Source organism: Vitis vinifera, chromosome 13 (genome assembly GCF_030704535.1).
Source record: "Vitis vinifera cultivar Pinot Noir 40024 chromosome 13, ASM3070453v1".
Classification (NCBI taxonomy): Eukaryota; Viridiplantae; Streptophyta; class Magnoliopsida; order Vitales; family Vitaceae; genus Vitis; species Vitis vinifera.
In genome coordinates this window covers 20,603,742-20,708,591 of record NC_081817.1, presented here as the reverse complement: position 1 = coordinate 20,708,591, position 104,850 = coordinate 20,603,742, and the positions used below count along the sequence as shown (strand labels likewise).

Genomic DNA, 104,850 nt, shown 5'->3' with positions numbered 1-104,850 from the left:
TTTTTTAATAGAAATAAGAGTCATTTATAAATAAATAAATAAATAAAACTTTATAGTAAAAATTAAGGACTGCGCTTGGCTATGTTTTCTACTTGTTTTTAAAAATTATTTTTTATTTTTTAATTTAAAAACAATTTTTTTAAAAAAAATAAGTTTAGAAAAACATGATTAAATAGGTCATGTTTTCCTTTTATTTTTAAAAACTAGTAAAAATAATTTCTACTTATTTTTTAAAAATTATTATTTCATTTTGTTTTTAAAATTGTTTCCAAAAAATAATAGTCAAACGGTGTTAGAAATTTTTAAAAACAATCTTCTATTTTAAAATAGAAAACTGTTTTTAAATCATACGACCAAACAGACTATAATTATTTTATCAAAAAATCATCTTAGATAAAAAAATTTATGGAAAAGAAATAAATAAATAAAAACTTATTACATTTTTATTTTTGACTTTCTTAACTTTGACATAGTAAAGGAACTGAACTTTTACTGATTTTTCAAAAAGATTCCCATACACAAAACAATACTTGGAGGTAGAGGTAGCATAGGATTTGGTAATGTCATGCAGCTGTGCCCCTTAGTTCATATTACTAATTGGTATATATTATTTTAAAAAAAAAATATTATATAGATGAAAATATTTTTGTAAATAGTTTAGATCGTAAAGAAAAAAGATTGAGAAACTTTGGGAACCATAGGTTGTATTTGATTTATATCCTTTATAATTTTTTTTTTATATAATATAATAATTTTCTTTTATCCATGGATCATATGGTTGGTTAAACCACGTTAAAACCTTGTTAATTCCCAATTGATATCTATTATTTTAAAAAAATATTATAAGGTCATGACAATATAATATTGTGAGATATAGATTATAAGCTTGTGAAGTGTGATGACTATACTTAATGGAGTAGGAGGGCTTGCCATTGAAGGTGTATACAAGGATGGGAAGTATTTGGGGCTTATATATATTATATATATATATATATATAGATATATATCTTCTAGAATTTTTTTTTTTTATGCTAAAGTGGAATGGGGATATATCGAATATATTGGGACTCGATAGTTGTTTCTTTTCATATCCTATATAATATTTTGTATGTTAAAATGGAATGATTCTCACTCATCCATTGATCATATAATTGATCAAACCACATTAAAACCTTAGATACCTTTGTACGTCAATTATTTAATCTTTGTGTTCTTATATCATGGTATTGACATTGAAGCTTTTATTGACACTATAAGTGAAAATATAGTTGTGGTTGAAGGTTTCTAGAAGAATCAAAGAAAATAGGACACACTAAAAGATTACAAAAGGAATTTTATTAATTGAAAGTAAAGTTAATTATTTTTTCATTGAAATATGATACAAAAAATATATATATTAAGATGGAAGATTGACTTTACGAATTTTATCATAATATTATCATAAAATGTCTCGAAATTTCTAACTGGTATATATTCCTTTTTGTAAAAGAACATTATCTAAAATGTTTTTATATTGATATGTCATTGCAATATTAGATTTATCTATATAAATATTTTTAGGTCACAATAAAAAAGATTATAAGATATACGAAGAAGAAGAATAGGAAACACCTCATGAGTGAGAGAGCTTGTTATGAGTAGGATCTAATAGTTATATCTTGTTTGTGTCTTTTACAATATTCTTTATGTTATAGTATAATGATTCTCTTTTATTCATGTATGACATGATCGGTCAAACCACTTTAAATCATCATATATCTTTGTGTATGAATTATTTTATTAACATTAAAGCCTACAATAACACAAAAATATTTTGTTGGGCTACCTCTTAGTGCCAACATTATGTTCTCATGAGGTAGTCAAAGAGACAAGGTGCAACCATTATCGATCAGGGTTATTTTCCTTTTTGTTTTTATCAAGATATTTTTGTGAAGTAACCTTTATTATGGTAATACAAGATACAAAGTTGAGAAAAACTATTTTATTCCATGGTAGAATGTGGAAAAAGTGATAAAATCATTCTTTAACATTTTTAATTAAATAATTCTAATTTAATTTCTTGAAATTATTAGATCATTTTTTGAATCTCTCAAATATCCTAAATTATGGAGTGAGTATAGAAAAAAAATATTTTTAGGTTATAATATTTTTATTAAAATAACTTCTATTAGAAATACATTATTTATAAGAAAGAAATGAATTTTTAAATATAAACTAAAAAATTTTAAACGATATTTTTACTAATGTGTTGTATAACAAAAAAAGAAAGAATAAAATGTCTATTAAAGTTATATACATTTATAATTCACTAACCATATTTTTTTAGCATTGAAAATGGAGATTATATAAAAAGAGTTGGTATCAAAGCATGATTCTTCTATACTATACCACATGGTGACACCAATAATTTGTTTTCATGTATATATAAAAAGATAAAATTAGAAAAAGATAAATCGATTAAAAAAAGAAGCTAACCAAAGAAATTTAAATAAGTTTGGATTGCATATATATCAAAAGTGTAAAAAGTTTGCAACTCTTTTTTAGGTAGTCAATTATTATTTTGATAAGAATTTTTACATAAGTTTATGATTTAATAAATAAAACAGTTCATTAAGAAAATTAATTAAATATATTATATCTAACATTTGGAAAAAATAATATTTAATAGAGTACAATAAACACAAAACCTAATTTTTATCTTTATTTTTGAATTTTGTAGGAAGGAGAATGAAAAGTTGTAGATTTTTGTAACTTAATTAGTACGCTAAAAATGAATTTTAATTTGATTAATGATGAAGAAAATATAACACGGTTGAAGGTCTCATTATCTTGATGAAACATTCTTTATTTATTTTATGTGAATATAATTATGTAAAGAAAAATATCATGTGAAATAATAATATTGTTTTTTATATCCCTCATATATACATACTTTGATTTATACTTTTTTGCATTTAGATTACAAATTTTTTACCTTGATATTGTTATTTCAGTCTTCATACCTTAAACATATTTTTCATACTTTGGTCACATTTTTTTTATATCTAGATTACATTATTTGTATCTAAATCACTTTTTTTTTTCATTTCTATTGATGGTATATTTTATACATTGATACTTTGATCACATTTTTTGTATCATAGTACCTTAATCATATTCTATCATATTTTTTGTATCCCTTAGTCATTTTCTTTTTACTTAGGTTACATTAGGTTACATTATTCATATCTTAGTACTTTAGTTCCTCATGTTGTATTTTAGTTATATTTGTTGCATGCTATAATAATTTTGTGTCCATGTAACATTTTTTATATTTTAATAGTTTGATAACATTTTTTTGTATTTAGATCACTTTTTTTACACCTAATTGCCTTGGTCACCTTTTTCGTACTTCAATAAGTAGGTCATATTCTTTATACCCTAGTTACAATATTCTTTGTACCTAGAACATATTTTTTGTACCTTAGTCCTTAGTCATATATTTTTCACCTCATTTGTATTTTTCAAATTTATTCAAATTATTCATACCTTGATCATTATATTTTTAAATGATCTTCTCAAGCTCTCATAAACATAATTTTCCCTATCTATATACTTTGACTATATTTTACAAATTTTTTACCTTAATATCATTGTCACATTCTTCATACCTTAAACATGCTTTTCATACTTCAATCATATTTTTTTATACCTTAATCACATTCTTTATACCATGTCATGTTCACTTATATTGGTATCTACTTTTAGAATTTAGAAATAAATAAAAAAACATTTTTAATCTCTTTGAAGGAATTAAGACATTTTACTTTCATGTTAAATTTTTAATTGAAAATAAAATACACATAATAATAATAATAATAATAATAATAATAATAATAATAATAATAATAATATTATTATTATTATTATTATTATTATTATTATTATTATTATCACATAACATGCATGATGTTACAAGTAACTCCTAAAAAGGAAGGTAATGATGTCTAAAATGAGACTTAGCATTAAAAAACATCAATCACATACCATGCATGATAAGTATAACTCCTAAAATGGTAGGTAATGATGCCTAAAATAAGACTTAGTAGTGAAAAAGGAAATGTAGGGCAGGCAATGATGCTTAACAAAAGACTTAGCATTGAAACAGGACATATCGGGGAGATACTGATGCTTACATAACAATAGAAAAAGACTTAAGTAGTGGAAAAGGATGAGCCTTTGCACCCAAACAATTTGTTATATAGTTTTTTTTTTATTTTAGTTAAAAAAGAAATTAAATAAAAAACTTTGTAGTAAAAAGCTTGGTATCGAAACATGATTCTTCTATACCATACCACATGGTGACACCAATAATCTTTTTTCAGAGAAAAAAATAAAATAATAATAAAAATAAATTAATTGATTAAAAATGAAAGTAATAAAAGAAATTTAAATGATTTTGGATTACAAACATATCAAAAAGTATAAAAACTTTGCAAGTCTTTTTTAATTTGTCAATTATTATTTTGACAAGATTTTTTTATATAAGTTTATAATTTAATAAATAAAACAATCCATTAAGAAAATTAGTTAAATATATTACATCTAACATTTAGACAATTTAATATTTAATAGAGTACAATAAGCACAAAGCCTAATTTTTATTTTTATTTTCAATCTTTTTTTTTTTTTAAGAAAGAGAATGAAAAGTTGGAGATTTTTAGAACTTAATTAGTATGTTAAATATGAATTTCATTTTAATGCTGAAGAAAATATTAAAAAAAATTAAAGGTTTGTAGACCCCAAAATTTATCATAATTTTATTTTTATATTAATTTTGAGTTAAATTTTATTCTTAAATTTAAATCCCAATTACATATGATATTTTTTACTCACTCACCATTTAATTATTAATTTTTATTATTTTATATTTTTTTATTTTTTTTATTTTTTTTATTATTATTATTTTTCTTTCTTTCTTTCTTTCTTTTCTTCCATTTCCTTTTTTTTATTTTTTGGAAACTTCTGTTTTGATGGGCCAATCTATGAAATATATGGTTTTTGGAACCCATGTTTATGAAATATGAAAAACAACTTTTAATATGGAAAGTTATATGTGTTTCATGCACTTTGAACCGGTTGTCTTTTTTGTGTCGAGATTGCCCCTCCGAGTATCCAGGTCAGCAACATCTGCAGGCCATGTCAGCATGGGCTAAAATTGAACCGGTTGAAAACTCTAAAATCAAAATTTGAGTTTCCCACAAAAACACCCTAGCCGACGGTTCTTTCTTCCCTCTTTCTCATTTGATACCCATTCATCTTATCTTTCTTCACTCTGTCACCGAGGCGAAGCAGAGAATCCTATATATTTTTTAACAATTTTTCTCATTTCATTTCATAAGCCTTTAATCCCAAACTCCAATCTACAGTTTTCTATCTTCAGCCCCTTCTCGTCTCAAAGTCCTAACCATTTGAACCCGATCGTCCCAATTTCCTCACCTCTCCTGATCAAAGACGGTGTCAAAATTTGCAAAATTTCACACATTTGAAAGTGTAAACCTTTAATCGAAAACCTCAATCTAAATTTTTGTTGCTTGTGGAAATTGTGAAGAACCAAATGGAGCACTTCATCGAAACATCATCTAGTTAAGAAGACGACTTGAAGAAGGTACGTTTTGATTGAAATTCTGGTTTAGGATAGCGAACCCGAATGGAAACGAAAATTGTGATATATTAGCTTCATGAAGAAGAAATCTCGTCTTTGTCTCATTGGATGGCATTTTGCTCTAACCCCCACATAAAATGTGAAGGTAATTAATTTGTATTTAGGGTTGTTCTGTTTTTTTTTTTTTTTGTTTAAAATGGAGCACAAGAGCAATTTTCGAGTGGTTGTTGTATTCCGAATTTTTTGTGCATTGGTGAGGCCATAGCTTAAGGCACATGTGGATTTTGGAGTGCATCATCAGAGACTTTTTGTGGATTAGAGACTCATGAAATGAAAAAATGAAAGTGGTAATTTATTTTTTATTGTGAAAAGAATGTTGTGGAGGTATATAGAAATTGGGTGGAATACCTGTGTATTTTTTGAGATTTTTAGACTGATGGTAATTATTGATGACTATAATTAGGCAAGATCATCTTTTGGCGAAAAACTTGATGATTCAATCATATTTGTTGAGAATAATAATAATAATAATAATAAGAATTAAAATGTATAAATTATGTGTTGGTTAATAGAAATTGTTGGTAGTGTTTGTGAATTTGTAATATTTGTTGGATTTTGAGTGTACATCTTTCGTTAATGAAGACACAATTCTTTCATTGCATTATAGATTAGAGCATGACATTATTATGTTGTTATTGATTACTCAATATGTAGCTTATGTAATCATAACAAATTTAAGGTACTACCTTAATGCACCTCAAGTTCTACCTTAATGACCCTGAGGTACTACCTTAATGTACCTCAGGTACTACCTTAATACACCTTCGAGAAATGTTGCTTTTCTGTGACTTGAGCCACAATTAGTTCATTGCATTACATATTGTAGCATGGCATTGTTATATTCTTATTGGTTACTCCATCAGTAGCTTATGTAATCATCACAAATTTAAGGCACTACCTTAATGCACTTCAAGTAGTACCTTAATGTACCTTAAGTATTACCTTAATGCACCTTCAAGAAATGTTGCTCTTCTGTGACTTAAGCCACAATTAGTTCATTGCATTACATATTGTAGCATGGCATTGTTATGTTCTTATTGGTTACTCCATCGGTAGCTTATGTAATCATAACACATTTAAGGTAATACCTTAATGCACTTCAGGTACTACCTTAATGACCCTGAGGTACTACCTTAAAGTACCTCAGGTACTACCTTAAAGTACCTCAGGTACTACCTTAAAGTACCTCAGGTACTACCTTAATGCACCTTCGAGAAATGTTACTCTTCTGCGACTTAAGTCACAATTAGTTCATTGCATTACATATTGTAGCATGGCATTGTTATGTTCTTATTGGTTACTCCATCGGTAGCTTATGTAATCATAACACATTTAAGGTACTACCTTAATGCACTTCAAGTACTACCTTAATGACCCTGAGGTACTACCTTAATGCACTTCAAGTACTACCTTAATGACCCTGAGGTACTACCTTAATGACCTTGAGGTACTACCTTAATGTACCTCAGGTACTACCTTAATGCACCTTCAAGAAATGTTGTTATTTTGTGACTTAAGTCACAATTAGTTCATTGCATTACATATTGTAGCATGGCATTGTTATGTTCTTATTGGTTAATCCATTGGTAGCTTATGTAATCATCACAAATTTAACGTACTACCTTAATGCACTTCAGGTACTACCTTAATGCACTTCAGGTACTACCTTAATGACCCTAAGGTACTACCTTAATGTACCTTAGGTACTATCTTAATGCATCTTCGAGAAATGTTGCTCTTCTGTGACTCAAGCCACAATTAGATCATTGCATTACATATTGCAGCATGACATTGTTATGTTCTTATTGGTTACTCTATCGGTAGCTTATGTAATCATCACAAATTTAATGTACTACCTTAATGCACTTCAGGTACTACCTTAATGACCCTGAGGTACTACCTTAATGTACCTCAGGTACTACCTTAATGCACCTTCGAAAAATGTTGCTCTTCTGTCAATATTTTGTTGTAACTATTTATTTAATCAAACAATTGTTTTCTCATTTTGGTGTTTATGATTTTGAAGGGTTGTGGTTGGATATGGAAGGTGGTCATGTTAAGCAAAATTTTATTGGTTTTGTAACACATATTTATTTTTGTATCACAACTTGTAGATTGTATGAAGTAAAAGATGAGCGATATGCAGAAGCATTTTGGAACCTTGTATAACCCTTGCAAATAAGGATGTTCTTCCTTTAGGAGAGCAAGTGGCAACCCTACAAGATAAACATCAGGATTCTCATTTCCCTAATGATGTTAAGTTAAGGCTCGGAGGATTAGGAGAAATTTTCTTCATGACTAGGAGCTCAGCCAAATATTAAGAACATGAGGAAATACCATATCATAAAATAAATATGTCTATCCACTCAATAGGGTTGAACCCTAATAGATCAGGATTTCAAGGTCGTCATAGATGAATAGGGAGAGAAAATGGAAGGAGTGGCATTTTGGCTTAATCCATGATTTGACTAGGACTAAATCCAGTCATTTTGGTTGGACATTCATGTCTACCGTGTTTGGCATTAGAAGAAATAGTCAACATGAAGACAGCAAATTTATGGATGGTTCAAATTTGGCACTATTTTAGTAGTTATGTTCAGTGATTTAAAACATTCTCTATTACTAATGTCCTGAGTTCACAACTAATAAGACTTCAGATTCTCTTTGCTGGAAGGTTACCTCATGACTGCTTCTTAAAAAAAATCCAAATCATAACAAGAAATTCAAATATATCACATAGCTTATTATTATTTTTATTTTTATTAATATTATTAGTATTATTAGTATTATTATTATTATTATTATTATTATTATTATTATTATTATTATTATTATTATTATTAACTTTGTTGATAATCAAATGCAAGTTTTTAAATGCCCCACAAAATGATGAGCAAAATGGATAGTTGACATTTTGTGGGTAGTGCATTCTCATCATATCCGGGCAAGGTTGCCACATTAATATGTCACCATACAACCCATGTTGCACCCAATCTCTGATATCAAACCTTAAGATTTGTCTTTATTTTTCGTGAGATGATTTCATCATATTTTTATTAAATAAAAGGAAAAAAAACTCGTGATATTTGGAGGAGGAATTTCATCCACATGCTTAAGGCCATCTCAGCATATGACAATCTAAAAAAATCACTAGTACCAATAGTCTTGAATGATTCCTTACGAATAACATCCCATGGCTTCACCATCACCCATGAGACCTGAATTTGTCACCATGGTTTGTAGCATTCAGCTTCTACACATGATCGTTATTTTTTAACTACAGTTGGAAAGGCCACTGGCATGGAACAGGAAAAAAATGGAAAGGATATCTAACAAATGCCTGACCTCCATTATGATTTCCTCAATAAAACAAAACACAAACATAGTCCATGGAATTTGTATAACAAAAAAATGATTATAATATAGTCAACAAACCAAAGAAACCTCCAACCTACCTAGAACATTGACATAAGATGCTATGTAAAAGCTTACAGACCAACTAAATATGAAATGAAACCCGACAAACTATTTACTAAAGTGAGCATAGAAGGATAAACTGAAATATAATCAAGGCAAAAACAATAATTGCCAGTCTTTGTTTGTTGTTTTCCTATGAAATTAGTATCATGGCCCACAAAAAGCATCTCACTTTGGGTCACAGCTTACAAACGTAGATGTTGTCGAAGCAATCACCAATGCACCACAGACCAGCACCTTTCATCAACATCAGAAATTAACAAATATTGACTTTTCTCCATGTTCTTCCTCCATTTCCTATACAATATTTCACATTAATGAACAACTCTATTACAGTGATGAATCTCCTCATTTGAAAAGGATTGAATAATTGATTTATCTATGTCCTAATTTTGATCATATGGAAAAACGAGTTTGCTTGATACAATCTGAAAAAGGAGGATAACATATGACCCAGTCTGACATTAGTCCCTCCCGTAGGCTATAGCAGCAGCATCACCAAGCAGTCTTTTTTTTTCTTACGTGTTGCCCATTATTGTACATAAAGTCCTGAGATTCAACATCACCAAACTCCCAGTGTTACAATGGTTAGTGGAATACTTAATAAGATACAATAGATATAGAACAGAAATAATGGTTTTGCAATGGGAACAAAACCACATCAGCACACAATAGGATAACCATGAAGTCATTTATGGACAAACTACAATCAAGCATTGCTTTACAAGGTTAGTAGCATCAAATAGGAAAAAATTTATCATCAACCATGAAGTCGCAATTGACAGGAGTTCATAATTTTATCTGTGACACTGTTCCATTCATTAACTAGTAATTGCACAACTAGCTGGAGTCTGTACATGTGTAGCTTGTCCTACAGAAATGCTAAAAACTAATTTCATGTTCTGAGAAAAAAAATAGTACAAATTAGGGTGTAAACCAGCTCTAACCTATGCCATTGAAGTACTTAAGGTCGCCCCATTCCAAAATTCCATGAACTTAAGAACGAGGATACCACAATCGTACCTATAACACATCACAGTTAGGCTTGTCATGTAGATGATTGAAATATGATCAATATAATTGAGTAAAAATGTCTATTTTGGTTAGAATATATGAATATTTTACTCATTAAGTTGTTGGACAAGGTGTGGTTACACATGCACAAATGTTGAGACATCCAGGTCCATATGAATTCTATATGCATGCAGTGCTTTGTGGATTGCCACTGATAATCGTCTCGTTGATGCACTAATGTTGTTCTCCCGCCTCAGTGGCAAAGATGAAAGAATCTCAACTCTCCCAACTGGAAAATTGACGAGTATGTGCTAGTGATTGTTCTCACATATGGGGATGAACATCTGTATCATCATTAAAGAGTTATTAGGTTTTATGTTATTAGATAACAGTCATGCCCAATGCCATTGCATATATTACTAAGAAAATAAACTTTAACAACCGTTATTTACCATGTCAGATGTCCTCAGATTACGACCCAATATGTCAGCATCCAGATACATGCAGCATCTATCCATGATAACCTGGTTGGTTGCATCAGCTTTCAGGTTACTAAGAACAACCTATTCAAGGGTGGGGTTAATCAATACAAACATCAAAAAATACTATTTTATTTTTACACCATGTAAATTTAGAATATTAGAGGGTGCACCAAGAACGAAGGATCAAAATAAAGTGCGCGCGCTGGTGGTGCTTGCTTCCATTCAATATGTTGGACATAATCACTACAATCTGGAAAAAATTGTGGAAATAAACATATTTTACAACCTCCATCAACACTTTATGCATTCATATGACCTATAAATTGCGAATTCAATTCAACTAAAGGATAAGTAACTTACCACTGAATTAACCCACCGCCCTGCATTTAGACAAGAAATTTCTTCTCGGGTAATTTACATCCCATACATCTCGCACAAAATCTCACTACAATGACAGAAAATGAATTTTGTCATACTGATGTCAAGTTATTCACATATTAAATTATTGTAAAAATGATTTTTAGAAAAAATAAATGTACCTAGGATCACCAATTTCTGTCAAAGCATAATCTGCTACTACCCTATCAGCATGGGGGATTTTAGGGAATTTTTTAACATAGTGGGCGACAAACAAGCTTTTGCAAGTGGGAAGACACTTCACAATCCTCTTACCAATCCGCTTACATCTCCTCATAGATGAAGGTTTAAGTGCTTGGTTGCCACTTCCACCTGGCCCATCATATTCCCGCGCTTCTTCTACTGTCACTTGTGATGGAAGTGATGCCTCTACATGAGACTATGGGGCCACTGGCTGGGAATGAGTGGTTGTCGGTGATGTTTCCATTCCAATTGGCGAGTAGGGGGTTGGTGCGAGGTTGTCTTGTGGTTCCATTTCCTCAGCTGAAGGCTACCTGGCCGATGTCTGACGCATTGGTTGATATTCAGCGTGGTGCTCTGTGTCTGGGCAAGGGACTGAAGAATTCCCCTCTGATCCATTATGGCAGGAACGTAATGCAACAACATCCCACGCCAAAGAGAAAGCTAATATTAGCATAGTCTCCGATGTCTCAATGACACGGGCTTCAAGAACTTAATACATAGTGGAAAATTTTATATACTTGTATGCATTGTATAGAAGAACTTGTATACGTGGTTAGTGGGCATGGACTACCTCTGTAGCATCGTTAGAAGCTAAAGAGGTAGAAGCTACTGATGGTACATTCATGTGGGGTGTGCTTTGTGGTTGCTCTTGTGGTTGCGTCTTGCATCATCAGTTGAATGAGAGAATCAACAAATTGGTGATAACTTGAATAAACTAATATTGTAATTTAACTAGTAGGAAAAGCTTTGTTGAGTTAGAGCATACATGCATATGTCCATAACCACCGAATATTGATATTTCAGCTGCTAATCGGCGTTTGATTACATCATCACTTCATGTTGCAGCTAGCGGGCTGGTGACTTCAACCTTAACTGATGGCATGTAGAAGTATGCCATGTAAAACAATTGTCCAAGGGTAGTATATGAAACAAAGAGCATTAAAAGAGTGAATTCCAATAAGCATGACACTCAAATTAAAATGTCAACTAAGTTCAACCTAATTGCAAAATAGGTTGGAGCCTTAGTTGTACTTGTAGGAACATGAGGCAACCTCGGATGTAAGTAGGCTGATTTTGGCAATATTCCCTAATTCCATCTTCTAAGTGTTGCAACACAAACTTAACTCAATTCCTTTGGACACCAACATCACCATCCCAAATGGTTTCCCAAAGGTCATGGATTCCTTCAAGCTTTGAGTTAGGTGCCAGTAGAGTGGCACATGAAAAAATTAAAAAAGTTTTTAAGAATTCATCACAAACGGGCAAATTCTCAAGGTTTTGCTCCAGTACCCTGAGGGTGCATGTGCGATTGGACAGAGTTGTTTTCTTAAGGATAACCACGTCTACCCTGGTGCTAGGGATGCCCATGACTCCGCTGACATGTTCTTCATTGACAAAGACAGTATTGTTGGTTCCCATATTCAGTCTATGGTATGTAAAGTCGTATTGAGAGATAAGCCACCCGCATAGCACATACCTCAGTTTGCGACAAGCAAATATCAATAGGCCCCTAAAGCCCATCTCTTTAATGGCTTGCTGTTTTTCTGGTGCTAAGCATGCAATGGCAGTGATGAATTTCTTTCCAGAACAGTAGGACTTAGGAAGCTTATCCTACAGTAAAAATGAAAGATTGGTCAGTGATAGAAAAATGCAATATATGGAAATTTGCAATAAGGGTGAAATTGAATATTCAATCCATTGTTCAATGAAAACTATTTTGTCGACCTGTGTACATGTTCTCGAAACATGCTCCTTCATTTTCCTGCATTCTGGAGCCATGTGTATAATCAGATAAGCTTATGTTCGGATGGCGAAATCGAAAGCTGAAGTTTTGAAACCCTACAAAGTAAAGACTGTTATCATAAAGTGTCATATGGTAATGCATAAGCCATGAAGAAGTTCATTTACAAATAAATTGTTAGAGTCCAGGAAAATAAACATAGCCTTGGAAAAAAATTGAACAATACACTAATCAATGGAAGCTATCAATAAGGAAATTAACCAATTTTCTTCTTAACAAACCAAATAGGTTACTATTAAGGACAATAATACTAACTAGTAGTTGCACAACTAGTACAATAAAGTAAAACAATTTATAATTTAACTATTAGATGGAATTTTCTATGTAATCAATGGACTTATGAATATTAAAGCGTATGGATATGATAGTTGTACAAGGAAGTAAAATTGAGACAGTTATGCCTTTCAACAAGATGATTGTGATTTATGTGAGTGTGATTGGTTTAGCACAAGTTCAACAGTCTGAAACATCAAGAAGATAGGCAAGTTTTTGAACTTTGTAAATTTCTAGATATTTACATTTGGACTATTTTTGTTTTTGCATGGGTTCATTCTACAATTTTGTTGACTGAGTATGAACTTATGACACGTGGAATATGGAATTTCATGGAAAAAAGTGAGACTCGAAAAACTATAGGAAAACATTGAGCTTGTTATTGGCTTGTTTTGGTACACGTTTTATTTCCTACTACTATTTGGTTTTATTTTTTATTGGTTTCTGTAAATATTTATTTATTTATATTATACAGAATTGAATATCCAACAAACCAAAAATCTTGTTTAAATAAGAAGAATAATTCAGTAAATAGGTTTTAATAAAATAATAGTTCAAAAAATATTCTTTTTAATAAAAATAAGTTTTCTTAATAAAAATTCAAAAAAGTGTTTTTAGGAAAATCTAGAAAATTGTTTTTAATAAAATTTTTATAAAAAAAAATTGTTTTTAAAAATGATTGTCTGAAAATTGTTTTGTAAATAAAGTTGTCCCAAAAATTAATTTTTAATAAAATTGTCCAAAAAATGTTTTTTAAAATAAATTCTTTTTCCTTAGTTAAAATGTGATTAAAAGTAATTTTTAGAAATAGAGGATTTAAATATATATATATATTATTAATGAGAATAGGATGAGAACTATTTGTGTAAATTAAAGTTGTAGAAATTATTTTTTTAATAGAATTGGATTGAGTTTTAACATTTTTGTAAATAAAGTTATAAAAGTTTTTTTAATTAAAAATTCTTTTGCAAATAAAGTTATTTTTAAAAAAAATTATTTGTATAAATCACTTTTTTTAAATGAAAATGAATCAAAATACTTTTGTAAATAAATTTATAAAAATTCATTCCTTTTTAGTAAAAGCAAATAAAAATAATTTTTGTGGTCAAATTGAAATTTTGTAATAAATTCTTTTGATATAATAAGTGTAAATAACTTTTTTGAAAATTGAATACAAATGAAATTGAGAAAATAAATTGACTCTTTTTTGTAAATAAATAAATTGAAATCATTAATTCAAAATCATTTTTAATAAAATCCTTTGAAATTTCTTGAAAACTATATTTTAATATTTTTTTATTTAGTTCAATAAATCATTTTGCATAATTCTCTTGTTATGTATTTTGTCTATTCTTGTAAATTTTTTTTTATCATGATTTATGCATACTCATTTGTGCAATTCTTTTTCTTGGTATCCATGACTAATTAATTAATTGTCACAATTCTTTTAATTCGTTTAGTAGAAATCGTACGTATATAGGCTTAGAGAAGTGTTACGGCTCACCACCGTATCTTCCCAATAGGTAACTTGACCCCCAAATCCAGATTCAGTTTTTCCAGACATATCTTTTCCAAATAAAGAGTCACACATGATTTTCTTTCTTATTTTGTTTTCCCTTTTAAAAAATAAAAATAAAATAAAGACTAAAATAAGTGGCGACTCCAAATCTTTTTTAAAAAAAAAAATCAAATTTTCACCAAATAAAAAGCGAGTCTCATCGTCGAGTGGGGACGCACATGAAAAATGATGGTCCACAAGGTCTCATTAACTTGATGTAACATTCTTTCTTTATTTTATGCAAATATTAATATCTAAAACAATATCATGTTAAATTTAATGATTTTTTATATATATTCTTCATATCTATATACTTTGGTCGTTATACTTTTCGCACGTAGATTGTAAATTTTATATCTCAGTCATATTGTCACATTCTTCATACCTTAAAACATATTTTTCATACTTTAATCACATTTTTAATTTGTATGTAGATTATATTCTTTTTACATGAGTTACATTTTTTCGCCTATGTTGATAATATATTTTGTGCCTTGATACTTTGATCACATTTTTTTGTATCTTAGTACCTAAATCACATTATGTATAGGTTTAGTCGTATTTATTTTTTCACCCTTAGTCACTTTCTTTATACATAGATTATATTATCTATATCTTAGTACATTAGTTACACATTTCATTTCTTAGTAATTTTTTTTTGCATTCTATAACAATTTTTGTATCCATGTAATGTTTTTTGTATGTTAATTCCTTGATAAGGCTTTTTATATTTAGGTCATGTTTTTTACCCATTAATACCTTGATACCTAGGTGACATTCTTTGTACCCTAATATAGACCCTCTATTTTGTCTTCCTAGTACATATTTTAATCATATGTTTGGTGCCCATCACATTGCACTCGTACAAGGTACACATTGCACTCTTTTGAACTTTTTTAGATTATGTTAAATTGATTTTTGGGTTAAATATTAGTTTTTAAATGTCTTATCTTTGATGGTATAAAGTAACAATTATTTCAAACTAAGATATAAATTTTTAGTATTCAAAAAACAAACATAACACCTAATAGAATTAAAACATTAATAAAAAAAATTGATCATAAAGACATTAAGTTGTATATCTGTTCTTATGTGTTGTTGAAAAAGTTACGGAAAAATATAAGAAAAAGAAAATAAAAAAATAGAAAAAAAAACTAAAAACTAAAAAATAAACATATTAATCATTTTTCTATAATGCTTTAAATTAATTTCACTTATTTTCGCTTTTCATATAAAAATTAAATAAAAACATATAATTTTTTTATTTTTCTTTGTCAAATATGAGTAAATCATTCTCCTAGCATTTTTTTTTTTTGACAACTAACATAATGTAAACGTAAAAGAAAAGAAAAGGAAAGAGGAAAGAAAAAGGGAAAATTATCCTTTAGGGTGGGCGGGGTAAAACAATGACCTGAAGGGTCAGTAAATATGATAAGTATTGTAAAGGGTAGGCTGAAAATGCAATAATTTCTCTAAAGGCTTTTTTTTTTAATGTCAAGACTACCCTTAATAAGTCAAAAGCAAAAAAAAAAGTGTTCTTTAACCCCCGCTACAACTTGTTTGTATTAAAAAAGAAGAAAGGCAAAGAGGAAAAAGTTTTAACACTTCAGGTCATGAACTAAAACGGTCTCCACAAAGCATGTTTTTTTTTTCTTTTTTTGTGAATATAGCAAGAAATCCATTAAAGGTAAGAAAAAATAAAAAATTTTAAATGCCAAAAATACGAAAATACCTCATTTTATACCAAAAAAAATTAAATAAGTTAAAACTCAGATGAAGGAACGAAATGTTAATAATTTTAACAATGTAGATTTGAGATATTAGATATAAAAGATTGAAAGAGGTTTTGAGGAAGAAATGACTTTTTTTTTGTGTAGAATGTTATTAAAATTTATTTTATCTGATTTTTTATATATATTTTTTGTCATATTGAATATGTAGCTTTTTATTTTTATTTTTTATATTTTATGGGATGTTTGATATGATTATTATTGATTTCCATTGAAAAGGTTTCCACTTTAACTTTGTTGTTGGGACTAGTTTGACATGGCATAGGAAAAAAAATTTCTTAGTTGTTTCATGCTTGTTTGGGACCACTTTGTTTGTATAGTTATGAACATATTCAGATCTTCATTGAAAACTGAAATCACTTTGTATAAGACCACTTTGTCTTTTATTATGAATTTGTTAAAGAGTTAGGATATTATATTTTTGTTATGAATTTGTTATCTTTTTGTATGAGTATTATACTGGTATGATGTGTTGAATGTTTAGTAGTTTGAAAGTTGTGTAAAAAAAACCATTACTTTAGTTATAAAGTACAAGCATGATACAAATGCAATATTCTTATAATGTAAAAACATTAACATTATGATACATTACAATATACCAAAATGACAAAATATTGAATTGTTTTTTATCGAATTGGCATTTCTGGGCTATCATGTTTGTATTCCTATCATGCTCAATTTTTGAAGCAATCTTGCAAGTCAAATGAAGTAGTAATATAAATTTACAATAATCTTAATTTTTGTTTAAAAAAAATGAGTTAGTAATTTCAACACATGAAGTTGTTGATGATAATCCATTGATGTATAAAAAGACATTTATAAAATTAATTTTTTTATAAAAAAAATACAAAGGTACAATAAAAATACACTATAATTACAATACAAATACAATAACATTACAATACATACGATAAGGTAAAATTTTAAAAATTTTAAATTTCTTACGAAACTAGGCAATTGTGGGTTCTTTGGCATATCCCTAACATGTCTAATATATAACAAATATTGTTCTTTATGATATAAAATATGCCTCAATTGATTACAATTTCCATTTGTTTGTTTTGTATTTGTTGTAAAATTTTCCTTGATTGTAATATTGTGAAATGGATTGATTTTATAAAGTACAGGTATGATACAAATGCAATATAGTTACAATGTAAAAACGTTAATATTATGATACATTACAATATATCAAAATGACAAAATATTGAATTGTTTTTTACTGAACTAGCATTTTTGGGTTATCATGTTGTATTCTTATCATGCTCGATGTTTTGAAGCAACCTTGCAAGCCAAATGAAGTAGTAATGAATTCACAATAATTTTATTTTTTTAAAAAAAGAAAATGAGTTAGTAATTACAATACATGAAGTTGTTGATAGTAATCCAATGATGTATAAAAATATATCTATAAAATTAATTTTTTTATAAAAAAAAAATACAAAGGTATAATAAAAATACACTACAATTACAATATAAATACATTAATATTACAATACATTATGATAAGGTAAAATTTTTAAATTTTCAAATTTCTCACGAAATTGGGCAGTTGTGGGTATCCTAATGGCTCTCATTCCTCTATTATAATCAAAACTTAAAATGATTACAAAACAGTTTCTTTTATTTGTATTACCAAATTTTCATCTAGAAACAATTTTCATAATATTAATTCATCTTTATTTAGTATTGTAAATCAAAGAACATAACACAACACCCTAGAAATTAAAATCACAATAAATAAGATTTCTTATATTTAAGTGAAAAAAATTCAAATATTTCACATACAATGAAAAAATATATGGTTGAAGATGTCATCGAAGATACAATGTCGAAAATAGAGACACACCAACAATGATGCAAAATGGAAGTCTTCAATGGAAACACCATTGGAATAAAGGAACTACAGACGAGTACACGAGATTGAGTATGTCGTCGATGACATAATATGATACCATCATGAAAACACCCCGACAATGTGAAAGGGAAGCCTTCATGGGTAGGACTAGGCGATAGGTCTCTTCTCTTTTTCAATTTTTATTTTCTTTAAAAATTGTAATTTTAAAATTTAATTATAGGGCAAGTTGGTCTAATAAAAATATAGGGCCTTCAAAAGAATTATCACATTCACCTACCCTTCCGGGTCATTTTTTACCCCCATCTACCCTAAAGGGTAATTTTCCCAAAGAAAAAATTGCAACATCCATTGGTAGAGCCAAAACAAAGAAAAAGAAAAGGGGAAGAAAAAAATTGCAACATCAATTTGGCAAAGCCACAAGTCAGTTTCGTGAAGCAAATATCTCAGGCAATGAGAGTCTGGAAAGGCGGAGCAATATTTAAGAGCTGCTTTCTGCCAAACCAATGAATTGAAATTGAAGTAACACGATGGGCGAAGCCACTTGTAATGTCACAGCTATTATCCTATATGTGTTTTTTCTTTCTCTCTGGCCTCTGTAAATTTACCGTATGAGAATTGCTATACATTTTTTTTTTCTTTTTCTTCTGCGAGTTCACCAACCTCCACTGCCACCACCAGACCATCCATTTCCACCACCAGAAAGGGTGGTATTACTTTTGCTAGAACCCCATCCAGTATTGGCAACCTCTGAAGCAGCATTCCCCTTCGAGCATGCCGCATCCCAGGCAACATCTCCGTCAGCATTGCTTTTATTCTCCCTACCACCACTTCCACTTACACTTCCAACCCAACCGCCTTTACCTACTCCACCACCACCACCACCACCACCAGTCCCATCTTCATGACTATTGCTGTTACTGTTGCTGACCCCTTCCCAATTAGCACCACCGTTGCCCCAAGTACAAGGACCACTACTCCCAGCCTCCCCGGAACCACTCCCATTGCCTCCACTAGCCTTGTCATTCCCCCAACCATCAGTGCTTCCTCCACCACCCTCATTATTGTCACTTGCTTTACTCCTACCCCAGCTGCCCCAACCATCAGACGAAGCTGCTCTACTGGGTGGGTTTTGGACCTTGAAACCTGGCAAGTTGCCCCATCCATCACTATCCCAACTTTTATCCTCAACATTCAGCACTGACCCCCGCTCTGAACCTGCACCATACCCAAATTCTTTTTGGTCCTTGGCATTGTAAGAACCATGGCCATGGCCACAGCCACGTCCAGGCCCATGACCATTGCTTCCACACCCTTGACTACCACTACCTCTCCCATTTCCCCTGGCACCACCCCAATTGCTACCCCTTGCAGTACCTCCCCTGCTGCTGCCACCCCAATGATGAGTACTCCTACCATGACCCCAACTTCCAACCCCAGAAGAGCCCCAACTTTTGGTCCTCCCACCACCACCCAAATTTTCAACCCCAGCTCTACCACTGCTGCTGCCCCACCCAGCAGGGGGAACTTCTCTGCCAGGTGAATTCAGGACTTCAGCACCAGGAAAACTGCTCCACCCATCACCACCGTCGCCACGACTTCTATTTTCATTTCCTCCTGTACAACCATAAAAGGCAGGGGGAAGTATAAGTTAATGCAAACAGCCCATGAAATGGAAGGAAATTTGATAACCCAACAACAGTGACCTAGAATTCAGTAGTGACTGTCTAACTACAAAACCTTTCAACCTGCTTAAAGGCTCAAAATGGTATACACATTTCCAAGCATGTGACAGTTCATCCACACGTCTATAATATTTAAAATCTGTTTTATTTTCAAAATAAAGATAATAAAAGCCATCCATTTTTCACAAAGATACTCTCCATGTTCAACACATAAAAAATACCCCACAATAACTTGGCTGACAAAGCTTGCATTCCATCCTTTAGAACCTGAAAAACACTCTTCTAAATGTATAAAAATATGAAATGCACCAAACTCATTAAAATTCCATTGCTAAACAACAGGTGGATCACAAGCCTGTTTGGTGGTTTTATGAGATTGAATGGCTTAAGTTTCAAATGGCTCCAAATGTTAGCCTCACAATATATGCACATCATCCATTTGGAGCTCAACTTAAAATTGAGACATAAGCTTCATGCATAAACTATGAAATGATCCATGTGACAACTAGAACCAAAAAACAAAAAACAAAAAACAAAATTTTAAAAATTTGTGCAAGTAAAAATGTTTCAATTAAATTTTAATTAAAAACAGTTTTCAAGTACATTGTGAAACTTTTTTTTTTTTTTTTAAAAAAAAAAGAAATATATCCAAACATGCACTTAATTAATTAGATTCATTATGGGGATTCTGGTTACAATAGTTTGTGCTTTCTTTTACAAAACAAATTTGACAGACTTCAAAAGATAAGATATCAACTGGTTTTTAATTCATTAGTCTCTCTAAATTCCACTCAGTTAATAATTTGAATAAGAGAACATTCATGTGATAGATTGTTAATAACCATTAACAACCTGAAACGTATATAAATCAATGGATAGATATTTGCTCGCTCGAGTCTAAATTTATTTTTCTATATTATTTATATCTTCTTTTCCATATATAGCTATATTATAGTTCAATTATGGTATTCTTTACTTATGATGGATTAGTAAGTACCTTATCATTATATTATATTTGGACATGGATAAGGAAGAATACAATTGGCATCAATTTGAGAAAACAACAGAAGAATAGTAGAGAACATGGTAATCTAAAATGATATAGGTAGGAAGGTATTGATAGATAATTTAAAGTCAAAATATTGTAGTTGACATAAAATATTGATAATGAAGAATGTATTGAAGTTTCCGAAACATAGTTACCAATATAGCATCTGTATCAAATAGAAAGAACAAAACAAAAACAAGAGAGAGAGAAAGATATAGAACATGGAGATCTGCATGATACTTCCAAAAGTGGTAAAACTCACAAAAGCTAAAATACTGTAATTGAAACAAAATCAAATTAAAAAAAAAATGTAGATGTATATAAGAAAAGCATATAATGTTTAGGACCTAGAAAGTGTGCACATTATACAGAACAACAATACCAATTTATTCAATGACATTCAGGCTCTAATCTAAACATCCAGAGTTTGTTTTTATCATTTTGGTGGTGATGAACCAATGTAAACCTCCAATTATAAATATGGTAACATCAAAATGTAGTCAACAAATAAAACCACAAAATGCTTAGTATAACGCCAATTAAAAATTTGCTTTTTCAAAAAAAAGCCTGTAATGTTCTATACTTTTTTTATATAAATATAAAAAAAAACACACTCCAGTATTTCACATTGTTTTATATGAAGTAAAGATGACACATATGAAGTCATCCACAATGACAATTGTACAAGTTCATAATGTTGTTTGACAATAATTTACATGAATCTACACTTAAAATATTTTATTATGAGTTCATTAAAATGCATGTATTAGAAAGAGAAAAAAGCCAACAATGCATGGATTATTCATATCATTATTCAACAACAAAAAAAACAATAATAATAAAGAAAAATCATGTCTTCTGATTATAGGTTCCTATAAAATCCCACTAGAACTTGGAATTACATTTTGGCATTTCATTAACGTAGATGTTGATAATGTTTAGCCTAGGACAACAAAAATTTTAGCCTGCCACACAAGACAATTTTTTTGAGTTTTTCGATATACTAACTGATTGTTTGGACACAACACAGATTCCTAGGAGATCAAGTTTTTAGCCTAGACCAAACACATTCTCTGAGTTTTAAGATGCTAATTGATTCTAAGGTATCTGCTGTAATAGTGAACTCCTTGAACTCTACAGGTTCTAGGTTTGTAAAATAACATCTCTTTCTGACAACCACAAATTTATAATGTGAGAATTTCAACTATCTCAAGACATTCTATATCTGAAAACCTATTCTCCTTTTTTTATCTTACTTATAGCAGCCTACAAAGAAATTCTAGCTGCAAAATTCAACAGAAAGGTTCTAGAAAAATAAAATAAGGAATATTATTCCACTCATATTCTTTTAAAATCTAAACAAAACAGCAATCTTTATGCAATTGTTTTTTAAATAAGAATTTATAACACTGCTTATTGATAATGTGGGTCCCTGGCATGATTAATTTACATAATTTTTAGGACATTTTTACTTCAAATATGAAATTGTCGGAAGAATGTGTGCACAGGTTCTAAACACACTCCAACACTGGTTATACCCTCTAAACTATTGACTCCACAAGGAGAAGCAGTTCCCTTTTCCAGTCCTAAACCACATCCACTACCATTCCCATCACTGCATCCACTTTAACAACTATTTGCATTTTGTACCACTAAGAATGAACTGTATATGGAAAGGCCATTACATCAATTTGTAGAAACCAATATGAAAGGATGCTCCTTGTATTGCCTTTGGTTTTACCTTTTCAATTTAAATATTTATGCTAGACCAGAAAACAAACTTCCACGACTGAGTTTGGTGTATGATCAAGTCAGTCTAGTAACAATCATAACACCATTCTTCATGTCCTTTCATGATATGCAAATTTAGGAAATTGTAAAAGAATAAATAAATTAAATAAGAACTAATTAGTAGACTTGCCTCTAGAACTAGGTGTACAAGTTTTATCTCTGCTTGAGTTGAATTGGCCTCTCCAACCACCAGTGTTGCTTTCCCAACCACCGCCTGTAGGTGCCCCAACGGCAGGACTTCTCATAGGTACCATGGCAGCAACTGATTGAATTGACAGTGCTTTTTCTGGCCATGGATCATTAATGTGTTTCTGGAAATATGCCACAAGCCCGTCAATGTTATCAAAAATATGCTTCCGAAACTTGAAGCCCTTGGGATATAAACCAATGTACTCATGGTGTGGATTTGTATTTCTAATATAACTCAAAATAAATGCACCAGGATGCTCATGACAAATGCCAAAACAGTAAACTATCCTCATTGGATAATCTGATTTCTCTGCTCTTAAGAGATCATCAACTTCTGCCTTTTTGCCCCTCCTGAACTTTCGGTAATTAAGCATAGCTTTCAGGTGAGTTACCAATGGGTCAACATATCGATCCATAACCTATTTTCAACACCAAAAGAAATCATTTAAATGTACTTAGTGCTCCAAAGGCTAGAAAGCAAAACAGATGATTGCATACCCATCCACAATATGCATACAGGCTGTACACTAACCAATAAAATTAGAAACTCAAATGGGTTAACATACGTCAACTATATACTTCTTGAATTTCATGCATGACTTCAACACATTCATCTTTTGCTTCAAAATTCTAACTAATCTGATTTCCCTAAATAATTATCCAAGTTGCTGAGTTAAAAAATTTTAACTGTAGAATGCCTCTTTACTATCACCTTTAAGAAGGAAGCTCCAGGAAGTCAGGTCTAAGTACCAATTTGGGATCTAGATTCAAATTAATTACATTTTCACAGAATATTTTTCCTTTTTGTAGATAGTTTTGTTATAGCATTAACATGCGTGAAGCAAAAGGACAGTGCATGAAACAAGCAAATAAACCTTTCAAAATCCCTGTATAGAGCACCAACCTCATCTAAATCCTCAAAATTTTCATTCCCTATTTTTAACGTCTTTCCAAGATGAAGCAAACTCATGGCATCCTTCTGATCCTTCCCACCTTCAGTTATTTCTTTGTGAGCATAAACTCCATCATAGATCTTAATAGTTAAAGACAAATAAGATGAGCCTCTTGAACTTGGATGAAAAGTACTTTCACCCACAGCTTTATCTGATAGATACTGTTCAACAAAGTATAGATGAACACTATGTCAAATCAGTTAACTACTACAGTGAACTAAAGAAGTTTAACAAACTGAGATAGTGCATCACAGATAACACACCTCCATTGCTTCTTCAAATGTAATATTTTGAAAACGCGGATGAACAATCATCCTCGGTTTGACATGCTTCTTTGCAAGCTCCTTCTGGGCTTTCTCCTGCTCTTGTGATAAACTACTCTGATCTTCACAGTAGTAGGGGTCAACACTACGGGGATTTTGATCTTTGCTGCTCCTTGACTGAATTTCTTTGCAAGTTAGAACCACACAGTGTCTGTTCTTTTCAATCTGTTTAATCTTGCAGATGAGGATTTCACCAACTTGTAGCTTTGTTGTCAAGTCAATCTCATCCCTTTCATCTGAAAAACCATCCTTGAAAAGTATCCCATCTAATCCAGAGTCAAGCACACAGAACACTCGTTCAGATTGGATTGAGCGAACTGTTGCCTGAACAATCTTCCCTTCAGCAAGTGTATCACCATTTTCACCTGTTATCATAAGGAACTCTTCATCCTCGCTTGGTTCTTCATAAGGACTTCTCCAGTCTCGAAATCCATGAAGCAACTCCATTTTTATATCATAAAGTGTCTCTCTTTTATTTTTTCCATGTTTTATTTCATAATCTTTGGCATATTCAAAGATTTTAAGATCTTCTAGATATTTTGGATGGTTTCTAACATATCCTATTGCCATCTCTAGCACCACATCATCAATTTCATCATTTTCAAAACATTTATAAACATCCTTAGCCAAAATCTTTGCAAGATTATAAGACTCCGGGTGAATTCTTGTATCATCCAAAAGATCCATGTTGCTGCTAGCAGATGCCATCCCACAGCAACGTACACGCAAGAAACCAACAGCACTTCTAAACACACTCATTGTTCCAAGCCCATGTTCAATCAGTTTCTTTCGACATGTAACTGCTCCAATTCTAATTAATGCCCTCTGTAAATGACCAGCCTTACTAGGTCCAAGCCCAGAAACAAATTGTAAAGGAGCAAAAAGCCAATCATGAGCAGCAGCCAAATTTATGTCAATACCCACCTGATTGGTGACATCCACCATCACCTGTTCAACCATCTCATACTTCTCATCAGGTGTAAGGAGGTAGCCCAGGGAGCCAAGCTTCCAAGATAATATCTCTTTCCCCGGCCCACACAGTGTAGCAATCATAGCCAGTGGATTTTGCAAAAAACGACCAAGAGCCACAGCTCGCTTGACAATGCCTACAAACATAAAACACAAAATGCAATGTTAATGATAACTATAAATCAAATTTATAATTGGATACATACAGTGCTGATAGGGACAGAAATATAAACACTTAAGACAGAAAAAGAGAGATGGAGAAATGAAGTTACCCAGTTGCCCAGGAAGCTGGTCTGAAGAAATCCGTGAATGTTCATATATACGAGGCAGGGATTCATCCCCATAAACAATTCTGATCCCATCCATCTTTTGACTAACATCTCTAGGATTTTCCTCCATCATCTTAAATATAATCTGATTGGGAGAATAAAAATTACCATGATATCCATCACAAAATTTTCATGATGATCTTATAACATATTAATCCTTCCATTTGAATTAAAAATTTAAAATAAAAATAAATCTCAAAAACCTAAACTTAATTAAGATAATAAGAATGATTTTCAGGTTCGACTAAACTAACAATAATCCAGGAAAATATTAAGATCTAGAACATAGTACTCATGTAATAAATAGAAATCTATATTTGCACATTTATCTCCGGTGTTCAAATAAAACACATGCTCGTCTTTTCACAACATTAGATGAGTAACTGAAGACCGTTGATCAACAAATTAAATGCACCCCAACTGAAGTAAACAAAGAACCAACCAGGTTACACGGTTATAAATTTTATACCTCATAGATCTCTTCCTTCAACCGCCGACAAGCCAAGTTCACAGCTCCAAGAACAACTACATGGGGTTGGTGTTCAGTCATGAACTCACGGACACGTTCCTGATCAATTTTCTTCTGCTTCTGTTGCTTCTGATTGTTCCGGGACCATATGATAAGGGAGCTGGCGTGCAATACATCCATCACTTCTCCCAATGAGTCCAACATCACAAAAGTGGTTGCTGGATTTCCAGGATCCCAACAACAAGCCATGACCCTTGGTGCAGTTTCTTCATCTAGTTCATCATCATTTTCTTTGTGCTGATATGGTGCCACTGAGGCCCTGTTCCACAACTGTTTCCCATATTCCTCAAGCAGCCAGGCTTTTGCTTTGGCAGTCAAGAAGACTCGAGCTTGTTTCTCCATGTAAGGAAGAAGAAAATTTGAAAATGCATCCTGCAAGATTAATTTGCGCTGTTCATTCCAGAGTCGAGCTGATATACTAACACCATCACTGAGATAACAATCATTAGATTCACTTGTCAGCTTGTTAAGGGTACTCTCTGGCAACTTTATAGTAACTTCAAGGAGTTTCTCTTCTTCAGCCCTCTGAATTAGAAGCCACTGAGCATCCTTGAATTGAGAAAGAGGCTTGCCATGTAGCCACTTAAACCCTGAAAATTCATGGGAAGGATCTATTATCATGTTTCCTTTGGGGGTGGGTCTAGTTGAGACTACAGCTTCCTCCATAAAAATACTTCGAACATGTTTCCTGAAACATGGTTCAGAACTGATCTCCACCGCAGCCTAAAGCAAGAATAGGATTATGAACAATGACAAACCAGACCAATAAGGATATTGTGATTAACTACAAACATCAAATCCACATACCATGTGCCTAGCACCTTTAAGCACAGCTTGTGGAGTTTCAAACAGTGGACCTGTGAAAGTTGAAGCAATCTCCTCAGGAGATTCCTTTAAATCCTCCAAATCCTCCCTTCTCTATAGTAGCATAAAACTGAATTTATATGCCTTTGCTCAAAAACATAATGTAGATATATAAATAAAATGAGTTTAGACTAAAGATAACTTACCACATTAACCAGAGTAACTTGCAAACCAAATTGCTCAGAATTACACCCAAACTTGGCTGCAACTTCCCACAGGCCAGCGTTACTGCATACCTTGTAGTGTGACTTCCTCTTGGGCCTCTTAAACTGCCCTTGAGAAACATTTACTTCATCCAGGGGAAAGTGCAGATTAAACTTCAAGTTAACATCATCGACCTCTATTTCTGATTCAGCATTTTTGAGAGAGTTGGAAATTGATTTGAACAGCTCCTTATTCAAATTGAGTCTTGCTTCATCATGCATTTTCAACAATTCTTCTTCATAGCGCTTATTGTAGTACAACTGAAGAGCATTTTGCCTCTTACGAAGAAGCAACCACTTTCTATCCAAATCCTTGATGACCCAAAGTATCTGCACCACATGCAATTAATAATAGTAAGCCAGTCCAAGAATTTGTAGTTCCCATTTTCTACAACTTCATCCATTGTGCGAAATAAGCGAGAAGAAGTAAAAGAAAGAAAAATCACCACCTTGTTCCTCTTAAGCCTAGTCGTTCTCTTAGTCTCATCCTCATCTTCATTTTCTGCCACATCTTGCTCTGGATCTTTCAATAGACTGAGACAAAGCTCCTTCCGATACATTGCAATAAAAGGAATCTAAAAAGGATGATAAAAGTTCAGACAACAATGTACTGTTAAATTTAGAAGGTGAACTTTGGATCTGCAAATCCACTCAAACTCACATCATGCTTCTCCACATGATGCAACTTCAAGAATCTTTCAATGTCTTGCTCAACTTTTTTGAACAGATCAGGACCTTCATCATTTCCTTCAATAACCTTCATCTTGCAGAACCATGTTATTTTTGTGGTAAGTTGACTAAGTATCCAAGAAGTTTCCTCTTTTATACTCATGATATCTACTGGAGCAGGTCCAGTGCTTTCCTCAGATATCTATAAAGAATAATTGAAGGCATTTAATTCAATTATGAGACTTTGATGGCACAAACTTTACATCAATCAAGCCACAAAGGTGAAAAAAATTGACCTGTATCCTCTCAGGCATGTCAATATTTCTTATAAGATCATCCTTCTCGGTCAAATACTTCTCTGTGAGGATGAATGGCTCATATACATTTTTCAGACTCCCCTCCATTTGCCTACCAGAGTTATCAAATTGGTCAATCCTAGCTAGACTTTTCTTGCGACGATTAAGGTATTCATTAGGGTCACCAAATATGTCATGTGCTTCCTCTACTGTAGATGATGACACTCCATATTCTTGCCTTGACTTCCTTTTCAACTTCCTTGGTATTGAAAGGAAGAAAAAAAAAGTCATGAAGGAACAAATCACCATAAAACATCCAAAAAAAAGATCAAAGATCAATTAATTAACAATCAATATACCTCACCGGACAACCATCTGTTTCTTCTGCATCTACAATAAAACCATCCATTTCATCATCTCCAATAACATCCTCATCATCGTATTTTGATTTTGCCTCGTCATCATCAATGTCGTCAAGAAGCAATCCTATGAATATAGAATGTGCTTTACAATTGCATAATTTTATTTAGAACAATATGAGGTAATCCTATCATATTTCCTAGATTTCTCAAGTTTCAATTACAACAAAAATAATTAAAAGAAATGTTAACAACCAAAGAGATCATCACACCATGAAAATTTCGAATAACTATATAAAACTCAACAGTAATATTATTACCATTTTCGTCAAAAAAATCAGAGTGCACTCTCAGATCAGTATCTTTCCCAGCCTTCTTAAGCCGCTTAAATTTTTTGGTTCCCTAAAAACAGGAAAAATAAATAAATAAATAAACCCATAATCAAGAACCCAATATACCGACAAAAAACACCTAATTAATGAAGGGGCAATAAAAACTCACAGCCTTTGGCCTACGAATGCCCAAGACATTATTGTCTTCAAGTAATACATAATCATCTTCGTCGAGAACAAAATTCTTTTCCAAATCTCTAAAATGACAAACAAAAGAAGAAAGAAAAGCATACATTAAAAAGGGCAAGAATGCATACAAGGCAAACCACATTACAAGGTGGATAATAACTACATTTTCTTCTTTTTCTTCTTCTTTTGCCTTGGTTCATCTGGGTCGCCATTTTCCTGTTTATCCTCATTTACTATAAACCCATCATCCTCATACTCATCTTGACCTTCCTCTGCTCAATTCCAACAACTCATTTCAACAGCATTAATTGCAATCATTTATTGTCATTATTAAACCAGTAACAATCTTAATCACAATAATACAATGACATTTTGTGTAATTTTTTATAAAATTAAAAGCAATTTTAATGCGGGAATTTAGGAAAATAACTACCCTGCTCAATAGCACTTTGAGCAATACAGGCAAATATCCCTAACTTCAACAAAATTAAAGTATAATAAAGAAGAAATTTCACTAGCATCTTCGAAATAAATTATTTTCTTATTAATTTCCATTTTTGAAATAAATTATTTTCCTATTAATTTCCATGTAGTAAAGGTTAAGCAATAAAATCACAATCTCTCAATATTATCTTATGTCAATCGAAACAGAATGGAAGCTAAAAATGGAAACATTATCATCATCTCAATATCTCGCGATTATTTTCAAAATGCCACGAGATAGAACAGCATCCCAAAATATCGCTGTAACAAGCCATTTCTACAGAGCATGCTCTCTTTCTCTGTTCTGCGTGAAACCGACGGCCGTTTACACCGGAACTTCGAAACGTCAGGCGGAAACTCGCGGGGGCGGTACGGACGAAAAAGCAAGGAGATGAACAATAAAGAATAGCGAAAACACAGCAGAGAAATGGAGATATTCACTGGTTGTGTACGGAGCAAGGGAAAAAAAAGGGAAAACCCTAACAAGGCCTTCCTGCTCACGTGTCCGTACGGAAAGCCAATTGCACTCTGTACAGGCTTGAACGCCAAAGAGAAAGAACTGCAAAAAGAAGGAAAAAAGACGCCAGAGGACCGAACCATAAACCCTAACCCGAAAGGCATTGCCCTAACCAATCACCTTCTTCATCGTCTTCTTCTTCGTTCACGTCGGAATCGGAATCGGCCACTTCCACTTCCATGCTCTCATCCTCATCCTCCATTCCACCGGCTACTGCAAATCAAAAGGGAAAAGTATCAAGGAGTCAAACCACAAACGAAGAAAAAAAGCCACACACAGAAGCAGAAAAAAACTAACGGCATTACCGCCTTTTCCTTCGTCGTCGTATAAAACTCTCCTGTTACGCATGCTCCCTCCACCGCCACAAAACCCAAAACCTAAAACCCAGACGGATTTCAGTATCTCTCTGTGTATGCAACACAGTACGGGATTGTGGAAAGGAAGCTCAGAGGCTTGGCCGTTGGCGCTCCGAAGATTCTCGAAGAGTGGAGAGTCCACGCCACGATAGTAACTTTAGTGTCTGCTTCGAACCTGGAGGGTCTTTCGCAAGAAAGGGTATTATTGTCTTAAAATTTCGAGTAAGGCGACGGGCGAATGGAAGATTGACACGTAGCACCACGACCTTTGCAGTTCTTTAGCACGCTTATTTGTATTATTTTAGAAAGGTAATAAAAATCTCGGTGTATACTTTAATTTTGTTTTGTTTTGTTTTGGTACAACACATTCATTAATGGCAATTTCGTCCATTTTGGGGAGTTTATGGGTTATGTTTGATTCTCAAAAACAATTCGAGGGAGTATGAAAAGATAAAATAAAAAAAAATAAAAAATAGGTTTGAATTCAATAAATTATTTTTATAGGATTCTTTAAATTCATTTTACTTTTTTTTTTATTATATAAAAATTAAATAATTTTAAAATATATACTTTTTTATAAATTTTAATTATATTTGATTTTTTTTTTATATTTTTTTTATGATGAAATCAAATTTAAGAAAATTATATTTGATACTTTAGAACCTTTATTTTACTTAACCTCCTTTGATGTAGTTAAAATTTACGAAAATAAATATACTATAACGATTTAAAATATATTTTAAGTTAATTTTATCAAATAATCTTAATACTTAAAATAAAAATTAAGTAATAAATTATAAATCAATAAATTAATTAAATTATTAAATAATAAGAATTAAGTTTTACCAATCGAATATTAGAAAGTCACCCATGTAAACCAATGGCAACATTGGAAGCACACCATCACAAATTTTGTACTATAAATAAAGATTTTGAAAACTTATACCTTTAAATTTCAAAATTCAACCTGCCTACACATTCCTAAATAGAAAGCTTAAACTGCAAACACCAACTTCTAGTATATTGAGAGCCTCAGGCCCAATAATAATAACAAAGCTTTGGAGTACAAGAGTCCATTATTGTTCTGTGATTTATTTCCATGGCCAGCCAGTAAACACAATGATTCAGAAGCTGATGAAGTTCTTCTCCTTCAAGCTTTCCACAGTATCCTTTATGCTCACCTCCAGAGGAGTGAAGTGAATGCCCAAACTTTTTGCTTTCTCCTGGGATACCCGGAAGGTTGGAACACAAGTCTGGCCATCTTCCCATCTGCCATGTATGAAACACAAGTGGATTCATCTCGGATCTCAATATGAGAAACCAGCAAATAATGACAAAAGGAGTGAAGTAATATCTTCCTAGAGATAACTAATAGAAACTTACTTTTCAGGTATGTGTATGGCAGGGTAGAGCTTGTGCAAGATATTCAGTGTCTCAGAACGGTGTGAGACAGTCCCTACTAAACAGTATCTTCCACTAGCTTCCGGAAGTTCAAATGCTTGAATATGTGCATTGGCAACATCTCTAGCATCCACCCATGTATATGAGGTGGTTTTGGGAAATGTTTGAACTCCTGCAACAAACATATTTCAAATGATTGCATCAAGAGAGTTGAAGTATTGAGATGAAGCAAGGTTCACACTCCTTTTTCTTAATTTAAACTTCTAGTCATTTGGAGGGATGAGGAGTACCATTTAGAAGTTTCAGAATTTCCTCCACACTTAGATTAAGAGTAGGCTGTAAGAGAGGACCGAGCACCCATCCTGGATTTATCATGACCATGTCAATCCCGTTCTCCTTTGAAAACTTCCAAGCAGCCTCCTCAGCTAAGGTCTTTGAAAGCTTGTACCATAGCTATCACAAAGTTTGAATAACATTCGATTTCAGTATGCAAAGCAACCAGATCAGATGCATGCAATCAACCAAAGCAAAATCAATACAAAAACTTGCCAACGCATGCAAAGGCTTATGGATGCAAAGCGCATGCTAGAATCAAATTGATGATTTTATAGATACCCTCTCATATTTGTTGTACTTCCACTGAAGAACCAGTATAATTTTTCGTATACCATGCAAAAGAGATAGTATGTGATAAGAAATAATGTCGTATGCAAACCTTTGATTCCTTGCATAAAACTGCATCTGAAAACCAGCTCTCATCAATTATCACCTCAGGAGTCAGAGGTTTTCCATTTTGTTCCACCGCAGACATAGACGATGTTACAACCACTCTTTTGACAGATGGAACTTTTGAGCAGGACCTTAGGACATTGATAGTTCCCTTCAATGCAGGGTCAATCAGTTCTGTCTGAACACAAAAAATAAAATAGAAATTAGCTCCATACAAGTGGTCAAATAAAACAAATGAAGCTGATACAAAGCTTGTAATACAGCCAACATGAAAATCACACAAATGAGAATACACAATGAACCATGCACCCATTCTTCTGCAATCAATGTTATATCTAGGTTGGTAATAAGATTCTTTATGATTCCTTTCATATATTAGCCCACTATAGCTCGCAAGGTGTTTGGCTTCCAATTGATATGGAGCAAGGGGTTTTCCCCTACTGTTGAACACAGGATATAAGAAGAGAGAAAGTCGACAAGCAGAATAAAACAAGGAAACCCAAGAATCCAACCTCTTGAATTTTGTAGTACACAGACAAAACCCCACAAATCCAATATTGTTATGTTCTCTCAGTCTCCTATTATGTTGGTTTAGTGTAACCAGCATTCACTGCCTCTGTATCAATGGGCTTTACTCACGTAAACAAAGAAGAATCATGGGAAGTAAAGTAAGGATCCATTCCTTCTAAGCGGCGAAAATTAAATTTACAGTATAGGATGAACCTGGGGGTCAGTGACTTGCATGACAACTGGCGATGCTGTATGAAAAACGCCATCACATCCATCAACTACGGGATCAAAGGACCCTTCTTCCAATAAGTCTGCTTTGAATAAACGAAGCCTTTCCTTAGCTCCATCGAGTGAAAGCAAGTGTTCTGTCTTCTTTGGATCATCTACATCATACATATATGTAAGCACAACTGGTAAATTAAATGGAAGGATAAGTAGAAAAGGCGGTAAAAGGTTGAGATTGAGAACTGACTTGGGTCACGAACAGTTGCTCTAACAGTGTAACCACGTTGGAGCAGGAGCTTCACCAGCCATGAAGCTACAAACCCAGCAGCTCCAGTCACGCACACCACCTTTCCTTCTCCAGTACTCATCTCTCTTCAATCTCCCACTTTCACCTTCAAATCTATGTTATACACTTTTAACACTATGTGCTTGATATATATATATATATACAAGGGTTGAGAGTAACATGTATTAGAGTCCAAAACTGCGGACGTATGCAAATTCGTCAGCCTTTAGATCTTCTTGGTCACTTTCGGCTTCCGTGATCCCCTTGCTCTTTCCCTTCATTTTGATTCCACAAAGACACCCGTTTTCCTTTGATTTTGTGAGAGTCCTGGTTCTTCATTCCACGATACCATATATTAATGGGAGACGAACTCAGACGAGGATATTGGCAACGTACCAATGAAAATAAGAACACCGATCGTATGAACCAAGAACACATGGCTTATTAATGTGTGAAGTTGGGTTGGTAATTTTGTTTCAAAGATTCCGGCTTGGAAACTACTTGTTGTGTTGACATCAATATTAAATAAAATTATTAAAAATTTAATTTATCATTTTAATTACATAAAAATATCTTTTAAATAAATATATTATAATTTTTTATTATATAATATAACATACAAATCATTTTGAAAAAAAAATATTCAGAAAATAATAAATAAAATCTTTCTAATTCCCTAATTAATAATAATTTTTATATCCTATATTATATAATTTCATTCATCTTTTCATCATTTTTTTAATAGAATTAAATAAAAAATTATTAGTTGACATCAATAATAAAATTAAAAAATTAAAAAATTAAAAATACAATTAAAACTAAAATACTTAAAAATTAAATACAATTAAAACCAAAAAACTTAAAATTTAAATAATAAAATATTAACTTTTATTATATTTTCAACTCTTTCTCAAATAGGAATAACAATGGAATGAGTTTGAAATTGGTTGTCCCCGTCTCAAGCTCACCATGCTCACCATGTTTATTTAAAATAATTATCATCTCTGTCCCATTAAAAAAATTAAATGAGGCTATTAGTGTACGAGAAATTCTCATACTCACCTTGCTAGGTCCTTTTTAACTTTTTTTTTTTAATTTTTAAAATTTTTAAAAGATATTATTTTGATTTTTTAATTACATTACAATAAATAAATATATTTTATAAATAATTAAAATATTATAATTTTTATAACTTATTTATTATTATTATTATTATTATTAAAAAATAAAATAAAATTCAAATTAAAATAATTTTATATATAATCAGAGTTGGGTGGGACAAAGCAATACCCGAACATGCCTCCAACTCATATTGGGTTTTTAGAAAAATTTCAAATTCATCCTAAACCCGTTTATTTAAATTTCAAACATCATCCCATTAGGAGTGAGGTTGGATGGGTATCCGAAAAAACCTACCCTATTGTTATCCCTATTCTTGAATCTATGTTTTCTATTAGTGTGATTTAACAAAGTAAAAGTTAATATTTTATTTTTATGCTTTTAGTTTTAAAGTTTTTTTTAGCTTTAATTATATTTTAAATTTTTAATATTTCTTATTTTATTGATCTCAAATCAATTTTATCTAACTTGTAAAAAAAAGGCATGTATTTTTAAATAGATGATGATAAAAATGATTTATAAAAATTAAAATTCATTGTTTTATATATATATTTTTTTAAATTAGTGAGTGAAATTATTTTTCCCAAAAAGAAAATTGAATTTTTTATTTAAATGTTTACAAAACTAGATTGAGAATTAAACAAATTCTTTTAAAGTATTTACTAAACAAAACTATTATTGTATGAGGAATATTCAATGCATTTATCTAATTTTTCTATACATTCATCTTCTTTTCCCTTTTGTTTTCTACACTAAACTTTACACGTGAAATAACCAAACTATTTTCTTCGTCAACCTCTCTACATTAATCCATCTAAAACGCTAATCCTATTTCTTTTCCATTTTCCTTTTTTCCTTACTTTTTTTTTTTCCTTTATGTTCTTTCCTTTCCTTCATCTTTCTTCTAGAGCCAAACCCGATTTCAACATAAGTTTAGAGAAATGTATTTGGATTGGATTAGAAGATCTATGAATTCAAGCTTATATAACCCGATTTCAACATGGGTTTAGAGAAATATATTTGGGTAGAGTTGCATTTTCACCCAATAAACTTCACATTTGGACAACAATGGCAGCCTCACATTTGGACTTCCTCCTCTAATACTACTGTTAATATCCAGGAAATGCTATTCCTATGATTGAAATCTAAACTACATTAGACTTTGGTACCTTAAAATTAGAATTTCATTTCTAAATTTCAACTAAGTACAACAATGGCAGCCTCAATATTCGTAGAAAATGATGGAGAAGGTTTCAAAGTGGTCCATCATTTTCATTTTGAAAGTGGCCGAGAATTTAATTTCAATACCAAATTTTTTCCATGTCAAATCCCCACAATGTCTTCTCATTTGTGTAACTCAGGCTCAATTCCATTTCTGGGTTCATCTGGGCTTTACCATAATCAACGAACATTATGTAAGTTGAAGCAAGACCTTGCAGGCCATGAAGATCGGTTAGAACATATATGATTCCAACACCTACACTTAGAAATGAAATTATGAAGAATACACCAATTTTCATCATTTATTTGCATGGCTAGCCAGTAAATACCACATGTCAGAAACTGACAAAGTTCTTCTCCCTCAAGCTTTCCACAGTGTCCTTCAGGCTCACCTCCAGAGGAGTGAAGTTGAAGCCAAACTTTTAGCTTTCTCCTGGGAAACCATAAGGTTGGTGCATAAGGCTTGATGTCATCGAAGATACAATGTCGAAAATAGAGACACACCAACAATGATGCAAAATGGAAGTCTTCAATGGAAACACCACTGGAATAAAGGAACTACAGACGAGTACACGAGATTGAGTATGTCGTCGATGACATAATATGATACCACCATGAAAACACCCCGACAATGTGAAAGGGAAGCCTTCATGGGTAGGACAAGCGATAGGTCTCTTCTCTTTTTCAATTTTTATTTTCTTTAAAAATTGTAATTTTAAAATTTAATTATAGGGCAAGTTGGTCTAATAAAAATAAAGGACCTTCAAAAGAATTATCACATTCACCTACCCTTCCAGGTCATTTTTTACCCCCATCTACCCTAAAGGGTAATTTTCCCAAAGAAAAAATTGCAACATCCATTGGTAGAGCCAAAACAAAGAAAAAGAAAAGGGGAAGAAAAAAATTGCAACATCAATTTGGCAAAGCCACAAGTCAGTTTCGTGAAGCAAATATCTCAGGCAATGAGAGTCTGGAAAGGCGGAGCAATATTTAAGAGCTGCTTTCTGCCAAACCAATGAATTGAAATTGAAGTAACAAGATGGGCGAAGCCACTTGTAATGTCACAGCTATTAATCCTATATGTGTTTTTTCTTTCTCTCTGGCCTCTGTAAATTTACCGTATGAGAATTGCTATACATTTTTTTTTTCTTTTTCTTCTGCGAGTTCACCAACCTCCACTGCCACCACCAGACCATCCATTTCCACCACCAGAAAGGGTGGTATTACTTTTGCTAGAACCCCATCCAGTATTGGCAACCTCTGAAGCAGCATTCCCCTTCGAGCATGCCGCATCCCAGGCAACATCTCCGTCAGCATTGCTTTTATTCTCCCTACCACCACTTCCACTTACACTTCCAACCCAACCGCCTTTACCTACTCCACCACCACCACCACCACCACCACCACCAGTCCCATCTTCATGACTATTGCTGTTACTGTTGCTGACCCCTTCCCAATTAGCACCACCGTTGCCCCAAGTACAAGGACCACTACTCCCAGCCTCCCCGGAACCACTCCCATTGCCTCCACTAGCCTTGTCATTCCCCCAACCATCAGTGCTTCCTCCACCACCCTCATTATTGTCACTTGCTTTACTCCTACCCCAGCTGCCCCAACCATCAGACGAAGCTGCTCTACTGGGTGGGTTTTGGACCTTGAAACCTGGCAAGTTGCCCCATCCATCACTATCCCAACTTTTATCCTCAACATTCAGCACTGACCCCCGCTCTGAACCTGCACCATACCCAAATTCTTTTTGGTCCTTGGCATTGTAAGAACCATGGCCACGGCCACAGCCACGTCCAGGCCCATGACCATTGCTTCCACACCCTTGACTACCACTACCTCTCCCATTTCCCCTGGCACCACCCCAATTGCTACCCCTTGCAGTACCTCCCCTGCTGCTGCCACCCCAATGATGAGTACTCCTACCATGACCCCAATTTCCAACCCCAGAAGAGCCCCAACTTTTGGTCCTCCCACCACCACCCAAATTTTCAACCCCGGCTCTACCACTGCTGCTGCCCCACCCAGCAGGGGGAACTTCTCTGCCAGGTGAATTCAGGACTTCAGCACCAGGAAAACTGCTCCACCCATCACCACTGTCGCCACGACTTCTATTTTCATTTCCTCCTGTACAACCATAAAAGGCAGGGGAAAGTATAAGTTAATGCAAACAGCCCATGAAATGGAAGGAAATTTGATAACCCAACAACTGTGACCTAGAATTCAGTAGTGACTGTCTAACTACAAAACCTTTCAACCTGCTTAAAGGCTCAAAATGGTATACACATTTCCAAGCATGTGACAGTTCATCCACACGTCTATAATATTTAAAATCTGTTTTATTTTCAAAATAAAGATAATAAAAGCCATCCATTTTTCACAAAGATACTCTCCATGTTCAACACATAAAAAATACCCCACAATAACTTGGCTGACAAAGCTTGCATTCCATCCTTTAGAACCTGAAAAACACTCTTCTAAATGTATAAAAATATGAAATGCACCAAACTCATTAAAATTCCATTGCTAAACAACAGGTGGATCACAAGCCTGTTTGGTGGTTTTATGAGATTGAATGGCTTAAGTTTCAAATGGCTCCAAATGTTAGCCTCACAATATATGCACATCATCCATATGGAGCTCAACTTAAAATTGAGACTTAAGCTTCATGCATAAACCATGAAATGATCCATGTGACAACTAGAACCAAAAAACAAAAAACAAAAAACAAAATTTTAAAAATTTGTGCAAGTAAAAATGTTTCAATTAAATTTTAATTAAAAACAGTTTTCAAGTACATCAATGTGAAACTTTTTTTTTAAAAAAAAAAAAAAAAAAAGAAATATATCCAAACATGCACTTAATTAATTAGATTCATTATGGGGATTCTAGTTACAATAGTTTGTGCTTTCTTTTACAAAACAAATTTTACAGACTTCAAAAGATAAGATATCAACTTGTTTTTAATTCATTAGTCTCTCTAAATTCCACTCAGTTAATAATTTGAATAAGAGAACATTCATGCGATAGATTGTTAATAACCATTAACAACCTGATACGTATATAAATCAATGGATAGATATTTGCTTGCTCGAGTCTAAATTTATTTTTCTATATTATTTATATCTTCTTTTCCATATATAGCTATATTATAGTTCAATTATGGTATTCTTTACTTATGATGGATTAGTAAGTACCTTATCATTATATTATATTTGGACATGGATAGGGAAGAATACAATTGGCATCAATTTGAGAAAATAACAGAAGAATAGTAGAGAACATGGTAATCTAAAATGATATAGGTAGAAAGGTATTGATAGATAGTTTAAAGTCAAAATATTGTAGTTGACATAAAATATTGATAATGAAGAATGTATTGAAGTTTCTGAAACATAGTTACCAATATAGCATCTCTATCAAATAGAAAGAACAAAACAAAAACAAGAGAGAGAGAAAGATATAGAACATGGAGATCTGCATGATACTTCCAAAAGTGGTAAAACTCACAAAAGCTAAAATACTGTAATTGAAACAAAATCAAATTAAAAAAAAAATGTAGATGTATATAAGAAAAGCATATAATGTTTAGGACCTAGAAAGTGTGCACATTATACAGAACAACAATACCAATTTATTCAATGACATTCATGCTCTAATCTAAACATCCAGAGTCTGTTTTTATCATTTTGGTGGTGATGAACCAATGTAAACCTCCAATTATAAATATGGTAACATCAAAATGTAGTCAACAAATAAAACCACAAAATGCTTAGTATAACACCAATTAAAAATTTTCTTTTTCAATTAGAAAAAAAGCCTGTAATGTTCTATACTTTTTTTATATAAATATAAAAAAAACACACTCCAGTATTTCACATTGTTTTATATGAAGTAAAGATGACATATATGAAGTCATCCACAATGACAATTGCACAAGTTCATAATGTTGTTTGACAATAATTTACATGAATCTACACTTAAAATATTTTATTATGAGTTCATTAAAATGCATGTATTAAAAAGAGAAAAAAGCCAACAATGCATGGATTATTCATATCATTATTCAACAACAAAAAAAGCAATAATAATAAAGAAAAATCATGCCTTCTGATTATAGGTTCCTATAAAATCCCACTAGAACTTGGAATTACATTTTGGCATTTCATTAACGTAGATTTTGATAATGTTTAGCCTAGGACAACAAAATTTTTAGCCTGCCACACAAGACAATTTTTTTGAGTTTTTTGATATACTAACTGATTGTTTGGACACAACACAGATTCCTAGGAGATCAAGTTTTTAGCCTAGACCAAACACATTCTCTGAGTTTTAAGATGCTAATTGATTCTAAGGTATCTGCTGTAATAGTGAACTCCTTGAACTCTACAGGTTCTAGGTTTGTAAAATAACATCTCTTTCTGACAACCACAAATTTATAATGTGAGAATTTCAACTATCTCAAGACATTCTATATCTGAAAACCTATTCTCCTTTTTTTATCTTACTAATAACAGCCTACAAAGAAATTCTAGCTGCAAAATTCAACAGAAAGGTTCTAGAAAAATAAAATAAGGAACATTATTCCACTCATATTCTTTTTAAATCTAAACAAAACAGCAATCTTTATGCAATTGTTTTTTAAATAAGAATTTATAACACTGCTTATTGATAATGTGGGTCCCTGGCATGATTAATTTACATAATTTTTAGGACATTTTTACTTCAAATATGAAATTGTCGGAAGAATGTGTGCACAGGTTCTAAACACACTCCAACACTGGTTATACCCTCTAAACTATTGACTCCACAAGGAGAAGCAGTTCCCTTTTCCAGTCCTAAACCACATCCACTACCATTCCCATCACTGCATCCACTTCAACAACTATTTGCATTTTGTGCCACTAAGAATGAACTGTATATGGAAAGGCCATTACATCAATTTGTAGAAACCAATATGAAAGGATGCTCCTTGTATTGCCTTTGGTTTTACCTTTTCAATTTAAATATTTATGCTAGACCAGAAAACAAACTTCCACGACTGAGTTTGGTGTATGATCAAGTCAGTCTAGTAACAATCATAACACCATTCTTCATGTCCTTTCATGATATGCAAATTTAGGAAATTGTAAAAGAATAAATAAATTAAATAAGAACTAATTAGTAGCTTGCCTCTAGAACTAGGTGTACAAGTTTTATCTCTGCTTGAGTTGAATTGGCCTCTCCAACCACCAGTGTTGCTTTCCCAACCACCGCCTGTAGGTGCCCCAACTGCAGGACTTCTCATTGGTACCATGGCAGCAACTGATTGAATTGACAGTGCTTTTTCTGGCCATGGATCATTAATGTGTTTCTGGAAATATGCCACAAGCCGGTCAATGTTATCAAAAGTATGCTTCCGAAACTTGAAGCCCTTGGGATATAAACCAATGTACTCATGGTGTGGATTTGTATTTCTAATATAACTCAGAATAAATGCACCAGGATGCTCATGACAAATGCCAAAACAGTAAACTATCCTCATTGGATAATCTGATTTCTCTGCTCTTAAGAGATCATCAACTTCTGCTTTTTTGCCCCTCCTGAACTTTCGGTAATTAAGCATAGCTTTCAGGTGAGTTACCAATGGGTCAACATATCGATCCATAACCTATTTTCAACACCAAAAGAAATCAATTAATGTACTTAGTGCTCCAAAGGCTAGAAAGCAAAACAAATGATTGCATACCCATCCACAATATGCACACAGGCTGTACACTAACCGATAAAATTAGAAACTCAAATGGGTTAACATACGTCAACTATATACTTCTTGAATTTCATGCATGACTTCAACACATTCATCTTTTGCTTCAAAATTCTAACTAATCTGATTTCCCTAAATAATTATCCAAGTTGCTGAGTTAAAAAATTTTAACTGTAGAATGCCTCTTTACTATCACCTTTAAGAAGGAAGCTCCAGGAAGTCAGGTCTAAGTACCAATTTGGGATCTAGATTCAAATTAATTACATTTTCACAGAATATTTTTCCTTTTTGTAGATAGTTTTGTTATAGCAGTAACATGCGTGAAGCAAAAGGACAGTGCATGAAACAAGCAAATAAACCTTTCAAAATCCCTGTATAGAGCACCCACCTCATCTAAATCCTCAAAATTTTCATCCCCTATTTTTAACGTCTTTCCAAGATGAAGCAAACTCATGGCATCCTTCTGATCCTTCCCACCTTCAGTTATTTCTTTGTGAGCATAAACTCCATCATAGATCTTAATAGTTAAAGACAAATAAGATGAGCCTCTTGAACTTGGATGAAAAGTACTTTCACCCACAGCTTTATCTGATAGATACTGTTCAACAAAGTATAGATGAACACTATTTCAAATCAGTTAACTACTACAGTGAACTAAAGAAGTTTAACAAACTGAGATAGTGCATCACAGATAACACACCTCCATTGCTTCTTCAAATGTAATATTTTGAAAACGCGGATGAACAATCATCCTCGGTTTGACATGCTTCTTTGCAAGCTCCTTCTGGGCTTTCTCCTGCTCTTTTGATAAACTACTCTGATCTTCACAGTAGTAGGGGTCAACACTACGGGGATTTTGATCTTTGCTGCTCCTTGACTGAATTTCTTTGCAAGTTAGAACCACACGGTGTCTGTTCTTTTCAATCTGTTTAATCTTGCAGATGAGGATTTCACCAACTTGTAGCTTTGTTGTCAAGTCAATCTCATCCCTTTCATCTGAAAAACCATCCTTGAAAAGTATCCCATCTAATCCAGAGTCAAGCACACAGAACACTCGTTCAGATTGGATTGAGCGAACTGTTGCCTGAACAATCTTCCCTTCAGCAAGTGTATCACCATTTTCACCTGTTATCATAAGGAACTCCTCATCCTCGCTTGGTTCTTCATAAGGACTTCTCCAGTCTCGAAATCCATGAAGCAACTCCATTTTTATATCATAAAGTGTCTCTCTTTTATTTTTTCCATGTTTTATTTCATAATCTTTGGCATATTCAAAGATTTTGAGATCTTCTAGATATTTTGGATGGTTTCTAACATATCCTATTGCCATCTCTAGCACCACATCATCAATTTCATCATTTTCAAAACATTTATAAACATCCTTAGCCAAAATCTTTGCAAGATTATAAGACTCTGGGTGAATTCTTGTATCATCCAAAAGATCCATGTTGCTGCTAGCAGATGCCATCCCACAGCAACGTACACGCAAGAAACCAACAGCACTTCTAAACACACTCATTGTTCCAAGCCCATGTTCAATCAGTTTCTTTCGACATGTAACTGCTCCAATTCTAATTAATGCCCTCTGTAAATGACCAGCCTTACTAGGTCCAAGCCCAGAAACAAATTGTAAAGGAGCAAAAAGCCAATCATGAGCAGCAGCCAAATTTATGTCAATACCCACCTGATTGGTGACATCCACCATCATCTGTTCAACCATCTCATACTTCTCATCAGGTGTAAGGAGGTAGCCCAGGGAGCCAAGCTTCCAAGATAATATCTCTTTCCCCGGCCCACACAGTGTAGCAATCATAGCCAGTGGATTTTGCAAAAAACGACCAAGAGCCACAGCTCGCTTGACAATGCCTACAAACATAAAACACAAAATGCAATGTTAATGATAACTATAAATCAAATTTATAATTGGATACATACAGTGCTGATAGAGACAGAAATATAAACACTTAAGACAGAGAAAAAGAGAGATGGAGAAATGAAGTTACCCAGTTGCCCAGGAAGCTGGTCTGAAGAAATCCGTGAATGTTCATATATACGAGGCAGGGATTCATCCCCATAAACAATTCTGATCCCATCCATCTTTTGACTAACATCTCTAGGATTTTCCTCCATCATCTTAAATATAATCTGATTGGGAGAATAAAAATTACCATGATATCCATCACAAAATTTTCATGATGATCTTATAACATATTAACCCTTCCATTTGAATTAAAAATTTAAAATAAAAATAAATCTCAAAAACCTAAACTTAATTAAGATAATAAGAATGATTTTCAGGTTCGACTACACTAACAATAATCCAGGAAAATATTAAGATCTAGAACATAGTACTCATGTAATAAATAGAAATCTATATTTGCACATTTATCTCCGGTGTTCAAATAAAACACATGCTTGTCTTTTCACAACATTAGATGAGTAACTGAAGACCGTTGATCAACAAATTAAATGCACCCCAACTGAAGTAAACAAAAAACCAACCAGGTTACACGGTTATAAATTTTATAGCTCATAGATCTCTTCCTTCAACCGCCGACAAGCCAAGTTCACAGCTCCAAGAACAACTACATGGGGTTGGTGTTCAGTCATGAACTCACGGACACGTTCCTGATCAATTTTCTTCTGCTTCTGTTGCTTCTGATTGTTCCGGGACCATATGATAAGGGAGCTGGCGTGCAATACATCCATCACTTCTCCCAATGAGTCCAACATCACAAAAGTGGTTGCCGGATTTCCAGGATCCCAACAACAAGCCATGACCCTTGGTGCAGTTTCTTCATCTAGTTCATCATCATTTTCTTTGTGCTGATATGGTGCCACTGAGGCCCTGTTCCACAACTGTTTCCCATATTCCTCAAGCAGCCAGGCTTTTGCTTTGGCAGTCAAGAAGACTCGAGCTTGTTTCTCCATGTAAGGAAGAAGAAAATTTGAAAATGCATCCTGCAAGATTAATTTGCGCTGTTCATTCCAGAGTCGAGCTGATATACTAACACCATCACTGAGATAACAATCATTAGATTCACTTGTCAGCTTGTTAAGGGTACTCTCTGGCAACTTTATAGTAACTTCAAGGAGTTTCTCTTCTTCAGCCCTCTGAATTAGAAGCCACTGAGCATCCTTGAATTGAGAAAGAGGCTTGCCATGTAGCCACTTAAACCCTGAAAATTCATGGGAAGGATCTATTACCATGTTTCCTTTGGGGGTGGGTCTAGTTGAGACTACAGCTTCCTCCATAAAAATACTTCGAACATGTTTCCTGAAACATGGTTCAGAACTGATCTCCACCGCAGCCTAAAGCAAGAATAGGATTATGAACAATGATAAACCAGACCAATAAGGATATTGTGATTAACTACAAACATCAAATCCACATACCATGTGCCTAGCACCTTTAAGCACAGCTTGTGGAGTTTCAAACACTGGACCTGTGAAAGTTGAAGCAATCTCCTCAGGAGATTCCTTTAAATCCTCCAAATCCTCCCTTCTCTATAGTAGCATAAAACTGAATTTATATGCCTTTGCTCAAAAACATAATGTAGATATATAAATAAAATGAGTTTAGACTAAAGATAACTTACCACATTAACCAGAGTAACTTGCAAACCAAATTGCTCAGAATTACACCCAAACTTGGCTGCAACTTCCCACAGGCCAGCGTTACTGCATACCTTGTAGTGTGACTTCCTCTTGGGCCTCTTAAACTGCCCTTGAGAAACATTTACTTCATCCAGGGGAAAGTGCAGATTAAACTTCAAGTTAACATCATCGACCTCTATTTCTGATTCAGCATTTTTGAGAGAGTTGGAAATTGATTTGAACAGCTCCTTATTCAAATTGAGTCTTGCTTCATCATGCATTTTCAACAATTCTTCTTCATAGCGCTTATTGTAGTACAACTGAAGAGCATTTTTCCTCTTACGAAGAAGCAACCACTTTCTATCCAAATCCTTGATGACCCAAAGTATCTGCACCACATGCAATTAATAATAGTAAGCCAGTCCAAGAATTTGTAGTTCTCATTTTCTACAACTTCATCCATTGTGCGAAATAAGCGAGAAGAAGTAAAAGAAAGAAAAATCACCACCTTGTTCCTCTTAAGCCTAGTCGTTCTCTTAGTCTCATCCTCATCTTCATTTTCTGCCACATCTTGCTCTGGATCTTTCAATAGACTGAGACAAAGCTCCTTCCGATACATTGCAATAAAAGGAATCTAAAAAGGATGATAAAAGTTCAGACAACAATGTACTGTTAAATTTAGAAGGTGAACTTTGGATCTGCAAATCCACTCAAACTCACATCATGCTTCTCCACATGATGCAACTTCAAGAATCTTTCAATGTCTTGCTCAACTTTTTTGAACAGATCAGGACCTTCATCATTTCCTTCAATAACCTTCATCTTGCAGAACCATGTTATTTTTGTGGTAAGTTGACTAAGTATCCAAGAAGTTTCCTCTTTTATACTCATGATATCTACTGGAGCAGGTCCAGTGCTTTCCTCAGATATCTATAAAGAATAATTGAAGGCATTTAATTCAATTATGAGACTTTGATGGCACAAACTTTACATCAATCAAGCCACAAAGGTGAAAAAAATTGACCTGTATCCTCTCAGGCATGTCAATATTTCTTATAAGATCATCCTTCTCGGTCAAATACTTCTCTGTGAGGATGAATGGCTCATATACATTATTCAGACTCCCCTCCATTTGCCTACCAGAGTTATCAAATTGGTCAATCCTAGCTAGACTTTTCTTGCGACGATTAAGGTATTCATTAGGGTCACCAAATATGTCATGTGCTTCCTCTACTGTAGATGATGACACTCCATATTCTTGCCTTGACTTCCTTTTCAACTTCCTTGGTATTGAAAGGAAGAAAAAAAAAGTCATGAAGGAACAAATCACCATAAAACATCCAAAAAAAAGATCAAAGATCAATTAATTAATAATCAATATACCTCACCGGACAACCATCTGTTTCTTCTGCATCTACAATAAAACCATCCATTTCATCGTCTCCAACAACATCCTCATCATCGTATTTTGATTTTGCCTCGTCATCATCAATGTCGTCAAGAAGTAATCCTATGAATATAGAATGTGCTTTACAATTGCATAATTTTATTTAGAACAATATGAGGTAATCCTATCATATTTCCTAGATTTCTCAAGTTTCAATTACAACAAAAATAATTAAAAGAAATGTTAACAACCAAAGAGATCATCACACCATGAAAATTTCGAACAACTATATAAAACTCAACAGTAATATTATTACCATCTTCGTCAAAAAAATCAGAGTGTACTCTCGGATCAGTATCTTTCCCAGCCTTCTTAAGCCGCTTAAATTTTTTGGTTCCCTAAAAACAGGATAAATAAATAAACCCATAATCAAGAAGCCAATATACGGACAAAAAACACCTTATTAATTTTTTTTTTTTTGATAAGTAAAACAAAATATATTAATGACGGGGCAAAGAGTTACAAGTATACAGGGGGTATACAAAGCAACAAACCCCTCAACAAGCCAAAAAAACAGCAAGCCTCACCATCCCTTAGTTGGACGCCAACCATTCTAGGAACCCTATAAGGGACATACGCTCCTTACCAATATACAATCTAGCCCAGCTCCACAAACTACACACAAAAGAATTCTTAAGCTTTTGGATATTTAACTCTCCTCCCCTAAAAGCTAACCTATTTCTTTCCTTCCAAACCGTCCAAAAAATACACAACGGAATGGATTTCCATATCTTTTTCCTTTTCTTTCCCACAAAAGGGCCCCTCCAGCTAGTTAAAACATCCTTTACAGTTTCTGGAAAAACCCACTGCACACCTGATAACCCAAGAACAATATCCCACAAAACTCTGACTACTATACAATGAATAAGAATGTGATTTACAGTTTCTTCTTCACAACCACATAGAAAACAGCAATTAGGAAGCTGCCATCCTCTTTTCTGAAGTCTATCAAGAGTGAGCACCCTCCCCCAAGTAGCCTCCCAAGCGTAGAATGCAACCTTGGTTGGAACTGAATCCACCCAAATGCATCTAGAAGGAAAGCCAATATCATTTGGTCTGGTCACCAATCTATAGGCTTCTTTCACCCTAAATTTACCATTCCTTCCTCCCTTCCAACGAACTGAATCTTCCTCCATAGAAGGCTTGTAGTCCCTCAAGACATGCAATAAGTTCCCTATCATCTCCAGCTCCCAATCATTAAAGTCCCTCAAAAATCTTAGATTCCACCCCCCTTGGCCAAAATTCTGATCCCACATCTCCTCCACAGTCGCATTCCTATGCGAAGCCATAGCATATAGGTGGGGGAAACTTTGGGACAGCCTTGTTTCCTCACACCAAACATCAGTCCAAAAGTTGATTTTGTTTCCTTTCCCAACTATGAACCCCATGTTATCCCAGCACCAATCAGATTCCTTCCATATTTCCTTCCAAACCCCCACTCCAATAGTCCCATAAGCCTTCTTTGCTCTCCATCCATGACCCTCTTGTCCATATTTCGCTATTTTCACTTGCTTCCATAGAACATCTCTATCAATAGCAAATCTCCAGACCCATTTACCAAGCAAAGCTTTGTTCAGGAGCACCAGCTTCCTTAAGCCTAGTCCTCCCTTGCTTTTATCCCCACAAATCGCCTCCCACTTGATTAGATGAGCTTTCTTTTCCTCACTTCCCCCTCCCCATAGGAAATCTCTTTGAACTTTATCTAATCTCCTAGCCACTGACTTAGGCATTCGAAACAAAGACATATGATAGATTGGCATGCTAGCCAAAACGCTTCTTATAAGAGTGATTCTCCCCCCTTTTGAAATATATTGACGTTTCCACCGCGCTAGTCTCCTTCTCACTTTCTCGTCCACCCCATCCCAAACTGAGGAGGCTTTATGCGGAGCCCCTAAAGGCAATCCCAAGTAATGAGACGGAAGAGATCCCACCTTACATCCTAATTCCACTGCCATCTCCTCAATCTCCTCCACCACACCAACTGGGATGATTTCACTTTTGTCCAAATTGATCCTTAGTCCTGAGGCTGCTTCGAACCACAAGAGAATCCAACTCAAGTGTGTTAGGTGCTCTTTGTTAGCCTCACAGAACACAATTGTATCATCAGCAAAGAAAAGATGGGAGATTTTTAGATTGTGCCTCCTATCACCCTTGATGCTGCACCCTAAAAGGTAGCCCCCCGCAACCGCCCTTCTAATTAGGGCATCTAGCACTTCCATTCCCAAGACGAAGAGGTAAGGAGACAATGGATCCCCTTGACGAAGCCCTTTAGAACTCGGGAAGAAGCCAGCTGAGACCCCATTAACAAGAACTGAGAACTTGGCTGTAGAGATACAACTCCACATCCACCCCAACCACCTAGGACCAAAACCCATTTTGTGAAGAGTCTTCAGCAAAAACTTCCAATTAATGCTGGCATACGCTTTCTCAATATCCAACTTGCAAATGAGCCCTTTCTCTTTTCTTTTCTGCCATGAGTCTATCACCTCATTTGCAATAAGAGAAGCATCAAGGATTTGCCTTCCCATCACAAATGCATTCTGAGTAGGGGCTACCACTTTGTTTAACACTCTCTTGAGTCTATTAGCTAACACTTTAGCCATCAATTTGTATAGCCCCCCCCAGGAGGCTAATGGGTCTAAAGTCTCCCAAGTCATCTGCTCCCCCTTTCTTAGGAATTAGAACCAGGAAAGTGTTATTGAGGCTTTTGAGAAAGGATCCTTGCTCATGAAACTCCTTAAACATCTCCAAGATCTCCTCTTTCACAAAATCCCAAGAACTTTGCCAAAACGCCATAGTAAAGCCATCCGGCCCAGGGGCTTTATCCCCACTCATCTCCATTAAAGCAGAATGGATCTCATTTTCAGAGAATGGAATCTCAAGACTCTCTGCTTCTTGCTGGCTAATCCGATCTAATTGGATCCCCTCAATATCCGTCTTCCACCCCACGTCTTCTGAGAGCCTCTGATGAAAAGCATTTGCAATCCCCTCCCTTACTTCCTGATCCTCTTCCAACCAAACCCCATCAATTTTTACTTTATCCAATGTATTGTTGTTACGGTGGGCATTCGCCATTCGATGAAAGAATCCCGTATTCTTGTCCCCTTCCTTAAGCCACACCTCCCTTGAGAGTTGTCTCCAATGACTTTCTTCCAACAAGACCCATTTTTTATAGCTTTCCTTTGCTTCCTTTTTTAATTCTGTCTCTTCCAAGGACAAGCTTCTTTCACTTTCCACACCATCCCAATAGTCCACTTGCTGCAAGGCTGCTCTTTTGTTACCTTCCAGATTACCAAAGACCTCTCTATTCCAAACTTTCAGTTTCTGTTTAAGCTCCTTCGTCTTTGCTGCCAATCTGTAGCTGGCTGTGCCCCTGACCTCAATTTCCCTCCACCAACTCCGGACAAGGTCTAGAAAGCCCTCAACTTTTAACCACATATTTTCGAACCTGAAGGGAGAAGGACCTCTCCTTAGCCCACCTCCTTCTAGCAGAATAGGAAAATGGTCCGAAACAGGACGAGGCAGCCTCCTTTGAATCACCCCACTGAATTTGTCTAGCCAGCTAGGAGACACCAAGAACCTGTCCAACCTTGCCCAGGACTGGTTGTTCAGGCCCCCACTCCAAGTAAACACTCCCCCTTGCATGGGGAGGTCTACCAGCCCTAAATCATCAATGATATGAGCAAACCTCCTCATGTTCGGAGTTATCCTTCCTTGGCGGCTTCTTTCCCCTTGATAAAGGGTACTGTTAAAGTCACCTCCTAGACACCAAGGCTCGTCCCAGATTCCTCTTACAGCCCCAAGCTCTTCCCACAGTCCCTCTCTTGCCTCTTTGGTGAAAGGACCATAGACTCCCGTAAACACCCAAACAGCCCCATCCTCCACATTCTTGAATCTACACGACAGTGAGTACTGTCCTTCCTCCCAGTCCACAACTTCCATCGATCTTTTATCCCAGCAAATCAACAGACCTCTCGCTGCCCCATCCGCATCCAAAGCCCTCCAATCTAAGAATCTGCCCAAGCCTAAACTTCTCACCACCCCCTCTAACATTGGCTGAATCTTTGTCTCCTGAATACACAGTAAATCAACTTTTTGATTCCTTATAAAAGTCTTGATGATTTTCCTCTTGGCCCTGTCATTAGCCCCCCTCACATTCCAACTTAATAGCTTCAGCTTCATTAATCTACTGCAAGTTGATCCCCTTTGCCCTGTAGAAGGCTTCTTTGCTTACCCCCCTTCTCATAATTAACTGAGCACTCCAGTCTCTTCAATTCCCTCTCAAATTTTAACTTCTCCATCAATTCTTTGCTATGAATTTTCTCCCGTCTCTTCCTTATTTTGACCAAGAAATTCAAAATTTTCTTTTCCAACCCTTCTGTCGAAAAGGCCAAAAAATGACTAAACTTGGCCAAGCTGCTTTCTTCCCATCTATCCTCTTTCTCACTTCTGGCTTCTTGAAATTCTGTCCTCTCTGTGTTCCACTCCACCCCCCTAACCAAATTTGGGTCCTTATTGAATTCTACCATATCCCAACATCCCTTATCATCCATTCCGGGACCAACATCATTACTTTCCTTTAGGACCCCAGAATGATCGAAAGACTCCCCCACCGGAGTCCGATCAAAAGAATACAAGATGAGATGAGAAGACCCGTAACCCCTTTCCCTCTCTATCCTTAGACCAGAATCATACCTCATGGCCTCCTCTGCCAACGCCTTGTCTGTTGCTGAAGGTATGACTTTCTCCCTTGACGTCCTTGCTTCCTCTGACTCCCATATGACTAGGTGTTCCCCCTCTAAGGAGCTCCCGTTGCTAGCAATTTTGCAGTCCAGAAGCCTTCTTTTCTCTAGGGATTTTTTACCTTTGTTTCGGGCTGTGGGTTGAGTTAAACTGACCTCTTCCAATACAGCCTCTGGGCCACTCCCAAACTGAGCCCATCTTTTAGGCTGGCTAAATTCTGGTCCAATAGGAATGGACATCCTCTCAATTAATAACGGGCCCCTCTCTGCATTCGGCCCACCTGAGCCCTTCTCTATTGCCTCTAGTCTTGTCTCCTGGGCCTGATCTCCTTTTGATAACCAGCCCACGTTACTCTCCTGCCAGCCCATCCTTTTTTCTGTATTTAACAAACCCGTGGGCCGTTCAAAGAGGGCCTTGGGCTTAACTAAAGTGGCTTCATTTATCACACAGCCTACCCCCTCACCAGCCCAATTCTTGGATGGCCCAGCCTGTAGCCCCGCCCCCTCTTCCATCACGCCCTTTAGTTTTAGGCCCGAAAGATCCGGCCCACAGACCCTATCCCCCATGGGCCCTGACTGATGAGCCCAATCCTCTGTCCCCTCCCAGCCCATATCCCTCGCCTGTCTCCCTGTCCCCTCCTCTGACGGTACCAGTGCCTCGGTCCTTTCACCGACTGATTCCATCTCCACACGCGAGCCGGCGCGTGAGCTACTGTCGTCCCTGACCTCCCCCCATCTTCGGTTATCAACCCTTAGCTTCTTGACTGTCGGCCTGATCTCCCACCAAAGGGCAAGGGTGAAGACTTCCTCCTCGATCCCAATCTCCAGCGTGCTCGGTTTGTCACCGCCGGCCGACCTAACCAGAATCCAAGCCCATTGAAGCTCTTCCAGCTTCTTCGTCTTCGAATCGATGTCGATGAAGCCTCCACATTCCTCCCCCACCCTTCTCAGCACAGTCGGATTCCACAATAGCACTGGTAGCCCAAAAATTCTAACCCAAATCTCATTGTTTTCTTCCTTCTCCTCTCTGCATCCATCCCATGGACTCCATTTCTCGAACCCCAGCCTTATCGCTCCCATCCTTTTTTCACCTGATAGGGAAGCCCGTTTAGCTTCTTCCAAGTGTTCAAACTCCAACAAGACTCTGCTATCTTCCAATTTTGCCACACCTAGGCTCCCTTTCAGACCCCAAGAACTCGCCAGAAATCTCCCCAATTTTTCCAAGTCTTCTTCATCCCCAAACCTAGGGTTCCAACTCCCGACAACACAATGCTCCAGTTTTTCCAAATTACTTTGTATTTCCTTTCTCCCTACCTTCACTTGAACCGTGCTTATAACTCTGCACATCGGTTTTTTCACCACTTCCGCAAAAGATCTCTTCAGATCCATGTTTTCCCCTAACTTTTCACCTTGCATTTGGTTCTTTCTGTCGATTGACATGCGTAGGACCTGTAGATTTTCCATTATTGAAGACCATCCCATTTTTTCTCCTCTACCTTTTGGGATGAAGATTCGGTATTGTTTTCGTTCCAAATCCGTTACCCCTAGCCTGAGAAAACATCCCGCTTTATTTACGCTTCGCAGCAGCAAGAAGGATCTCCCCTGTTCCTTCCACTCCTTCACCCACCGGTCTTCCTTCTCCTCCCTTATGCAGTGATTTAGGCCCTCCATTAGGAACCCTAAGCTCGCCAAACCCATTCTGACCCAAGACGAGACTCCCCCTTTGCTTTCCTCTATAACTATTTGGGGTTTTCCTCTTCTCTCTAAAAGCTCCAGCTCAAACATCTTAGATTCGACTGCGAACCCCCTTCGCCTCCTTCGCTTCCCCTCTTTATCTTCATCCCCCTCGCCGTCGTAGTCTCGCCATTTTCCATCCTCGCGAGCTCGCCCGCTGCCTTGTACCCTCTCTCTCTCTCGCTCTCTCTCACCCATTTTTTAAGCAATTATAAGAGATAAAAAAAACACCTTATTAATGAAGGGGCAATAAAAACTCACAGCCTTTGGCCTACGAATGCCCAAGACATTATTGTCTTCAAGTAATACATAATCATCTTCGTCGAGAACAAAATTCTTTTCCAAATCTCTAAAATGACAAACAAAAGAAGAAAGAAAAGCATACATTGAAAAGGGCAAGAATGCATACAAGGCAAACCACATTACAAGGTGGATAATAACTACATTTTCTTCTTTTTTTTCTTCTTTTGCCTTGGTTCATCTGGGTCGCCATCTTCCTGTTCATCCTCATTTACTATAAACCCATCATCCTCATACTCATCTTGACCTTCCTCTGCTCAATTCCAACAACTCATTTCAACAGCATTAATTGCAATCATTTATTGTCATTATTAAACCAGTAACAATCTTAATCACAATAATACAATGACATTTTGTGTAATTTTCTACAAAATTAAAAGCAATTTTTATGCGGGAATTTAGGAAAATAACTACCCTGCTCAATAGCACTTTGAGCAATACAGGCAAATATCCCTAACTTCAACAAAATTAAAGCATAATAAAGAAGAAATTTCACAAGCATCTTCGAAATAAATTAGTTTCTTATTAATTTCCATTTTTGAAATAAATTATTTTCCTATTAATTTCCATGTAGTAAAGGTTAAGCAATAAAATCACAATCTCTCAATATTATCTTATGTCAATCGAAACAGAATGGAAGCTAAAAATGGAAACATTATCATCATCTCAATATCTCGCGATTTTTTTCAAAATGCCACGAGATAGAACAGCATCCCAAAATATCGCTGTAACAAGCCATTTCTACAGAGAATGCTCTCTTTCTCTGTTCTGCGTGAAACCGACGGCCGTTTACACCGGAACTTCGAAACGTCAGGCGGAAACTCGCGGGGGCGGTACGGACGAAAAAGCAAGAAGATGAACAATAAAGAATAGCGAAAACACAGCAGAGAAATGGAGATATTCACTGGTTGTGTACGGAGCAAGGGAAAAAAAAGGAAAAACCCTAACAAGGCCCTCCTGCTCACGTGTCTGTACGGAAAGCCAATTGCACTCTGCACAGGCTTGAACGCCAAAGAGAAAGAACTGCAAAAAGAAGGAAAAAAGACGCAAGAGGACCGAACCATAAACCCTAACCCGAAAGGCATTGCCCTAACCAATCACCTTCTTCATCGTCTTCTTCTTCGTTCACGTCGGAATCGGAATCGGCCACTTCCACTTCCATGCTCTCATCCTCATCCTCCATTCCACCGGCTACTGCAAATCAAAAGGGAAAAGTATCAAGGAGTCAAACCACAAACGAAGAAAAAAAGCCACACACAGAAGCAGAAAAAAACTAACGGCATTACCGCCTTTTCCTTCGTCGTCGTATAAAACTCTCCTGTTACGCATGCTCCCTCCACCGCCACAAAACCCAAAACCTAAAACCCAGACGGATTTCAGTATCTCTCTGTGTATACAACACAGTACGGGATTGTGGAAAGGAAGCTCAGAGGCTTGGCCGTTGGCGCCTCCGAAGATTCTCGAAGAGTGGAGAGTCCACGCCACGATAGTAACTTTAGTGTCTGCTTCGAACCTGGAGGGTCTTTCGCAAGAAAGGGTATTATTGTCTTAAAATTTCGAGTAAGGCGACGGGCGAATGGAAGATTGACACGTAGCACCACGACCTTTGCAGTTCTTTAGCACGCTTATTTATATTATTTTAGAAAGGTAATAAAAATCTCGGTGTATACTTTAATTTTGTTTTGTTTTGGTAATTTCGTCCATTTTGGGGAGTTTATAAGTTATGTTCGATTCTCGGAAAATTTGATAGAAAATATGAGAAAAAAAAAATAAAAAGATAAAATAGAAAAAAATAAAAAATAGGTTTGAATTCAAGAAATTATTTTTATACGGTTGTTTAAACTCATTTTACTTATTTTCTTCTATTATATAAAAATTAAATAATTTAAAAATATATAATTTTAAAAACAAAATTAATTATATTTTATTTTCTTTTATTTTTTTAATGATGAAATCAAATATAAGAAAATTATATTTGACACTCTAGAACCTCTATTGTTACTTGACCTTCTTTGACGTAGTTAAGATTTATGGAAATAAATATATTAATGTGATAATTTAAAATAAATTTTCAGTTAATTTTATCAAACAATCTTAATACTTAGATGGTATTTGTTTTTTTACTTAATTCTAAATAGAACCTTAATACTTAATAGTGTTAAATATTAAGTTGTTTGTTTTTGTAGTATTTTATTTCTATTAAGTATTAAAGGGTAAAAAAAAAACTAATATGTTATTTTTTCTATTTAAAAAAAACTATATATTTTGGCTTTTAACCTAAATTCTGAAAACAAATTGCTTTCAGCAAAAAGTTTAAAAAACAAACATCATCTTAGAGTAAGAATTAAGTAACAAATTATAAACCAATATCTTAAGTATAATTTAATTTAAAATCAAATTAAGTTTTACCAGTTTTCGAATATTAGGAAATCACCTATTGCAAGGAATTGAGAAAGACCACACGGCCAGCCACCAAGGTTACTTCACAAACCAATGGCAACATTGGAAGCACACCATCAAAATTTGTACTATAAATAAAGATTTTGAAAACTTATACCTTTAAATTTCAAAATTCAACCTGCCTACACATTCCTAAATAGAAAGCTTAAACTGCAAACACCAACTTCTAGTATATTGAGAGCCTCAGGCCCAATAATAATAACAAAGCTTTGGAGTACAAGAGTCCATTATTGTTCTGTGATTTATTGTCATGGCCAGCCAGTAAACACAAAGAAGAAAATATGATTGAGAAGAAAAGTATATTTCATCATAATTCATTGGTGCAGAGTACATCAGTATATAAAGGAATTACAAGGATCACATATTACAATCGTAATCACACTAAATCAGCCTAAATATATTCTTGCCAAATATACACCAGTACCTAAATATATTCTTGCCAAATATACACCAGTACCTAAATAAGGCAACGACTCACATAGTTCTCCAATACTCCCCCTCAAGCTGGCGCCAATGGATCAATGGAGCCAAGCTTGAACATAAGGCGATGAAAAACAGTAGAAGAAAGAACTTTAGTGAAGGCATCTGCAAGCTGATCACTGGATCTGATATAGTGTGTTTGGATCACCTTGGACTGAACTTGTTGCCGAATGAAGTGACAATCTACTTCAATATGTTTTGTTCTTTCATGAAAAACAGGATTGGCGGCGATGTGCATAGCTGCTTGATTGTCGCAGAACAATTTCATCGGACTAGTAGGAGAAAATCCAAGATCTGTCAGCAGGTTTTTAAGCCACACCATCTCACATGATGCTGCCGCCATTGCACGGTATTCAGCTTCAGCACTTGAACGTGCTACAACAGGTTGCTTTTTACTTTTCCAAGACACCAGATTCCCTCCAACAAACATACAATAGCCCGTAGTGGATCGTCTATCAATTGTATTGCCTGCCCAATCTGAATCCGAGAACCCAATGATGTCAGTGTGCCCATTTCTTCTCATTACAATGCCACGCCCAATTGTTTTCTTCAAATATCTCAAAATCCTTTTCACCATACACAAGTGAACAACTGTTGGTGCATGCATATACTGACTAACCAAACTCACAGCGAAGGAAATGTCAGGTCTAGTGATTGTTAAATAAATAAGCTTCCCAACAAGCTTTTGATAGTAATTTGGAGAATCAAGAGGATCCCCCAATTTATCAAGCTGGAGTTTACTATCAAAAGGAGTGTTGGCGGGTTTGGAATTGAGCATATTAGAATCACGAAGCAAATCTATAGTGTATTTTCGCTGATTAAGAAATAAGCCTTTGTGAGAAGTCGCAACCTCAATGCCAAGAAAATACTTGAGTGGGCCGAGATCCTTAACAGGAAATTTACCTTGGAGTTTCTTCTTCAGTGCAGCAATAGAATCAGCATTACTCCCAGTTATAATGAGATCATCCACATAAATAAGCACCATTAACTTTTCAGTTTGTCCAGTTTGAACATATAACGAGGAATCTGCAGAACTTCTTGTAAAGCCAAGATCTTCCAAAGTAGAACTTAACTTGGCATGCCATGCTCGAGGACTCTGTTTCAGTCCGTAAATTGACTTGTTTAGCTTACACACACGAGAAGGATCTCCACACAGAGGGTGTCCTGGAGGAATTTTCATGTACACCTCTTCTTCAAGTTCGCCGTGCAAAAAAGCATTCTTTACATCCATTTGTGATAAAGACCAGCCATGATTTGCAGCAACAGATAACAAAACCTTGACAGTGGACATTTTGGCAACAGGAGCAAATGTCTCCTTATAATCTACACCAAAATGTTGTGTGAATCCTTGAGCAACAACACGAGACTTAGGTCTTTCAATTGATCCATCAGGATTGAACTTGAATCGGTACACCCAGCGACATCCAACCACATGTTTTCCAGGTGGAAGATGCACAATATTCCAGGTGTTAGTTTCTTCTAGAGCTTTCAATTCATCATCCATAGATTTTCTCCACATGGGTTGAGAGTTAGCCTCATGAAAATTCTTGGGTTCATGGACACTTGAGATTGCTGTAAGATAAGCCAAATGTGAAGTAGATAAGTTTTGATAACTCAAGAATTTTTCAGGAGGATACCTGACAGCAGCTGCAATATAATCGCGAAATTTGGCCGGCGGATGACGTTCCCGTGGAGGGTTGCGTCGAGGAAGAGTGGTCTGTTAAGATATATCAATGTTGGGAGCTGATTCTTGAACAACTTGATTTATAGTACTTTCAACAGATGCTTCAGTTGGATGCTGTATTGTAGGTGCAATAGATTGTTGTTCAATATTTGCAGCAACCTCTGGCAGTGGAACAAAGTCAGATAATATCTCCCCTTGATTGGAATTTTCAAAGATGGAACTAGTTTCCACAAATTGAACATCTCTTGAGACAAAAAGTCTCTTGGCTGTAGTGTCATAGCATCGATAGCCCTTTTGTGTTTGAGAATACCCCAGGAATACACATTTTACAGCCCTGGGATCGAGCTTATCTCTTCGTTGAGTTGCCGATAAATGCACAAAGCAGGTGCAGCCAAAAACCTTGAGATGAGATAAATCTGGTTTCTTCTGCTGTAAAACTTCAAGAGGACAAAGAAAGTCCAGTACTCGACTGGGTAAGCGATTAATTAGATATGTAGCAGTAAGAACTCCATATGACCAAAAATGTTTTGGAACATTCATTTGCATCATTATAGCCCGAGTCTTTTCTAACAGATCACGATTTTTTCGCTCTGCTACTCCATTTTGTTGGGGTGTGTTAACACAGCTTGTTTGATGCACTATACCCTGTGAAATTAAGTAATTTTTCATGTTATGTGAGGTATATTCAGTGCCATTATCAGTTCGCAAGGTTTTAATATGAGCCGAAAAATGAGTTATCACCAATCTATGAAAGTCCTTGAAACATTCAAAAACTTCACTCTTTGATTTCAATAAATAAACCCAAGTGACCTTTGAAAAATCATCAATGAAAGTCACAAAGTATTTAAAACCATCAATAGACAAAGAAAAAGGTCCCCACACATCTGAGTGAACAAGCTCAAACATCTCAGATGATTTAGACAAAGATAAATTGAAAGGAAGTCTTGTAGACTTTGAATAATGACAAATATCACAGCCATCAGTTCCCTTTGGAAGACTAGGATGAATTTTGTTAAAGACTGACTCGGAAGGATGGCCTAGACGTTGATGCCATAATGAATGTTTATTTGTAGAAGAAAAAGAAGCTTGGAAACCCTTGCAAAGTCGATCATCAGAGGAAAAATAGAAAAGCCCATGTAACTGAAAACCCTCACCAATCGTCTTCTTTGTAATATGGTCCTGGAACAAAACCTTGTCAGATGTAAATAAAACATCACAGTTAAGAGTGGAGGTTAATTGCTGAACCGAAAGTAATTGCACAGGAAATGAAGGAACATAGAGGACTTCTGATTCTATGGTTTTAGAAACCAACTTAGTTTTTCCCTTACCCTGAACAGGAACATCTTTACCATCTGCTACTGAAACAAAGGTAGAACTAGAGCAAGGACGGAAGTTATATAGATTGGTTAACTTATTTGACATATGATTTGAGGCACCTGAATCAACTACCCATAAATCATGAAAATTACTAATTTCTAGTGCAGTGGTGAAAGCTGTGAAGATACCTTGGCTGTTTTCTGGATTGGAATCAGCAAGAAATCCAGCAAATTTAGACAACAGTGCTGTCGGCTTGTCTTGATCCTGACCAGCAGCCTCATTGAGAGATTCCTGACCGCGTTTCTCTTGTAGATAGGTTGTAAAATCCTTCAAGAGTGCCATGGGATTAGAAAAAAAGGAATCAGTTGTTTGAGCTGCAACATTAGCCTTGTTGTTGAAACCACGTTTGTGATCACTACCCCTCTTGTCCTTTGTGAATTTTGGTTTGAGTTCTGGATGGAGAACCCAACAACGATCTGATGTATGCCCAGGTGCATTACAGTGTTCACACTTAAGATCCAATCGTTTTCCTTTGATGGATTTACCTTCATAATTTTTATGAGCAATGTAGGCTCGTGTGTCTGAGGAATTAGTCATAGTTTCACGAATCATCACCTTTCTACGGACTTCTTCACGTTGAATAGTTGAACAGACACTCTTCAAGGAGGGCAATTCTGGACTCATTAGAATATGACATCTGAGATCCTCAAACTCCGAACCGAGACTGGCCAGCACCTGAAAAACTCTGTCTTCTTCTGTTCTTTTCTTTAGAACAACTGGATCAACAGTATGAGGCCTGTAGACCTCCAATTCGCTCCACAGACTCTTAAAATTGCCAAGCAAACTCACGAATGGCCTTCCATCTTGTCGAAGAGCATTAACTTCTTGTTGAATTTGAAAAATTCGTGCCGAATTGTTCTGATTTCCATACATGTCTCGAAGGGCTTCCCAGAGATCTAGAGAAGATTCAGAATAACTGAAAATCTCAGCTATATTGCGCTCCATGGAATTAAGAATCCAAGACATGACAAGCTGGTCCTTTGATAACCAAATCTCATATTCGGGTGAATCAAAAACAGGAGCCTTCTCCTTTCCATTGATGAATCCTAACTTGGATCTTCCACCAAGAGCAATTGTAACAGCTCTTGACCAAGGTAAATAGTTAAATTCATTCAGCAACACCGAACACAACCTTTGAGATGTGTTTGATTCACCATCAGCAACAAAACCAGAAGGAGCCGTAATCAGATCTTTGACAAAGCCTTCACCACTGTTGTTGCCTGCCATGTTAATAAAAAGCAGAACAAAGGATCAAATTTTTGCTCTGATACCAAGAAGAAAATATGATTGAGAAGAAAAGTATATTTCATCATAATTCATTGGTGCAGAGTACATCAGTATATAAAGGAATTACAAGAATCACATATTACAATCGTAATCACACTAAATCAGCCTAAATATATTCTTGCCAAATATACACCAGTACCTAAATATATTCTTGCCAAATATACACCAGTACCTAAATAAGGCAACGACTCACATAGTTCTCCAATACACAATGATTCAGAAGCTGATGAAGTTCTTCTCCTTCAAGCTTTCCACGGTATCCTTCATGCTCACCTCCAGAGGAGTGAAGTGAATGCCCAAACTTTTTGCTTTCTCCTGGGATACCCGGAAGGTTGGAACACAAGTCTGGCCATCTTCCCATCTGCCATGTATGAAACACAAGTGGATTCATCTCGGATCTCAATATGAGAAACCAGCAAATAATGACAAAAGGAGTGAAGTAATATCATCCTAGAGATAACTAATAGAAACTTACTTTTCAGGTATGTGTATGGCAGGGTAGAGCTTGTGCAAGATATTCAGTGTCTCAGAACGGTGTGAGACAGTCCCTACTAAACAGTATCTTCCACTAGCTTCCGGAAGTTCAAATGCTTGAATATGTGCATTGGCAACATCTCTAGCATCCACCCATGTATATGAGGTGGTTTTGGGAAATGTTTGAACTCCTGCAACAAACATATTTCAAATGATTGCATCAAGAGAGTTGAAGTATTGAGATGAAGCAAGGTTCACACTCCTTTTTCTTAATTTAAACTTCTAGTCATTTGGAGGGATGAGGAGTACCATTTAGAAGTTTCAGAATTTCCTCCACACTTAGATTAAGAGTAGGCTGTAAGAGAGGACCGAGCACCCATCCTGGATTTATCATGACCATGTCAATCCCGTTCTCCTTTGAAAACTTCCAAGCAGCCTCCTCAGCTAAGGTCTTTGAAAGCTTGTACCATAGCTATCACAAAGTTTGAATAACATTCGATTTCAGTATGCAAAGCAACCAGATCAGATGCATGCAATCAACCAAAGCAAAATCAATACAAAAACTTGCCAACGCATGCAAAGGCTTATGGATGCAAAGCGCATGTTAGAATCAAATTGATGATTTGATAGATACCCTCTCATATTTGTTGTACTTCCACTGAAGAACCAGTATAATTTTTCGTATTCCATGCAAAAGAGATAGTATGTGATAAGAAATAATGTCGTATGCAAACCTTTGATTCCTTGCATAAAACTGCATCTGAAAACCAGCTCTCATCAATTATCACCTCAGGAGTCAGAGGTTTTCCATTTTGTTCCACCGCAGACATAGACGATGTTACAACCACTCTTTTGACAGATGGAACTTTTGAGCAGGACCTTAGGACATTGATAGTTCCCTTCAATGCAGGGTCAATCAGTTCTGTCTGAACACAAAAAATAAAATAGAAATTAGCTCCATATAAGTGGTCAAATAAAACAAATGAAGCTGATACAAAGCTTGTGATACAGCCAACATGAAAATCACACAAGTGAGAATACACAATGAACCATGCACCCATTCTTCTGCAATCAATGTTATATCTAGGTTGGTAATAAGATTCTTTATGATTCCTTTCATATATTAGCCCACTATAGCTCGCAAGGTGTTTGGCTTCCAAATTTCCAATTGATATGGAGCAAGGGGTTTTCCCCTACTGTTGAACACAGGATATAAGAAGAGAGAAAGTCGACAAGCAGAATAAAACAAGGAAACCCAAGAATCCAATCTCTTGAATCTTGTAGTACACAGATAAAACCCCACAAATCCAATATTGTTATGTTCTCTCAGTCTCCTATTATGTTGGTTTAGTGTAACCAGCATTCACTGCCTCTGTATCAATGGGCCTTACTCACGTAAACAAAGAAGAATCATGGGAAGTAAAGTAAGGATCCATTCCTTCTAAGTGGCGAAAATTAAATTTACAGTATAGGATGAACCTGGGGGTCAGTGACTTGCATGACAACAGGCGATGCTGTATGAAAAACGCCATCACATCCATCAACTACGGGATCAAAGGACCCTTCTTCCAATAAGTCTGCTTTGAATAAACGAAGCCTTTCCTTAGCTCCATCGAGTGAAAGCAAGTGTTCTGTCTTCTTTGGATCATCTACATCATACATATATGTAAGCACAACTGGTAAATTAAATGGAAGGATAAGTAGAAAAGGCGGTAAAAGGTTGAGATTGAGAACTGACTTGGGTCACGAACAGTTGCTCTAACAGTGTAACCACGTTGGAGCAGGAGCTTCACCAGCCATGAAGCTACAAACCCAGCAGCTCCAGTCACGCACACCACCTTTCCTTCTCCAGTACTCATCTCTCTTCAATCTCCCACTTTCACCTTCAAATCTATGTTATACACTTTTAACACTATGTGCTTGATATATATATATATATACAAGGGTTGAGAGTAACATGTATTAGAGTCCAAAACTGCGAACGTATGCAAATTCGTCAGCCTTTAGATCTTCTTGGTCACTTTCGGCTTCCGTGATCCCCTTGCTCTTTCCCTTCATTTTGATTCCACAAAGACACCCGTTTTCCTTTGATTTTGTGAGAGTCCTGGTTCTTCATTCCACGATACCATATATTAATGGGAGACGAACTCAGACGAGGATATTGGCAACGTACCAATGAAAATAAGAACACCGATCGTATGAACCAAGAACACATGGCTTATTAATGTGTGAAGTTGGGTTGGTAATTTTGTTTCAAAGATTCCGGCTTGGAAACTACTTGTTGTCGTTGACATCAATATTAAATAAAATTATTAAAAATTTAATTTATCATTTTAATTACATAAAAATATCTTATAAATAAATATGTTATAATTTTTTATTATATAATATAACAAACAAATCATTTTGAAAAAAATATTCAGAAAATAATAAATAAAATCTTTCTAATTCTCTAATTAATAATAATTTTTATATCCTATATTATATAATTTCATTCATCTTTTCATCATTTTTTTATAGAATTAAATACAAAACTTATTAGTTGACATCAATAATAAAATAAAAAATTTTAAAAATTAAAAATACAATTAAAACTAAAATACTTAAAAATTAATACAATTAAAACCAAAAAACTTAAAATTTAAATAATAAAATATTAACTCTTATTGTATTTTCAATTCTTTCTAGGGATGACAACGAAACGGATTTGAAACTGGTTGTCCCCATTTCAAGCTCACCATGTTTATTTAAAATAATTATTATCTCTATCCCATTAAAAAAATTAAACAAGGTTAATAGTGTATGAGAAATTCTCATACTCGCCTCGCTAGACCCTTTTTAACTTCTTTTTTTTTTATAATTTTTAAAAGATATTATTTTAATTTTTTAATTACATTACAATAAATAAATATATTTTATAAATAATTAAAATATTATAATTTTTATAACTTATTTATTATTATTATTATTATTATTATTACCTATATATTAAAAAAGAAAATAAAATTTAAATTAAATTAATTTTATATATAATCAAAGTTGGACGGGACAAGACAAGGCAATACCCAAACACGCCATGAACTGATATTGGGTTTTTAGAAAAATTTCAAATTCATCCTAAACCTGTTTATTTAAATTTCCAACATCATCTCATTAGGAGTGAGGTTGGATGGGTATCCGAAAAAACCTACCCCATTGCTATCCCTATTCTTGAATCTATGTTTTTCTATTAGTGTGATTTAACAAAGTAAAAATTAATATTTTATTTTTATACTTTTAGCTTTAAAGTTTTTTTTAGTTTTAATTATATTTTTAAAATTTTAAAATTTCTTATTTTATTGATCTCAAATCAATTTTATCTAACTTGTAAAAAAAAGGCATCTATTTTTAAATAGATGATGATAAAAATGATTTATAGAAATTAAAATTCATTATTTTATATATTTTTTTAAATTAGTGAGTGAAATCATTTTTCCCAAAAAGAAAATTGAATTTTTTATTTTTTATTTAAATGTTTACAAAACTAGGATGAGAATTAAACAAATTCTTTTAAAGTATTTACTAAACAAAACTATTATCGTATGAGGATTATTCAATGCATTTATCTAATTTTTCTATACATTCATCTTCTTTTCCCTTTTGTTTTCTACACTAAACTTTACACGTGAAATAACCAAACTATTTTCTTCGTCAACCTCTCTACATTAATCCATCTAAAACGCTAATCCTATTTCTTTTCCATTTTCCTTTTTTCCTTACTTTTTTTTTTCCTTTATGTTCTTTCCTTTCCTTCATCTTTCTTCTAGAGCCAAACCCGATTTCAACATAAGTTTAGAGAAATGTATTTGGATTGGATTAGAAGATCTATGAATTCAAGCTTATATAACCCGATTTCAACATGGGTTTAGAGAAATATATTTGGGTAGAGTTGCATTTTCAACCAATAAACTTCACATTTGGACAACAATGGCAGCCTCACATTTGGACTTCCTCCTCTAATACTACTGTTAATATCCCGGAAATGCTATTCCTATGATTGAAATCTAAACTACATTAGACTTTGGTACCTTAAAATTAGAATTTCATTTCTAAATTTCAACTAAGTACAACAATGGCAGCCTCAATATTCGTAGAAAATGATGGAGAAGGTTTCAAAGTGGTCCATCATTTTCATCTTGAAAGTGGCCGAGAATTTAATTTCAATACCAAATTTTTTCCATGTCAAATTCCCACAATGTCTTCTCATTTGTGTAACTCAGGCTCAATTCCATTTCTGGGTTCATCTGGGCTTTACCATAGTCAACGAACATTATGTAAGTTGAAGCAAGACCTTGCAGGCCATGAAGATCGGTTAGAGCATATATGATTCCAACACCTACACTTAGAAATGAAATTATGAAGAATACACCAATTTTCATCATTTATTTGCATGGCTAGCCAGTAAATACCACATGTCAGAAACTGACAAAGTTCTTCTCCCTCAAGCTTTCCACAGTGTCCTTCAGGCTCACCTCCAGAGGAGTGAAGTTGATGCCAAACTTTTAGCTTTCTCCTGGGAAACCATAAGGTTGGTGCATAAGGCTTGTCATCTGCACATCTGCCACAAATGAAACACATCCCCAAGTTTATCTCAGAATTTCTTAATCAGTCAGTCAAACAACTGATACTGAAGAGTAAAAAAGCATCTCACAAGTCATAAATGAAAACTCTTCTGGAAATGGATCAGAAGCTTAATCCCAAATGCAATGAAAAGTAAAAAAGCATGAGACATCTCTTCGGGTAAGTGAGAAAATCCCAGAATCAATGGAGGTTTGTTCTTTTGTACTAGAAGCTTGATGTATGGGTTTAGATAGAGCTAGATGGTGAGACAGGATTCATGCAGCCAATCTAAGAGTAAAGGTTTATTGAGTTGAGTAAAGCTGAAGAAACTCCAAGGTCAATATTGATGTTAAAAGTTTGAAAAAATGGAAGGCTCTTATAGCTCACCAATAACTTTCATCAAGACAGCCACATTCATGGATATGATCAGTCAAAACAGAATAATGAATTTAATAAAAACCAGAAAATTCCTGAGCCCTGATCACTGAAACACTTTTAGATCCTTTGCAGTTTGATAACTTATTAAACAAACCAATAGTTATAAATGTCAGATCTTAAGAATCAGATATAATTCATGAGAAAGCAATATGCCAAACAGCAAAGACATGCCATTTTGACCTCTGTGAACAGAGAGAGCCTACACTTCACCTGAAATATACGAACTATGCAGCAATAGAGTTTAAAGGTCCAGTCAAAGCCCAAGTAAATCCAAGTTGCAACCTATTCCTGGCTACATGGTCAAACATGGTCTCCCATTCTTATATAGCAACTCACACCACAGAAGATGACACAGAATGAGATGGCAGAGCAGTTTGCCGCTTTCCAACTCATTCATGCAGCCAGAGGAATTTTATCAAGGGAGTTGTTACAGTGTTATAAGAAACATTGTTAATTGGTGTTGTCCATGCAGCCAGAGGAAGGAATCAATATATCACATATTCATCCAAAGCAGGTGTGTGCAGAGCTTGTTCATAATATTGTTCTCTTTTTTCAGAGTCTACTGGGTTCTGTCTCATTCTATGAAGGAGCTGTTGTCTTCTAGTTGGCATAACATTTTTGTCATTAGGGTAGAAAGGTGTGGAAGATGATCCCTATTACTTGTTTCCCTGCGTCTGTCGTATGTGGCTGTAGTTCTTTTGTTCATTTCTTTAGTTTTTAGTGCTACTTGCATATGAATACTCATACGGGGGTTGTGCCGCCTTTTTCTAGGGACCTCTTTATAATATATGTGTATTTGTTGGTCCATCAAAAAATAAAAAGGAAAACCTAACAAAACAACAAGTAACATTACCTAACATACAACATTAACCTCAAAATAAAAACTTACTTTTCAGCCAGGTTTAAAGCAGGGTAGAGCTTGCGCAACTCATTGTGTCAGAACAGAGCAAACTGCTCCCAACTAAGCAGTGTCTTCCACTAGCTGCTGGAATCTCATATGCTTGAATATGGGCAAGGGCAACATCTCTAACATCAACCCATCAATGAGTTTTATTGGGAAATGTTTCTCCTGCAACAAATAAATGTCAGACAATTACATCACAAGTACTAGATACATTAACTGTGCTGAAATTATCAGTTTCTGCCGAGGAATTAAGTTTAGCTGCTTTAGCATGCAACCTTCTTAGTGATAATCTTATATTTTTCCATTCATATCTTTGTAGTCATTCTCAATGGTTCACAGGAAGAGAATGCACCACCACTTTTTAGCCGAACTTACAACACCATCTTAAAAGTATTCCAGCCAGAAATTTTAGAAGCACACATTTTCAACTCGGACTGTTTCTCTTATAAAGAGATGCCATTCTTGTAATCCTATTACAATAAAGATGATGCAATCACACTTTCAAATACAACTCTATTTATACTTTATGTAATTTTGGAAACTACAAAGGAAAACACTCTCGTAGAAAATACCTTTCTTATTCCATCAGAAATATCCAACAGTTCTAAAGTAGCACAGCAAACTACTTTGGTTATTGCAGGCACTGAAGTAAAATAGAACCGACAAGCCTTATTCCAACTACTTTGAGCCAAATTTATGAATCAGAGAAACACCATCAATGCACAGGTTTGTTTTTATGACCAACTCTCAACGTAATACCAACCCCCTTATAATTGAAGCAAATCCCAGGAGAGGTCAGGTGGTGGCAGCAGAGCCCACAAGCCAAGATCAATGGCTGATAAGGAAACAAATCATATCAGTTATGCAGTTAAAGTAGTATAGATTATTGCAAGAGTCATGAATAAAGAAAGTAATATGATATTTCCCTATAAAGCCACTAGACATGATTCTAAATGTTTAAAGAATATCTAGATCTGAAAAAACGTACTCAAAAAGTTATCAGAAGTTTCTAAAAATACTAATCAAGTTGGCTGCACATGAACAACTCATTAAATTATCATATTTTTCTTAACATTTTCTTTAAGACTTGTGTTGTTTTAATGCCCCAAACAAAAGTGAAAATAAAATCTCACTAATCTAATAAGTGAAATAGGTTGTTCTAGGCATAGTTTTATGGAGGTGTTTGAATTCTAGAATTCAACTATTTACAAATATAGTAGTAAAAGATTTTTTAAGTTTTTTTTTTTTAATATCTTTTTTTCCCTCCTGAATTTTTTCACAAAATAATAAGTTCTCATTTGTGTTATACTATTTAGTGAGCTGATGGAATCATCAAGCACCAGTGGTCTAGTGGTAGAATAGTACCCTGCCACGGTACAGACCCGGGTTCGATTCCCGGCTGGTGCATTCTTATACCTTTTGTTTTTTGGCAAAATCACCTTGTTTCTACTCAATGTGGTAAGGGATTCCTGTTACAACTTTTAGTGCTGAGTTTGGTTTTGAAGCATTTTGCAATGGGATTGGATGCAGGGAGCCCCCAATTGTTGATGCACAGTAATCATATTGGGGTAGATCAGAAGGACTAATGGGCTATTTAAGAAGTTCTTGCTCTTTGCAATGGGATTGGATGCAGGGAGCCCCCACTTGTTGATCCACAGTAATCATATTGGAGTAGATCAGAAGGACTAATGGGTTATTTAAGAAGTTCTTGCTCTTTGCAATGGGATTGGATGCAGGAAGCCCCCACTTGTTGATCCACAGTAATCATATTGGGATAGATTAGAAGGACTAATGGGTTATTTAAGAAGTTCTTGCTCTTTGCTTGAACTTGCATCCAAATATACCGTAAGTTCAGGATAGTGATTCCATTCACATGTTTTCAGTCCTTTCACAGTCCAGGAGTCCTTCAAACCAGATGGGCTCAGGAGGTCAAAATAAAATATATCTTTACCTAATCTCATGCAAATCTCCCAGTATCCTGATGACTGAATTGGTAATGACCAAAGGAGACAACATAAAACGGCTGGGAAAACAAATTTTTAAGGTTAAAAGATAAGACATCATATATCAGAATGCATATGTAGTCCTTTTGTGCAGAACTGTGGAAGCCTTGTGATACGTCATTGATGAGTTTCATTTAAGAATACTAGTAGCGTTCAAAACAACAGGAATGGTTAGTGGATAGAGTTGACTCAATATTGAAGTAAAGCATGTATTGATATTCAAGGAAAGATAAGCATAAAAAAGAGATTCTCATCAATTGCTGAAGAGTACCTTTTAGTAGCTTTAGAACTTTCTCCACACTTAGATTAAGAGTAGGCCGTAAGAGAGGACCAATCACCCACCCTGGATTTACTGTAACCATGTCAGTGCCATTCTCTCTTGTTAACTTCCAAGCAGCCTCCTCAGCTAAGGTCTTTGAAAGCGTATACCATAGCTAATAGAAACTCATATGTTTGAAAAACATATGGTGAGAAGTGTTTCCAGTAGATAATGGAATATAGAGAACATGCAATGAATGTATGAACCCAAGCAAAATCATTAGGAGGCATCGCAGGAATAGGCACATATTATTTAAACTAATTACATATATTGCAACAGTTTCTATCCCCATATCCCTAGAAAAAATGTACCTATGTTTTGTCAACCCATATTCCCGCCCATCATGTTTAATGGACAGTAAGATGGTCAGAGATTAGCATCCATCCCATTCTTATAATATCCAAATTAGAGTTCTCATTTAATTTCTTGTTTGAGGAATCTGACTTTATGATCAGATGCTACCAACAGCATATTAGTGAAATATTAGACATACGTGGAAGGATTATTTAATCTAATGGCAGGCTTAGAAAAATACAGAACCCTCCCATTCCCATCGTCTTATTTAATCCTAAGCCAGAAAGCAGGAGAAGTGTAAAAACAAGAAGGCATGAAAGATTGGCAACTACTTCTGCAGGGTAAAAGAACTGAAGAGCCATGAAAAAGAAACATTTTGTAAAGCCATAAACAAAAACATGCAAAAGAGATAGTATGTGATAAGAAATCATCTCATATAAGCACCTTTGATTTCTCACAGAAAAATGGATCTGAAAACCAACTCTCATCAACTAGCACATCTGGAGCTTGAGGTTTCCCATAGAATGCAATTGAAACCATAGATGATGTTACAACCACTCTTTAGACAGATGGAACTTTTGCACATGATCTTAGAACATTCATTGTTCCTTTCAGTGCTGGGCCAATTAGTTGTTCCTGAAACATGGAGAAACAGATAAAACTAGTCTCCACGTAAGTAGTCCAATGATGCTAAGCGGATAAAAAGCTAATTATTACATACAGAGGCAAACATAAGACCACATTATGGATCCTAAATAAATTCCCCACAGGTCTATGAGCCACCTTTTTTTGTGATAAGAAACAATACTAATCTTACGCAAGCAGTTATTTACAAGGGTGAGAGATCCTTCAAACAAGTAGATGTACAAGAACAGGATTAACTAGGAAAAGAAAAGAAAAAAAGGGAAAAAAAAAAGAAAAAAGGAGACCATCAACCCTCCAACTCCAACCTCAAAGACTAACCCCAGGCAGAAGTAAATGATATGAACACCCTTCACTGTATTGGTTTAATGAAATCAGAATTCACTACCATTAGATCAGTTGACGAGACTACATGCAGAAAGAAGAATGAACCAAAGTAATGATTCATGATTAGTCAGTAATTTCAAGAACAGTAATTGATTGGAAAAGAATATAGGCAATACTAATTTTTACAGTATGTGAATGGAACCAATATAAGATAAACCTGGGGGTTGTGGATTATCAGCACAACTGGTGATGCTGTACAAAATACTCCATCACATCCATCAGCCACAGAATCAAAGGATCCTACTTCAAGTAAGTGTGCTTTGAACAAAAGAAGCCTTTCTTTAGCACCTTCAAGTGCAAGCAAGTGTTCTGTCTTCTTTGGGTCATCCGTGGCACACATAAGCAGAACTTGCATTTTAAATGGAAAAAAGAAGAATCAAAGCTTACGAAAACTTTATTTTGATAAGAATAAAATCATATAATAGAAAAAAACAGTTCAAATGGGGAAAACACAAGTAGATAGAAAGTATAGAATGGAAGCATGACTAGAAAATTAAGAAGTTCAATGTTTTCTCGAACTTCTGAGCCTAAAAAGTCCCAATTTAAAATCTGGGCATGGTAGCCTTCCAAAAAAAAAATGAGTGAATGGCATATCGTCATGTTTTCACCTCAAACAATTAAACTAAACAGAGTCAATATATGCAGTTGTATTCATGCTTCCTTTTTTTTTTGAAAATGCTGCTTACAATTAGAATAAAATCTTCTTTTATTGCAGTGCAGTAGCAGGCTTAGAAACCACTTACATATGCATTTGTTAAAAGACAAAGAAATCCTCACAGAGACAATCAAGAGCCAATTAGAATAAGAGTAGTTAAATCTCCCATGCAAAGGCCAAGTTTCTTGTGCATAAAACTAAGCAATGGAGTGGAAACACTTTGGGTATGATGGATGACAACCAAAGCCATGAATGAAGCAACATTTGAAATTTTTTTTAATATGGTCAACCTCAATAATAATTGACAGAAGGGAGAGGCCTATCAAGATCAAAGGCAAAGACCATAGTAATGGGCCAAGTGTGAGTTTCATTTTTTCTTTGATGGGCTTTTCCATATTTTCCAAGTATGAGTTTTGTAAGCCCATCACGATCAAGAACATTTGGTACAGGCATGTTCCTGGGAAGTGTTGCACAGGAGTGGTTGGGATAAGGCCTATGGCCATTTTAACTAGAGGGCTTCAATTATGCTCTTCTTAGAAGAATGAGGATTGAAGTGAAATGGATGGAGCACATAGAACAGTCATTTTCTCAACTTCAATTGCAAGCTTTTGAATCATTTATGCAAGATGATAGGATTTTGTAAGTGCAAGAAACTTCAGTTGTGATGTACAAGTTGTATAAATACTAACAAGAGGATAGAGGTAAAGGCATTCAAGAGGAAACTAAAGAAAAGTAAAGAAACAAAATGAAGGCCTAAAATGTCATTTTGTCTTGTTTCTAGAACAACAAAAGCTCATAATAAAGCCATATAATTGTACCAAAATTTGTTGAGTTTCTCTTAGGGAAGCAAAACAGTAATCAAGATATATGACCAGTTTGGTTCGTATGTCTGAAAATATTTGCAAGAATAGGTTTCCAAAATGAATTGAAGCTCATATTTAGAGTTTTTAGTTCAAAAACAAATTGGCATGGCTGAAGGAAAACTTTTTCCTTTCCATTTGTTTTTGAGGGATCCTTGTATACATCCCATGAACATAGCTGATAATCTCCTCATTGTCTCATACTATTGTATATATTTCTCCAAAAAAATAAGGTTTCCCTGTTTGGTTATCCAAGTCAAAAACAACAAAATGAACATATATTTAAATGGCAGGAATCTCAGGCCTTGAGCTTCCTCCATGGACATCAATTCACAGTCATCCAAATAATCCAGTCCAATATGGTTTGATCAAAGAACTTTTCTCACCCAGCGCCTAAAATGAATTGATTATGACAGTATCTGAAATAATTAGGTCATGAATTTGTCCTGTAAAAGCATGCAGAGAGTATAATTCCAAGAAAATTAGGACAACAAAAAGAATTGAGTGCTGATTGACTTTGAATCATAGATTAAATTACTGAAAAAAGGGCAACAACCGAAGAACTCTCAACAACTAAAGCTGTAAATCCATATCAAAATACCACTCAATCTAAGCTTCAGACTGCTAAATTAAGGCCCACCCACATACATAAAGCTAACATTATACTTGAAAACTTCTGAAACAATAAAGAAAGAAGAAACCTGAGGATAATAGTAAGTGGGGTTTGGGAGAATGAGAAGTGTAGAAGTATGAAGTTCAGTTATTTGGAAGAAAAGTGACCTGGGTCTCGAACTGTGTCTTTGACGGTGTAGCCGCATTGTAGCAGATGCTTCACCACCCATGAGGCTATGTACACAGAAGCTCCAGTCATGCACACCACCTTGCCTTGGCCGCTTTCAGAGTCTCTAAACTCTGCCTCACACTCTCTTTCACCTCTTCCGAGGCTCTGCTGCAAAAGATCAAAACTGTAGTCTAACTGAGACACACCACCTTTTCTCAACTTCATTTATTTATGGAGAAATTTATTATATTTCTTATGAAGGGCAAGAGGATCTCAACGCCACCCGCCACCCGCCGCTGCCGCCCGTCCCAACCCGAAATTTCGGGCTTCAACTTCACATACGTAGAAATCATGGGATAAAATTTAATACAATAATAGCTTAAATTGATTTTAAATTAAATTATTATCTTAAAATTTATTTTTAAAATTTTAATTGAAGTATTAAAATTTTTAGATAAATTTGACTTAAATTTTATTCTAAATTATTAAATTTACATATTTATCCTTATTAATTTTATCTAATATTTAATTTCATTATTTTTTTGAGCAATAATTTTTTTGTCAAACAGAGTTGTACGAAAATTTTTTTGTAAGTCCTATAAAATTAGCAAAATAATAGGAAAATAATGGAAACAAAGATTTTATTGAAATTGATAAATCGTGGGATATAATATCTATTGTAATATTCTTTTATGAAAGAATATATCCATCTGATTGTTTTAAAGAACAAACTTGCAGGGAGATTTTATAAAACTTTTTATTTTGTTGTGAAACCTTTTTTCTTATAGAAGTCGTTTTGCAAATCTCATTTTTCCAGATCTGGATTTTTCTGATCTCTTCTAGATTTTTCCATATTTTCATAAAGGAAGTCACATTTATTTATATGTGGAGTTAAGGAATTGAATTTTGAATTTCCAATATTTAGTTGCTTAATTTAAGAAATTTAGTTATTTGATTTTAACAATTTTTTCTTAGAATGTTTTACCAATAAGATAAATATTATTATTATTATTATTATTATTATTATTTTAGTTAGAGATTAGTTTCCTGTTTGTTAGGAAACTAATTCATATGAGAATATTGTTTTTTTAAATTCTTTTTTTACTTGGAGACCTAATTTCATAATCTTCCAAATTTGTACCACATGTTCAATAAGCACAAATTTCATTGAATTATGAAATTACGATTTTTTATCGAAGACTAAATTTAATGGTAATTTAATCCACTAAATATTTTATCTCCACGGTAGTTATATAAAATAACTACAAAATATTTACCGTAAAAAATAAGTTATGGATATGAAATTATGATAGTAGAATATACTCTCATTTGAGGTGTTCAAATAAAGCAAAAAATATTCGAGATTAAGAATAAATCAACTATTTTGATTTAATACTTAATTTTAAGTTAAGATATTAAGCTATTTACCCATCATGCTTAATCCATTTAATAACTTAAATTGAAATATTAAGTCATATTAAATCACTAAATTGATTTATCAAATATCTTCTTAAAATGAGAAGAATTGTTTTCAAGAAGAATAACAAGTTGATTTCCTTCTCTTGACAAAATCCTAAGATTAAAGCTCATCTTTAGAGGAAATTGATTGAGATTGAAAGTTGTGATCGGTCTCATATTTAGAACCATATTCTAAAAATGTATTCTTGAAAATTTAATAAATTTCATCATAATTATTTGAATTACCATATGCTTCTTTTAATAATACTCTTAGTATTTCTAACTTTATTCCAATATCTATCACTATAAGCTAAATTAAAAATTAAGGGAATTTGTTTCAATATTTATTAAATTTATTTAGCATTACTTTTAAAACATTACTAAAAGAAAAATATAAAACTAGTTTTAGAGTTAGTTAGATAGTGATTTTAGAAAACATTTTTAATGTTTTAGCATTTAAAATTTTTAAAATTTTCAAATATTAAAATAATTAGAAATACTTCATAAAATCACTGTCAAACATACTTTTAATATTTCTAACTTTATTCCAAGATTCATCACTATCACTAAATTAAAAATTTATGAAACTTGTTTTAATATTTGTTAAATTTAATTATCATTACTTCTTAGACTTGAGTTGATTGTTTTTTAAATCGGATTAAACTCAGGTTAGCCATTAACCTGACTAATTAGTCCAAATTGCTGCCCTATTCTCTACAATCCTACTTCTTTATAATTTAATATTATATTACATATAGAATCAAACCCCTCCATTTTTCAGATTCCAATGTTGTAATAATTTATTTTATTCATTCATGGCGATATTTCGGGCTTGAGGCGGGCTTCTTAGACTTAAAATCAGCAGAATTCGGGCTAAGCCAGTCCAGATTGTTTTTCTCACCTTAGGCCCAAAAACCAGGCCCATAGGCTTCGGACTTTGGCTTCAGGCAGGCTTCCCTTCTTTTTTTTTAAAAAAAAAAATTTAAATTTCACAGAAATTCTAAAATTAAATTGTAATTTTAAGTTATCAACACATTATAAAATAAATTAAAAAATTTAACCATAATTCAAACTAGAAGTTTACAAGAACTTTGATTTTCTAAAATGCCTTATTAATTTCGTTAATAATGGAAATTATAAGGACATTTTTCAAATTACAACTTTGTCACATTTTTCATATGTAAATTGTAATGACCCGCACTAAACCCAAATCGTAGGATACTAGACGATACCTTATTAATTTCGTTAATAATGGAAATTATAAGGACATTTTTTCAAATTACAACTTTGTCACATTTTTCATATGTAAATTGTAACTACCCGCACTAAACCTAAATGGGCCTTGTCGTAGGATACTGGACGATACCTTATTAATTTCGTTAATAATGAAAATTTTCATTATAAGGACATTTTTTCAAATTACAACTTTGGTACATTTTTCATATGTAAATTGTAATGACCCGCACTGAAACCCAAATGGGCCTTATCATAGGATACTAGACAAACAAACACCCTTTAAAGGACCTAACAAATCCTTACATGAGGGTTGTGGATCAACTTTTATACCATTTGTAATGGTGCGTACCCAACCGTGTAAATATTGTTCGTTTTTAAGCCCAAAGGGGCCTTTATAGCTTTAAAATGAGTCGACAGGGTTAAGAGGAATCTATACATATATATAGCCTTAGGAGCTTAATTCTCTTTTATTTGATGTGAAACATTACAAAAATGAAAAATATTATTTTATTCCCATACATATACATATATATATATATATATATATATATAACTTGAAATGCAAAGATGTACCAATGAGGAATGGTGAATCATAATAAAGAAGCTTACAGTTGAATACTACTGAAGAAGTTCTCAAGACTTAGAACTGAGAGTGAGACACCTTTCACTTGCATTGATCTCATCGTCTGAATGAGTTGCCTGTAAATTCCATGATTCATAGCTTGATGAAGTTCTTCTCCTTCAAGTTCTCCATGGTATCCTTCAAGCTCACCTCCAGAGGAATGAAGTCGATGGCCAGACTTTTCACCTTTTCCTTGGATATCTGGTAGGTTGGCATAGGAGGTTCATCATCTGCATTCCTGCCATAAATGAAATATGTAACGAATAAGAGAACTGTAACAAATAACATGAACCAACCTCAGTGAACTGAAATATGCTGCAGGTAGAAGCAGCTAACGAACAACATGATCATGCAAATCTCCTAGGACTGAAATAACAAATGGAAGCAATTGATGATCAGTCTTATCTTCCTTTCCATTCTTCTACATGATCGTAGTTCTTCATTACTCTCAGATTATGGTTTGTTTTAAGCTCAATTAACTTTTTTGGTTTTGTATATAAGAACTACTCCATCAATAGACTTACTTCTGAGGAAGGTGGAGAGCAGGGTAAAGCTCCTGTAAAATCTTGATAGCCTCGGAGCAGTACGTAACTCTCTCAACTAAGCAATATCTTCCACTAGCCGAAGAAATCTCAAATGCTTGAACATGTGCATTGGCAACATCTCTAACATCAACCCATCTGTAAGTTGAACTCGGAAATGTTTGAGCTCCTCCTACAATAAAATAGCCTTTATCAATCACTCGTCTCACAAAGATTTTATACATAGAGAATTCATGAATATAGTGAGCTTAATCTATGCAAATACATGTTCTTCACTCAGATTTTTTTTTTTTCCCTAGAAATTTTCAGGGAAGTAATATATGTGCATGGAAAATGATTAAGCATCAAAGTTAAGTTTCTGAAGCTACTTAGGCAAAAAAGACCTAGCATTTCAAATTTTTTTGGAAGCAAAAAGAGAAAAGAAAAAGAGTAAAAAGTTGCATATGCTAGGAGTTCAAAAGCATTTTCTGGAAAGAAAACTACTTTTAAATCGAAGCAAAAGTGTTCTGCTTTTCCTTGTATCCATACCATCATCATCAACAACCAGTGACACCATTTACAATGAATTTTCTTTCTTACTTTTAGCAGTATGAAAAATAGACAGCTAGCATTATTTCCATGAATTTATGAATAGTACCATTTATCAAGTTGAGAATTATCTCCATAGTCAGATTGATTGTTGGCTGTAAGAAAGGGCCGATCACGAACCCAGGATTCATTGTAACCAAGTCAATCCCATTTTCTTTTGCAAATTTCCAAGCTGCCTCCTCTGCTAGAGTCTTTGAAAGAACATACCAAAGCTGATAAATGAACCAAAGATTCAGTTAATTTGAAGAAATTAATCCAATTCACATGCAACAAGATTGGGATATATCAAGCTAAAAATTCTCGCATACTACATCTTGGAAATGAAACAGTGAAACAGATGATAAGTACTGAGAAATTAGCAGGCATACTCACCTTTGATTCCTCACAAAAAGCTGGATCTGAAAACCACGTCTCGTCAACTATAACATCAGGGGTTAGAGTTTTTCCATTGAATATTGTTGCAACAATGGAAGATGTTACTACCACTCTTCTAATAGAAGGAACCTTTGTACATGATCTAAGAACATTGAGTGTTCCATTCACTGCAGGATCGATTAATTCTACCTGAAATACGGACCAAAATGGGAATATTCATATCAACAATATTGTGAAACTGAGTTTAGGGATCCAAGCAGCAATGGAGAAAAGAGGTGGCAATGGACTAAAACACCGACACACATGGGATTGCTGGCTCACTGAAATCACAATATATAGTGATCACCAGCAAACTAAATTTACTGAAATGCAGTCGTAGTTATAGGGGATGAACCTTTGGGTTGGCGACTTCAAGCAGAACAGGGGATGCAGTATGAAAGACGCCTTCACATCCTTCAACTATAGAATCAAAAGACCCTTCTTCCAGTAAGTCTGCTTTGAACAAATGAAGTCTTTCCTTTGCTCCTTCAAGAGCAAGTAAGTGTTGTGTCTTGGTTGGATCATCTGTGGAAATATATAATTGAATGAATAACCAATCCATCTTCTGATTGCAAGAGGGACTATCCCAAAAGCATGTTTAAACGGAAAATCAATTTGGCGTATCACATAATCAGAGTTGGTGAACATGTCAAACCATTTCGTGACATGTTAGTCTGTCCATAAGGGTCGTCATGAAGATGGAACTTCAGAATAGAAATTAATACCCGCAGAAAAAGGTAAAGTTCAAATGTCTTAGGTATTAGGAAAGGTGCCCACTTCAGATGGACTTTATTTTCCTTTGTGACTCAACTTAAGCAAAAGCTCTAATACAATGATAAATAATCACTTTTCTCAAAAGTTTACACAGACTAGGAATAAACCCTGTGTGTGTTGAACTCGGTGAAGCATAATATAGATTTCCAATATATACATGAGTGATGCTCCTAGACCCAATTCCTTCTCCCAACACTTTCTCTGCAGGCCTTGAGTTAGTAAAACATTTATACAAAATACCATTCAATCTATGAAGAAGAAATCAACAAAACATGGAAAAGAATGAATCATTTTCCTAGGTCGTTGTATGAGAAGTTTAACCTTTACTTATTCAACAGTCCAGATTGTGTCAGAAAAATCAGTTGATAGAGTAATGAATATTTCACCAGGCTACCATGGAATTTTCGTTCTGTGTTCCTACAGATGTTCTCTTCTTGTGCGACAACCTATGTGCAAACCAGGCAATTGGGCAATGAACCATTCATTTTCATACTCAAACAACAAATTAGTAACTAGAAGACCTGAAACGTGAAAGTTGGAGTGGTACTGACCTGGGTTGCGAAGGGTGGCTTTAACAGTATAGCCACGGAGGAGCAAGAGCTTCACCAGCCAGGATGCTATAAACCCAGCTGCTCCAGTCACACACACCACCTTCTCTGCTACTGCTTCACTCATTCCTTTTCTTCTCTAGTTTCTTTCCTACAAAAGCCAAAAGCTTTCTGCTTTATGGTTCGAGTTGGAGATGATCGATTTGTGTGCTACTGTAAAAGATGGGTGAATAAGCCAACGAGCCGGCCTAAAAGATTAATAACTCTTCTATTATGTTGAAGTATGAATAAATCTAAACTACAAATCCATAATATATTCCAAAATGATAAGTTGATGAACAATTGAATATATATAGTTCATTGAAATAAAACAATTCTTTATAATATCAAATTTGTCCATTTGTACTTATTTTTAAGATTTGTTTGTTTCTAATCATTTGCAATGGAATATGCAATAAAAAATTAAAGTTTTTTCGATGTTTTAAAATCTTATTTTGACTTGAATGTTCTTAAATTTGATTAAATTCTAGTGGGTGAAAGGAAAGATCTCAATGATTATTCGTCTTCCACGACGATGACTCGAATCACAATCTTGCGCTACATGCCACTTTAACCCTAAATCCATAATGAGCTTATATATAAAGTCCACTCTAGTTCCCCAAGGTCATTGGCTGACATTAAGTGACTAAGTCCCATTAGTTGGGGATCTAAGCTAAATAAAAGCCCATATCCAATTAAATTACATGATCCGGTGCATTATTGGGCATTCTAGTACATATTATTGCACCCAAATCCAATTCTTATTATTTCTTCATCAATTATCTATGTCAATATAAAATTGAATTCATCTGGAACCATTGAGACTCGTTGAAAAATACTGACTCTATAAAATTATAATTATTTCTGTAATTGACTCATTACTACATTAAAAAAAAAAAATTAATTGCATTCCAATACCCTATAATATTTATTAATGTCATATATTGGATGGTAAAGGGCAAAAACCCTATAATACCTTAAGGTTGATTTTATCATTAAAAGTGCTCCCTAACTAGTTAATTACATCATACTTTGTGTATGCTTCATTTTCTCATATTTTCAATTAGTTGTTGATATTTATAACTATTTCATGAATAATGATGACCTTGAGAAACTATTGGGAGATCATGTAAGAGTGGGGCATGAGTAGAGTTGAAGGATCAAAGTGGTACGAAGACCAATGATGTTATCCTATTTTGACCAATAAAAAGTTTTAGGCTAATTGAGGGGGTTAGAGATTTCTAAATTAGCTCAAGTAAATTTGGTTAAATTGTAGATTCTTTTCAAATCAATATTAATAAGTTTTGAAAGATTTGGACATCATTTGCCTATATGAAAAAAATCAAGAAAGTTTTGTGAAAAATAAGGAAAATGTTGAAAGAGTCAAGGAGCATTTTAGAGAAAGTGGTGCAAAGATGACACCATCCCTATAGCCTTGCACCATTCTCCCCAATGGTGCTGTCATTTTGAGATGTAAAAGACCCGCTATTAGAAAAATTGGTGCCAGGATGGCAACACCCTATAGCTTGGCAGCATTTTGCCTAATGCTACAATGATACAATCATTTTGCTCTAAAGCTCTAGGAATGTGTGGGGCCCCCATTTTTGGACTTTTCCCAAGCCAATATTGGATCTCTGACCTTATTTTTGGTACCTCTATGTGGTGCACTAACTAAGGCATCATTTGAGAACCTATAAAAAAGGAATTTGGTAACTATTAATCACTTCTTTTGGAGAGCTTTGGGAAAGGAAACCTAGTTGTGGTTTGAGCTTGGGTTGCCACACTCTTGTACCTACTATTTTGCATATTTTAATTGCTTTGTAATGTCCCAAAATCTTTTTATTTGATTATATTTGAATATACATGGTTTTAAGCTTTGGTTTAATGTAATATTGGATTTGATTGAATCTTAGATTTTAATACCCATTTTCTTTTGCTCTATTTTTGCTCTTAAATTTGTGTCTATTTTCATGCTTTTTGATTAGTAGATTATGCTCAAGAGATGGGGCACTTCGAACCACCCTTTTTCCCTATAATTCTAGATGATTAATGATTTAATCAACTTATAAGTATCATTCCTTGATACTAGGAAATTAAAATTAAGGGACCTCTTTGAGGGTATCCCAAGTGCTTAGTGGTGAGAACCATTTTAACTTAAGATGGTCATTCTTGAGCCCTTAATGTGATAATTTGGCAAGAAAAATGGTAGTAAGAGCTTTAAGCATTCACAAAGAGATCTAAATAACAAGTATATGATAACATTAAGTTTAATTAAATTGTGCTTGTATTGAAAATTCTCTAGCTTGAAGCATTTAAAGGTAGTCTCAGTTGACTTAACTTAATTGAGTATCCTTAGGACCTTTTCAAATCTTGTTAAGTCAATTTTTAGCCTAAATTCACTTGGTTTTTTCATTATTTTTCACAAAACTCATCAACATTTTTTTTTATCAATTGAATAAAAAACATTGCCTCAAAAAGTTTCATTCATCTTTCAAACCTTTCCATTTCCCCTACACCCCAAGGTCACCTTTTTGAGGATTGACACCTGACAATACAACCAACTCCCTATACTTAGGGAACTGCACTTTACATACATAGTTGGAAGCACTCAAGTTTTTGGCATCATTCTTGGGAAGGGTGCATCACAAGAAATGCAACAAAGTTAGGTGGGAGTTTATTTGGTTGTGATCGTCATCACAATCTGGTGGATTCTTTCCACCATCATTTCCTTTTATTTCATTTTATTTGCATTTGTGCATGTTAGTTTCAATTTTCTTTATTTAATTGCTTGTTGATTGTGATGGATTGTTGGAGTTGTGTTGCTTGAGGTGTTGTATGTTTGTGGTTGACCTTAATAAACCAAATTAGACTAGAGATAGTCAAAGTTGATTGGTTAGATTCACATTAACCCCTCATAACCTCCCAACATAGCCAAACATGGTAGCAATTATGGTGAGAATGAGGGGAATTAGATTCCTTAAATTCAAACCTTTAGAGATTACGACCTCCAAAACTTTCATGCATGGTAATTCCATATTATGCGTAACCATTCCAAATTAGACCGACTATGATTTAACTACTACCCTAATTCTAGGGGGATGGATGGCGAGAATCCTTACCTCTACTTTAAAGAGTTTGAGGCGATAGGTGAACTTTTGAGGAAAAATCCATGGCACTAACATGGTCAGTTTTTTTGTTTAAATCAAATTGAATCAATCTTTTGGAGATAAAGAAATGAAATGAAATCAAACTTGTTTAAGGTTGTTTTGTTTTGGTTTAGATGATAAGTTAGATGCGAGTTAATTTAAGTTTTAAGTCCATATTTTAACCAACTTATATATGAAGTTTAAAATACATTTAAGACTTCTAGCTCATAATATAATGAATGGATTTAAAAATGTATTTAATAATAATCTAATAATGATAAATTATTTTATCAACTAAGTGATAAATACTACAAAAAACCTCTTTCCTACCGTCTTTCTAGGTCACCCATCATTCGCACTGGCAAGTCAAGACCATATACCTCGGGTGCCTTATGATTGGCTTTTCAAAAAGCGTATTCTTGAGCTCCCAACCATTTCTGTATGATGTTCTAATACTGCGGTTAGGCCTTTTGATTAGACATAGACAATTCCTATTGCCAAGCTAAAGGAAAAGATCCCACCTTCTTAGTCTCTTCTTACCTTTGGGGCACTTACTCAAGCTAATTAGTCTTGGCTTGGTGTCGGCAAAAGAAGAACATCTGATTCACCAATAGGCATATTATGAAGAAAAATCGAACAATTATAAATCATAAAAAGATAATTTTTATATTGTCACTTTGATGCAATTTTTATTAGTTAGGAAATAAGAAAACCAAAAACTGAACTAACTTTAATAGTTATTGAATAACAAATTAATTTAATTGGTTGTTTATTGATTTAAATTGATTTATCAATTTTTCGATTTTCAGTTATACCCTAGTCTTTGTTACGTTTAATCTCTCCAAGCATTTTTCATATGGGGTTTTTTTTTCTCATTTTTTATGAAAAAAATTTACTAGAAAAAGGTTGTTTCATATTTGGACATTCATGATTGACATTGCTTTTAAAAAAGGCATGGGCCTAGCCTAAAATGAGACATAGAAGAAATAAAAAGTTGGTGTTACTTCTATATAAAATAGAGAGAATTTCATATTAAAAAATTTGCTATCACGAAATCTTCTTTGCTCATTGCTTTTAATTGAAAACAAGAATCTTTGTATTTTTTCAACAAAAAGTGTTATACTCACACCTTAGAGTTTTATTCAAATATATCTATAAAATCTACCCTTTGCTTTCAAAAATTAAGTTTGGCTTTTAAGATGAAGTCCTAGGAAGGAATAAATGTTATGAGAAATTTGGTCCTAAATACTCTAAATTGGTACCTTCAAGCTTGGTCTTGTGGCTTGGAGGTGTAATAGCATGCAAATCATAAATTCAACAATCTTATGATGTAATGGATCTTTAAGGATATGTTTGGTTCCCAGAAAATTTGAGGGAAAATGCAAAGGAAAAGTAGAAGGAAAGAAAAACGTAAAAAATAAAAAATAAATTAAAAATCGATAAATTATTCTTATTTGCTACTCCAAACTCATTTTTCTTATTTTAACTCATTCATATAAATACTAAATAATATAAAAATGCATAAGTTTTTAACTAGTTTTAATTATATTTGGTTTTTTTATATTTTCCATAAGACAATTAAATATGAAAAATCATTTTTCTTTGCATTTTTTTTTCTTTCCTTGATATTTTCCATAAACCAAACATAACCTAAGATTATGTAATAAATAGAAGAATTTGACAAAAGAAACTTATCAAATTTGATAATAGTATGTAATAAACAAAGAAAATTATGTTAAAAATTAGCTTAAATTTTTTTAAAAAATATTCATAAGTGTTTTTTTTTTTTTGCATACTACTATCTTAAACTATATTCAAATATTAAATAAACCTCTCTATTAAGATCTTCATTAGAATTTAATAAAAGAAGTCATAACATAATCATATATACATTTATACGAGTTTTTATTTAATATGTTTTGTTGTGGCAAAATTTGTTTATATGTTTATTAGATGATTTGTTTAAGGGAAAAATGTGTTTTCATCAATGTTTTCAAAACCGGACCGGTTATTGAACCGAAAAAGTTGTCAGTTCACGGTTCATTAGTCGGATCGACGGTCAAACCGCGGTCGAACCGGTGATGTCATAAATATATAATTTATATATTATTAAAATTAAAATAATTATTAAAATTAAAATAATTATAACAATAAAAATAATATAATTTATATGTTCGTGTGAATAAGATATAGTAGTTTTGGAATTATTTTGAGAAGCAAATTATTTTATGAAATTAATGTTTTAAAGAAATTATTTTTTTCCAAAACTCATTAGAGAGAAAGGTACAAATTTTCATAATATTTTTTAAATAGTTAATATAAAAATATATAAAATAATAATATAAAAATTGAGAAAATTACTATTTTAGTTCTATTAATTTCTAAAAAAAAAAAAATACAACATTTATTACAAAGGAAGTAAAAAAGAAAAAAAAATGAAAGAGAACGCTTTATATTCCTTTTTGAAAAAAAAAAAAGGAAAAGAAAAGAGTTTGAAGAGAAAAATAAATGGAAAAGAATGGGAAAGTAAGAGAGGTGAGAACTCAGAAGTCCAATAAATCAACATTAAATCACGCCCCATCCCCTTTCCCATCAATCTGGACTTGGTTTCTTTCTCTCTCATTTCTTTTACCTGCTCGGCTTTTTTTCAACGTCGACGAATCTTGATTTTTTTTTCAAGTGAGTGTCTTGGATTAAAGGGTGAAATGATGATTCCAAGCCATTTTTGTTCCCATTTTTGGTTAATTTGTGTCAGGGATTAGAAATTTTCTAAAGCGCCCATGATTTTGATTTTTATTATTTATTTATAAATTCAGAATTTCGTCACCACAAAATAGAAACCCAAATTTATAAAATACAAATTTCAAGTTATTTAAAAATAATTAGTATTCATACACTTTTTTGTCAGAGGTACTTTACCTTTGACCATTTAGGAACTCCCTTTTATTGACATAAATAGTACATTTGACTATCTTAAATACTATTTTGATCGATGAGCACATAAAACTTCACTTATTTTTAGAGGATTTCTATTTTGTAATTACTTTTACATGAGTGCATGAAAATACACTTATTTATTTATTTATTTTTTCTATTTTTTATGGGAATTCTTAATAATAGAAAGTATTTGATGACATTTGAGCATAACATAAGTTAGGCATTGTTTAAAAAGGGTGATTTTTGTAATTTGTCCTAAAAATTGTATTGTGATGCTTATCAATAATTTGATAAAATTAAGAAAAAAAAAATGGAACATTGGAATTTAATTTTAAAAGTTGTTTTCTTCAATTAACAAGTTGTCATGTTATTGAGTTTGTAAGAGCATCCTTGATTTCACGTGGAAATATTATAGCTCTAAGTTCCTCTCATAATACCAAAAATCTCTTTAAATAGAATCCAAAAAATAAAAATAATATGGCTATGTTTGCCTCCCAAAAAAGTTTGCAGAAAAATATGAGGGAAAGAAAATAGAGAGGAAAAATTGAATGAAAGAAAAAGTGAAGGAAAAACAATAAAAATTTAAAGTCAATAAATTATTGTTATACAGTACTTCAAACTTCTTTAATGTAAAGATTAAATAATTTAAAGATATACAATTTTTTTAATAATTTTAATTATATTTGACTTTCTTTCGCATTTTCCATAGTAAAACCAAATATGAGAAAATCGTTTTCCTTAACATTTGTTTTATTTTCCAAGAACCAAACATAGGCTAAAGAAAAAACCATATATATAAGAAATTTGAAATGCAAAGATGTACAGGTGACATATGCTAAATAATAATAATAAAGAAGCTAGCAGCTGAATACTAGAACAAGATGAATTATCAAGACTTGAAACTAAGAGCTAGACACCTTTTACTAGTATTTAACAAATGAGTTGCCTGTAAATTCCATGATTCAAAGGTGGATGAAGTTTTTCTCCTTCAAGCTCTCAATGGTATCCTTCAAGCTCACCTCAAGAGGGATGAAGTCAATGGCCAGACTTTTCACTTTTTCCTTGGATATCTGGTAGGTTGGCCCAAGAGGCTCATCATCTGCACTCCTGCCATGATTGGCAATATAAAAGTATTTGTAAATCTTTTGAGAATTTCTTGATTGATCAAGTATACTTTTTTTTTTTTTTATATAAGTAAACACACAAAGAAAAAATATATTAGAAAAAAGGGCACCTTAAGGCTGACCCAAAAGCATACAGGGGTATAGAAGAGGCACCAAAAAGCAAGAACAAAAAGAAAAAGGGATGCAAAAAATCACTAGCCCTTAACTAGAACCCAACCAATAAAAAAAACTAATTAAAAAAAGAGGTCTTTCATCTACAATCGACTTAGTCCAAAACCAAATATTACAAACAAAAGAATTTTTCAACCTATGAATCGAAAGCTCCTCATTTTCAAATGCAATCCTATTTCTTTCCTTCCAAATCGCCCAAAAAAGACACAAAGGGGCTGCCTTCCACACCTTACTACGCTTCTTACCCATGTTAATACCACACCAACCAAGAAGGGTATCTCTAACTGAATAAGGACCCAAATTACGCCAAAAAGAGCAAACAATAACTCCCATAAAACTCTTGCCTTTGTGCAATGAATTAGAATATGATCAGTAGACTCTTCTTCCGCACAACAAAGGAAACATATAGTAGCTAAAGTCCACCCCCTCTTTTTAAGTTGATCAAAAGTTAAAACCTTACCCCAAGAAGTTTCCCAAGCAAAAAAAAACCCACTTTAGTAGAAACATAGGGGCTCCAAATGATGCTATTAGGAGATTGAACAACACTTCTTGAAACTAGAGCACTATAAAGAGATTTGACAGAGAAAATCCCGTCCTTAGTCTCTTTCCACAACACTCTATCTTCCAAATTAGGGTCAAGCCTCATTCCTTAAATTGTCAAAAGTAATCTCTCCACTTCCTCCACCTCCCAATCATTGAAGGGCCTAGAGAACCTAGGACTTCAAACCCCTTCCTCTCCTGAAGAGTCCCACAACTCTACTAACCAAACCTCTTTAAAAGCTATAAAGGCATACAAAGAGGGGAAAAATATTACAAAGAGTGAAGTTCCCCCACAAAAAATACAACTTTGTTTTGCAGAAGAGACCCTTCCTTCCTTATTTCCTTCCAAAAACCTACTCCAAAACCCTCCCTCAGTTCACTAGTAAACCAACGCCCTTCTTTCTCCCAAAACTTCCTACTAATAACATGCTTCCAAAGAGTCTCTCTTTCATTCGCAAAACACCAATTCCACTTACATAAAAGGGCCCTATAAAGATGTCTAACTCCCAAACCGCCCTTCCTTTTGTCCAAACATACAGTATCCCACTTTACTAGACGAGGCTTCCTCTCTAAAGCTCCCCCTCCCCACAAAAAATCCCTTTGAATTTTTTCCAATCTTAAACTAACCACTCTTGGAATATGTAGTAAAGACATCAAATAGATGGGCATACTTGACAAAGTACTTCGAATTAGAGTAATTCTCCCTCCTTTAAAGATAAATTTCCTTTTCCATATGGCAAGCCTTTTCCGAAATCTCTTTTCCACCCCATTCCAAATAGCCACGGACTTGTGATGCACACCAAAAGGTAGCCCTAAGTAAGAAGTTGGAAACCTTTCCACTTTACAACCAAACTCAATAGCCAAAACCTTCAAATTCTCTACTCTCCCTACCAGCAAAATTTCACTCTTATCCAAATTGATTCTCAAACCTGAGATGACTTCAAACCACATTAACAACTAGCTTAAATAAACCATCTAATCTTGGGAAGCTTCACAAAAAACTAGAGTATCGTTAGCAAACAACAAATGAGAAACCAAAACCCCATCTCCAATTCTTTCCTTTATCTTGTAGCCTAATAGATACCCCCCTCCCCTTTCACTGCTTTAAAGATGAGCCTACCAAGAGCTTCCATCCCGATCACAAATAAGTAGGAGAAAGAGGATCCCCCTGACGTAGCCCCCTTGAACTGTTGAAGAATCCCACTGGAGTGCCATTGATCAAAACAGAAAACGTTGTAGTGGAAATGCACCAGGAAATCCAACCAGTCCACTTCTCCCCAAAACCCATTATTTGCATCACAAACAACAAAAAAATTCAATTTAAGTGATCATATGCCTTCTCTATATCTAACTTGCATAACACCTTACTCTCATTCCGTCTCAACAAAGAGTCTATTGCCTCATTGACAATTAGGGCAACATCAAGAATTTGTCTTCCATCAACGAAAGTCTTTTGAGCTGAAGACACCACCTTTTCCACTACCTTCTTAAGCCTATTAGCTAACTCTTTTGCCAACATTTTGTACAAGCCTCCCACCAAACTAATTGGTCTGAAATCTCTAAGGTCCTCCGCGCTCGCTTTCTTTGGGATTAAAACCAAGAAAGTGGAATTCAAACTCCTTACAAATCTTCCATACTCATAGAACTCTTTCAAAAAACCCATAACCTTATCTTTCACAAAATCCCATCAGAACTACCAGAAACTTAGAGAGAAGCCATTTGGATCGGGTGCCTTATCCCCGTTCAGATATGAGAGAGTGGAAAAAACCTCTTCCTCTGTAATAACCTCCTCCAATCTAGCTGCTTTCTCAACGTCAATTCTATCAAAGTCCAATCCATTCAGAGATGGGTGCTAATCACCAAGATCTGCCAAAAGGTTCTGGAATGTACTGACCATGCCCCTCTTAATCTCTTGCTCTTTTATTAACCATATTCCATTTATTTTGATCTTAGACAAATAATTTTTCCTTCAATGGGAATTAGCCATCCTATGAAAGAAGCCCGTATTTCTGTCACCTTCCTTCAACCACACTTTTCTTGATTTTTGTCTCTAAGAAATCTCCTCCATAAGAACCCATTTCTTAAAATCCCTTTTTGCTTCCTTTCTAGCTTTCAGCTCCTTCATTGATAAAAAATGCAACTTCTCCTGAGAGTCCTAGAAAACCACTTTGTTCAAAGTCAATCTCTTATTCACCCCACCTTCCCAAAAACATCCTTGTTCTAGATTTTTAAAATGACCTTCAAAGCCTTTAATTTCTCTACAAGGATAAAGCTAAAGGATATGCTGAAACTTAAACCATGCTACTACCCCTTCAGCAAATCCTTAAATCCTTCCTCCTTCAACCACATGTTTTTGAATTGAAAAGGGGTTAGCCCTTTCACCATCCAATAGAATGGGAAAGTGATAAGACATTGGCCTGGGAAGAATACACTGTACCACCCCATTGAAATGACCCCCCTTGTCCTCTGAAACCAAAAATCAATCCAATCTTGACATGGCTTGGCTGTTCAACTCACCACTCCAGGTTAACGGCCCCCCCTGAAGAGGAAGATCCCTCAAATCTAGATCATCGATCACCTCCAAAAATCTTCTCATTGAGGAAGACACCTTTTCTCCCCTTCTATGCTCATTTGGAAATCTGATCACATTAAAATCTCTTCCAATGCACCACGGGTCATTCCAAAGCCCATGAATGGCTTCTAACTCTTCCTAGAAAATTTCTATGTATTTTTTCATAGTAGGACCATATACTCCTGAAAAAATCCAAACGAAACCATTTTCACAATTTTTGAACCAACAGGAAATGGAGAAAAGACCCACCTCCATTCCTACCAACTCCAACACTCTATTATCCCAAGAAAATACCACCCCTCCAGCTACACCCCTAGCATTCAAAGCTCCACACTCTAAAAATCTCCCTACTCCTAGGCTTCGCACCACCCCTAGAGACAAGTCTGACATTTTAGTCTCCTGCAGACAGACCAAATCCACTTTTTGAGAGCTTAAGGCTTTGATTATTTTCCTTTTGTTTTTGTAATTGATCCCTCGAACATTCCAAGATAAGATCTTAATCTTCATTTAAAACATAGGACTCTATCACCTCCTCTTCTGTTTTTAAACCCACTACTCCAAGCCCAAAGCCCACTTCAAACAACTCCTCGTAGCCCACTAATGACCCCTTAAGCAAGAAAGGCCTCTCTTCACAGCCCACCAAACAACCTTTTAAAAGAAAAGGCCTTGGCTCACTTTCCACCCCTTGCAGTTGGGTTTCCGCAAGAACAGGCTCGAGACTAACCTCTTTAGGCCCACTTCTATCATGGGCCACCCAAATAACACACCCAATTTTAAGCTCTTCAGGCCCAAAACATTGCCCACCCACTCTGACTACACCCCCTTCACCTTGACCCATTTTCCCTAGGCTTTCTTCTCCAATAATAGCCTCAGGGCCAGTCCCCCTTGTAAAGGAATCAGAGGAAAAGTCTGTAGCACTTTTTGAAAAACTTTCAAAGGGCGACACATCTTATACTCTAGTCTGCACCTTGGACTGAAACTCATTTTCCAACATGCTTCCACTGCACACGGTGCGTGGTCTTCCTCCTGCTTCATCTTCATCCGCTGAAACACCCTTCCTGAGAAGTCTTCTCGTCGGTAACACTTGAGAATACTAAGGCGGGGTTTCCCACCACAGATGGGTTGAGAAACTCCCCAACCCAACCACAATCTGAATAAAGGTCGATAAGTCCCTGCCAACCAACTTCACCAAAATTCTAACCCATTGCAACTTTGCCATAGAGTCTGTATTTTCGTCCACTGCAATGAAACCTCCACAACTTTCACCTATCAATTTAAACACCTTGCGACTCCAAAGGTGAAGAAAAAGACCCACCACTCTCACCCAAGCCTCGTTAGTATTGGCTCCATAACAAAAGCACCCCACCCCCAGGAACCATTTTTTCAATAAGATGTTGTTTTTAACTCTCCTCTTGCCTCTGGCTAAAACATGCTCGACCTCACTTAACAACTCGAACTCAAAAAGCATGAGTCCTCTTCCCAACACAACCAAGTTCAACCTCCCTTTGAGGAGCTAAGTGTGATAAGCTCAATTCTTCGGAAAATCCAACTCAAGGAGAGGGGTAGAAACATTTTCCCACCTATCCACTAAACAATGATCCAATTGCTCCAGTCTTCCATACATCTCCCTCATTTCCAACTCCAACCAGACTTTGTCTCCTAACCTATCCGTTTTCGATTTTGCAACACCCGCAAAAGTCCTTGGTTTCAACTCATTTTCCTTCCTAAGCACCTTTATGGATAGAGAATCCTTGGTTTCAACTCATTTTCCTTCCTAAGCACCTTTATGGATAGAGAATCCTTTAAACCTCCAGAGGGAACCACCCCAATCTCTCTCAACTTCTTTGCCAAAATATTCCATCCTCCAATCAACCCCTTCCCTTTTGGAAAAATTAAGCAAAATCGTTTTGCCTCTAGATCATGAACAGAGCAAAGGAAAAATCTTCCCGCCTTGTTTGAACGACACTCCAACCTATACTTCCTTCCCCTCTCCTCCCAAACAAGGGACCAACTTTTATCATCACCCCCTCTACAAAAAGTCTCAACTCCAGCCAACAAACTACTAAGACTTGCATCCCCAAATTTGATCCAGGAAGTTAGTCCTCTGCATCTCTCCCAAATGCACTCTATCAACTTTCCTCTTACGTCGTCAATCAAAAGCTCAAAAGATTTGGACTCCACAGCAAACCATCTTCTTCTACCCCTAAGGCCTTCCTTCATCCTTCCACTTCAACCAACCTATCTATGCAAGCTTAAGAGGATGAAGTCCTTGAAAATGGAATTCAGACAATTCACAATGAGTATTTGTAGCAACAAGCATGGCTTAGATTGTGAGCATTGTAACAAATAATATGAACCAACCGAAATATATAGCAAGTAGAAGCAACCAATGAACAACATTATGCAAAACTTATGGGATTAAAATAACAAACAAGAGCAACTAATGATCCCCTTATCTTCATGTTAATGGTATCATATTATGGTGACTCTAAAGCTTGATTACTTCTCCCGATTTCGTATCTAAGAGCTACTCCACTGATGCCATTAACATGCCATTCATTAGCATTACCATGTAAGAAGTAAAAACTTACTTCTGAGGAAGGTGGATGGCAGGGTAAAGTTCATGCAAGATCTTGATGGCCTCGGAGCGGTATGTTATTCTCTCAACCATGCAATATCTTCCACTAGCTGAAGAAATCTCAAATGCTTGAATATGTGCATTAGCAACATCTCTGACATCAACCCATTTGTAAGTTGAACTCGGAAATGTATAAGGTACTTCTGCAATACAATACTCCTGACAAATCAATTGCATCATACAGATCTCATATATGGAGAATTCTAAATACAGTGTCCTTAATACATGTAAATATATGTTCTTCATTCAGATTTTTCTCTAGAAATTTTCAGGAAAGTAAGTAATGTATGCGCGTAGCAAAAGATTAAGCACCAAAGTTTGAGAAGAAAATATCAGTAGTTGTTTAAAACAACAGCAGAAGAGTATGCTATAAAAGAAGAACAGGAATAGAGTATTTTGATTTTGGATTGGTATAGCTAGTTAGGCAAAAAGATCTAGCATTTGAAATTTGCTTTTGGAAGCAAAAGCAGAACAGAAGAAAAGGGTAAAAAGCTGCATATGTTGGGAGTCCAAAAGAATTTTTGAAAAAAAAAACAGCCTTCAAATAAAAATGGGAAGTATTGTTGTGCTTTTACCATCACCATCAATAACCAGTGGCACCCCTACAAACAAATTTTCTTAGTTTCAACAAGATTTTTGTTTATTTTTTTCTTTTTCTTTTAAGGAATCGATCATTTAACCTTTGGTTTACCGCAAAAGTAGAATAAAGAAGACAAGCATAGGTTGATTTATATAGAAACATAAACCATTAGCATTATTTTTATTAATTTCTGAATAGTACCATTTATCATGTTCAGAATTATCTCCATAGTCAAATTGATTGTTGGCTGTAGGGGAGGACCGATCATGACCCCAGGATTCATTGTAACCAAGTCAATCCCATGTTCTTTTGCAAATTTCCAAGCAGCCTCCTCTGCTAGCGTCTTTGAAAGCACATACCAAAGCTGATAAAGGAACCAAAGATTCAATTTATATATAGAATTGTTGCAATGAAGAAATCCAATTCACTAACATGACTAGGATATTAAGTTAAATTTCTCATATACAATACCTTGAAAAAAGAAATTAGCAGAGAAATAGATGATAAGCACTGAGAAATTAGCATGTATACCCACCTTTGATTCCTCACAAAAAGCTGGATCTGAAAACCAGGTCTCATCAACTATCACATCGGAGGTTAGAGGTTTTCCATTGTATATTACTGCAACAATGGATGATGTTACTACCACTCTTCTGATAGCAGGAACCTTTGCACATGATCTAAGAACATTGAGTGTTCCCTTCACAGCAGGATCGATTAACTCTACCTGGAATATGGAGCAAAATGGGAAAGTTAATATCAACAATACTGCAAAACTAAGTTTAGTGGCCCAAGCAGAATGGAGAAAAAGACAGCCATGGACTAAAACACTGAATCACACAAGAAGTCCTCCCTATTTGTTTGACCAACATGATAAGAGTGTGAATAAAACCAGCAAACAAGTATATGCAATTTACAGGAAGGCAATAGTAGTTATATGGGATGAACCTTTGGGTCGGTGACTTCAAGCAGGACAGGGGATGCAGTATGAAAGACACCTTCACATCCTTCAACTATAGAATCAAAAGATCCTTCTTCTAGCAAGTCTGCTTTGAACAAATGGAGCCTTTCCTTAGCTCCCTTAAGTGCAAGTAAATGTTCTGTCTTCTTTGGATCATCTGTGGCATATAATTGTATGACTAACCCATGTCATGATTATACAAGATACCATCTCAAAAGCATGTTTGAATGAAAATCCAATTTGAAGTATCATGTAGTCGGTGTTGGTAAGTCAAACCATTTAGCAACATGTTACTCAGTCTGCCCATAAGGATCATCAGGAAGATGGAACCTCAGATTGAAAACTAAGTCCCCCTGCAGAATATGCTAGAGTTCAAATGGCTTTGGTATCAGGAAAGTGCCCACTTCAGATCGATGTTATGCTCCTATGTGGCTGAATTTGATTTTCGGGTTCCCCCCAGTGTAGGCATCTTATAATAAGACACTTCAACAAAGTAAAAAAATATGTATTTTGAGCTCCCAAAAACTTCAATTGTTTGGCAACGAACAATAATGAACATAGGTAAAAACTCTAATACCTCAACAAATTATGGTCTCAAAAGTTTAAACAGATTAGGAATAAACCAACAATACTGTTTATTGAAGTTGGGGAAAGATGTCCCTACACCTAATTGCTTCTCCCAACGCCTTCTCTGCAGGTCTTGATCAGTTTGTAAGACATTGTTATGAAATTCCATTCAATCTATGAGGAAGAGATCAACAAAACATTGTAAAGAGTGAATCATTTTCCTAGGATCATTCTATGGGAAGTTGAAACCTTTTCTTACTTATTCAAAAGTCTCAGATTGAGTCTGAAGCACCAATTGAGATTGATTAGAGTTAGGATTCCACATGGGTACCATGGAATTGTCATTCTATATGTATGTCCATGCCCATGCTCTCTTCTTGTACTACATAACCTATGACACATTGCATTTTCATAAACAACAATTTATAAACATGAAAAGTTAAGAGTGGTGGTGACCTGGGTTGCGAAGGGTGGCTTTAACAGTGTACCCACGGAGGAGCAAGAGCTTCACCAGCCACGATGCAATGTACCCAGCTCCTCCAGTCACACACACCACCTTCTCTGCTACTGCTACACTCATTCCTTTCTTTCTCCAATTTTTTGCCCACAAAAGGTCAAAGCTTTTCCTGCTTTATGATAGGGTTTGAGATGATTTGTGCGCTCTGTAAAAGATAAGCCAATAGGCCCAGCAGGGCCCGCATAAAAGATTAATATAATAGCAATGAAAATGACTAGAATACAGTGTTTGTTGGTCACTGGTGTGAATGGGCCCAATGTGTGTTATTTTTCAATGTTTGAGGTGTAATTTAGTATCAAATTTATTTCAAAGTCATACATCACCGAATTATTTGTTAAGCTTCTTGGTCACTGAGAGAATTTGATCATAAAGACGTTAGAGCTTCCTATTTTGTTGCTTTAGACTTTCAAGAGAAGGAGCATCTCACATATTAAATCTCAAGACTCACTCTAAGGGTATAATGATCATTTCACATATTAAGCTAAAAAATTTGAAGTGAAAATGACTCAAATAAGCATTTTGTAACTAGAAAGATTACTAATTATCAAATTCATGTTTAGTTTGCATTGATATGATATTCAGTGACACACATGAATATGAGGCACCCAAATAAGTTTTGATTCTGAGGGAGATAACAGTGAAGGCCTTCAATTCACATGTTTTCTACAGTTTCTGCTCTTAATATGATTTCAGATGCACGCAATACAAAATCTTGATTTGCTTAAGAGTTTTGGGTAACTAGTCACTTTGAGAGAAAGTGAAAGATGCATTCGGCACTAGCTAGTGCCATTAATTAGAAAAATAAATGAAGTTATCCTATATTTAACTAGAAAAGTTTGTCATAATAGAATAGAAATGACTGAGGATCACAAATAACTGTCCAACAAAGAAAAATTATGAAATGAAAATTTTCATTTTACAGATCCTACATCAATGAATTTGGTGGTCAAGATGTGAAATAAAATAATCATATTCAAATCCAGTTAGAAGGGTACCATTGAAGATACTTACATTGAAATGAAGAAGACAATGTGAATCAATAATTGATGTCTACCCTCTTGTCTTTTTAGCTCTGCATGGCATATATCTAACTTGAATACTCAACAAGAGCCAAATAAATTGAGTTCTTCGGGGTAAAACAAAATACGCTCAGCCATAAGCTTGTAACTTCTGTCAACAGCTGCTTCATTCCTAGTCATTTTCAACAGATGTCTACTCGATATTAACAAGGGGTTGAGCAGATAGAGAGTAAGAAATGTGTGTTTAGAATAATCGTTACCTTACATTAAAGTTGGAGGGTTGAATTTCCCTGCTCCCATTTTTTGTAATTTTGATTCAAAAATGAGCTTAGATCCTTTCTCACATAATGGGTGTGCACAACGTTGGGTCAACCTTCTTCTATCCCATCAAAAACCTTGCATTTACTAGTTGGCTTTTGTTGATATCTAGTTCTTGAAGCTGGGTAGGTTGTCCTTCTCTTGGCAAAAATGACTAGAGCAGGGCCATAGCCAATCTCTAGAATTGGAAGAAGGATGAGGTTTAGGAGAGCTAGGGAGGCTAGAAATTCCAGATTCTGGAATCTTCTATTGAAAGATTAATGAGTGTTGCAGGAAGAAATAATCTCATTAGGAAACTGGAGTTCAAAATATAAAGAATGATGAGATTCTGAGAGAAGTGAATCTGTGGTGGCCCTTCTAAGAAAGGTTTCATAATATTCTTGCAATTATATTCTTGTAACTTGTCTCTGAAAATAAATCCAGACCCGGACAATACAAAGCCGTTGAAGAGATACGAGATTCTGGATTTGATGAAGTAGAGAATTGAAATCCATATTATCTTACCTCTGAGGTTGTGTAGGAAAAATATTGGATTCAGATACTCCTCAGATATTCAAATATTCATACAATGGATCATTGTAGAACATCTTCTTTGAATTGACTCCAAAAGGGTGCTGCCCAATTTGAGCATACTACATATACAACAATTCCATTAAAACAAAATTTTGGAACCAATGCTTAGGTATATAAGATTTATATATAGCTAATGAGCATGCTTGATTTTAAGTAGAAGGAAATTGATAGTCTATGTACTTACAAGTTCACAGTTGATACAGAACCAAATATGAAAGCCTTCAAGTGATGTTTCATTTATCATTGTTGTATTTTGCTCTAAGGGAAGTGGGCAGCTTGCAACTCCAAAATGATTGAAGTGAAAGATGTGTCCCTTGATCACCGACTATTCAAGAAGACAAGTGCAGCCATGCACCTTCTGAATAAACATGGAGTCTAGCTCACCTTTTGGAAAGCAACTGAGACATTGACACCTTCAGATCTCCAGGCATCAAGACAGCCAAAAGTTGTTGCTGTTTTTCATCATAATTCCACTGCTAGCAAACAACAAGCATAAGCTACTGCATATTTGGGGTCTTCACAATAAAACCCAAATCCGCTTCTGTCAGCACATAATAAAAAGACCAAAAAAATCACTGTCAACCTCTTTGGCACCTTGAACCCATTCTTTTGACAACCTGCATCATCAATGTAAAACTTTAATCATTCAAGTAAATTTATGTAACTTCATAGTACTAATACGTTCAACTTCATTATAGAGCCTCTGTCAAGTGAAATTTAGGGATAGTAAGGAAACACAAACTACTCTTATGCTTCCAAATTCACTATTTTATATAACTCATCATTCAAGATAAAATATACTTTAGGCTCCACTTAATCAATTTCCTAATTTGACCCTATAAAGGTAAATCAGACTTTGTCACTTGAAGAATTTCAATTAGTCAGGAAATTTTGGTATGACTCGAACATTAAGTTTAATTTCCAATATCTAATTAGCAAAACTAATGATACTTACATGGCACTGAATACAACACTGTCAATCAACTCTTTCCCGTCCATCTATAAAGACAATCAATCTTTTTTTCCTTTTTAAGCACCACAAATGCCTCTCTATATGATGGAAAAAACCATAGGAACTTAATAGAAGAGATGAATTTATTCAGCTTATGTATTACATTCAAACATAAATTGAATTTGGAGAGGTAGAAGGAGTGACACTTACATGGAAGCGTGGCCAATTGAAGAGAATATACCAAGCCATGAGCTATGTCAGAGCAGCTTTCTAGTCAAAATTTTCTACCAAAAAGGCAAGTCCAGTCAGAAATTGTAGTAATGCATATGAGAAATTGAAAATAACAATGAGGAAAGAAGAAGAATATGTGTTGGGAATGGGAATACCTTGTTTAATGTAAAGATAAGATCTGGTTGAATAATGTTTGATTCCATTTTATGCATTCTCTCCAGTTATTATTTCTGAAGGATGAAACTTCACCAGATACTAAGATAGGGAATGTGGGCGATCTTGGGCCAATCTTCTCCGTTCTTCTCTGAGTACCTTTGTTTTAGGAGTAGATAGTTCCAGATAAATAGTCGTGAAAGTGTGTCTGGCAGCCCTCCACTTGGCAAAAACGACTGGAGCATTGGGCACATTTCAATAATTAGCCATTCAAGTGAAGTGAGGGCTTGCAGATCAAAGACGGACAGGGATTCTAGATTGTGGAATCTTTTTATGAGAAGAACGGTGAGAGTTCTGGGAAGAAGAAACAGGTGGTACGGTGGCGGTGATCATCAGAAAAGGAGGCTGCTTCTGGAAATATGCCGCCAATGCAGAGTGTTTTAAGAGAGTTGAGCGTGCCAAGGCCCCATTGGGTAACTGCCCTTTTGGAAAGCAAATGAGAGATGGACAATTGTCTATTCTCAAATATTGAAGGAGACACATGGTGTTGGTGTCGTTAATATTCCTCATCATCATCATCCCATCAGGTAGAGACTTAAGAGCTTCACAATTTTGGATGGAAAGACGTCTAAGCATGGGTGGGAACCCCATCTCTGGAAATGACATCAGATTTAGACAATCCTTGATTTCCAACTCTTCTAGACATGTGAGGTACTGCCATACATTAGGAAGCTTCTCCAGCTTATCACAATGCTCAATCCTCAAATATTGAAGGTTGCAAGGATGCCCTTGCTCTTTGTCCTCTTCCAAGGATACAAGTTGTGGACAAGAAGAAATTTCCAATTGCTGAAGATGAGCAAGGTTTTCCAATCCAAATCTATTCTTCCACAAATATGTCAGTTCTCCACATTCAGAAACTTGTAGAACTTGAAGCATTGGCAAAAACTGCATAAACCCTTCATATAATTTGGTAAGCCCAAAAATCCTACAAATTGTTACTTGGGTGAGTGAAGAGAGGTCAGTTCCACTTTTCAGTACCACCTCATTACATTCTTCAGTGTGTAATTCACATATTGAAGGAAGCCTTGGAAGTGGAAACCCCAACTGTGGGCAACCACAAATATAGAGCTTTATCAAGGAAGGTAAATAATAGGGTAACTTTGTAATCAATTTGGGACAATTTTCAACTCTTAGCTCTTGAAGACAAGGGAATGACACCAATATTGACAGAGATGACTTCTCCCAATCCTCCCATGCTGACATACATGCAAACTACAGGGACTCCAACGATGGGAAAGGCTTATTAGAAAGACAAGTTGCTCCATAAAACTCTACACCAACTTTTTTTAACTCCATTCATTCCTTGAATCAATAAGTTTTTGAGCAAAGGTTGATTACTACTCAAAAAGTGCTATTTGATAACCTATAATTAATCCTTTTAAACACTTTTGAGTAGTAGTTTAGGCCTTTTAACTCAATTGGCATGTTAAGGATCCTTTAAAGCAATTTTAATCACTTTGTGCAAGTTTTGGTGTTTTTGTTAGTAATTTGATCACCAAAGCAAGTCAAGTCTGAGGAGAGCTATGAGGAATCTTGGGCAAACTTGAGAAGTCATTTGCCAAGAGTAAATCAGGATTGCAAGGAGAAAAAGCAAAGAGAATCTGCCATAAAGCATATTCTTGATGACAGTCGTAGCAGCCACTTTTGGAGCACTTTCTGAAGTCCAAATGATGCATTCTATATACCATTTCAAAGCTCAGGAAGTCAACAATCCAATGCTTCAAACGGTGTGCAATTCGGAGTTGAAACGAAGAAGTTGCAGCCATTACAAGCCAATCACTCCGAGCTGAAGGAAGCATTTTGCAAAGTGTTGCGAAATCACCCTTTTGTTGTGAAGTGATTTCGCAGCCTTTTTGAACAGTGTGATGTTTCTCCTTCTGACGATACCCGATTTATGCCGCGAGAAGGAAGCTGGGAACCTCAAGGTGGAAGCCAACTTCGCAGCCCTGTGAAGATAGCTTGGTGTTGCGAAATTATTTCGCAGCCCTCTTGAGTGTCTGCGAAATCTCGCAGACACCATTTTTCTCCTGCGAAATGGTTCTTGAAGCCTCCCGATATTTGCTACCGACATTGGGAGATATTTTCCATTAGATTTTTGTTGTCTAAATCCCAAAATACTCCTTGTAAACCACCAATTATATGATTCCTTAGCTTTTAAGTTAGTAAAAAGACTAAATATCTATGTAATATTTAGTTTTATATTATGTACATATATATACCTCTCGGGAGCCTGTTCTCAGGGAGGAGTTCCTTCTGAAAAAGTTTGGGTAAGCAAGTAAAGTCTATTTTCTTTCTACTGCCTTACCTTCTCACTTTGTATTTTCATTTTATTTCTAAGTTATGAATTCTCTGAGGAGTTTTCCCCAGAGAATGAGTAACTAAACCTCTAATTCCTTGGAGCTAAGGTTGCCGGGGAAGGTTCCAAGTGCAAGAATGCAAAGCTTTGTGGTTTTAGCTATTAATGAAGAGGAAGTGAAATCCTTTAATGATTTCTATGTTTTTAGTTAGCTTAAAACACCTTAGAGTCACCTGGGCCAACACTTGGTAAGGCAAGTGATTTCCAACCATGGAAATGCACTAGTTTACCCCTTGCGAGCCTCTGGGAGGTGACTTCAAGGTAGGATTTTCTAGAATAGCCAACACTTGGTAAGCTTTTGGACTCCTAGGAGACATCCATTAGTTATCTTTTGCGAGCTTTTGACGGGTAATCCAAGGTTAAAGATCACCTTGAATGGTTAAGGCTTAGTGAGAGGCTTAAACCATTGCAAAGTGCATCAGTGAGAGAATTAAAGTGAAATCTAATTGAAGGAGTCTCTGTATAACACCGGTTAGAGAATTGACTATATGTTGAATCTCTAATGCGAGGAAATGAACCATCTGACCGGAGCTATGTCTTTTGCATGAGGAACCACCCTAGTGAACCTAAATCTCCAGGGAATGCTTTTCTTCCTAAATTATTCCAAACTTCTGTTGTGTTAGTTAGTTTAAGTCTAAACTTTTACCAATCAAAGTTTGTGTTTTACTTCTTAAGCTAACCATGAAATGAAACAAAACCAATTCACTTGGAATTGGTATCATTGAGAGCTTGTTAATCTTTCCCAGTGGACGATCCTAGAGCCACTATACTATAGTAGCTTTTTCTTTGCTACCCTAGTATATGGTGTTATAGGTTATAAATTTTGTTGATTACTCCCTCAATCAAGGAGCACCAGCTGGACACAAATCAGCTGAGACACCAATTGGGCATGAATCAAAGGTGACTGCCCGAAGCATGGCAATGATGTGCACTTTTGGCAATTTATGAGACTTAGATATACCATTTTAGAGAATGAGGCATCCATTATCCAACGTGGGAATTTTGGACCATCATACAGCACAATGCTGAGTTTATTCAAATTTGAATGAGGCTGTAGAGAGTCAAGGACATCCATTTCATGTATTCCATTTTGTGAATAATTCAACTCGACATTCCACTTCATGGTCAATCCTTCAAGGTTGTGCTTTGTATTTAGATTGGCATTCCTTGCATCTTGAATATTCTCTACTTTCTCTAATTTTGAAATGCAAATTTCTCCTTCGAGATGCGACGTATCCCTTAAATCCTTAATTTTCAAACCATCTCCTTCACCCAGAGTAAAATTGGACAATACTCACAACTCTTTTAATTTTCCAATTTGTGGAGGCATTTCTTTTAATTCCCATGTACCAGAGATATCAAGATACCGAAGATTGATTAGGTTCCCGATGCTAGTAGGTTGGTTAATAAGATTCCTACAACCCAATAATATTAGTGTTTGTAAATTATAAAGACTACTAATGGACTAGGGTAACCACTTGATATAAGTCGTGGAAAAATTGAGATACCTTAAATGTTTCATGTCACCAAGTGAATTTGGTATCTCATTTACCTGGTAACCACTCAATGACAACACTCTTAGGCGTCTTAATTTCAAGGCCAAGTCATGAATCACCTTGTTACTAACATATTGATATTTATAATCTAATGGACTAATTGGTAATGCTATAAGTGTACGCAAATGATCCACTAGCTGAAAGGCTTCAAATTTTATGAAAGTATCATATTTGCCACGAACAAATGATGAATAGTGGGACTTTCTAGAAATGGTGTGTTGTTGGTAAGTCTCCAAATTATCTTCCATAGAAAAGCATATATCTCTGGTAACAAATTTTGCTAAATCATTAATGAGATCATGCATTACAAATTGTGATTTGTTATTACTTGATGCTTGAAAAAATGATCTTGAAAAAAATTCTTGGAAGTAGTCATCACCTATATCTTCCATTTGTTGTCCATGACCTTCTGATTCTTGAATTAAACTCTCTGCCATCCATAAGCGGATCAACTCTTTGTCATCAAATTCATAGTCCTTAGGAAATATCGCACAATAAGAAAAACATCTCTTAAGATGTGAAGGAAGATGATTGTTACTCAATCTCAATGCAGGGAGAATATCACATTTTTTCAGTTGGCAAATCCCATATCTTGCTAGTCAATATACTTTTCCATTTGTTTTCTCTTTGTTCATGGCACAACAGACCACCAAGTGCTTTTGCCGCTAAAGGCAAACCTGTTGAATTTTGAATTTTGCCTTAGTAACTGCTAGAATTTGAATTTCGAAGTTAAATATTGCAGTTGGAGTCTTGCACAAAATTTGCAACATCCAAATAATTTCTTATTTTTATTTGGTCAAGATTTGGTTTCTATTTTATAGGAAGTAGTTGTTCATCATCTAGTAGCTTGATTTTCTGCTATTCCAATGTCATTTCAGTTACAAGCTCATATAAATTCAACACTCTTCATCAATAAAATTTGTGTTCCAGCAGCCCAAAAATATATATTCTGCATAAGTATTTAATCTAAGATCAACATTGTGGTATCAGACAGAAGTTATCTTGAGGGGCTAATGAGTTGAGTGAGCCTAAATACCTTGAGAGTGCCTAAACACCTAAAGATCCGTGAGGTGAGTGAACCCAAAACACCACGAGTGAACCCAAACACCTTCTAAAATCATCTAGGAATGGAGGAGTCAAGTCTCACAGCTGCACCATCAATTCTTGATGGAGACAATTATGAAACTTGGGTTGTTAGAATGACAGTTCATTTACACACACTTGATGTTTGGGAAGCAGTGGAGGAAAATTATTAAGTTCTTCCCCTATGAGCCAATCCAACTATGGCTCAAATGAAGTTACAAAAATTGATTCAGTTGCAGAAATTTGTGAGTATCTCAAGGAGGAATACAAAGGAGATGAAAGAATAAAGAACATCCAAGTGATGAACTTGATTCAAGAATTTGAAATGAAGAAAATGAGGGAGTTTGATGTTGTTAAAGACTACGCTGCACAACTTTTTTCAATAGCAGACAAAGTTAGGCTGCTTGGAAAAGAATTTTCCAATGAGAAGATTGTTCAAAAGATATTGGTTACACTTCCTGAGAAATATGAAGCTACAATTTCCTCTTTGGAGAATTCAAAGGATCTGTCAACTATTAACTTGACAGAATTATTACATTTCTTGGAGGCTGTGGAACAAAGAAGACTCATGAGACAAGGAGATACTGTAAAAGGAGCATTTCAAGCAAGAATGCAAAAAAATACAAGCCATAAAAATGGAAAGAAGAAGAACAACAAGCCAAGCAGCAACAACCAGAAAAAATGGAGTTTTTCCACTTCATCCTCATTGCAAGAAGACAAATCATTCTCCATAAAAATGTTGGTGGTGACTAGATGTGAAATGTAACAAGTATGGTAAACAAGGACATGTGGAGAGGATTTGAAAAAATCAATAGCAGGAAGAAACTAGTGCAGCAGTTGACCAATGCCAGGAGGAGCAATTGTTTGCAGCAACGTGTTTTGCTAATAAAAGCACCTCTGATAGCTGGCTTGTGGATAGTGGTTGTACAAACCACATGAAAAATAATCAAGATCTTTTTAAAGAACTTGGTAGAACAACTATTTCCTAAGTCAGAATTGGAAATGGTGAGTATATTCCAATGAAGGGCAAAGGAATGGTTGCTATCGAAAGCCAAACAAGTTTGAAATTCATTTATGATGTTTTGTTTGTGCCTGACATTGACCAAAACTTACTCGGTGTTGGACAGCTTGTTGAGAAAAGATTTAAAGTTTATTTTGATGATAGGAATTGCATTATCAAGGATGCTTAAGGCAAAGAGGTGTTTAACATAAAAATGAAGGGCAAAAGTT

The 104,850-nt window shown here is 34.7% G+C and overlaps 6 protein-coding genes, 1 non-coding gene and 1 pseudogene across 8 annotated transcripts in view; 1 reads left to right on the top strand and 7 right to left on the bottom strand.

The window, feature by feature from the left end:
* Window positions 1-18,940: 18,940 nt before the first annotated feature.
* LOC100254333 (transcription elongation factor SPT6 homolog) lies at window positions 18,941-30,791 on the bottom strand. Of its 2 annotated transcripts, XM_010647112.2 has the most exons (17): window positions 30,588-30,791; window positions 30,403-30,495; window positions 29,446-29,554; window positions 29,263-29,350; window positions 29,082-29,163; window positions 28,762-28,888; window positions 28,403-28,661; window positions 28,099-28,308; window positions 27,887-28,012; window positions 27,381-27,767; window positions 27,178-27,288; window positions 26,311-27,093; window positions 25,785-25,926; window positions 24,484-25,649; window positions 24,172-24,381; window positions 23,209-23,686; window positions 18,941-20,171 (listed from the first exon to the last, which is right to left on the bottom strand). In XM_010647112.2, exons 1-17 carry the CDS (start codon window positions 30,628-30,630, stop codon window positions 19,210-19,212), a joined length of 5,376 nt encoding a protein of 1,791 aa, XP_010645414.1. In that variant the 5' UTR covers window positions 30,631-30,791; the 3' UTR covers window positions 18,941-19,209. The 2 variants fall into 2 exon arrangements, with proteins under 2 accessions (XP_010645414.1, XP_010645417.1); XM_010647115.3 differs by lacking the exon at window positions 24,172-24,381.
* A 787-nt stretch (window positions 30,792-31,578) lies between these two features.
* Window positions 31,579-33,893, bottom strand: LOC100242194 (phenylacetaldehyde reductase). The gene is made up of 6 exons (XM_002268286.5): window positions 33,751-33,893; window positions 33,492-33,661; window positions 32,755-32,946; window positions 32,330-32,492; window positions 32,022-32,211; window positions 31,579-31,907 (listed from the first exon to the last, which is right to left on the bottom strand). Exons 1-6 carry the CDS (start codon window positions 33,869-33,871, stop codon window positions 31,763-31,765), a joined length of 981 nt encoding a protein of 326 aa, XP_002268322.1. The 5' UTR covers window positions 33,872-33,893; the 3' UTR covers window positions 31,579-31,762.
* A 3,131-nt stretch (window positions 33,894-37,024) lies between these two features.
* Window positions 37,025-55,228, bottom strand: LOC100855389 (transcription elongation factor SPT6-like). The gene is given in 17 exon segments (XM_019217699.2): window positions 37,025-38,262; window positions 41,308-41,785; window positions 42,270-42,479; window positions 42,582-43,747; window positions 43,885-44,026; window positions 44,384-45,193; window positions 45,278-45,388; window positions 45,481-45,867; window positions 45,987-46,112; window positions 46,199-46,408; window positions 46,503-46,761; window positions 46,862-46,988; window positions 47,182-47,263; window positions 53,663-53,750; window positions 53,846-53,954; window positions 54,803-54,895; window positions 54,988-55,228. Coding segments are annotated over 17 exon segments (5,409 nt in total). The 5' UTR covers window positions 55,031-55,228; the 3' UTR covers window positions 37,025-37,294.
* Window positions 55,229-60,065: 4,837 nt separating this feature from the next.
* Window positions 60,066-63,344, bottom strand: LOC100247331 (phenylacetaldehyde reductase). Its single transcript, XM_059742224.1, has 7 exons — window positions 63,202-63,344; window positions 62,943-63,112; window positions 62,198-62,389; window positions 61,773-61,935; window positions 61,465-61,654; window positions 61,183-61,350; window positions 60,066-60,922 (listed from the first exon to the last, which is right to left on the bottom strand). Exons 1-6 carry the CDS (start codon window positions 63,320-63,322, stop codon window positions 61,206-61,208), a joined length of 981 nt encoding a protein of 326 aa, XP_059598207.1. The 5' UTR covers window positions 63,323-63,344; the 3' UTR covers window positions 60,066-60,922; window positions 61,183-61,205.
* Window positions 63,345-65,530: 2,186 nt separating this feature from the next.
* Window positions 65,531-73,608, bottom strand: LOC100252446 (phenylacetaldehyde reductase-like; annotated as a pseudogene).
* TRNAG-GCC (transfer RNA glycine (anticodon GCC)) lies at window positions 68,741-68,811 on the top strand. Its single transcript has one exon. It is a non-coding gene; the product is annotated as a tRNA-Gly (tRNA).
* Window positions 73,609-76,698: 3,090 nt separating the features above from the next.
* On the bottom strand, window positions 76,699-95,482 carry LOC100257572 (phenylacetaldehyde reductase). The gene is made up of 12 exons (XM_002267131.5): window positions 95,259-95,482; window positions 94,223-94,392; window positions 93,810-94,001; window positions 93,473-93,638; window positions 92,648-92,828; window positions 86,669-86,756; window positions 79,531-79,666; window positions 78,561-78,730; window positions 78,164-78,355; window positions 77,841-78,003; window positions 77,186-77,375; window positions 76,699-76,899 (listed from the first exon to the last, which is right to left on the bottom strand). The coding sequence occupies exons 1-12, from the start codon at window positions 95,380-95,382 to the stop codon at window positions 76,755-76,757; spliced, it is 1,917 nt and encodes a 638-aa protein (XP_002267167.2). The 5' UTR covers window positions 95,383-95,482; the 3' UTR covers window positions 76,699-76,754.
* A 7,562-nt stretch (window positions 95,483-103,044) lies between these two features.
* The window catches only part of LOC104877888 (putative disease resistance protein RGA3), a 4,460-nt gene continuing 2,654 nt past the window's right edge, over window positions 103,045-104,850 (bottom strand). Inside the window, exon 2 of the mRNA XM_059742154.1 lies at window positions 103,045-103,214. Coding sequence (XP_059598137.1) covers window positions 103,099-103,214 — 116 coding nt within the window. The 3' untranslated portion in view covers window positions 103,045-103,098. The remainder of the gene's footprint in view (window positions 103,215-104,850) is intronic.

What these genes read in the sequence shown, in the direction of transcription:
- LOC100254333 (XM_010647112.2), bottom strand. Translation starts at nt 30,630, where the DNA reads ATGCGTAACAGGAGAGTTTTATACGACGACGAAGGAAAAGGCG. An exon ending in GCATTCGTAGGCCAAAGGCT is followed by an intron (nt 29,164 to 29,262) that starts GTGAGTTTTTAT and finishes TCCTGTTTTTAG; the next exon opens with GGAACCAAAAAATTTAAGCG. An exon ending in TTGTACACCTAGTTCTAGAG is followed by an intron (nt 20,172 to 23,208) that starts GCAAGTCTACTA and finishes ATGGTTGTACAG; the next exon opens with GAGGAAATGAAAATAGAAGT.
- LOC100242194 (XM_002268286.5), bottom strand. Translation starts at nt 33,871, where the DNA reads ATGAGTACTGGAGAAGGAAAGGTGGTGTGCGTGACTGGAGCTGCTGGG. An exon ending in AGCAACTGTTCGTGACCCAA is followed by an intron (nt 33,662 to 33,750) that starts GTCAGTTCTCAA and finishes TGTATGATGTAG; the next exon opens with ATGATCCAAAGAAGACAGAA. An exon ending in GCCATACACATACCTGAAAA is followed by an intron (nt 31,908 to 32,021) that starts GTAAGTTTCTAT and finishes CATACATGGCAG; the next exon opens with ATGGGAAGATGGCCAGACTT.
- LOC100247331 (XM_059742224.1), bottom strand. Translation starts at nt 63,322, where the DNA reads ATGAGTACTGGAGAAGGAAAGGTGGTGTGCGTGACTGGAGCTGCTGGG. An exon ending in TGCAAGTCACTGACCCCCAG is followed by an intron (nt 62,390 to 62,942) that starts GTTCATCCTATA and finishes TTTTGTGTTCAG; the next exon opens with ACAGAACTGATTGACCCTGC. An exon ending in AATTCTGAAACTTCTAAATG is followed by an intron (nt 61,655 to 61,772) that starts GTACTCCTCATC and finishes TGTTTGTTGCAG; the next exon opens with GAGTTCAAACATTTCCCAAA.
- LOC100257572 (XM_002267131.5), bottom strand. Translation starts at nt 95,382, where the DNA reads ATGAGTGTAGCAGTAGCAGAGAAGGTGGTGTGTGTGACTGGAGGAGCT. An exon ending in AATTCTCAACTTGATAAATG is followed by an intron (nt 77,376 to 77,840) that starts GTACTATTCATA and finishes ATTTTATTGTAG; the next exon opens with GAGGAGCTCAAACATTTCCG. An exon ending in GCTCTCCACCTTCCTCAGAA is followed by an intron (nt 76,900 to 77,185) that starts GTAAGTCTATTG and finishes CATTTATGGCAG; the next exon opens with GAATGCAGATGATGAACCTC.